The sequence below is a fragment of the Eublepharis macularius genome, chromosome 2 (assembly GCF_028583425.1).
Source record: "Eublepharis macularius isolate TG4126 chromosome 2, MPM_Emac_v1.0, whole genome shotgun sequence".
Classification (NCBI taxonomy): Eukaryota; Metazoa; Chordata; class Lepidosauria; order Squamata; family Eublepharidae; genus Eublepharis; species Eublepharis macularius.
In genome coordinates, this window is record NC_072791.1 from 67,053,546 (window position 1) to 67,156,708 (window position 103,163).

General features: G+C 42.2%; 1 protein-coding gene across 3 annotated transcripts; it reads right to left on the minus strand.

Moving 5' to 3' along the window:
- Positions 1–9,534: 9,534 nt before the first annotated feature.
- On the minus strand, positions 9,535–75,284 carry RPAP1 (RNA polymerase II associated protein 1). Of its 3 annotated transcripts, XR_008596548.1 has the most exons (26): positions 75,209–75,284; positions 71,109–71,346; positions 65,512–65,654; positions 64,421–64,513; positions 53,664–53,838; positions 51,779–51,955; positions 50,642–50,881; positions 42,088–42,203; positions 40,300–40,398; positions 36,660–36,761; positions 34,666–34,833; positions 32,998–33,195; positions 29,055–29,189; positions 28,714–28,893; positions 27,957–28,114; positions 27,478–27,657; positions 21,934–22,135; positions 20,494–20,603; positions 18,743–18,938; positions 16,112–16,261; positions 15,343–15,485; positions 13,769–14,573; positions 12,864–13,040; positions 12,482–12,572; positions 11,180–11,236; positions 9,914–9,944 (listed from the first exon to the last, which is right to left on the minus strand). XR_008596548.1 is itself a non-coding variant. In XM_054971962.1 (25 exons), the coding sequence occupies exons 2-25, from the start codon at positions 71,296–71,298 to the stop codon at positions 9,789–9,791; spliced, it is 4,350 nt and encodes a 1,449-aa protein (XP_054827937.1). In that variant the 5' UTR covers positions 71,299–71,346; positions 75,209–75,284; the 3' UTR covers positions 9,535–9,788. The 3 variants fall into 3 exon arrangements, 2 of the variants coding, with proteins under 2 accessions (XP_054827937.1, XP_054827938.1); XM_054971962.1 differs by lacking the exon at positions 12,482–12,572 and having other exon boundaries at positions 9,535–9,944; XM_054971963.1 differs by lacking the exons at positions 12,482–12,572; positions 64,421–64,513; positions 65,512–65,654; positions 71,109–71,346; positions 75,209–75,284 and adding an exon at positions 58,725–58,757 and having other exon boundaries at positions 9,535–9,944.
- Between the last annotated feature and the right edge of the window lie 27,879 nt (positions 75,285–103,163).

A 103,163-nucleotide genomic window follows, 5' to 3' on the forward strand; every position in this document is an offset into this window, starting at 1 on the left:
CTGCCCTGAGCCCACCTGGTGGGGAGGGCGGACTAAAAATCTAATCTAATCTAATCTAATCTAATCTAATCTAATCTAATCTAATCTAATCTAATCTAATCTAATCTAATCTAATCTAATCTAATCTAATCTAATCTAATAATAAATAAATAAATACAGCTGTGGTGAATGGTCATTGGAGTTATCTTACATTAACTAGAAATGTCACAAACTAAACCTGCTGCATATCATGGCTCTTTAACATTTTTCCTCTTCTACTGTATATTCAGTAGATTCTTCGAATTGAGAATCTGATGAACTGGCTGTAGCCCATGAAAGTATATGCCTAAAGTCTAAATTGTCTAGGCATATACCACAAGCTGCCCTATTGTTTCACATTCTGAAAATTCAGTTATCATCCTATTATTGTCTCATGAGAACATCTTTATTGGTCACAATTTATTAGCATTGACAGTTCTTAAAAACAGGACAGAACTTTCCTTTATTTATTTTGGATTTCAAGTAGTTAATGGTTCCCTGCCCCTCTATTTACTTTAAATCCCACTGACTGCCATACAGGGCTGGTGCTATTTGGCCAACTAGGTGGCCGCCTAGGGCGCAGACCTCAGAGGGGCACAGAACTGACTTGAGGGGCACAGTTTTATACAGATTAGTTTCTTGAAAATATGCAACTGACAATTTATATATATATTTAAGATAAATACCACAACAGTGCTATAGAATATAATTAATTATAACATCTTATCAAAGATGTTATAGTTTTGTTATGTTGGCAAACAGGGCTAATGGACAGGCAGCAGGAGTAGAAAACCTATTGTGCATTCCCCAGCAGGGTACGGGGAATGGTCCTCTCAAAGAAACAAAGATATTGATGCTGGAGATCTGTGCTGTGAACTTATAGCAATAGTTTGAAGTCTTCCAAAGTCTATGCCACCATAAGGAGTCATTCTCTTCATATTGCAACAAAAACTCCTGGATAGTGTACCTGATGTTTCTGTTGCTCTAAGGATCCTTCTCACACTTCCAGGGGTGAATGCAGTTTCTCAAAGCTTAAACTTATAAAAACGTATATATGCTCAAAAATGCTGCAAAAGAGACTAGTTGATTTGGCAACTATAACAATTGAACATGCCCAGACATCAGCACTTGACCTGCAGAAATTGGTGATAAAATCTGCAAAGGAAAAGGCATGCAAAATGAGATTTTGATGTGTTTGAAATGGAAACATTGAAGGGACTTGAATTTAAAAATCACAATTCACAGGATTATTCAAAATGATTTGTGATTTGTGTGCTAAAACTGTTTTGTATTTGAGAAATAAAATCAAAGATTGTTGTACTACTTATTCTCGCAATTTTTTTTAAAAAATAGCAATTTTAAGATTTGTGCTTTTCATTTTTCCCTACAATTCATCCGTTTTTGAAAATTGGTTAGCCTTGCTTAGGGCGCAAAAAAGCCTGGCAGCACCCTGCTACCGTATTTCTGTGTGTCAGATTAACAAGAACTATCATACCCAAGCAAGCCCAAGGCTTCATCCCATGTTTTCTTAAGAATACACAGAATACACACAAAAGCCTCACTGCTAAGAAATCCAGCTCCACAGACTGAAAAACAATACTCTATTTGTTGACATGTAACAATGAGTGTTTATTACCAGTTTAATTAACTACCCGTTTATTAATTACTGGGTACTGGTCCCAGTACCCAACATGCCCCCCTTCCTCAAAGATTCATTCCAATAATACCAGTCATATGGGGGGGAAATGCTATTTGATTTCTGAAATGACAAGAGTATACAATAACATGGTAAAGTGCTTTCAGTCTAGGCTGGATTCTCCTTGGACCCACAAATCCAAACAAAGGGTACATGGTTTTGTACATGCTTGGGCACCACTAACCACATAACCTATTTTGGAAAATATCTAAAGAACCAGGGAACAGCAGACCATCACTTGCATATTGCTTGTTACTACCTGGCCTGATGAGGCAGGAACATTTTTACGTAGGAGCCCTCTTGAAGTCAAGATGTTGGTAGAGAGAAATTATAAAGACAAGATGTTCTACAGAAGCTTGCTCAGGAAATAGATAGATAATAAGGCAATTTTACTCATTAGAGTAATCTCCATTCAGTAGGCAGCATTGCAAAAGAAACTGTTCACAACTGTTTTTAATAGGAGGAAATAAAGAGGATTTTTTTTTATTTTGCAACAGATGGGTTTTCAAGGTTTCAATCACTGGCAGAACAAAGATGGGAACTGACATGAAAGCGCAAGGATACCAGGGGAGGGGGGAAGTAAAGAGGACACACTGTCAGGTCTTGCCAGGTACTTCTTAAACGCTTCACTGCATCACGGGTGTGAATGAGTTAAAGCTGGTTTTATTAAAGAAGAATACCGGTATCAAGATGCTATGAGAGGAATATTGGCTGGAATAGCCCAAGGTAGCAAAGCAAGGTTAATTATAGGCCAAAGTCCCCCCTCCCCCAGTGGGAAAGAAAGTCTGTTAGGATTTTGGCGCGCAGAGCCTGGGAAGAGGGGAGGAGGGAAGGGATGAACTCTGCTCAGTCTCTTAGGAGCTTGGTGCAGTCTCTGCTGTAACTTCAAGGCCATGTTCCCAGCCTGCCAGGAAATCATAACCAAAATGGTTGCTAGCTTCAAGATAAGCAGCTAGCAACCATTCAGCAAAACAGGTTTCCCTCTGCATGTTCTCAGAGGCACACTAATTACTTCAGCAAGAAATCCACAACCTATGACAGATATGCTGGAGGCTACCCCAATACCCACAAGGCTGAGGGGCCCCCAGGAAACCCGTTTGCCTATCTAGGTAATTGGCATTCTTCCATCATTAAATACTACACATTAAACTAGGGGTCTGCAGCCTGTGGCTCCAGAACATATATGACTCAGTAAGGAACCCAAAATAACTCTTAAAACCTTTCCGTTAAGGACCATTGGAGGGATAGATGGGATGCTTGACTAACCAGTATATGAATAGCAGGAAAATATTTTTATGGGACTGATGAGCTTCTTAGAGATGCTTGACAGAAAGTGATCGTAGTTAACGGTTGCCAGTAATCCAACTATAAAACTTATTGTGCACAAGTTTAGAGCGCACTGTGCCATGCAAGATGCTCCTGTACATATTTATTACTTATTGTGAGACTCTGCATGTACTACTTCCTAATAAAGGATTCTCAAACACCTGTAGAAGCTTTATGGTTCAATAATCAACATGTCAGTTATCAGTAATGTCTAGTTATGTCAGTTATGCGAATAGATATGTAGCCAATGTAGATCTTTCAGTATAAGGGTTCAACTGATTGGACAGTGTCTCAGGCAGTGTCCTCTCCTTTCTTTCAAGACATAAATCACTGTGAAGACCTTTATTTTCTCACCAGTGCTAGGTTTCCACTAGTCTGGGAGGCCCTCTTTCCATAAAATGACAATGTTGACCAGGAGGCAACTACTGATCATTAATCTTGGTAACAACTGAAATCACATACAATGCCATAACCACATGATAGGTACACTATGGGACTGCTGTAGAAATAACCCCCTTGTGTCAAGTGCTTCCAGAAACTCTATGCGTAGTGTTCTAATTTTTTCCCGCTCACCAGTAATAGCCAATGGGGTAGAGTATGCCAGGGACACTCTCAAGGTTATGATGTGCCACCAAGGGGTGAAAAAAAACTTTCAATATCAGGATTATATAGTCAATATCAGTTTTTTTTCCTGAAGAAAAAGAATTAACATACAAAAGAATATAAGGAAGAGAATAAAGGTATGAATGAAGGTAATGGGGCTTTAATTAATTGATAGTAGGAAGAAAATTAAAATAGGATGAATAATAATACCAAACCAAATCCTCTTTATGCTTTTTAAAAAAAGCTTATTTCAAGCAGGAAAATCTGATGGCATTTTTTAAATAAGAAAACAAGAAAACAGACACAGGGTAGTGAAACATTGTATAAGCAGTATGCTAACATAATTGCAAGTAAATTTGATTATATGTCTGAGGCTTTTGAACTAAAAGCATTTTTGAATAGGATTCCGTCAAAGTGCCTGGGAAGGTGAAGATCATAGGCTGACTCTCACTGGATTCTTGAAGGGCCCCAAACTTTCAGAGTCAGAACTGCCACACTTCAAATTTTTATTTAAACACTTGCTGCTCTACAGGAAGGGAACCCCTTCTAAAGATCCTGCTGGCTTCCTGCCTGACCTTCAACCTCCCAGCCATGAACTGATCCTACTACACCTATTTTGGGGGGGTGGAGAAAGGGAACTGCCACACCCAAGCGAAGTAGTCTAGCATGTTGCCTTTCAGCATGAGTGCTGGAGGTCACCCACCCGTCCCCTTTTAAAAATTGCACTTTCCTAATTATTTAACATTTCACTTCTCTTTATAAGAAAGACAAAAATGCATAACATGAACACTGATTTTAGAAGGAGACATTAACAAGTAAATCCAGGGGGTGGAGGGGAGGTCAAGGGAAGCTTTAAAAAAAGGGTAACATTTTGCTCAGTAGTCAGAATTAAGATCTTTCTCGAGAGGAAAAAATGAATCACAGAAAACAAAAAAGTGGTACTAATACATAAACCACAAACACATTGTGACAATAATCTTGAAGGTTTATCTAGATAAAACAGATTTTCAGGAGTTTACCAGTTGTTGAAAATCCCAACCCTCAAATCCAAAAGTGAAATAGCCACCACATGTGTGACCCATGACTGATCTGGCAACAATCCTGCAAACAAAAGCAACTGACATATTCCATGGTATACTTTCCATTGTATCTCACCTGACAAAGAACATCAGCCAAAAGGACAAAGTGCCCTGTTATTTTCATAAGGCTTAACCTGGATTAGAGGGAACACATTTTGTCCCTACCTTTAAAAAAAAAGATTCAATTTGAGTTAAAAACGCACATTGTACTTTCTCTGCTTGCAAAGTATTAGGCTCCTAACAACTGAGATAAGGACACATACAACAGAAGTAAGTTTTAAAGCTTTAAGAAAAAAATATTTAATTTGCTATTGACTACTTCAAAAGCCCCAAAATTTCCTGTTTTGAGTTCAAGGCCAGCTAAAGCATATGAATTTTACTAATATTTTATTCAGCAGCACCATCTAGTGTTTTACAGAAAAGAAACATTATGAAATACTTCAAGTTGCTATAACACTAGTCTTGTTTACATTTATGCAGAGGTAGGCCTGATAGAACTCATAAAATTTTAAAGTGTACGTTTAGCTTTTTCCCCAGGACAGCAGATCACAACCTCCAAAAAGGCAGTCTTGTTGGCTGCATTCTTGGGATCCTGTTTTCTATGGAGCAAACATTTTTGCATATTCCCAACAATCCTATGATGTAGACTGGAAAAATTAGACTGATGGTTCAGTCACTTCCAAATTTTGGAACTGGGCTTTCACACACACAAACTCCTCCTAACATTTACTTGGCTTGTTGAGCCCAATTCAGAAACAAGCTAAGGACAGCTCAACCAGCCCTGGCATTGCCCCTCCCCCACTCCCCATCTGGGCAGGAGGAGGGTAGGGCAGCTAGGCTGGGCGCCGGGAGTATTGCCGGTGGGGGGGTTGGATAGGGGCCTGGGAATGTTTCACCCTGTGCCTCCCCTCGTGGCATTAGTCGAGGGGAGGATCGGGAAGAGATCAGCGACTCCCCCCTCTTCCAGCCCCTCGGTCACCGCTTCCAAGGCCCTGCGCATGTGGCGGGAGCCCCACCCCGTGGCCACTGCAGGACCTTGGGAGGGCCTCACAACCACGCTGAGCTTTCCCACAGCAGCAGCAAGCTCCTCAGGCGGCTTGGCACCACAGCGCTGGGTATTTCCACCACTGGGCTGAGGCTTCCTGGGCCTCTGAAAGCCCTGAGACAGCGGGAAGGCCCGGGCCTCTGGAGGCCCTGAGGAGGCAGCGGGGTGGCAAACCGTTTTGCCCCTGAATTGCTTCTTATCCCCGTGTACTGCACCTAAGCGAGGATAAGAAGTTTGCCTTTTACGTCTTAGGATGCCTGCCTGTATGTGGGTGCTGATAGAATCATGAGAGAGGGGTTCAAGATGCACCACAATTCTGATACAGCCTGGACTACAGTTGACTGTTAAATAGAAACTCCAGAAGTATCAACATGGTACAGAAAGTACTATCTTATCCTCAGGCCTCTGCATGTCTGAGTTAGTCTGTTTATATAACTTATATAAATGGTACTGACTACTGGTGATACAGTAGAAGTCTTGATTTGCTGTCTGACAGCTGTGGTTAAATGACTGAAAGCAAACAGATTGAAACTAAAGCCAGAGACAGAAGTGATAATGATTGAGAAAGTGAAGATATTGAAGGACATTATGCTCCCTACTTTGGCTTCAGTTGACCCTTTCAGACCTAGGGATTATACTGGATCCTGCACTGCTGCTAGAGAAACAAATTAATACAGCTGCAAAAAATGCCTTCTTCCAACTCAGACTAGCCTGGAAGATGGCCCCCTATCTTGACATGGCTAATTCTTCACTTGAATCCACAGCATGGTAACACAGACTAGACTATTGCAAAGCAGTCTATGTAGGTTTCCCTTTGAAGTCAACTCAGAGACTCCAGTTGGTGCAGAACACCATAGCTCAGTTATTATCAGGAGCTAGATGGATGCATATTACTTCCATTCTGTGGTTACTCCATTGGTTACCCATCAGTTTCCAGGATCCATTCAAGGTTTTGGTGATCACACACAAAGCTCTTCACAGCCTTGGTCTCTCATATCTATGGAACCATCTCTCTCCCCATGTTCCATCATGGCAGCTTCACTCAGGTGAATAGGGCTTTCTGCAAGTGCCATGGACAAAATCAGCAGCTGCTCATACATGTGCATTCACCTTATGAAATGGTCTACCTGAGGTCAGGAAAGCTCCCAGTCTCCTGGCTTTCTGCAAACTATGCAAAACTGACTTATTCAGGAGGACTTTCTACTCCAAGATGCCGATAAGGGACAGGGACTACAGACTATGCTATTGGGTACTGTCTGCTAATGTAGATGTATTCCTACTGGGTAGTTTCCACATTGGGTAGTTTCCATATTGTCATGTTAATTACTTATGCTTTGTTTCAGAAGTCATCTCTGTGTTAAGTTTTATGCTTGTTTTCAAATGTTTTGCTACCATACCCTATTGTATCTGTTCATTTAATGTCCTAACTGTTGATTATGTTTTGCTCAGTCAATGTCCTAGCTGTGGGTTACATTGTATTCATTTGCACTATGTAATCCATTTTAGGTTTCATCAAGAAAGGTAGACTATACATACATACAATGCGTTTCCATTTTCTCCAGCTTCCTTCTGGCTAAAGGCTCTACTTTACCTAAACATTTTCCAAAAGTTTTTAAAAAAATATTCAGTTGTATGTTTTAGCCCTTCTTCTCAGGCACCATCCCCCTACTCCTCTATTGGTGCAATTTCCCCCTCCAAATCCCGTTAACCGATCACAAGGTCCAAAGGGGGCCTGGGAAATGTAGTCACTCTAGTACAGGCTTCCTGGAGCCACTAGGCCTCACTTTGCAGGCCCAGGCTCATAACAGCAATGGATGAACTTTGTTAGAAAAAGTTGTAGGGAAGAATATATGTAGATTGTTCATCAGTTACCTTACTCTTTGTAGGGTTTCCCAGGTACCTGCCACTGGCAGACAAACTCCTGGGGATTTGCCCCCTTGTCCACTGATTGCCCAGCGATCGGTGGGAGGGGGCAAGTTCCCAGAGGTTGCCTGCCCCTGACAGGCACCTCAAGAATGCACGCCATGTGCACACTGCTAAGAAGCACAACATCATCACTTCTGGAAGTGACGTGCCAGCCGTGGGAGCGTTCCCATGCTTCATTTGGGGCCGATTTAGGCCCCAAATGGGCCAAATCAGCCCTGTGAAGAGCACGAGTGCTCGCGCAGCCAGCGTGGTGACATCACTTCTGGAATTGATGTCTTCACGCCGGTTCTAGAATGCGCTCCTGTGGGCACAAGGTGCCAGGTCCCCAATCCTTCTGGCGGGGGATAGAGGGACCTGGCAACCCTACCCATTTGTCATGGTTTTTTTCTTAAGGATGATGAAAAAGGCTAAGTGATCAGCATTCACAGGTCTTTGGAAAGAATAAGTAGGGGGAAAAAACAGTATTTGCTACTTCCTTCCTTAGATTTTATGAGATATTGAATTGCAGCTGAGAGAGGTAACTCAAAAACCAACATACAGAAAACAAGCACTTGTCCTGCTCAGACCCCACTTGAATCCCTCAACAGCTGTTTAGTGTCTCCTGGCTATGCTGCTGAGCTGCCATTGTGGTGTAGGTGGGAGTGTTCCTTTGTGGAATTTATCGTAACAAGGATCCTGTTGGATGGGAGAAAGCTTTTGCTCTTGCACTGTGAATTTCCAACCAACCACACACTTATTTTTCTTTTCCTATGGGGGAGTGGCTGGCTGCAGTTGCCAAAACTTTCTGTCATGTGAAAGATAATTTTATTACATATAATAAGGTTAAATAAAGAGAGAGAGAAAGTTCATACATGGAGAGCAAGAGACAGATGTAGAAAGAGGCAGGTGGCTTTATACGGAGACTAGACTTCTAGTGTAGTTTCCTGAAACATCTGACACAAAAAAGCTGCAGGACTTAGCAGACTGTGCCAATCACTACCCAAAGAACTATTTCAGAAAGTCAGCTTCTTCCTTGCTGGACATGGCCAATTCTACTGCTTAAGCTGGGAAAGTATGAGACTGATGTTTCAGATCAATATGAGAAAATTAGAGGAACAGGTTGAGGTAAGCTCCCTTACTAGAGTGTTACAACAGGATTTGAGTCCAGTGCCACCTTAGAGACCAACATGATTTGCAGAGTGTAAGTTTTCAAGAGTCAGAGCTCCCTTCTTCAGACACGAGTGAATGAAGATACCCAAGCCTTATATCCCAACCAAAGGTGGGTGGGGTGTTACAAGGGAGGGCATCAGCCGGTGAAGGTACAAAGCAGCTTGATTAGATGGGAGGGGCATAGCAAAGGAAGATATCAGAATGTAAAGATACAATGCAACTTGATTAGAGCATCTGTAGTGAGTTAAGAATCCAAATTTGTGTTCAACCCCCCCGGGGGGGGGGCGGGCAGGGAGACATGTCCATTGTTCTGAATTTGTGAATGAACTCCTTTTCAGCAATCTCACATTGTAATCTCCCCTTGATGTTTCTGTTTGAGGACAGCCACTTTTAGGTCAGCAATGGAAGATTCAGATATTCTCCCACTGGTTTTTAAGTGTTGTGATTTCCATTGTCAGTTTTCTGTCCATTTAACCTTCTGTGTAGAGACTGAACTGTCTGTCCAATTACTAGAGTGTTATAAATCGATGTATCCTAACAATAAGTACTATACAAACACTATTGTACTGATTATTGGATGTCAGATTCTATTGATTCTATTGACTTACTCTGTATAATCTACCTTGAGTCCCAGTGAGAAAGGCAGATATAAATAATGTAAATAAATAAAAGAAAATGTCAATGGAATTTTATTTATCAAAAACAACTTGCCAAAGTTCTCTCTCAGTAACATACACTTGTTTCTTTCATTTTTTCCCCACCATGAAACTTCATTGTCTGGTGATGGGAAGATATTCCTCGCTTTACGAAGGCTGGGCCAGACCAAGGTTCACAGAGCAAATCCTTTTTCTTTTGTTCAGGGGAAACAGCATGGAGATCACCAAGCTCTCCCACTGGCTTAACACTGCTACCCTTTATTGCCCCATCCAGCTGTAGAGATTCTTCGCTACAAATCGGAGAGCAGTGGGCCCTCTTTATGCTCCTTCTTAGTGACTGTGTGCAGGTGCTTTAGCCGAATGGGAGGAAGCTGTTCATGAAGGTCAAACCCTACTGGACTATCCTTGTTGGGCAACTTGTAATAGAGAAGATGCCTCTTCAACACCTGCAAGAAATAAATTGAGAAGAGTCGAAAGGAAGAAGGAAAATGCAGAAGGCTTTCCCAGTGGATTCAATATAAAATACTGGAAACTCTTTCTGGACAATACTACATGTTGGGGGGGGGGAAGGGGCAAGGGAATGCACAGAAATGTGCTTAGTCCTGGTGTTGTTTATCTAATTAGCACATCTGTTTTAAAATTCACATTTTATCTGTATCCAGTACTAAAATGCTGGTTAAAAACCTTGTAAGCATAGCTATGGACTCTGCTATTTGAACTGAATGGTAATAAATTTCAAGTATTCTAAGTGCTTCATACATAACTGTATTAATCTTTAAACTGGCTACTTTTGGCCAAAAATAATACAGGCAAAAATTATTTTCCTTTATGATGGACAGTTTGCCTAAGATCTTCAAGTGAGTAGGTAGCTGCAGTCAAATCTGAACTCAAGCCTTCCCAGTTCACTTCTTGAATTCATTGGGCTGTTCTTGTGGATCAAATAAGGGCCTGTGAATTCTCCCCCCACTTTACAGCACAACTTTAGGTATACTCATCTAACAGCAAATTGGGGGGGGGGGAACCTGAACAAACCCAAGACAGTGGGTTGGATCCAGAAAATTTTTCACTTGCACTGGAGTTCCTCTGCAAACAGAAATGCAAGAAAAAGAATATTTGCTGCTTGCACTAAGTCAAAACTTATTGTGTCCCCACTTGTGTTGCCATTTGCTCAACATCTTGTGCAACCAATTTGGGGGCACTATAATATATAGGAAAGAAAGCACAAGGTGTTGAACCAGAACTTGCACATGCAGAACCCTGCTAAGTTCATTTATGTTTCTGCATTACTGGATCCAAGCCAAAATCCATATGACTCCTCAAAAGTGTGCTCTGCATGGGCCCATATTTGAATCATATGTTCCCACTGAGGCTGGTTTACGAATTTGGCTCTTAACACTAAAGTGGAATTGCCCAAAACAAAAAGAGTGCATGCACATTTTTTTTTGACATTCTTCCTTGCAGTTTGCATCATCCCTACTGACCCCATGACTCCACTGATCTGCTGTCTGAACAGGGAAAAAGAGTTGGTACAGAAATTAGCACAACTGTTTGCAGTAAGCCAAGGGGCTGAATCAAGGAACACAAGTCCAGGCATACACAGACATACCCCATAAACACAATGTGATAATACTGCAGCTGTAAAAAGCAATTATTAATATTAGGATCCATGTTGAAAGCCTACCTCATCCACCAAGAGCCAGGTCTTTTCCAACATGTTTTTTCGGGCAACATCAATCTCCTGTGATAAAATACAGAAAACATTAGACATCAGAGCTTTATAGCTGCTTCAGTAGTAGCAAAAACTTTGATGCTCTGGTACTCCTGTCCTTTTATCATAGACAAAATTGAATATGCAACAGCTGAAATCTTCATGCATAAGAAATGCCCTGATCTATGGCCCAGACAGGACTCCATAAACCAAGTATACATGTAGCCTCATGTTCACGTTGCCTGCAAGGCAGCAATGGGAAAAAAGTCAGGACAGAGCTACTTTGATGAGATTCCTGAAGCCATAAACAATGTGTGAGCTCTTGCCACAGACTACATCCCTTGATGTTCAAGTGGGTGCAGCTGGGGTGAGGCAGAGAGTGTTCAGCACACTGCCTGGCTTGCCTGGGGGCAGAGCACCACTCCTGTCCCCCTAGAGGTTTAGTGGCACAGGTTGGAGGATGCTCAGTTGCATTACATGGCTTGGCGCTACTGCATGGCCCTCTGGTTTTAAAAAATGAGTGAGAAGCAATACAAAGCATAAGAAACAATGTTTTCATCACAAGATGTAAGACAGCCAGTGTACTGTAGACTAGGACCGGGGGGCCAGCAACTCTCACTTTGAGCTTAATTTATATCACAGGATTGCTGTATGGATTAAACTGGGAGCCGGGGAGACCATATTCCCAATCCCGACCTCTTTGGAGGTAAGGCAGGGTACAAATCCAATAACATAAGCAAATAAGATTTTTTAAAATCTCTTGTACAGGATTATCAATATGAATGAAAATGGTAATTATTTATCATCTATATTACTTATTATATTTTTTAATATTTGCAATACAAGTATAATAAAATGCTTTTTCATAACAGAAATATAGTTTTCACGATTACCACAAAAACTACAATGATGCACATACAACTCATAGTATGCACAAAGCACAACACGAGCTAATAAAAAAGTTAAATGGCCCTCAAAATGGTTCGAGCTGGGAATTCCTGGACAGAACGGTAACGGGTAGGCACAGGATGGCTGCAGCTCTGAGCTCCATTCTGGGTTTTGCTATGTTGCCTTTGGAACATGTAGATTCTGCCCATCTTCAACATGAAGGACTCTCACCAAGGTCAAAGGGAGGTCAAGTACTGAACCCCTTCAAGCAACCTAACTCAAACCGCATTTCCATAATAATAATTTGTTCACCACTCTGAGTGGGGCAATAATCTCTCTAGAAGAGCAGTATATAAACACACAGTTGATGTTATTATTATTACTCACTGACTGCAACTGTCATTGTGAATTGGAAAAACATCAGAATTCTCTCTGACATCACTTGGCCTCATACCATGATCCCATAAGGGTTTTTTCCCTAGAAAAACAGTAAGTTATAATTCCCACAAGAACAAAAATGCTGCAAACTCTTTGCAGTACATATTAAAAGGCTTTGAGGGGTAAATTGGACAGAGGACTCTGGAAATGTGTGCTGGCATTGAAGCACAAGATATTCAGCATACAAAGTGTTCTAGTTTTAAAAGCCGCTTGCTTTTAACATTATCACCAACAAAAAGACACAGACACAGCGCCGGGAAGACATATGCACAACAGGAACAGTATGTATTATGGCCAGACTTTTTCATTTTACTGAAAGACTGTCACATACCTGTGTGGTGCTTTCCTGAGAGAAAATGAAGCTGTTCACATGAGCCACGGCAACCACATAGAGTACTGGACACCAGCTCTGCCGCAAGACGCCTGTGACCAGTGTCTGGAAGTACTGCCTTATGAGGTTCAGATTGTCCTCAGGTGGAGAAAGGTACAGTTCCAGAGGTATAGGAAACTGCAGCAAAGCCAAGAAAGAAACTTCACCTTTCCTGAAATATTCTCTGCACAAAAGAAAACTGGACTTGATCCATATTAATTAGCAGAGTGGATCAGGAGCAACCCTAGAGGACAAGGTTTGCCTGAACTTAGGGTGAATTAACCTTGCAGAAACTCCATTTATGACAAACAATGCAGGGAGGGCATGTGGCTTAATGAGAAAACATCTGCTTTGCATGCAGAAGGTCCTAAGTTCAATCCCTGGCAGCTTTGGCTAAAATGTCTGCGTAGCAGGCAATGAAAAAGACTTTTGCTTGAGACTGGATAGCTGCTGCCAGTCAAAGGAGACAATAATGACAGCACAATGTCTCAGTATTAAGACAGGTGTGTGAGGAATTGGGCAGTTGATTCCTCACAGTATGATTTACATACAGTACATAAAATGTATTTAAACACTGATTTATGCTAATTAAATTTATTTATGAAATGAAACCTTTTTGCAAATGTACACTCTTGCATGTGGTGAGATGAATCATAATCAGGGTACAGAGCGAAGCAAACAGATGCTCCACTGTGGATTTGGCATTCATTAGCCATGTATCAACTCAAATCTTGCTACACTTAAAAAAAATTCTTTTAGCTTTGCATGGAAGCAGAGGAAGTAGGATATATACTTTTAAAATAAACGAACAAATATATTTCGTTGATTGGGCAAACAGTCCATCCAGGAATACTCCTGAGACCTACCTGTTGGAGTGGAACTCCTAAGGACCGCAAGGTGCTTACATGCTCTCCAAAGACAGCCATCCTTAGTTGGACATTGAACCGCCTTTGTAAGGGAAGCAGCACAAAGACTCCGAAGAGGGGGTCTCCAAAGGAGACACCTTCAAACTGTTCCAAGAGATTGATGTAGAGGTCATAGAAAGAAGCTAAACCAGGGAGGGGAGCATCCAAGTTCAAGGAGTCCAAGACTTTTGTGCAGCAGTAAAGTGACAGAAGAGCAGCTGTGTAGCAATGGACGGCACCTTCCAAGAACAAGTCACTGCCAGTGAGGAACACACACATAAGCCTTGCAAGTTTAGCTGCAGCTGAGATTCCCTGAAGAATTCTGGCTCTCCAGGTCTCCAAGAGGAGGACCCACTGCAAGTTCCGGGTCACAATGTTCACCAGATCTGCTGGAAAGGAATTTACAACAGCCCACTGTGTTTCTGCACCTGTCACTTTGTTATAGAGGCTGATAAGCGGAAGGAAAGGCCAATCAGAAGGTAGAATAGGTCCTCTGACCTCAGGAAGAAGCATGGATTGGACAAGGTGAGTTCTTCCTTGATAAGCATCTCTGGACCGAGCAAGCGCAGGCTCCAAGTAAACAAAATGAGAGAGGTAGCAGGCTTGGATAAATGGGAGATGCTGGTATGCTTCTTTCAGCAAGACTCCACGACTGGGATGGGGAGAAATGGCAGCCACTGAGCCTGGCTGTGTCAGCTTTGCCCTTGTGCCCAGGTGCAGGATGTCCGAGAAGTCAGCAGCTTCTGGTCCCCCAGCTTGGCCTTCACTGTTAAAAAAAAAAGAGAGATGGATGTTGGTACTTCCCCTTTATCAACCAAGAGAGGCATATTGCTATTTTCCTATATCACAGCAGTAATCCCCAACAGAGTGCATTATCTCCCTGTTAGCCAATGAAGATGCAGCAGGATACCAAACTGTTGCCTGAAGAAACATTTTGTGCTGTTAATATGAACTTGTTAATTGCCTTGCTGGATTAACACTGGAGATCAATCTAGTCCAGCATTCAATCTTCATCAGTGACTAGATGGAAACCTCTGGGGAGCTCACAAAAAGGACATCACGCTGAGTTAAGAACGTAAGAACCTGGATTAGATCAAAGGCCCACCACCTAGATCAGTATCCTGTCTCACGCTGAGGCCAACCAGTTGCCCTACAAGGCCAAGAAAAGAGGGCACAGAGGCCAAGGCCTTTCCCTCATGTTGCTTCCTGGCATGGTATTCAGAGGTTTATTGCCTCTGAATGTGAAACTTCCATTTAGTCAAAATAACTTACCTAAATCATAAATCACACCCTAAGGCCAAACAATCCTCTCTGAGAGGAATCATCCCCTGAGTTAAGAAGAACCCTGGTTTTAGATTAAACTCCCTGGATCAAGACCCCGGCCCCTGCTGGGTTACTTCTGGCAAGTAACCAGGCTCTTCTATAAACCCTTTCCCCCTTCTTTCCCAAAGGATTTATCTGCATCTCAAACTCTACAGTAGAAATGGGGTTACTCAAGGGAAGTAATAGGAAAGAAAGGTGAGAGGGAAACTTACGGAATCAGTTTTGGATTAAAGGCAAGGCCCAACAGAAGCTTGTGAGCCAGATGCTCACTGCCTGGCAACAAACGGCTTAACAAAACCATGGCAACATAGTGATGCAGTGAAGCATGCTGGCCATAATCTGGACAAGCAGCTGCCTGTGCAAGAAACAAAAATGCTGTTAAAATGTTGCAATAAGTTCCAGTGACACAGGTATAGGAAGGTGGAGGAAGGACTCATTGTGCCAGGAATAAAGTATTCAGTATTAAGTTGTAAAAGGGAACCATTTTTAAATCAATGCCCTCAACACTTATGACCCGCTTAATATCTTCAGAATCTTCCCACAGCTCCTAAGTCACCCCAGCACTAAACTATTTTGTACTAGATACGTTAGGTATGGCAACAGATGTGGCAACGCAGAGACGTTGGTTTGCCAATATTTGAAGTTTGACAGCCTTTTCCAAAGTAAATGACACACATTACTTTGTGGTTGGTATAAACAAGAACATTATAAGAACAGCCCAGACAACTTGCGCCATCTGAAAAAGTCCTTGGATCAGACTCCTTTGTATCTCTGCGTGTTATTAATAATCCATTATGTTGTGCTCATGTGTGTTGAAAGTTGGAGATGCACAACATTTTGTGGCTTCTTTTTTCATATGAAAAATGAGGGGCATTAAAATAAATCAGTGGGCCCCGTTGTCCTCTCTACTCATGCTCCCCCTTTCCAAATAAGTTTGTATTTTTAGCAATTCAGGATATATGTTTGAAACATGGAGCTTACCATCTTCTGAGCTAAGGCAAGCACAAAATATTGCAGGTGGTATTCATGGCGCAAGAGCCACACTGTGGAGTGGAATATAGAAGGTGGGCCAATGGTCCAGCTCTGGAGCAGGTAATCATTCAGGCCTTTAGAATCCAGCACGGAGACATACTGTAGAAGACAGTTACCAACAGTTATATTAGAGAGAATATAACCTTTTTTTGCTTCTTAGACTCACCCTGTAGCAAGCACTGGCAGCAACCCTCTCAACTTGCAGTTGCTCCACAGGGCAGGGCCACAAAGTCAAGAGTCCCTCTAGAAGCCAAGAAGTGGGAGTATCTAAAACCAAGAGAGGGGGGAGGACGGCTGGGGCTCACTATAGCTGCCCAGATTTTTAATGCTCTCTTGACATCCAATTGGCTGTCAAAGAGCAGCTGAGGCACCAGCATGTACCTTGACAGCAGGGCTCTTTAAATCCTCACCTGCTGCACAGCTGATCAGCATAACGGGGGCAGGGACTGCATGAGGCTGTGAGCCAAACTACACGAGACGAATTACACGAGGATGCTCAAGGGAGACGCAATGGTAGCCGGGAAGTGTAGTTTGAATTTCATCTCTCTCTACAGAGCTGGCAAAGATGGCTCCTCAGAGGTTTTGTTAATTTCACCTCTCTACAGAGACCACTTCTCAGAGGGTTTGCTAATAACTAACAGAGCCTTCTGGGAGGCAAAGAGGAAATCAACAAACCCTCTGAGGAGCAATCTTTGCTGGCTCTGTAGAGAGATGAAATTAACAAACCCTCTGAGGAGCAATCTTTGTTGGCTCTGTAGAGAGAAGTGAAATTCTAACTACGCTTCCTGGCTAACGTTGCGTCTCTCTTCACTTGAGCATCCTTGTGTAATTTGTGTAGTTTAGCTCTGAGTCAGGAAAGGGGGATAGATGCCTAGAAATTAGCACCCACCTATCAAGCTCTACAGGGCTTGTGCAGCCTGCAAGGCTGTCTTTAAAGGTGGAGGGCCTTGGCCAGGTAGGACACAATGGCTGTGTTCTCTTAATGAGGAAGTAAAGTACCAAGGACAGAGGAAGAGGACTTGGGTGTCAGCCTAATCTTCTCCCCTCTCACTTGAGAGACCTAGCAGACTGTGGCAGCAGATTGAAGGGAAAGAGGGGTTGGAGCCCCCCCCCCCAAAGTTTTTGGGCTGCTTAATAAACAGGAGTCACACATGCAGCAATCAGCTGCTAGAGCCTGTTCTTTCAAGGAAGTTACCAAGGAAGAAATGCAGCCAGACCTTCATACACTCAAGATACCTGAACCCAAACAGGGAACTACAGAGTTCCCTCTTGGTTTAGGACCCATTACGCACCTGACCAATCCAAGAATCACAAAGGTATAGCCTCACATGATTATCCCAAAAATGAAAAAAACACAACATCCCAAAGCTGCTATTTAGCAATTTAAAACATTCATAAATCTTCCCCACTCCTCCACTTGAAGCCAGCTGGGTGACCTTGAGTCAGTCACAGCTTCTAGGAGTTGTTTCAGCCCCATCCACCTCACAAGGTGTTTTGTTGTGGGGATAATGATAACATACTTTGTAAACCGCTCTGAGTGGGCATTAAGTTGTCCTGAAGGGCGATATATAAATCAAATATTATTATTGTTGTTGTTGTTTATGGTTGACCCTTTTGCCACAGAAGAATAAGCATTCAAGTCTGAATAAATGAGTAGCCTGTCAGTGCCCAAATCAGGCTGGTTAGTAAGATGTCTTTATTAATTCTAATACCGTCACATCCCAGATAGTTTCTGGCAAGACGTAATATCTGGTTTTTTGCTTGCATGAACAGGATGATGACAACATAATCAGAATCTTTCCTGCTCATCTGTGTCCAGGGGTGGGGTGGACTAGGGTCAAAACTGTTCTTATGCATAATGTAGGGTACAGTATTGTAAATCTTGGCACCCACTGAATGCAGACTTGTAGATCTGCTCTGGTGTTCGCAAAGGCTGTATTCAAGAGCCAGTGGTGTTATATCACTGGAATATATTTTGTAGACAAAATGTCAGAAATGCACATTTGTAATATTAACATTTCTTTAGGAATTGGCATTCCAGAAGTTTAGAATTTTTCCCTGCTAGATTATAAATTTATTCAGTAACATTTCATCCTCCCCTCATTCCTACTACCAGGTCCATAATCTTCATACTTGTATCAGCCAATTACTAATCACTAGTATTTTCTAGCCTTTCCACCTGCCCACTACTTTGATTCTTTCTGTAGTTGGCAACCACTTCTACTGTGTATTGTGTTTTTTGAGTAAGACAATGGTGGATCAGATGGAATATAACTATACAAACTACTATACAAGCAACTTTTAACTTTAACTTATTTATTAAAGTATGTCTATCTTGTTTTCCCATTCCCCTCAAGGAGGCCTAAATATGTTTTAGTGGGGCTCACCCAACATACCTCTGGATTTATACCAGTCTGCTTGATCACCACCACACTACCATCGGGCTCCTGTGACTCTCTGTTTTGTAATGACCAGGCTAACCCTGCCATTGCTAGAGAGTCTGAGATATGGCACCTGTCGAAATGCAACAGTGCCCTTCCTCTATACAAACAGTAGCCTAATAAAAAGATGGTAACTCACCTTGCCAATCAGCCCTTTATGGATGTGAGTGATGTTGTTGACAAGGACAAGGAGGGCAGTAAGAAAGGCAAATGGTGATTTCGAGCCCACTAAACTCAATGGGGACTTGCCTCCAGTGCAACTCAGAGACACAATACTGGGGAGAGACTCTGGTGCTGGGGAATAGGATAAAGGATTGCACAGAACTGAGCATGGCCTGTTTTTTTGGAGGGGGGGGAGAGGGAAGAGAGAAAAGAGAAAAAGAAATAATGATACACCAAAAAGTTACTTTCACTGAGAAAAAAGCTACTCCTTAAAAAAAAAACCTACTTAGTAAGCCATCTCAAAATAAATACAATGTAGCTGTACTTCAACGTGGTGTTGAAATTTAATGTTTTGCCAGCACTGATGGATACTTGATTGATTCATTTTAAACGCAACAATAATGGCATTTAGCTCACCATCAATTATTTCAAACAATTTCAGGGTCATATTTTTATTTCAATAAGTTTGCTTTTAACTGCATGGAAAATTTATACACCCCACAGTAAGCAGCAATAGCTGGTTCATTACATTTTAATGTGGCCAGAGGTCCTGCTATATATAGTTCTGAAAGCAAATCCAACATGTGAAAAAAAACCTCCACTATAGAGCAAAGCACAGCAGAAAAGCTTGCTGTTCTTATTAAAAAAAGTTCTTTGCAAAATTCTTTGCAACAGAGAGAGATAAACTACAAAATTCAATATTTATTTATTTTTATATTATTTATAGTCCAGGGTACGGAGCTTTCAAGAGTCAAAGCTCTCTTTGTCAGACTGGACTCTTGAAAGCTTGTACCCTGGAAATCTAGTTGGTCTTTAAGGTGCTACTTGACTACAGACCAACATGGCTACCCACCTGAAATTAATTTCACTGAAATTCTAACAGAGTGGGCTCTACCCTATAAAAACTTCTATCAACAAATCCAACGTGCCACAAGGCACTTTTTCTACAACAGACTCATGAGACTACTTCTATGGTTAGACTTCACCTACAGTATTGTGTTCAATTTGGGGCACCACAATTTAAGGATATAGACAAGCTGGAACATGTTCAGTGGAGGGCAACAAAGATGGCGAGGGGTCCGGAGGCCAAGTCCTATGAGGAATGGTTGAAGGAGCTTGGTTTGTTTAGCCTGGAAGAGAGACGGCTGGGAGGTGATATAGCCATCTTCAAGTACTTGATCGCTACTTTGGGGTCAGGAAGCAATTTTCTCCAGGCCAGTTTGGCCAGGGATCCTGGAGGTTTTTTGCCAACTTCTGGGCATGGAGTAGGGGTCACTGGGGTGTGGGGGAGAGGTAGTTGTGAATTTCCTGCATTGTGCAGGGGGTTGGACTAGGTGACACTGGATATCCCTTCCAACTCTATGATTCTATGATTCCAATGACACTGCTCTGAACTCTACGAACAAGAGAGCAAAATTCTGCAAAGTAACCTATATTCTGCGATCAAAAGCAGAACATCATGACCTAATTCTATACAGATTAGCATATATTAATTTTACATGCTTTAATTCCACTTATTTCAATAATGGAGAAACTGATATAGCAAATGGAAGCAAAATCATAGAACACCCGGAGCTTGGCCTATTGGATAAAAGGAAATTCAGATTTGCTGAGCTGCTTTTGTAACCTAGGAACCTATAGTATCGTACCACCTCTGGGCAGGATGAGGAAGAAAATGAGTACCTCTGGTTTAATGACCTGAGGCAGAATTGCTGGGAACATCATTACCTTAGCATTTCCCACTGAGTCTGCATGGCTGGTTGGCTGAGGAAAGGCAACACCAACTCAAGCGTCAGACGTTCCACTTCCTCCAAGCAGTCCACAGGATTTACTGACGGCTGTGGAGAACACAGAAAAAGAGATTCTATGAAGACTTTCATACAAAGATAGTAATTCACAGCTGGTAAGAGTCAGATCAGTTGACTTTGCTTCCTTCTCATTTTAGAACACTACAGATGCATCATGTTAACCTCTAGGACAACATATTACCATGCACGTATGAAAATCTTCTAACATGTTTGCCTACGGATGTTTCTTTAGAGCACTCAAATACAAGCTGTGCCATTGGACAAGGACTGGGCCACCAATGCACAAGCCAATGGTACAAGCTAAGGCTAGACAATGCCAAGTATCTGACAAAACCCAGACATGGAGTCCCTTCCATTTGGCCAATCACTTTGCTCCTTGTAGGATAAAGAGATGAGCCACTCTGGAATGACCATCTTCTCTGTAGGATCAGCAACTGATCAAGAGTGCCAAAATATGTTGAATAACTGGCTAGTGGGGAAGGGGTGCTTCCACATTCTGCTATCTCAGTGCCATCCATTCTTTCTTATATGTTCTAGGGAAGGGTCTACACAGACTGAACACAATGCAGTAATCTTGTCGTTGTCCCATCAGAGTCCCTGCTTCCACTCCCTCTTCTGTCTCTATTTATATTCAGAGAGAGAGGAGAGAGAGAGATGGGAATGGCACAGGCATTATTTGGAGGAATAGCTAATTTATGCAGAAGGTACAAAGATCTGGGCCACATTCCTCAAAAAGTTAAACAAATGTCAAGATTTAATGACAAATATTTTCATTTGCTTGGTGATATTTTAAGAACTGTTGACTGGTTGCGGCAAGTAAGATCCTGAAGTTCCTTCTAAATGACCTGAGAAAAGTTCCAGCTCAATGACCTAACAAAACTACACTAAAAACTAAGGAGTGGTTGAGACAAACCTTTCTTTCAATTTCATCACTTCTTGAATACAAATGAAGAAAAGATATTTGATGATGGTTCCACAAACTAATCCTATATTCCTACCTGGGAACTAACTTTTCAGGGTTATCCCTGAAAAGTTATGTAGGAACTCTTGACGTATGCCTATGAACTTCAGAAATCGTAAAATGAACAGGGAAAGTTACAATTGAATCAACCTTTAGGCCAAAGCGTGGCTATTTGCATACATTCTCAATTTAGTGATGGGAATTTCACTTTACAGGAAATACTGAGAGATTATCAGACTAAAAACGACCAGAGACAAGTTGGGCTTACAAAACAGTTTATTGCAGACAGTTGCAATTCCTCCCACTGACTCAATTTCAAGACGTTTGGAAAGTTTGGTGCAGTACAGGTAACAGCAAAGACACTTGCAGAAGAGAATGCATCATTTCCATAGGCCTCACCTGCTGACTGTAGTTACTGTAATACAACCCCAAGTAGATCAGATAGGTCGTTGTGAGAGGCTGTAGTGCCTGCCAGGTATCTAGTTCAGATATTTCTTTCAGACATTTTTTCAAATTAGTTTCAATCAGGGATCTGAACCCTGACACCTGATTCCAGGAGACTGGTGGAGGAGGAATCTGGCCTCCATCTTCTGGCCCACTCCTGCAAAACATAACAGAAAAACAAAATAATCATGAGGAAATTCAAATTTTAATAGCCAGTGGACTGTTCAGGTCCATCCTTTCCACAAATGAATGGTTTGGCTGGCAACCCACATTTGTTTCTCATCACAACTTTGTTGCACTAGAAATTGAGAAAGCACAAAACTCTGCTTTTGGGTTAAAGCATGAAAGAAAAAGAAGCATTAAATAAAGAGAATGAAAGAAGAAAAGGGATATATTATTTATTTGATTTATACCCCGCCCTCCCCACAAATGCACTCAGGGCGGTTCTCAACATCCATAACATACGATAAATTAATCATAAATCTATCAAATCAGTAACAATCTTAAAACAGTCATTAAAATAGTCCAGGCGCCTTGTCCATAGTTTACTAAATTAAACAGTCGGGAGTAGCATACATATGGGCATAGCACATGGCCGAGGGCAGTCCCAGAAACAGAAAATAGAAAATAAAGCAACCAACATACATACCGTACCTGGAGACAATGACGAATGTACTTTCTCCAGGTTCAGCTCTCACAATGACAAACAGTAACTTGTGGTCTGACAAAATTCAGCACCAGTTCAGAAGTGCATGCATTGGCTTCTTAGACACTTCCAAGCACACAATTAGACATGGGCACGATCCAAAAAAATAATCCCGATTTAGCTGATCATGATTCTGCGGTGGCGCCGAACCCAGGTACCGAACCTCGCCGATCAAGTCCCGTTTCCGATACAGAATCGGGAATCGGGAAGGCCGACATGGGAGGGCGCCCCACCACCAACACTCCCCCAGACCAGAGTGACCAGGCACTAGAGTGTGTAATACTGTGTGAGCCCTCAGCCAAGGAGGTGCCCACTGAGCTTGGCCCCAGAGCTAGACGGCAGCCCTGGAAGCAGAGAGAGAGAATAGGAATAGAGCCCAACCCCAGCTGCAACACACACACCCCAGACCTGAGCCCTCAGCCGAGGTGCCCACCGAGCTTGGCCCCAGAGCTAGGTGGCAGCCCTGGAACCAGAGGAGATAGCTCCCTGTTCCCTAATTCCCTATCCGCTGAAGCCCAAAGCTAAAGCTCCCCCCCCCCTCTCTTGCGCTTTCTCTCTCCAAAAGCGACAAGCAAGAGCTCACCTCTGTCCCACTGCACCAGCGAGCGGAAAGTGAAACTTTGTTGCGCAGCACATGGCTATTTATAAAGCCTGGGTCTGCTACACAGGAGGGCTGTGTTTGGCCGTAAGAGCTGCCTCTCAGGCTTTGCAGGGATGAGATTCGAGTGCCCATGGCTACAGAAGAACACCCCTTTCCCCCACCCTCCCCTCTCTTCTCCCAAATGGACAAGACGGGCAAGCACTTTTCTGGCTGCTCCGTGGTTGGAAGGAAGCCCTGCTGATCAAGGAAAGCTGGGCTTCCATTTGCGTTTCCAGGGCGACAGAAGGAGGGCAAACAGCTCCGGCATTCCCCAGGCTCTGTTTCCACGGGGCTCCGTTCCCTCGGGAACAGATGGCTGGCGCCAGACTGTCTGCAGACTGCAATCCTGAACATAAACCGATCGATCCAATCGAGACCCGATCGAGCGCCCCACCCGACCGCTGAACCGGGAGCCGTGGACGGAACCGATCAGCCCGGTCCCGATGGTGCAAACGCCAAAATTGGGGCAATTTTCAGACTGTAATTCCGATCGTGCCCATGTCTACACACAATTCAAGAAACTAGCTCAGGAATCTTTCTCACTTTGAGCCAGTTACTTTCCTTGCTGCAAATGCCGTGGTAGAAAGTTCCACAGGTATACTACGGTAGGCATGCTCTAAGCTTCCTCCTGTGGAGTTCTCCTTCTAGAGAAGTCCAATTCAATCTAAACCTGCTCTGCTTCCAAACTAAATTAAACTGAAGACGTTTAACATGTAGACTGCAATCTTCAAGAAATGAACACTCATGTTCCAGGTGTAATTTACCCAGATAAAAGACGCTATACTTGCAACAGCATTTGCTGTGGAACACACTAGTCATTAGCTTCTGTGGTACAAGGTGGGATTTTTACTTGCCATGTACCTATAATACCACTTCCAGTTTGCTTTATGCTTTATTTCAGAGTGCTCCTACATTTGCCCTACTCATATACTTTCATTAGAGCAGCCTACAGCTCTTCACTGAGCTAGGCTTTCACACCTACCCAAATCATTATGTTTTCAATCAAATTCTTTGCCTCCCTCCATTTCCACAGCAGGAATAAATACATACACTCACTGGACTCAATATTGAATCCCTGGGGAATACCACTATTAATTTCATTCTTCTACAAAAGACTATTTCCTCCCACATCCTAATGGGGGAGGGAATAGAATGGAATGAAAAGTGAAGGAGCATTACAGAGGACACAAAGAAAAACTACAGAACTATCAAGATTCCCTTGATAAAGGACAACTGATTTGATACAGCTGGTGCACTGAGAATGGTGCCTGAAGAGGGTCTTGAATCAAGTTATACATGAAGAGCCATGGTCATATGATTGCTTCTCTACGACTCTTGCCCAATGTCCGAGGGGCGGCGGCGCCGTGCCCTCGGACTGGGCCGCCCCTCCCCCGACGTCACCCCCACCTCAGCCAGCACTTACCAACCGCCCCGGGAGCACCGCCGGGAGGGACGTCGGTGGGAGCAGCGGCTCACCGGCGGGCCCGGCAGGAAATCAGGTCGGGCCAACGGAGCTGACGGCCGCAGCCGGGGCAGCGCTGCCGCGGAAGGCCCGGCGGCAGGCAAGCAGCAGCGGCGCAAGAAGAAGGAGACCGACTGCAGGGCCAGGCCCTCGGCCCCCACGGCAAGGGCACCTGCAGGGGGAGCGGGGGAGACGCAGCGGGGCAAAAGGCCATCGCCCGGCAGGCTAGGCCGCGGCGAGACACCGGCGCAGGCACCAAGGCCCAGCCCAGCCTACAGCCCCCCGGAGGCCCAGGAGAGGGGCGGGAGCAACCGGCTTGTGGGCGGCCCACACGGCCGCCTCCCTGAGAGGGCCAAGCGGCCGTCCGTCAAAGGGAAAGAGGGCAGCGGGGGGAAAGGGAGGCAGGGACAGGAACAGAAGGACCAATGGGACAAAGGCAGGTGGGGCCAGCGGGTGTGGCCACACCTGGCCCAGGTGGTGGGGATAGCTCTGGGGGTGGGCACAGGGAAGGAGGTGTGGGGGTAGCCCTGATTGGGAAGGGTATTTATGGAAGCTCAGAACCCCGGCCGAGGAGGAAGGAGTAGCCAGCCGGTCCCTGATGTTGAAGGGACGGCTGGCTGGGTGGAGCCAACTGCTGACTGGCCTGCCAGCTCAGACGGAGGCCGCCCTTGCTGAGGCCTAAGGGGGAGCGCCCTCCACAGGTCCCTCAGGCCACCGCCGGTCAGTCCACTGCCCGGACGGAGAGGGACCCAGCACGGACCCGTCGCAAGTGCCTCTCTCCGACCCGCCGCCACTGCCGCCGTCAGGGGGCGGCCTTCTGCGTGACACCCAATTTATTTATTTTATTGCAATTCCTCTAAGGAACCAGGTTCCTATTCCCCAGACCCCAGAACCACTGACAGAGCCCACCATTGCAGCACTTCTCCTAGACCCAGCAGAACATGGGCCATCGCTCCTCCCCAACCTCACTTCTGCGACTGGCTCACTCTACCCCCCTAGTCATTCTGCATCTATACACACAGACTCCAACACTATGGCCTCAAATAAGGAAGAAAGGGAAGTGATAAGGAGACAATATCTCCAGTCTGCCTACATCTAAATTCCTTTGATTATTATAGGTTTTTTTTTTGCTTTCTGTCATTTGAACAGTTCACTATTTTATTTGAACTCATTTTTAAAATCAAAAGAATTGAATAGGTTATTTCCCCTTTACATAAGAGTCTCAAAAACATTTTCAATGGGCCTTTGTATTTCCTAATACAGCACTGTAATTAAGAGAACCACAGGGAAGTGGTAATTCCAAGCTGCATTATATAAAATTAAAACAATGCCAGTTTCCCCTCCCCATTTTGCAGATGACTGGTCTGCCCTTATAGTTTTAAATCCATTTCTTCATATGAAGTGTCACTTTACTGAGATGGATAAACAATAACTCTGCAACCAGCTGGGAAGAATAGCTGGGAAATTGCTTCAGCTGTATTTCATAAAGAGCAAAGTTATTAACTGCTACTTTCATTCTAAGAAATCATACCCTTGTCTTTGGGCAGAACTTCAACTGTCTACCTTATACCAAAGAATTTTTTCCAGCATTGCAAATATCTGACATATGATGGTACTCTCTAACTTCTCAAAAAGGAACTTACCATAATGCAAAGTAAAAATGAAATCTCTCTAAAATATGAAGGAATCCCGACAAACAAGCATGTATTTTTCACAGACTGATACTGCCATATACAAAGACAGACCATTAGTTTATCTTGGTCAGTAATCCTGAGCAGTCCTCTAGGGACAGAGAAGTGCCTAATATGCATTATCTGAAATCCTTTACCTAGAGATGCCGGGGATCGAAGCCTGTGCTCTACACCCCTGAGTCATAGCCTTCTCCTCTTGATCAACCATACTTTCAGAGGTCAAGACTTCCTGTATTCTCTGGTCTGAACCAGTCATCAAAGCGAAGTTGTACACAGATTATTCAAGACTAGATGCTGGAAACACACAAAAAGGGTCAGGGCAGCCATTATTGTCACACCTTGCTTGTGAGCTGCCAGATATTTTCGCATAACTACTGCTGGAATGCCAGACTTGATGGAACATTGCCTGATTCAGCAAAGCAAACCATGTATACTTATCAGATCTGCCACACCAGGCGTACCCAACCTTTTTTAGCTTGGGGGCAACTTTGGAATTCCAACACAGAGTGGCGCAACCCAAAATGGCTGCCATGGGAGACGGAACCAACCACAAAATTAGCACCACTGGAAGAGAGGCATGCCCCGCCCCGCCCCACCCCCCCCTCCACATACACATGAAGCTCATGAGCAGGGGCCAAGAGGAGTAATTTTTAAAAGCACACTGGGAATTGGTGTAAGAGACAGAATAAAAGCAACACTGTGGTAGCAGCTGTTGCTGAAACAATGATATTTTCATCTACACAGCCTATCAGATCTGCCCAGTGTTAGACAGGAGCCCCACCCAGCTCCACCCACTTTCTAAAAACACTTGATGGGCTCCAGGAAAGGTGTTGGGCGCTGACCCCTGTACTATATCATCACTGAAAAGGGGTTTTCTAGAACAATGAACTTTCCATTGTGACACATGAGCCAGCTGTATATGCCGCCCCTAGATTTCTAGAGATGCAGCAGAACAATGATCAGTGTGTTTCTAAGCTATGGCAAGAGACAATGCCAATACCTGCTGAGCTGGGCCTGTAGTTCTGCTCTGCAGCCCGCAGTCTGTGTTATTTGGGAAAGCAATGTCACCATGGCTGTGGCTCTCTCAATAGAAAGGTTATATATAGATTTATTCTCCTCACAACTCTTCACCAAATGGGACAGGGCTGGGATCATCTTCACGAGCACAGGATAGAGATCCCTGTGATTTGAGAAAAGAGAAGAGGAAGGCATTATAGCACAGACTGACATTAGCAGATCGTTAATAGTTAACTTACCCCCAACCAGAATTCCATATTCAGAAATGTCAACACAAGTAGAATTTTATAAATTATACAAGATGTTTTTTTGGAACTGCTTGGTAAATCGACTGCTTTGTCATCCGCCCCCCGCCCCCCCTGCAAAAAGAATATGACTGCTTTCTATCAAATTGCTAGCTTGAACACAGGGCTTACACACCACATTACAAAACCTCGCGCCCACTGGCATCTGGGACCATACCTGTAGAGATCACAGGCCTGACCATAGCCACTTGCCACAGCCCACAGGCGGAATGCTTCAGTGCACAGCCTTATGGCTTCCTCTCTCCTCAGAGAAAGCTCTTTGGGATCTTCAGCTATGAATCGACTCATCCGATTCTTCATATCATACTTATTAAGCTGTGAAAAATAAGTAGAAAGTTGAGTAAGACACAGGGGAAAGGAATGAAATACATCTCAACATTCAGGGCACAGAAAGTTATAGGAATATTCCCTGCATTAGCTGCACAGAAATGTGCTGAAAACAAGCACAAACAACTTCACCCTACTGAGCCCGCTTGCGGGGAGGGCGGAATACAAATATGAAATAAATACATAAATAAATAAATAAATAAATAAATAAATAAATAAATAAAATGCTGTCCACTTGTATCTAACTTCCATCTTAGTGTCTTTCCCTCCCATCTTCCCTTAACCATTTTATTCTTGCCTTCTACAATTGCAGTGCTCCCACCCGCCCAGTGGAGCAATTCTTCAAAGTCCTGAATCTGGAAGATTTGCATTATTTATTCCAAGTGCTTTTTTTTTTTTTTTTTACAATGTGCAATATTCGCATGTATGTGTACATGCACCAAGGACACCAAAAGATCAGCCAGGAACCAGGCTTTTAGACTCAATGCCAACTTTTGTTAATCCCACTTGTGCCTCTCTGCTGACATGGAAGTGGTGGTGGTGGCCAAATGTTTGTTAGAATTACATTTTACAATAGCTACATTTACCAGCCTCGCAGCTGCATTTCGCCCTCCAGAGGCCAAAACTCTAATCAGTTTCATAGCAGCAGCACATGGAACTCCATGAACAGTAGCAAGCAATTGCCCGGGTTCAGCTACTCTCGAATCCCACTGGGTAGGGATGAACTCTCTGACAACAGTCTCAATCAAGTGAGGACAATCAAGGATCTGCAAAAATACATACAAAAAACTAAGAACATTTTTCATCGCTGCAAATATTAACAACATGGAAAATTATATCAAGAGGATTTGGGATTGTCTCCCTATAATCTTTTCACTTGCTCCTTTACTCACTGCTTTTCTGAACCAGGGTGCACAAAGGAACCTACCTGACTGCATACTTCTGTAGAGTGCCTTGCTATGCGGATGAGAATATCTAGAATCTCCAGAACTACCAAAGGAACAGGTCGCATGACTTCAAGAATGTATCTCAGGCGGTGAAGAATCTTGGTCTTCAGAAGTCCCTTGGAGATAACAAAAAATAACTGGATTACTTTTATTTGTTGGATCTTTTAGCAGCTGCTAGAACTCTCTGGTGTAAAAATTGTCCCTGTTTTAGATCCAGAAGTTAAACTGTTCCCAAGAAGGCACAATGACTTCTTCAATACAGCTGGAGATTTAGATAGAAAATCCAAGAATGAAGTGAACAATTTATCAGCTGCGAAACAGTCACCTTGTAACAAACACGAGACACACAATATATTCCACTTAACCACAATATATTTCAATAGAATCAATCCATACATTGAATCCATACATGCAACCACAAATCTATGAGGACTATCAAGTAATGTAAATCCATGTGCAATGAAGCTCTTTGACTGGATTCAGAGGCCGCAGTACCATACTCAGACAAATATGCTGCAACATCTAAATTTTGCTCTTTCAGCCTAACTCATCTTGACATTCTCTTTTTACTGCAAAGTTATATGAAATATGAATGGGCAGACTTAAATGTCCTTCATTTTACCACAGCAAACACACTACCTTTAAGTTGCACTTCTCCAGATTATTGACAAATGGGAAAAGAGCAGAGAGCTTGCAAAATACAGGATTAAGAACTGAATTTCATACAGCTTCTAACCTTGAATTTCCTACAGCACAATTATTCTTGTAGAATTCAACAATCACAGCATTTTAAGAACCAATGCCATCATTTCCTTTAGAGATGATTTCCCCCCTCTCTTTTATGAAAATTCTTATGAAGAACACCAATAATCATAAGCAATTCCACTCAAAGGATGGGTCGATCGGGACCCAAACATGGGTTGCAAATCCTCTGAAAGTGGGTTGCAGGCCATCCCTAATGGCGGGTTCTGCCCTGTGCATCCTTCTCTTTCTCTCCTCTCCTCCTCTTCCAGCTTCCCACATTCTCACCTCACCCTCCCACTCAGTGACAATAATAAGGGAGAGGAGGAAGCTGTCTAGCAACTAGTAACTTTACAACAGTAACTGGAAGAAGAAGGGAAAGGTTGGAGAGTGAGTGGGAGCTGTTGAGCACATGAAAAAGTAAGAGGAGGAGAGAATGTGGCGTGTGCAAGTATAGGTTCCATCTTAGATCTGCTGCTTCAGCAGCCCAACTTCTTGCCCAGCCTCTGAAAGTGCCTCACTGCCCTCTACCTGCTTTGGGAAATGTACTTCACTAAACCACTCGCTATCCAGCTTTGTCAACATCTGTCATCTTTCTGCATTTCCTCAACCCTGCGCCCCACCCGGTACCTTCTCAATCTCTTGGCCCAGACCTACATGGGTCACCATATGAAGTAAATATATTGTGGGTCACCAGACCTAAAAGGTTGGGAACCACTGATCTAGAGTATATTTTATTTTACAATACAGAAATTAAAATTTTGAGCCATTTCAAAATTAATTTGTTTTCAGCCATATCTTAATTTAATAAATTTAAGTCAGACAAATGGCATTTTCTTTAGCCACTCCTCAATGCCAGGCATTTTACTAACTTACCTATTATTTTTTTCTGCTGCTACTGTAAGGAAATGGTTCAAATATATGCTTTGGTAAGGGACAGGAACTGTAGACTACACTACTGCTCACTGTCTGTTGCTGTGAGTTCATTCCTACTGGGTCGCTTCCACATCATTTAATAAGTTATGTCAAACTGCTTATGTTTGTTTCAACATTGTTTCACCACTGTATCAGATTTCTGCTTGTTTCACATTTCTGCGACCTATTGTATTGTTTACTGAATGTTCCAGCAGTTCTGTAGTGAATTACAATGTGTGATCCACCTTGAGTCCCAGTGAGAAAGGTGGACTATAAATAATGTAAATTATGTGAGAGAGTCAGTTTGGTGTAGTGGTTAAGAGCACAGAACTCTAATCTGAAGAGCCAGGTTTGATTCCCCACTCCTCCACTTGAAGCCAGCTGGGTGACCTTGGGTGAGTCACAGCTTCTAGGAGCTCTCTCAGCCCCACCCACCTCATAGGGTGTTTTGTTGTGGGGATAATAATAACATACATTGTAAACCGCTCTGAGTGGACATTAAGTTGCCCTAAAGGGAGGTATATACATTGAATGTTATTATTATGTTATTAAATAAATAAACTATTTGTTTCTTCATTCGTACATGGAAGATCCATTCTTGATACAGCCTAGTGCCTGGGAATTGTATGAATACATATCACATTTCCCCCCCAAAACCCCTCAAAGTTGTCTCTCAGTCACACCAGGCTCCCAGTGCAGTGTAGACAACTCTCTCATAGTAGCTATGAGTAGCCAAAGTGGCTCTTTCATTGGAGAGGGAAGGCTCCCGAGACACAGGCCAGTCTCTCTCTGCTTAGACAGAAAAAGAAATTCTGCTTAAGACAGTTCACACCCTTTGTAGGCATTCTCGTTCAAGTCATGGCAGATGGATGATCTCTGTCCACACTGTAATTATATCTTGCCAGACTGTGTAGAACAGCGGCACTTGTCTGCTGAACCAGCTGGTGGCCCTTCTCCTTGCAATGGTTCAATTATATTTCTAAGCTTTCAAGCAAACACCAGTTAAAAGTCATAAAACATTTTGAGTGCCTTTGCTTCCAATGAAACCCCAAGCGATGACCTTATGGGCATTTTGTCACAACAAATAGAGAAACAGGATTTCAAATATATTAACAGTGCAATCCTAAACAGAGTTACTCTAGTCTCTGCTTGGGACTGTGCTGTTAATTACATTAAATGTCACTAGTTTATTACTTACTACTCAAACATATGAGAAATCTTCTCCTATGTGTATGAACCTGAGCAAAACCGCTTCCCTGGGTGCTGAACACAGTCACCACAGGAGCCCTTAGGCAGAAGGAAGGTGCCTAGTTCTTTTAATTTGTGAAACTTTGCAGTTTCAGGGATCCTCCTGAGGTTGTTCCCACAAGCAATCAGTGACTCCAGACATAGACTAGAATAAAATATCTTTTAGATTATTGAATATAAGTTACAGAGTGCTGCTGAACATAAAGCACTCTAATTTAGGCAATAGACAAGAACACAAATAAACTTTTTCTATTGCTAACTAACAGCTGTCTGTCTAAAAATACTTTAAAGCTTGCTACCTAAGCTTCTCTGATATAGCTTCTTAGCTGGCAGATTCTCAACATTAGGCTTAGACAAGGAGTCCACTTCTGTACCATCCAATGTGAGGCATATTGATGATGAGAGGCATGGAAGCAATCTTCTCTCTCACATGATGGTAAAGGAATAATGCCTTACAGAAGGAACAGTGTGTAGCAGGCAGCCGCCACCTTCTTCAGGCCAGTCAATGTCAGGCTATCAGCCAAGAGCCAATCAGGACTCACTTACTTAACTGGCATTGCTAGCCATGAGAAATTAGGGAGTGAAGATAGGAACAGTGAGACCAAGCCTCCCAAAGCCAAATCTCTTGAGACCTGCAGGCCAACAAATTTTTCTCAACTAGGGTGGAGCCAGGCCTGCAATAAATTACAGTCTGAGCCAAAGTTCAGTGACTTTAACCAAGATCTTAAGGGTTGAGTAGGCCAGTTTGTTACACTATGAAATAGCTTATATCAAGATGTTCGTGCATAGCACAACTTTATCTAACTGATTATAAAAGCTTGAAATAAAATGTAATAGGACTGTAAAATATCATCATACATTTATCTGCCTGAATCAAATTCCAGAATTAGAAATCTCACTGTACCAAGACAAAAGGCCTGCTTTGACTCAACAAATGATTCCTTCAGTACATGACACAGGAAAGTTTTTAATTTTCTAAATATTACTTGGGGGGGATATTGCTTTGTTGGCAAGATTTACCTTTATAACATCATATCGTGCCACTTCTGAGTCTGGCTTGTTCTCATCCTTTGATTTTCTTCGTAATTTCTTTTCCATTAGAGTCTGTTCATTGTCATTGTCTTCCTCCTCCACCTCTTCTTCTTCATCTTCTTTGTTTGGGATAAAAGGATATACAGCCATTCCCTGGTACCATGAGAAGGTCTTGTCAAGATACTCCTAAGAAATGAAAAACAAAAAAAGCTAATTCTTACTAATCACCTGTAGAAGAAAAAAAGTTTAGTTATACTATAGATGAAGGAAACGTGTACATGCAGAAGGCCAAAGGTTTAACCCTTGATCCAGGTAAAAGAAGCTCAGATCTCAGGGTTAGAAAAGGCCTTTGTCAGAAACTTTAGAGAGCTACAGCCCTATTGATGATACTGGGATAGATGGTCTGATCTGCAGCATAGAGCAATTTCATACTGATTTTTCTATGTCATTGCACACAATCCCACAGTACGTCATCAAGATAGGAATAACCAACAATTCTGATTTACCCTGTTCAGTTCCTCAGACTAAAGTCCACTTTAAAAAATGTTGTTAACATATGTTATTTACCTAGATGTACAATCCAGCATGTGCTTAAACGTAATTCACTGTTTACAGGATTATGCCTTTAACCATTAGACAAAAGAATTTGGCTGGACATTCCTGGTTCTGCCACTGTATCGTAACACTGAATATAAGAGAACTGGACAATCTGATGGAAAACAAGAAGTTAAATGGCACTGGTTTATCAGATGTAAATTTTAAATATCCCTTCTGCGGGTTATATATCTTGGAGAATAAAAATGGATGGGGTTTTGTTTTGTTTAATTAAATTTCTCAAAAAGTGCACAATTCCAATCTATTATCATTTCTAATTTCCCAAAGGTCACTTGATATTATTATAAAATTAAAGGACCACTTTGCCCTGAATATGTCTCAAACATGAACAAAATACTACTGTTTTGTCAAAAATTGTTCATTCTTTGTATTGAATCTGACCTCATTTGTTAATTTAACAGCTTTTACAAAACTCCATTTCAGTTTAAAGTTATTTTGTTCTAATGCTAGCTTTTTAATTCTATATCTTATTTTAATCAGAGTATTACCAATCTAGGCAATTTTCCTTATAGAGATAAAAAGAGGTCCCTTGAAAATGACCATTTTAATCACTACGTACTCTGAACTTCTCTAAAGTTACTGACTTTTATCCAACTACCCAGTTCCAAAGACTTAAAGACACTGCCGTTTTTGAAAGAAAGGCCAGCAATTTCGGTTAATTCCCCCTTCGGCCCTTGTAATGACCCTGAGAGTCCACTGATCCCCATGAACAAAATTTCAGGGATGTTCAGTGGGTTGCAACAGAAGGGGAAGCTGGAAGCAAGATCCACTCCTCAAAAGGTTCTCATTTGGCTAGAAACTCCTATCATTAGAGAAAAGGTATTTGCTGGGGATCTACGGGATCTATAGCAGCTCAGAGGGTCAGTGAGCACTAATACAAGGTTGACAATAAATTCCAGCAATCAGTTTCATGAAGGATTCTCAAGGGGTGAAAGAGGGAGAGGAAGGCGCCATCTTGAACCAAGAAAATCAGGGATCTGTTTCCTATAGCAACCAACAGTCAGAGTTTTAAACAGATTCCTATGTACAAAAGATAGAAACCTCATCATCTGGAGAAACCAACAGCACATGGAGGGCATGGATAGCAGCTGCAATGACATTGTCCACTGTATCATCCAGGGAGAAACGAAGCAAGAAGAGGAAACCAGCATCAAGCAGTACACGGAGAACACTTCCCTTCAACAAGGAAGAAAACTCTCCTGCCTTGGCCTGTAACACAAACCAAAAGGTTTGTTAAAACAATGTTACTTCAGAGGGATGTCACTACAGTTGCCTAGGCCCCTTCCAGAACTACCTTAAGTGGCGTGGCAGCTGCTGTAGCCTGGCTCACTCCTGCACTGCTCAGTAACTCTGGGAGCAGGAGGATTGCTGGCATGGGAAGGAGCCATAGCACAGGCCCCTTCCAGATGACCATGAAACTACTGAGTGGCACAGAAATGCAGTTTCCTTATAACCAAAAGCCCACAAATGAAACTGCCATAGTAACTAACCCACTGTCCTCAGCTGTCTTCACTCTGTGACTGGAGGCTGGAGGCACTTGAAACCTCTGGAACACAATGCAGAGTCAGAGCCCAAGCTTAGGACTTGCAAGGAATGAACGGCTGACTTTGCATTCAATCACGGCAGAGACTAAACCCTACCGCCATGTCTGCTGTGCATGCCACAAATAACAGCTGGCTGCCACTATATAAATAATGGTTCGCTATAATGACAAGTAAGATTTGTGGACCCCTATAACAACAAATAATTGTGGTCAGCTTCAGCCAGGTTTCATGTATTTTCTTATTACTTCAAAGCACTTAATTGTCTAATTTGGCCACCCTAAATTTAATAAGATGTCTACTTTATTATAAGTAATATCCATCATCATAAATTAAAACTGTTTCTATTAGTTAGCTACTAATCATTTGGCAGCAGTTAAATTCTAGTTCTCTCTCATTTCCCGATAGTCTGAACATATATGTTTACTCATGAATGAGTACCACTGTATACAAAGGTTATTGCTCCCAGATAATTTTGGGCTGCAGGAAGAGGGGGGAGGCAAGAAAACCGTATCTGTGGAAGGAAATCCTTCTGCCTGTGGAAACACTCCACTGGATCCAAGCTCAAGTCTTTTCACAGTACCTAACAATATGGCAACTGGATCCGTAGGCAACAAGACACCTAATATGGTTTCAATATTGTCAACCATATATTTCCAGAGCAGTTCAACCACCAGTAAGAAAAGTAAACAAATTATACATAACTCCAAACAACTTTTATTTTTGTTACTGACCTGTCATGTAACCCAGAATATTGTAACTTCCTAACTTAATTCTGAGACCCTAAACAGAACCTCACTAAGATGTGACAGAAATTTCCATTGAGCAATGAGACTTCATTTGGCATAGCTCTCACTATTTCTGCACTACTGGTAGTTCTGTCCCTTATTCCTCAAGCAATGTTTTAGGAATACCCACAAAACCCTCTAATTCAGTTTTGGAAAATAAATTCAAGAAATTGAGAAACTGAAATATGATATGTATCCCTGTAAATCTACTCTGCATGTAAAGTTGAGCAGGTGTATAAACATAATGAATGAATAAATGAAAATTCATTTTGTATGATTTACTCCAACTACAAAATCTGGATCTTTATACAAGAGGATTTCACTCCTTTAAAAAATACAAGTTTTAGAATCCTGGAACTGCTTTTTCAGTAAATCACCCACCTAATGTCACAGAATAGGGTTTTCTGTGATGTATGCCATTCTTTATCATTATACAAGTGACTAGAGCCTGACACTAGAGCTTGATACTGTATGGACAATCAGCACAAGGTCAGTAATTGAAGAACACACTGGTGATTTGGTAACAGGCAGATTGTTTCCATAGCACCAGAATGAGGTCCAGAAGAACTTAGCTGCCCCACTCTCAATCATCCTTTGAATTTCACCTGTCACAGAAAACAGCGGTGCCATCCCAGGAGCTAAATGAGAGGTCAGTGTTCTCTGTGTAGACGAGCAGGAACAGAAAACAATACTAAGGTTAACTTACCTTCTGGACAACATGACCAAGCACATGCAAAGCCAGAGTCCTCTGTTGAATGACCTGGCTGCGAGACAAATGGAAGAGCTCTTGGAGTGAATAGCCAGCCCGCTATAACCAAAAAGAATAAACAGGATTATTAGGGAATGGATGTTTGTACACATGGTACAACTGTGTCATATTGTCAAGACACGCCACCCCTTCATCGGACTGAAAAGGGAAAGCACAAAACATCACCAAGTCGATTTAAATAGGACTATCATTCGACCAACACTACCACATAATGCAGACCTGTTACCTCAAACCCCCATTTCTGATGCTGAGGCCTGCTCCCCATCCCCCCAGTTGCAATGAGCCTAGCTTAGTTAAAGCAAGGCATTCTTGATATCTAGAGTGTCGTTTTGAGGAGAAAAAATGGAGGAGAGGGTCTCTGTTGGGGAGAAAGGTGGGACAGAAATTAAGTTAAAAAATTAAAATAAATAAAATACCAAGAATGGTCCCCCTCCATATATAAACCTGGCCCTTGCCTCTGCCTTCGTTTTCAAGCCAGAGTGAAAATAATCTTTTCTTTCTGTACTTGGTTTGCTTGTCCTATAACTGGTGACAGAATCTTCCCCTTAAGTTTGTCTTTTGCCTCCATCACAACTACCTGAGCCTTGAGAGCTGCTTTGACACAAGAAACACAGTTCTGTTTTCCCCCACTGGAGTACCTAGCCACCTGGACCTCTTTCACTGGGACTGGTTTTTCCACCAAACTCTTGTTATTAGTACCTATATCTCTACCTGCCAATCTTTTTCTCGCTCCCTTCTGCCCAAGTGGGTAGTGTGTTTACACTCTTGGTGTCTGGAATCATCTTCCTTCGACAAGATCTGCAACTTCCCCTACTACAGTACTTCTATTATTCCCCAATAACATTAATATCTGGATTTTATTCTGCTGGGTGTCTCTGTGAGCTACTTTACATATTCCAAACTTGTAGCAGTGCTTCATTGTCCAATCAGTACTGATTATTGCTGGTATGTGGTCATTGTTTTAATTGGCACTGTAGGGTTACTTTATCTGGCAAAGCATATAAGTGTGCTGCTCCCTAGCTGAGCCAAACAGAAGGGGGGAGGTCTGGGAGAGCCATTTCGCCTAAGCCTCAAGCTCAAAGAGGGCCTTGAATTTAATTTTTTGGCATTTGATGTGTTTCGCAATGTGCTTTTATGTGAATCCCTGTTGGACCAAAATGTGACACACCCTCTCAGCTTATCTTTATTATGACTACGGTTCTCAAAAGCTAAAGTGGCCTGGACCTCTCTAGAGGTCCAGAGAGTGTTCACTCAGTGTAAAAATTTCAAGTCTGCAGCTCAACAGCCATGAGCAGAGTGAGAATCTGAGAAGAGGAGGTAGTTTCGTTTATTTATATGACCACCTTCGGCCCAGTAATGACATAAAATAAAATATAAAGATCACATATAAAACACATTAAAATCCCCAAACTGATCAACTCCTATAAAAGAAATAAAAATTTTATCAATAAAAAGAATATGTAGGATATCAGAAAAAGAAAATTTTCTTTCGGAAGCTTTTCACCCATCATACTGGACCTCTTTGAGGTAATGCCTTCTTCTCTAAGAGCAAGATGAAGAAAAAATTCCAAGTTCATACTTAAGTCAGCTGGAGAATGTGTCTATTAAAAATATGCTTTGGGAATGTCTAGTTGTTCCTTTTTGGGAGGCAGTCATTACTCATATTAAACCAATTATCTATTGATTTTTGAGGAGACATATGTACTTTTAAACAATTTGCCTGTTTCTTGGAGGATAACCAATGGTCAACAAAAATGGATCTTCTGTGCCCTGACTGTAGCCAAATACTTGTATTACAACTCTGGAGAGACAAATGCCCACCTTCCCTAATTTAATGGATTGAGGACCTTACAACCTTATCAATATTTGAAAGTATGGTGTACATGTAAAGAAACTCACTTATCCAGTTAGTTTCTTTTTTAGTTAAAACATCTTGGTTCAGGCTTTTGAGACTTTTTCCTTTTGGGAGATTAAGGCTGGTCAGCTCTGTCTATTCCAGCCAGATAAGAGGCCCCAAGCTAGAGGGGCAAACCTGAAACAGCTTCCAAGGACAAAGTTTGATGGAGGTTGGCACTGGCCTCCTGGCTTGATAGCATGTAGCATTATGGGAGTGGGGTGATGAGTTCTTTCCCCACCCTCCTGTACCTGTGAGGACAGGCCATGGCTGGGTCTGTCATCAGAGGATTTTGTCCTTTTGAATGGCTAAGAGTTTAGGCCAGCTGCAGACAGCAGGTCTTGAAAAGAGTTGTTTCTCCAATCTCTAAGAAGAAGCAAGAGGAAAGGAAGGAGAAGGGGGAAGCCCTGTTCATGTTCTAGCTCCTGTACCTGCATTTGCTCCTGTTCCTGAATGCTACACCACTGGTGGATTCCTGTGCTAGCAACCTTTGTGCTTTTGTCTTTGCACCTATGGATTTAAGGGCAAAAGCTCCCTTTTGGACTCTAACACTAGCTGAAGGCAACATCTGGAACAAGATCAGGGACTTCTAGTGAATGTAGCCTAGTTGTTGTTGTTTTGTGCTTCTCCACATACACATTTATTATGGTTTGCCTTTGAAGTTTTCGTTAATAAATTACCTTTTCTTAACTTGATGTAGAATTATTGAGAGTTGTGGCTTCAATCCAAATCCAGTTCTTTGGCCACTTTGCCATATGCTACTCAGTTTGTTTCTGCACTCAACTTGCCAAGTGACTACCTCGAAGGGCTGACTTCCTGTTTAAAACCTGGTAGGGCTGGAAACTTGCCTCTCGGTTCCACAGCTAAAGGTTGGTGGCAGCTTTCTACCCTGGCAGTGAGGCTTCACCTGCTAGTCCTTTTGGAACTTTGCCTTCTGACACCCCTAAGGTGACTGGCAGCCCCCTGGAGATCCGGGCAAGCTTTCTGGGAACCACTACAGTACAGACGACAAGTGCATGTGGACTTATTTTTAGATATTTGGAAATCTTTTATAGGTGCTTATGAGTTGGCCTGCCACTACAGTTGTCAATATTTTTATTTCTATTTTGTATGAGGTTTAATCTCTTTAAAATAAAAAAATAAGACTTTTTGAAGTCAGCAGAAGTCCCGCTTGGCGTCCCATCCTTGCCAGAGGCTTAGCAGGGAACTGAGACTCTTGCACGCCCTCCTTTGAGGATGTATATTCACCCTTCTCCTGAACGTTTCAGATTTTGGCTGTAGTTACTGACTGGTTCTATTTTAAAGGTGGCTTACTAGTCAATAGTTGCACTTTCCTATATTGCCTTACTGTATTTTATTTTTATATTGCTGGTTGTAAGACTGTTTATCATAAGCTGCTTTAAAAGTTTCTTCTGAAAGGCAAGGTATACATTTTTAAAATAAAGACAAACAATGGAAAAATAAACTTCCTAATAATTTCTCTGAAAGTAACATTTCCCTCTATTTCTTTTTTTCATTTGTTCCAAGCACTAATGGGTTTTGAATGTTTCCAACAGAGCCTCAACTCAGAACCATCAATCATCAGACTTCCTTTTCCAAACCTAGGACTATCTAAGAATAGCAATACTAAGAATCAAGCATGCAAAAAAGACCACAATTATGCCCCTAGCTATTCTTCCTTACTTCTGCTTCTTCTCCATGATGGTGCAGGCCCAGATGCGTTGGGAAGTCTTTACCCAGAGGGATAAGTTCCCCCTTCAGACTGAAGCGTGCTTGCATCCCCTATTAGGGAAAGGAGAAAAAATGTCATTATTATCTTTATTGATTTCCATACCATCTGACTCTTAATAATTAAGTGTTCAAATCTAATAGAATTTAGATCCCATATTATTATCACCAAAGCCAACTATCTTTTACTCATATGTTCCAGGAAAAGACATTCTGAATGTCTGACCCAATCAATCATCCGTGCATTGGTAACCTCAAGACTTTTCTATAATGAATAGGGGTGTGCACTTCGGGTATCCGATTCAGGTAAAATACCCAAATTGGGCCTGATTAGGAAATGCTGAATCAAAGCTTCCCGAAGCATTCATAAAGCTTCTGGAAGCTTTGAGGACCCCGGAGTTAAGTTTAAAGGGCCCTTTCGCAAGTGGCAGGGCCCTTTAAACTTACCCATTCCCCACCCTTACCCCCCGCCCCCACTTATCTGGCACCTTGTTGGAGGAGACGGCCGTCCTGCCTCCCTGCTGGCCTCTGGCAGCAGCGGCAACAGCCCTCTCTGCTGGCCAGCTGGCCACGGCTGCACAGCGACGATGGCAGGGAAGGCCCTCTCTGCCGGCCAGTTATGGTTGAGTGGCGACAGCAGAAGGGAATGCTCTCTCTGCCAGCCAGCTGACCAGCACGGCATTGCCTCAAGCCTTCCACCTGACTAGGTAAGTGGGGTGGGGGTGGGGATGGACCTCCCCCGTCATTTCAGTATGCTCCGAAAGTTTACGGAGCATACCAAAGCAACTTAGAAACCCGAATACGAAGTGGCATGCTGCTTTGGATTTGGGGTTTTTCCAAAGTTTTTTCCCAAATCTTTTTTCGGGTGCACACCCCTAATAATGAATTCTACGTGGGGCTGCCGTTGAAATTTGGAGGCTGCAGAGAACACAAAACCATTTGCTCTCTTGATCTGCTGCATAAGTCCTAAAATGGCTTGAGTCCTTAAAAACACTTCTTCCAATCTTGGCTGACCCATGACAAGACTGGTTTGCTGAGGACAGCTGTTTGGATCCACTGGTGATTTCCACAGAGGGAAAGAACCTCCCTGCAGCCTCAACGTTGTTTCTGGGAGACAGCCCTCATACGCGGGAGCAGCATGAGGAGAGTATTAAAGGTCTGCAGCAGGGCAGAGGGAAATCCACCCAAATCCCGCCCCCCACTTCTGTCTGCAGAAATCTGTCACAGGGTCCATCCAAGTGTCCTGAAAATGTTCGCTCTATGTCCAGTATGAACCCCAGGGTTCATACAGCAAAGCACTCTTGATAAAAATTCCATAACTGAAGACTGGGAGTTTTCCAAAAAGTCTTACAAAGGTTCTGGAGTACAAGGATACATTCCAGTTATTTATATCCTGTGCACTTTTAGACCAACTGATATTTTCCAGTTGCTTGCTCCAAGCCTAAAAAAGCACACCAGGTTATTTATTAATCTCACCTCTTCTCATCTCCCAAGGAAGCTTACATGATTTACAAGGCTATAATTTGAGTGTGAACAGTTCATCAATCTTACCCCTAGCAAAACCCAGCCTCCCTTAAAATCTTATCTAGTTAAATCAATATGATATTATAATCCCCATATCACTCTTGAAAAGATTAAATTCCACAAGAAGAAATGTACCAACCAAACTTTGATGGAGACTTGCAATCACAGCGCACACTGACATAAAAGGAGGGGAAAGAGAAGAAACTTTATTCTTCAAACCTTTCTAGTTTTCTTCTGCTGAGGATGGGGAAGATCCTTCATCCACTCCAGCTTCTCAAACTCCACATTGTCCATGTGAAGCCATTCTTTCCGAGGTTTCAGAGGAAGATCACCACCTTTTCAGAAAGACAAACAAAAAAGTTCTTCTTCTTGGGCACATAAGAGGTGAAAGCTTTATTTTTTTCCCCAACACTGTTTGGCTTTGAAAAGTACTTCAAATGTTGTTTTCATGCACTGAGGGCAGTGGGGGCGGGAGGGTGGAATTACAAAATCAAGTCATCAATACATAAACATCAAAGATCTGCTGGCAATTTAACTTTCCATTAGATCCACAGGAGGAAAGTGGATGATGCCATTAATGACATTCACAAAAGAAATTAGGATGAGCTGAACATCAACTTGGATGGGGCTGAGAGGCTAGAAGTACTGAGAGGCTTCAAATAATATCAGAAATCAAGAGCAGAAAACAAAATGAGATAAAGGATTTAAAATGCACTCCAGCGACAACTGTAAGAAAAGGATCTGAAAACAAAGACACTCTGATGATCTATGTCAGCAACAAGTTTTGAATGCAAGTCTGGAGGAGACCCCCAAACTGAGGAGTAACTTCACTGCAATTTAACACACAATCATTGTTAGAAATCTGGGATACCATAAAGGTCCAACTTAAATTTAATGAAAAGGTCAAAAGAGCTAAAAATACAGGTATCTTAACTCAACTACAACTATGTAGATAAATTATTTAGCATGACAGGCTATGTAACTAAAAGGAAGGAACAAAGAAAGGAAGGATAAACTTTAACACTTCAACAATTTTGTGAGACTGATCTAAGTCATTATTTCCTGAATGTCAGATGAAAAATGATGTCCACAGGCAGTAAAGGAATCAAGTTAAACACAGCTCTCGCAAATTTATAGAGAAGCTTTTCTATTTTCACATCTTTTCTTTTTAAATAAAATCTTGAAAAAAAATTTTTTAGAGACTCATAATTCAAGCATCTATTTGGGGGCTTACTTTCAACAATTATTTGTTTCTTTCTGTATCAGAGGCATAGTAAAATAGGGTTGTCTGAGTGGTCCACCACTTAATGTGCCACTGCAAACTCTCTTTTTGATAAAGCTACCCTGGAACTATGTTCAGGGTTCAAGCATATATTCCTTCTTCACATTCCACCAATAGGTAAAGACCATTTTATATGCACGAGCCACATGAAGCTGCCTTATACTGAATGAGACTATTGGTTCATTAAGGTCAGCATTGTGTATTCAAACTGGCAATGGCTCTCCAGGGTATTAGGCAGATGTCTTTCATATCACCTGCTACCTGATCTTCTGAACTGGGGATACTGTCAGTCTCTGGTCCAGGGCTGTCAGCGCCTGGGGGTGGTGGGTCTTCCAGGTTGGTCCCATCAATGGTCAGGCTAAAGCGGGGAGGAAGGGGGTTTACAGCACCCATGTCCCTCTCTCCCTCCATCAGGTAGACAGCACTCTCCCCACTCTCTCTCTGGCTTGTCTCACTTTCCTCTCTCTTACCCACTCTGTGTCCCAACACTTCTCATTGGCTTCCCTTTCTTGCCCGATTTTATGGGGCTTGCCTGGGACTTCGTTCCCACCTCCTCCAGGCGCCAACCTGTCCCTGCTGTTCCCTTCCCCGTCCCTGAGATACTGCCAGCTGTGCTGGCCTATCCCTGTGCATCTCCCTGCCCCTCCTAAGCCCTGGCCCCGCCCCCGCTCTTCCCTTCCTCCTGCCAGGTGGGGCCAGCTGGGCCTGGTTGGGTTTGGCTCTGGTGTGACTGACCCTGCTCCACCTGTCGCCAGCTGGGTCCACTGCATGGGGGTCAAGCTGGGATCCATCTGGGGGGGTCTTCTGTCTTGGGTGCCTCCAATGCCCACGGCAGCTCACTCCCGGGGAGCTCGAGTGGGTCAGTTGCTAGCTGGCACTCTCCAGCTGGCCTCTCTTGCCACCACTTCAGGAGGTTGATGTGGAGGGTCTTCCAGTCGCATTCCTGAGGCCCGCAATGGATCTCATTGGTGAGAGGTCCTAGTACACGGGATACTACGTAGGGGCTTTGGCAAGGGTCACCTCCATCCCAGCGGAATGCTGTCCAACACGTTGTCGCCCTGTTTAAAGGACTGAGTTCAGGTTTCCCAATTGTGGGCAGCCTTCTGTTGCTTTTGTGCACGGGCCAGCTGGCAGGGAGCCTCCTCCTGGGACAATTCCAAATGCTTATTCAATTGGCAGACGTGGTCACTGGTGGGGAAAGCGGGCGTCGTCACTGGCGGGGGACTCCAGAGTCCTCATCCCTGGGCACCCGTCTTCCAACAAGTCGAGACGGCCTTGGGGCCGTTGACCATATAGTAGCTCAAAGGGGCTGAACCTGGCGGATGCCTGGGGGGTGTCCCACAGAGTGAATAGGAGGGGGTCAACATACAGGTCCCATTGGTGGGGGCAGTCATGGGCCAGCTTTCATAGGGCCTCCTTTATAGTCTGGTTTAGTGGTTCCATGAGGCCATCTGTCTGGGGATGATAGGCCGATGTGAAAATTTGCTTGATCCCCAGGTTGTGGCAGAGTTGGCACATCAGTGTGGCCAAAACGGGGGTGCTTTGGTCTGTCAGTATCTTGCCCGGTAATCCCACCAGGGTGAAGAGCCCGGACGATACCTGGAGTCTGCATGGTTCACAACAGGATAACTTCTGGGAGCCTGGTGGCATAATCCACTACTACCAGCGTGTAGCAGAAGCCTCTGGGGGTTCGATGGAGGGGTCCAACGAAGTCCATCACAATCTGGTGGAATGGCAAATAGACCACAGGTAGGGGGCAGCAACATTGGCAGCAACAGACGGCCACAAGAACCAGTCTAGGATCTTGGTGAGGGTCTTGCTGGGTCCCAGGTGGGCTGCCCACGCATGTTCATGGGCGAATCACAGGACCTGCGCCCAGAAGGTTGCGGGTACCAAGAGCTGGAGCATCTCACCCAGGCCCCTGGCTGCCCTTGCCAACCTGTACCAATCCCCCTTCATATGCAGGGTAAATGGGCGGTCCACCATTCATCCCAGATCTGCCCTTCACTCACCGCCATGGAGTCCCGATGTTGCTGCATGGAGGTGTCCTCCTCCTGTGCGGCCAGGAAGTTGGGGTCAGTGCACCAGCCTTCCACCAGTCTCTGGGCCCTGCGTCGGTGGTTATATGGGATGGTCCAGGGGTGGTGGTCGCATCTGTGGCTTCGCATAAGAGCTCCCGGAATCCTGGGGCACCCTGCCCTAGCAACATTGGGAATGGCAAGTCCGTTACTTTGGCCACTTCAAGTACATGGGGCGTCTCACGAGTCGGGCCAGCATGTCGACAGCTCCCCAGGGCTCTGTGGATGAGTTCGGGGGGGGGGGTGTTGGGCGTTCAACTCCATACTCCATACAGATACCTTGGACTTTCTGCATGCCAAGCAGATGTTCTACCACTGAGCCACAGCCCTGCCCGTCCCATTTCTCAATTACTGTCATAGACGCTACTGTTCTTTTTTGTCCTTCGATTGCAGCTGGCATGCTTTTTATTTTGTTAATGTTCTTATTTATTTATTTACTTCATTTTTACTTTTGCCTTCCTCTCCAATGGGGAACCAAAGCGGCTTACATCATTCTCTTCTCCTCCACTTTAGCCTCTCTGTGAGAGTGTGTGATGGGCCCAAGGTCACTCAGCGAGCTTCCCTGTCAGAGTGGGGATTTGAACCTGGGTCTCCCAGATCCTAATGTGACTCTATAACAACTACATAATGCTACTATATTGGCTACTGAATTCCTATACTGGCTACTGAACTCTGTGATCCTTTTTTGTTTATTTGGTATTTTAAATAAGCCAAAAATATGGCTGTGACGGCAGCTCCACATTTTTTTCAAACTGGTGTGTGGGGCATTCCCCATCTCCAGATTTCAGTACATCCATACAAGCCCAAAATAATAGTAAATTGTGAAGGCCTTCTTCACACACACACTGAATTTCCAGTGCATACAATACAGGTCTGCTAGGTGCCTATCATTGGAGATGACTTAGCATTTTGGTCCCTATCCTTTTCTTCCTTTGAGCTGCTTCTTATCTGTCTATTATTTTCAGAGAAGAGCTCAGATAATTTCCATCATGTCAATGTAGGCACAACAGCTCACAATATGCAATGGACCAAGTCCAGGCTTATCTACCCTGGCCAGAAAAATAAGCTTACCAAATTTCAGCCTTGTACACATTCAATCCAATGCATGTACCAGGTTTGGGCTTACATGGCACAAAATACCGGAATAAATAATTAATATACCAGGGTGGGTGTGAAGCAGAAGGAAATAGACATCAGTGGAAAACTGAACTCTTGGTATTTGTAATTCAACAACTTTTTTTTCTCTCTCTCTCTATTAATCACTAAATGCAGAAGGCTGATTAAAATCATGTTCTGAATAGGATTAGTAATGTGTACCATTAGACCCTAGTACTGCAATCTTGTCAACAGGAAAAAAGACTGATACATATTCCAGGGCACTAACAGATTGTTCAACTGCTGAGAAACCCTTTTATAGAAACACAAGCTGGCAGCCCGAATGGTGAATACACACTGAACCTTTCCAAGCCTAGATTTTGTTTTTCAGATTGGGGTGGGCAACACATAAATCAGCATCTAGTGTCATTTCCTGCAACTTGGCTCCCAATATACACTGTTGAACAAGAATGGCCCATCAAACCTTATCCCCACATCTTTCAAAATACCGTCCCTTCCAGAACCTAAGTTCAGCAACAGACTTGTCCCTACCACCATCTAACTGTCCACCATACTTCCAGTTTACCATCCCTCCAATTGGCAGCTAGGCTCAGAGAGAGAGAAAGCAATGCCGCTGCAGAAGTGAGACCCTTTCTGATGGGGAGGGGACCCTTGCCAAGGTGCCTTCTTCCAGACAGCAGACTAATTTCTCCTCGGAGCTTTAGGCAGAAAGAAAAGGATTAATCCCCCTTCCTTACAAAAAAATTCTCAAGCAAGCACATGACCCCTGTTAAGAAGTCCAGATGCCAAAGAGGTTGCCTTGGAGTCTAGGAAGGTCACAGGGGCCAGAAAACCTGATAAAACAAGGGAAATCATAATGAACCCATGACCTCTAAAGCCCAAGGCTATCACAGACGGACTGGCCCTGAGTCACCCAATAAGCTTCACAATGGAGACTTAAAGCTGGGTTCCCCCTGCTCTACTCTGATCCTCTAACCTCAAACCATATACTTCATGGCTCTCTACTATGACTACATGAAGCAAAGCAGGAGGAAGGTATCCAGAAGTTCTCTCTGCAAACATTCACTAGAGAACCTTCCAGGATTCTGCCACATTCCATAGGACGTACCGTTTTGGCACAACAGGAGCATCAGGGTGGTGCAGGTTATAATTCTAACTCAGATCAACAAACTGAAATGGAAGTTCTATCTGTGATGCTTGATCTGTGGTGGCAAAATCACACATGCAATTCAATACATGATGTTGCAGTTATCACACGTGAATATGAATGTGCAAACTGGTTCTCCCACACAAAGGAATTAGGTCGATTTACCTAGCCTTTTCCTTTCCCCGGTAGAAGAATAACAACACAATGCCCTTCAATGCTCCCACCACTGCTATACGTTCCAGATGTGACTTCATGAGGAATATAGGACCCCATGTATGAGACAGAAGCCAAGGCTTCCATCATGACTTTAGCAGTCTGAATGAATTGCTGCCCTACGGTCATAAGAGCAGACTGTCCTCTCCACTCTGGAATTGTGGCTGCTGCTTGTTTATTCATGACAAATTTACTCCTTGGCATCAACAGTGGCAGCCTTCCAATGCTGAGTGCTAATGCAAAATTAATATTACTTTTCCTGCTGGGCACAAAGTGCTGCATACGTAACCTCAGGCAGCTTGAAATGCTCCACTGATTTTCATAATTGCTCTTCTCTCCTAGGAGATATGCCAACAGCGCAATCCTAAACAAAATTATACCTTTTGAAGCCCACTGATTTCAATTGGGTTAGAAGGGTACAACTCTGCTTAGAATGGCACTGTTGATCCCCTCCAGAAATAACCCTCTCTTGGCCCAACATACTTTTCTTGCCCCAAGAACCAAGGTCTGTTTTTCTGCTTACACCTCACCTGACTCATCAATCCATTGTTACTGACTACTCTCCATGGTTTAAAAACTGTTTGGCCTGAAGTACTGTTTTCACCTGATGCAAACAGATCAAAACTTCACATAAGGCAGCACATCATATATATTAGCAGTTTTGCACTAACTTGCTAAAAATTAAACCAGGTGCAGGAAAGGAGGGGGAGGGTAAAATATGACAGAAACAGAAATAAAGCGGGAGGGAGAGGGAGGAGGCACACTCTTCTGAAAGTGCTAATCCACCTCTCCACTCTTAAACATTAAAGCTGCTCTCTCAACAAGGAAGCAGTAAACACCAGCGTTATCTCACCAAGCCACACTGCTAAAATCCAAAGGCAATTCACAGATCTCATTAAGCAGACTCCATGCAGCAGCGAGACCCAGAGAATACAGCAAAACAAAAGATCAACGAAGGAAACAGCAACAGAACGACAAGAGGTGGGGGTGGAGGGGAAGGGGAGACGCAAGACATTCAAAGGAAGAGGTAAGCCACAAGGTGGGGGAAAGGGAAGGAATAAAGGAAGGAATCCAGCTACAATCAGGAATCTTTGAAGCTATGGAAAGAGGTCTGCAGAACTTTTCCATTACTCATTACATTTCTATCCCATCCTTCCTCCAAGGAGCTCAGGCAACGTACTTGGTTCTCCCCTTCTGACAGGCAGGCTAGGCAGAGAAGGAGCAACTGTCCTAAGGCCACCACCCGGTGAGCTTTGTGGCTAAGTGAGGATTTGAACCAGGGTTTTCCTGGTCTTCTTCCATCATTGTAATCCTTACACCACATCAGCTCTCATGTTATCCATTAGCCCAGTCTGCAGACCACGGGCCAAGTACTGGGGCCTGCCCAGCGTCTGAAAACACCTTGGCTCTTGGATGGCAGGAAGGCAGCAAAATTACAACATTCCTCGTGCCTCTAGCAGGCCCTCCTACATAGCCAGAGGGTGGCATTTAATTTGACAGGTAACAAGCTCCAGAAATACTACAAAAATCTTATAAAATCACAGAACTGGAAGGGACCTCCATGGTCATCTAGTTCAACCCCCGGCACAATGCAGGAAATTTACAACTACCTCCCCCCACAGTGACCTCTGCTCCATGTCCAGAAGACGGCAAAAAAATCCTCCAAGATCCCTGGCCAAACTGGCCTGGAACAAATTGCTTCCTGACCCCAAAGTGGCAATCAGCATTACCCTGGGCATGTAAGAAAGGGCCACAGCAACTAGGCCCTTTCTACCCTCCCTCTCATGGTCTGCCTAGGTTCATAGAATCAGCATCGCTGTCAGATGTTCAAGTCAAGTTCTTGTTGAATAGAACACTTCAGTTTTGTAGCCAATCTCCCTCCCAACAGTAACAATTTCCTAGTGGCCTGGTCACACCTATCAATATTACAGACACCAACAGTATTAACATCTTCTGTAGGTACATCCAGTGCTCCATTTTTTAATCAAAGCATTCTCTAGCTTAATTTAGCTGGCACAAGCAAGTTATTATGAGCACTGGTAGCTTTATAACACTGACAGGAACGGGTCTCTCCACACTGCTCCTTTGTCTCCTAAGTCCATTCCCTTACTGAAACTTCAACAGCTGTTTTATTCTTCCTGTAAAGCCTCTGCCAGGATCCCCAATAATATAGCTTCCCATTACCTTCAGTATATTGCTGCTGGGCACCAGAGATAAATGCTAGGCCCAGAAACACCTTCCAATAAAAGGGTTTGTAAGACAGAGTTGGTGGCAGCTTCTGAATGAGAAGAATTCTCCAAATGGAGGCAGAACACTGAGCCCAAAAAGGGGAAACTAGCTGAAACGCCCTCTAAATGTGCACATTCACAAGGACCAGGTCATATTGCCATTTGGAACAAGGGTACATTATGAATGAATCAGCAGCCACTCCCCTCACACACAACCCACTGATTGTTTCCAAAGGACACATAGTCAGCCAAGAAGTGAAAGTGCCATTTAAAGTTATTCTGTCAGCAGCTGCATCTCTAATTGCCGTATTTTTACCTCTCTGCCACCATAAAGGGATGCAACTGCAGCACAGAAAAGCATGTAAAAACTGCTCTTATCAAGACATGAAGTGAGGTTAGAACAATCTTCCTCCCTTCCCCCAACCAGAAGTCAGCTGCCTTGTAAAATATGCTTTGGTGTTCATAATAAAATGGTCCCATTACTAGTCCCATTCTAAGAGGTCCGCTGAAGTCAATGGAGTTAGAAGAGTAGCTCTCCTTAGAATGGCACTGCTGGACTCCAAATGTGAGTAAAGAATTGCTGGCCTCTAAATGGCCAATATGCAGCACCAAGCAAAACTGCGCATGAATATGATCTAGAAACCTGGTGGCCTGATTTTTAAAATTAAGGTAAACTGTGTCAATGGTACAAACAGTTACATTTCCTTACCTGCGACATCCATTCTTGCAAAGGCTTCAGTTCCGCGCAAGTCTTCTGTGTCTGACTCTTCATCCATTGCTGGCTCCTGTAAGGAAGGAGCTTCCACGATTTCCTTTCCCTCGTGCTGGGATTTGGACCATGTTTCTGAATGCACAAGCTTTTCTGCCTTCTCTAGTTCCATTTTTTCTTCTCCTTTCTGACTCGTGTCAAGACCACGTTGTGACTTTAAGAAAGCAACTAAACTGGGATCTGACAGTAATAGAAAAGTGACAGTACAGCATTAAGATCTGGTAAGACAAAATGGTTCCAGGGGCATCTGTATAATGTAAGTAAGGTTGTAGTTAATACCTGTGGAATTTAAAGTCGTCTTCATTGTGTATATTATGGTGTTTTATTTTGCTTTTTATATTGTATTTATATTTGTAATACAGATTTATTACTCTGTTCATGGTATGTAATAATGTTTCATTGCATTGGACTCCAATCTGGTAATGCTGCTCATTGTCTCTATTTTTGGCTCTATGTATTGTACCATCCTTACGACGCTGTTTCCAGCTGTAATCTGCCTTGAGTTGTACCCAGAAAGGTGGAATATAAGTGAAGTAAAATAAATAAATGTATGCTTCAGTTTTTCCCATCAAATCTACTGATGACTATTTCTAGCCTGGACTTTAGGTTGAGCAAAGCTTTCCGAGTTGGAAATTAAGCACACAGGACCACATTAATGAAGAAAACATAACAGTCCTTTATCCCTGAGAGTGAAAGCCACTTTGTAGTTCACAGATCTGTTATCTAGTCACAGGCATGTATATTCCAACAAGAAGTCTTCAGGTGCAGAAACAATTCATGGGAGCAATTCTGTTTGTTTAAACTGCAGTCCATTAAATAAGAAGCTCTGGACAGGGTTTTTTTGTGTGTGGAGTTTGTTTAATAACAACAACAACAACATCATTCGATGTATATACCGCCCTTAAGACAACTTTTTAAATTGTTGCAAACTGCTCCAAATCTTGAGTATGGAGGGAGACAAAAATCCAAACTACTGAATGATTTATATGCACAGACTTACCCGTTGTGTATCAACTTAGACATTCAGCTAAGGGAAATTAGCAAGATGTTCCCAGATTCCTTCGCATTTGTTCATACCTAATTGATCCAGTAGTCGCTTCTGCTCTTTCAATATCTCTTCCTTGGACATAGACTGCAGTCTCTCCAAGTTTTCCTCATGGATTTTCTGAATCTCCTGTTCACCAGCTGGGCTTCCAAGACCCTCACCAGTGATAAAACGAGGCCACTGAATATGCAAAGTACCAACAGACTTTTCTAGAAATTAAAAACAATGTGAGCAATTTACCCGTAGTAAATTAACCTACTAGAACACATGTACAATGACCATCTTCTGCTGGGCTTGAAAACAGGTGAATGGGAACACAGGCAAAGTCTTTCTTGCAAAGATTCACTTGACATCATCATCATCATAACAACTGCACTTATATACCACTCTTCTAGACAGATTAGTGCCCCACCCAGAGTGGTGAACAAGTTAGTGTTATTATTATCCCCACAATACAGCTGGGGAGCTGGGGCTGAGAGGAGCGGCTTACCCAAGGCCACCTACTGAGCTCACAGAAGTAGTGGGATTTAAATCAGTAGCGTGCTGATTCATAGCCGAACCACTTGACCACTGTGCTACAGCAGCTCTCCATCTAGTTTACTACCTCTTAGGAGCTGGTTCAGGATAGTTCTAGTGTCTAGAACTTTTAATAATAGGTTTTTCTCTGGCCTAGTTTTATTGCAGAGCAGTTCTTTCGATCTGCAAATTCTGATGATTTACTTGTTAATGATGCGATGTAGCTGCTTTGGGGAAGTTGGTTTTATGGCTTTTCACATTATTATACAAGGAAGCTTACCATTTTACATACCATTCTAGTATACACATTTAAACTATTGTATTGTATAAGTTGTTCATTCAGGTTTTTAATTTTTAAAATGGTTTTTATTGTCTCTGTTGCTTTAATCCTTCTTGAGAGCCACCTCAATCAGATCTACGGAGAGGAAGCCAACACACACTTTCCTCAAACATTAATCTATCTGTGAATACATAAAATGGCATCCAGCATTAAATCTAATTGTTTTTTTCTAAATCAGTGGCTAACTTCTTTGTGAAAGAAGTAATACTGAAAAAATATTGTACAGTACTGTACCGTAACCATCAATGCTTAAGAAGAATCTTATGATGCTGGTCTGACCTGAGACTCCTTTTCTCTCCCCTACTACCAAAAATGTACTTCTACACTAATTTGGAGCTCTGTTTTTTATTGTGTCATCAGAAAGGGTATCTTACTCGTCCTCTCTTTTATCCAGTCATGCCATTTCTATACGAAACAAACTGAGATTTACGACTGAACAGCTGGCTTTGTCAGAGCCCACGCTTTAGCTAGACAGACCCATAAAAAGATGGGAAAGCTTGTCTGCCACATGAAGAATGGGCACATGACAAAGAAAATTAGGTAAGAACATAGAAACTCTGTGCTTCTTCACACCAGTTCCCAAAGCGTGTAGCAGCCCTTCCTGCAGAGACCATGGCCAAACTTGCCAAAACTCCAGAAATTCGTGCCATGAGAAATGAAGTCAACAAAGTCCAGTCCCCAACACCACACAAGAGACGGTGTGCTATGTCTCTCAGATTGCTTGTTAATGCCAGGAGTTACAGAACAAGCCAAAGTACAATTATATCCTTCTAAAGCTACTTACATCAATGGGCTTACAAGGGGGTAACCCTGCTTAAAACTGCACTATTAGTGGAGCAATGTTCTTTTCACTGTATTCCCTACCAACAACTCCTCTCAGGCCTCAAAAAGTCCAAGCATAGATCATCCCTCCCCTTCTACTTTCTACTTCCCTCTTCCATTGCTGGGGCCAAGGAATCATCGATTTTGCCCGAGACCTGAAAAAGGGTTTTAATTAGGACATAGGGAAGCTCCGTGTTTCAAGATCTGAGGACACTGGCTTCACAGAGTTCTCCATTTACCTTCCTCCATTCTAAAGAGCTGTGCCTCCAAGACCATGGGAGGAGGGGCAGCTTCTGGAGTTGTCCATTCGGTGTTTTTCAGCCCAGCTGGAGGGGACACCTGAGCCACTTCAGCTGCTCTCTTAGCAGCTATCTTCTGAGAAAAGATACTTTTCCTTCCAGGTTCTGATTTTGTCTACAGGAAGACAAAAGAGCCAGTAAACTCTCCCTACTTTTCCCAATTATCCTATTAACCTAAAAACAGTTTATCCACTGGAGCCAACCAGGGCTGCACTCACACAGTGAGTTTTCTGTGCTGCTTCGATTGCCCAGCCTCCCACAACTGCCATCTTCCCTCCCACCCCACTGATGTGCGGATACTCCAATAAAACCTGCTCCAGTTTAAACATGAAATCGGAAAGAAAACTCAGTGTGGAAATAGCCCACAATTAATATGTGTTGTCAACAAGTATTTGATAAACAATGTGATACAAGACATTTTAGTTCTTTCCGCAAGGGTATGTATTATTTATAAAGATTATATAATGTCCTTTTCAAATTACCCATGACAATGTAGGGGACACATTTAACAAACCCATTGCTTTGTGCTAGGAAACTGGCATTTCAGTGTTTAAGACCACCAATGACAATCAGTTCAGATCCCAAGAGACCCACAAAATCAGAGTCTGGGGAAGACATTTAATGGGCACAGAGCAAAAATTCTTTGTTCTTCACTATATTTAAATATGTTTACAGTTTTGTATTAAAAAGGGAAGGAATCAGACAGTTGCACATTTCTTGGAAAGATGGCAGAAGAAACCATCCAGTTAAAAATATGTTTGTTCCACCCACTATGCACACAAGAATTTTCTCTCCTCAATTAATCTCAATAGTCTGCTTATTTACATTTTACATTTTTGAGAATGAACAAATATCACCATCATGGAACAGGACAAGAATTTCACAGCAACAACATTGGATTAATAATGCTTAACTAATGCAATGCTTTTTTACTGTTTACATGCTGTTTGCACTCTAGTTCTATCACAGATGTACTGACTATTGATAAGAAAACTATGGGAAAAGCTGCATGGTATGGATTTGGATAACTGCAAGAGAATGAAAAGTATATAGATCGCTGCATGCTAAGGCCAGGCAACCCACAACACACGCTTAAAAGAGTTTCTGCGGATGCAATCTTAGCTTTTTTTGTGTGTAAGAAAAAACTGTTCATGCAGAAGCCTGTTTCTCTATGTCAAAGAGGATCTCCACATCCCATTCAGTATCTTTTCTCCGGTAACGAAAAACCAGGGACAAAAATGTCATCTTCAAAATTTGTAACAAAACAAACCAATGTTGTATGCCGCACTTCTTACAGGAGGAAACTTTGCAATGTACTAGAAAAGACTGTTTTATAAAAGCCTTCCCCTTAACAAGCACTTCAAATGCTCTAGCCCATCAATCACAGGCTGTCTCCCAGGATACCAACTGGCTCCCTCAGTTTTGCTTTCTGAGCCGTTGCCTCCTAGATCCAGAGGAGTTAGCCGTGTTAGTCTGTAGTAGCAAAATCAAAAAGAGTCCAGCAGCTCCTTTAAGACTAACCAATTTTATTGTAGCATAAGCTTTCGAGAATTACAGTTCTCTTCGTCAGATGCATGGAGGGCAGAAAGAAACTGGTCAAATATAGAGGAGGGGAGGGAAGGAGGAGAGGAGGGATGTAAACAACTCCTTTGATATGGAGATGCAAACAGCTCCTTTTGATGTGGGGATCAGTTTGCTTGTGTAAGGTTCAAAGGAGTTTGCCGTGTTAGTCTGTAGTAGCAAAATCAAAAAGAGTCCAGCAGCACCACCAAGACCATACAATTCCACTGCAGCACAAGCCTTCGATAACCACAGCCCTCCCCGCCAGATGCATCTGACAAAGAGAACTGTGGTCCTTGAAAGCCCACATCAGGTGCCACTGGACTCTCCCTGACCCCGCCTATGTAAAGGAAATCAGTTACCTGTGATAATGAGATAACCATTCATAGTCCCTATTCAGTCCCAGCTTGACAGAGTCAAATTTACATATGAATTCCAATTCAGCAGCTTCCCGTTGGATTTTGTTTTTGAAAGGTTTCTGTTGAACTACAGTGACCTTTAAGTCTTTGATGGAATGTCCTGGTAGATTGAAGTGTTCTCCCACTGGTTTCTGGACGCTGCCATTTCTAATGTCAGATTTGTGTCCATTTATTCTTTTGCGTAGAGGTTGGCTGGTTTGTCCAATGTACAGAGCAGAAGGACATTGTTGGCACAGGAAACCAACAGACCGATACTCATATCTACATGCCTCCAGCTACCACCCTAAACATACCACTCGGTCTATTGTCTACAGCCAAGCCTTACGTTACAACCGTATCTGCTCCAATGCTCTTGATCGAGACTCCCACTTAAGAGATTTACAACAAGCATTTTTGGGGCTACAGTACCCACCAAATGAAGTGAGGAAACAAATCAACAGGGCCAGACTAGTACCCAGAAACAGCCGGCTCCAGGACAAACCTAAAGAAACTAACAACAGAACACCACTGGTTGTCACCTATAGTTCCCAGCTCAAACCCATCCAACGTACCATCAGTGAGCTACAACCCATCCTGGAAAATGATGCCTCTCTCTCAGAAGCCCTGGGTGGAAGACCTCTCCTTGCCTACAGACAACCCCCCAACCTTAAACAACTTCTCACTTACAATCATGAATCGGCTAGCAGAGTTGCCAGCACAGGTACCAGGCCCTGCAACAGACCCAGATGCCAGCTCTGCCCTTATATCTACCCAGGGAATACAATTACAGGACCCAATGGCATCAACTACACTGTCTCTGGCTCTTACAGCTGCTCATGCTCCAATGTGATATATGCCCTCATGTGCCAACAATGTCTGAATGAGGCCTGACCAATGTTTACATCCCTCCTCTCCTCCTCCCCTCCCCTCCTCTATATTTGACCAGTTTCTTTCTGCCCTCCATGCACCTGACAAAGAGAACTGTGATTCTCGAAAGCTTATGCTACAATAAAATTGGTTAGTCTTAAAGGAGCTGCTGGACTCTTTTTGATGTTGCCTCCTAGTGCTCTAATAACAAGGCTGATGAGAGCCACCACAGAGAGACAGTGGCTGCCAATTTTGGCTGCAGCTTCTCTAGTAAGAACACAAAGGAACATGCCAGCAGCACATCAATGCTAAACCACTAAGCACAGGACTAATATAGCCCAAGGAAAGCAACCCTGATTGGACAAAAATGAGGCCCCGATTCTCAGGAACATGAAAGAAATCCTAATTCCAGTATCTTATGAGCTTCTCAAAAAGGAATATATCGGTAAAAACAGGGCTGCCAAGAGCTAAAAACCATTACTAATTATTTGGTGCTACACCTCTGAAGATGCCAGCCACAGCTTGCTGGCGAAACGTCAGGAACTACAATGCCAAGACCACGGCAATACAGCCCGGAAAATCCACAACAACCATCGTTCTCCGGCCGTGAAAGCCTTCGACAATACATTGCTAAATTAATTACCTGTATTTTCACTGATTTTTTAAAGCTCTACACAGAGCAAAATTTCTAGAAATTGGGCTTTTGGAAAGTCTTGTAAGCTAACTGGTGGGCCAAAGAGTGAGCTAGAACTTGAACAACAAAATTAAATAAAGTCTTCACTAATGCTGAAAAGCAAATTGTAGCAGCTTTGGATACAAACTAATGGGAACATCCATCTTCCCATAAAGTCAATACATGGAGGCATGTGTTAGCATGTTTTTCGGGAGTCCAAATTTTTCAGCGAGACTGACAACAAGCAAAGGATTTGAAAAATCCGTGGTCAAATTTTAATTTGCAATTGATAGCTGAGTTCACTAAGTTAGGCAGAAATGAGGAGAAATGTTTCCAGACAAAGGATATTGCAGTTTGACTGAATATAACAGACACTAAAGATATGTGTTTGGAAGCTAACTAACCAATTTCTGAACTAAATCCCTTCTGTGCTTTAATATACCAAATCTTGAATATACTAAACAGTAACCGTTAAAAATCTTGGAAAAACTTTGGAAATTACAAGTATTCTCTTGTTTCATACTCAACAGTACCACACAGCAAGGACAGCGGGAAAAGCAGTGAGGGGAGGCAGCAATTTAGCAGATAATCTGACACAGGCACATCGTCCTACTGAGAGAGTTTGCAAATGCTTCTGCCATTTCTGTCCCCAATGGCTCAGGAAGTCTTGTCTGATATTACATAAATGGGCATGGGTTCTGCTTATTATTCCATTCTGTAATCTGCTGCCATGCCTGCTTGCCTGTGAACAGCAACCATTTTGCTTGTACCATCTGAACATGGGTACTGCAGACTTTGGAAAAGCAGAGAAACAGAGGGTATATTGTCTACACACACATGATAGGCTGTGACACACTATAGATTGTGGAGAAGGGATAGGGGAAAATGTCCCCTTTCCCTGCCTACACACAGGCCAAACGAGATATGATATCATAGATCTATGATTGGAGATCCAAATTCTCTTTATGTGAGATATCAGTGATGAAAAATACATTTCTGTGCAAGGTAGACAGGTTTGTGTGAATTAGGGATACAGTGCTAGGTCAAGAGAATTTAAAAAGCCTTTTAAAGTTCAGGACCAAATGGGGTGTACATTTATGCATGATATGTACACCCCATATGCCCATTCATATGTAATGAAAGCTTTTGTTTAAACAAAAGTAAATGCACATGGACAAAGTGTACTAAAACTTCTACCCACCCCTGCTCACTATGCGTGGCTGATTTTTAGCATTTTCTCCTGTTCCAATACCAGAAGTTAGCTAAGATGGAGAAAATGCTGAAATAAACCCATCAGGCCAAAGGTGAGGGAGTGCACTTGGCTTCCCTTGTCAGGTACTGTTTTTATTTAAAAACAGACAGGATAGATTTGCTTTAAATCAAACTGATTTAAATCACGATTTAAATCACTAGTCATTAAGGCTTGATTTAAATCATAGTTTTCTACATAAAGACTAATTCTTGCTGGTATAACTTTAATATGCAAGTAGATGCCTGCCTTACCGATAGGTAAAGGAACTTCATTAAAGTATTCCCAAACTGGGTCTCTTTTACGGCCTGCTGCCATTATAGGTTTTTTCCTCCAAGGAAAGAATGTGATAAACCTCAGGTCATACAAAAGATCCAAAGACTTGTGCAGTACTGTGCTCAAAAAGTTTCACTTTCATCTTGTACTGCTTGCCTCTCCCTCCTCACATTAGTTTCTTCTTGTGCAGATCTATTCCACTCCAAACAATCAGAAAAATATTGTTTCTATTCACTGAACTTCTTGAAACGTAGCACTGGAGGGGTTGATTCTGTCTTCATAGGTTTGTAGAACAATAGGATTAAGGTCTTTTTCTCAACTCTGTTCATGTTATAACATTTTTGCTGTGAAGAAGAGGCATGTGATCTCTGCTGAGCTGACACAAATTCAGTTTTGAGAACTGCAAAACCAAGCATCTGTGATAATATCTTGTAGGCAAAGAAACTGCCCAATAATCTTACAAAAACCTCTTGAAGAGCATGACATTGTGAACGGATTAATGAAATTTATTTACCAAAAAAAATTAAACATATACAGCCTTATTCTACATAATTAAAAACTAATCTTTATTTCATGATGGAATAACCTTTGGATGGTAATATATTTTCCTCAAAAAGCATTTTATTTAAAAAAATCTGATTTAAATAAAAAAAATCCGATTTTTTTGATTTTTTTAAAAAAATCATTGATTTTTATCCACCCTGAAAACAGATACCCTTCTCACCACTTGAAAGTTCCAGGAAAAGATAAACAAATTCATTCATGTGCCAGTGTGATCATACTTTCCTGTGCCTGCTCTGTGAGTGAAAATATTAATTGCCTATAGAATTGGGGTGTTTTTGCTATCTGTCTGTAATCTGGCAGACATGATCTGCTGAGTGAGGGGGAAATTCATTCCAACTGGATAAGGAAAAGCATTACAGATGCAAAAAAATAAGTGTCCCAATTGAAATCAATGTAAGTGAATAAAGAATAAAGAAAGTTAACAAATGTAATAAAAAATAACAACATAAAACCAGTACAATCTGAACAAACTTTTGTACATTCTTATCAGACACTTCCAGGGACCCCATATTACCACTTTTCGGTATAATCCAAGTGACCTGCCCCACAGCCTATTTATACACACTACAGAATTTCCTCTAACTTTCTTTTCCAGTTTAATCTGACTCCACTATAAAATGAAGAGTTGCCGAACTTTTATAAGACTTCCTTGCACATCCCATTCCCCTTCCCACATCTGTCTAAAACCTGTTATCTTGTTCATTAACATAATGAACCATGCTTTATGAATCTAAATTACTGAGCTTGGCAACTTATCTTGTTTCCAATGCTGTGCCAATATCATGTGTGCTGGTATGAGTAAATTCTGAATCAAATATTTTGTGTGTGATTTCAACTGTCTGGGGAGCTGTCCCAACAGCACAATTTTTGGATCACATATCACTTTTCTTCTGTGATTTCTTCCAAAATTTTAAATACACTGTGCCAATAAGTCTTGGCTGTTGGATAGTGCCACCAAATACTAAAGAGGTAACCTACTCAAACATCTTTTAAAGGATTTTTCAAATTTAGTCACTCTAACTGGTGTTAGATACTATTTATACTGATTTTTAACATGTTTCCCATCATATTTATATTTACTGATGTCTTCACATCATATTCTTATGTAACCATTAATCATTAAAGATATTTATCAACTGATCTTTCCCCCAGCTGTTCTTATAAACTGAAGATTTCTGTGTATATATATATTTTCTGTTTAGCCGAGTTATCAAGAATGGATTAAAATATATTTAAAAGGACAAAAATTTCCATCTCAGTTTATTTGAAATTAACAAAACTACTAATCTGGAAATATTGATGTACCAAAAGATAATCCACCTTTTGTTGAATCTCATCAAAGGACATAATTTTCTGCTCTTTAATAAAAATAAATGAACCTTGCAAAACATAATTCCATGCATGATTTAAAATTCCCTGATCATAAGCTTCTGCAAACTCTGTATTATGTAGCACCGGTGTACAAGGTGAATGCTTTGACTCCAAGGATGTTTGACATTCGTCCTACCTTTAAATAAGACTAAAGGAATATCATTCCCTCCTTTTACCAGGTAGATTTGCTTATCTCACCACACCCATTTAGATAAAGTATTTCAAGGTCCAATTGCTCAATCTCCCAAATAATTTTTGTTTCATCCTTCCTGAACCAGTAAATGACTGCTGCCGTACATGAAATGTAGTAGTATCTTTTGATATTAGAAGCTGCCAGACCACTGTTACAGATACAGACCACTGTTACAAGAACTATAGGAGAACAGTTGCTGGATTTGACCAAGAAAATAATAGAGGATGTCTTTGTACACAGAAACAGCGCTAGCCTGGCCCCATAGCTAGACATGCCACATAGGGAGTCTAGAGGTGTAGAACAGAACAACCTTAGAGAGGGACATGAAACAAAGAAGTAACACAGTTAAGGCCTTGTGTGGATTAGAAGAACCGTTTAACCCATATTGATAGATACTATATATTGTAGGCCAGGTGCAGAGAATGTCTGAGAATGACAGGAATGTACAGCTTCACAGAGGTTGGAGATATAATTCAAGGATGGGTGTATCAGAAGGCTATAAGATAATTAGTTAGGCCAAGAATATGAGCTCTTTAAAGCAGGACAGTTAGTTATTGTTAGGAGATGGTTCTAAAACACTAAAAATATTACAAGCTGAACTGATCAGGAGCATCTTCTTAGAAGAGAGAGACTCCTTGCTTATCTTTGAGTAAGATACTTTTTATCTCATGTAATTGTGCAATTTGCCTCCTTTAATGATCTGTGTATGGAAGGTATGATTTTCTGTTGATTGAGCTAATACGAAGAATGCTAAATAAGCACATTTTAATAATAAAGGCTTAGATGGAAGCAGAGATTTTGTAACAGTTTTACTTGTGTACTATACCTGGTAATGAACCTAAAATATTATTTGTGGTGTACCTCTTGCCAGTAGTTAAATGATTTGATATAGAAAAGCTAACTAGATGCTTAGGGCTTCTTAAGTGCACACCTATATCTGAATGAGGCCTGACCAGTCATCTAGAATACCTCCATTCTGTCAAGATTATTGTAATGCTACACTTCCAATTCTAGATTTCCTAATCTTATATACTAATAGCCAAGTGACCCTGATCTTTGGATACTTAAATCAGAACACTGCAGCCATGAACACATATTCCATGGTTTGAATATTTACAAATCAAATAGCTCACAGAAGATAAATTTTAAAAAGGTCTAAAAAAACCCTCACAACATTTGAAAAATTGTTAAGAAATGATACAGATAAACAAAATGGGCTAATTTCTAAAATTTACCATATCCTTATTAATGTAAAGCAGGGAAACAAATTGCTGTCCTATCAAAGAATATGGAAAAAAGAATGTAACATAGATCCTTCCAACGACAACTGGAAGGAAATCTGGAAATCTCACATCTATACTTCTAGAATTATAAATATCAAAATGCAGACTGTAAAAATAGGCTCTCGCTGGTATCTGACGCCAGTCAAACTCAATCATGTAAACCATGCTATTGCTCCTAAATGTTGGAAGAATTGTGGTGAACTGGGGACCTTTGTCCACTGCTGGTGGGAGTGCAAATATGTAAAAGCATTCTGGGATAAAGTAATTAAGGAAATATAGTTTATTTTTGGATATGTAATACCTAGAAGATATGAAGTAATTTTATTGAGCCACTGGAAAGATCCAAGGATTCCAAAAATCAGAATAAATCTAATACTCACATTATTAGCAATTGCAAAACTAATTATAGCTTCTAATTGGAAACAAAAATCCACACCGACAATCTCTAATTGGCAAGCTCGAATTTGGGACCATTTTATAATGGAAAAACTTTCAGATCAACTTGCCCAAAGAGAAAACCAAAACTGTAAATCCCACCTTCTGGAGCAATGGTCCCCAATTCTAGATTACTTAACAAAAGATGAAAATATGACAAATGCAAACAGGAAACATGACCTCTTCTATTCCCTTGCATGCTTATGATACCAGTTGGCACATTAATATGATCATCACTAAGCAGTAACCAAACCTGGAAAAATTTTGTTTAACAGAGCTTTTTTCTATATATCTTTGTCACACTACAGCTACTCAAATAACTGAATAATGAATATTGAACCATGTAACAGGAGGTGTACTTTTCTGATTGTTGTATGTAATATTCTATGTTGTTAATTGGTTATTGTTGTTTTAAAAAATTACTGAAAACTTTGAATAAAATATAATTTAAAAATACACACACACACACACACACACACACACACACTGGGGGGAGGGGTAAAAAAAACCCAAAATGATAAAAGGAGTGCCTATAGCTTTAACCAGATGCCCTTAGTAGCTGTTGCTAGGCAACCACAAAAGTTCAGCCAATATTCCATGCTTGGTTTCTGCCACTAAAAGGGAAGGGGGCGAGCATTTTCTAGGGCCATTTTGGCCTTTGAGGAAGGACTCATTGGGGCCAGGCCCAGAAGCTACCACTGGGCAACTTGAGACCACATGACTTGCATGACTCTCCAAGGCCTGGCTGCTTGCTACTGTTCAACAGCAGCCCATGTACTGTAGTGCTTAATTTCAGAGTAGATGGATGGGAAAGAGAGAAGGAAGCAGGAAAATGAGGAGAGGCTATGGGGCGGGAGGGGGGGGAGGGAAAAGAAAGATGATATGGTAGGGGACAGGGAAATGATAAGCCCCCCACAGGACCTTGCAGGTCCTACACTTGTAATTTCTAATACTGATTCATAACACGCAATGAGTGAAGAAGTTGTAATCTCAGTATAATCATAAAGAACAGAAGCTCTGAAATGACTGGAATCTCTGGCTCCTTCTAGACTCTAATTGCCAACATTGTTCTGACTGTCATGGTCAAGCAGTGACTTTAGGTACATCAAGCAGCACATACTAGCAGAACAATGAAATAAAAATTCTTATTTAACTAACCAAATGTTATGAACTTCTCCCCACCATCACTTGAATAAGTCAAGTTACACCTATATGAGATTAATCGTGTCCAACCCAACACCCCAATTTGACAAGATACATCTTTTCAAGGGTAAGCAGTTATCAGGACTACTGCCCTCATTCCAGAAGAAAGGGATTTGTCCGGTCTCAGCATTCTCTGGGAATTGCCAGAATAAAAAGGTTCCTCAGACAAATGATGATCTTACTCTAAGAGCTTGTTTACTCTGAGAGTGTCTTCTCCTTTATCCTCCTGTTCATATTCTTTAAATGGATCCCCCAAGCAACCTGAACCTAGCAAGGATAAAGGCCAAGAAGTCCTTCAAGACTTCAGAGCCCCAACTCCAGCAAGAAATAGGATGGCAGAGACTCCCAAAGAATGACTAACCTAACTGGGCTGCCTCAGTATTTTCCTTCTATCTTATTTGCTCATTTCCTAGCCCTGCCAATTGTTGCCCCATCCTTCTGACAAGCTCATGACCTACAACAGTAATTTCAACAGCCGTTATTTTAAGTATCTCATAGCACACAGTTTGCTAAGCCTGTGTGTAATTGACAGGAGCTCTTCTCCTAGTATTTAGTGGCTAAGCTCAATAACACACATACCTGTTAAGATGGGGAGCTACCTGGCAAACAGGAAGCTGCTTCTTACCTCAGTTTTTATTTCAGACCTGTGAAAAACTCTGGGAAATGCATCTCCAGTGGACAATGGTATGGTCACATTTCCTGTGCTTGTGTCACGCTCCTATCACAAATAAAGCAAAAATACTATTTGAGCATTCATTTCCTTACAATACACATTCTCCCAAGAGCTAGTATTGCTCAGCAGATACAAAACTAGACTTAGGCCTGGATTTAGTAGAAATTCAAATGACTCCTCAGTCTTGAAACAGTAGCCCTTTTGCAAACTACTCTGTCTTTCTAGTTCAGATATTCTCAGATTTGCTTGACTAACAGAGGTCTAACTGTGGAAAAGGTACGGTTTGAAAGGATCATTCATAGCCAAAGTGCTGCACTTTATACAACAATTGTGTTTGTTGTTTCCCATCCCAAGCATACTAACAGTGCAATCCGTTATCATCTGCATGTACTTTACATAAGAACAGAGAAAATCAACATGCAGGCATCCTTCATACTTGACAAAGCACCTCTCCATTTTGTATGTGCATCACAAGGTAAGCATGTCAAGGCCTGACTTGAATCAACAACAACAAAAGTTAAAAGGCAGCCATACTGATTCAATCTGAATCTTTGACAAATCTTGGAGATTTTATTTAGATAGTTTAAGACTGCCTTAGTTTCCTCCTCCTAGGATAGGTGCTACAGTTCAGAAGTACCTCCAGGTACCGGTATCTCTGGATAAGATCAGGCAAGGATGCCTGAGAAAAACCCCTGACTAAAGCCTTGTATAGCCACTATCAGACAGAAACTGTTGACAATACTGGACAGGACAACAACTTGACAATACTGGACAGGACAACTTGCGTTCAGCAGTACAGGTTCAGGTCCTGAAAAGCTTCTGCTCCCTTCTCCAGAACAGCAGAAGCAGAAGAGGTTACACTAAAAAGGGTAACAAGCAAATCTATATAATTCATCCTCTCTTAGAGTAAAGTTTGGGTTACTTGGGGAAAGAATTGAAATGTTTTGTTTTTTACGGTACTCAGCACAGGATTCAGCATTCTTCAACATTCAACACAAGATGCTTAATCATCTATTATTGTAAGTCCTACAAACATGACACACAATTATTTTGCCGAGGACCGCTGTGACATGTTGATCACTGTGATCCAGCTGCTCCTCTGGATCCTCAAAGCGAACATGGGTACTTCTGACCTTGGATTTCTTTGGAGGACCTGGTGTCAGAGCTGGGGGCACATCAGGAAAGTCTGAAAAAAAGCAAAAAAGGAAAAAAATATATTAGTGTTCATTTATATTCAGGATTTCTGTGCAACTAAGAACTACAGTGTCTTACAACACTGTTCTCCATTTCACCTTCGCAAGAACGACCCTGTGAGAGTGTGATTTGCCCAAGGTCACCCACTGAGCTTCCATGACAGAATGGAGATTCTAATCTGGGTCTCCCAGATCCTTGTCTGGCACTACACCACACAGAACATTAGACATCTACCGATGCTATCCACATATGCAATGGTATAATGTAGGGTCTTAAAGAATGAGCTATGAACCAGGTATAAGGTATGCTAGGTTACTCGTGCGGTTCATCCATTGTTCTATAGATACTAAAATAAAGATAAGCAGGGAATGATAATGTCATTGCACAAAATAGCTGATAAGCCCCTTTTGGTTTCTCATATCACACCAACATGATCTTCATTCAATAGCAGTTAGCAAGCAATGTGTCTGAACTGAAACAAGGACCACACCCTGTATCGAGAAAATCTAAGGCAATTGTAAGTAAACTCCTGAACGATTTCCTTCAACCAGATGTATTACAGCCTAATCTTAATGCTAATTTGTAATTTAAACTGGCAGCTGCAGTAGATCATATGCCAACAAAGATCCAATACAGACAACATGTGGTCAGATTTTTTTGCCATGAGATTACTTGGCCATCTATATTACTGCAAACATGGTGCAATTTTTTATACCACACAGCATGTATGTTGTTGCTAGGTTAGTTTGCTGCAGCAAAAATCCCCATAGAGGCTTGGATTCTATGAACATATTCTGCATGCGCTATACTCCAGTCACAGCAAAGGTCACTTCCTCTACTGCTGACACTTCCATTTGCACAGGAGTTCACTGAAAACCAGTGATCTAGTACAAACAGAAATCTTAGCAGCAGAGGAAGCAAGCTGCCCTGTTAAAGCAAAGTGCATGCAGGACACATTCACAGGATCCAAGTAACAGGGATCTTGTGGCCCGTTAAAGCCCAACAGATTTACAGAAGCATAAACTTTTGTGGGCTACAGCCCGCTTCCTTGGATGCACAAAATTTAACTTCTTTTTTTATTGTGCCTAAAATTTCCAAAGCCAGACTATGGAAAGATTTCAAACACTCTAGCAGAAGACTTGGATTTCAGGAGTCTGAGAAGTTCTTATAATGTAGAAACTGACTGTTTAGCAGCAGATAGCTAAACAGCCTTATTTAAAAGAATAACTTTTTAGAAATGTAGCATCTACTCATGATTTAGAGAATAACATTTCTTACCTCAAGAAGAGCTGCTCCCTATATAAACCTATTTGCCAGTGGGCCTCAGTCACACATACATGAAATGCAGTGGTGAGGTGGGGCTCTTCCAGTGGTGGCATCTTGCCTTTAGAAGGCCCTTCCCCTTCAGGCTCATCTGGCACAGCTTATTTCCTTTAGGTGCCAAGCGATTACATCCTTTTTACTCAGGCTTTTAAGTACAGGGTTTATGTTGTAACTGTTTTATGGTCTGCTTCTGGCCTGAGAATTGTTGTAGCAATATCAATATTTGAGATCTGCTCAACGTCTGCTCTATGTTCTTTTTAAGCCCTGGCTACTTTTCAATGGGTTCAGTTTATTTTTCATAGCTTGTTTTATTTTTTATTAGTAAGCTGCCATAAGCAGGTATCTACAAATACAGTGCATACATTTTCAAAAATAGATGAGGTGGCAGACACTGGAAGACGTATAATACACGGCACTGCTCCAAAAGATCACACTTCAGAATGCTCCTCTGTGTTAGAAACACCCCATAAACAACAAACCAAGACAGTAATTTAACACAAAGGAAAATTCAAAGCTGCACTCCACCAACTGCAGTCTAAAATATCACAGTTTATTTAGTGCTTGCTGCCTCCTTCTCTGGCCCTGCATGTGTGAACCAAGTCTAGGAAGCTCTGCTGGAAGTGTCTTCTATGCTTGGTGTGGAACAGGACCACAAGAGCCCGTAAGTGATAGTTCCAGTCCTATAGCATGGCTTACCCAGGGGAAATGCAGAAAGCACCAGGAACAGTTGCCAATCAAAACTTTTTTATTTTGCAAGGAATTTTCTGATCAGCATTCTGATTTTTTTTCTGTTTGGCATCTTGGACTTTTTACGCGCTTTACCAGATCATTCTGTTTTTAATACTGTTATTGTACATCTCTTGACCTTTAGATAAGGTAAGATAAACATGTTTACAACTAAAAGGAATTAACCTTACAGCTACCAATATATAAAACAGATGCATAAATTCATATTCATTGTAAGCTTCTCTAAAGTTCTGGAGTTTACGAGGCTTTGAAACTTCTAAACTTCAGAACCCTTTTCCAATAAAAAGAGGTACAAAAAGTTACTGTATTTTTCTTATGAAAGACAGCATATAGAGAAAGCTGCCGCCCTCTCATGCAGAACTTAAGAGTCATTTATTGGCAATAAATTCAGACCAGACAAAATGCAACACATAATCAACCTATGGAATTTACTGCTACAAGATCTGATGATCACTACTTTAGATACATTTCAAAGAGAATTAGGTAAATTCACAGAGGATGTGTCTTTTAAGGGCTCTTAGCCCCCAAAGTGAAATGAAATGGCCAGGCCCAGAGGCCATAGGAATACCAATGGCTCAAAGACAGGAGTATATTTTTTTAATGAATGATATGTACTATTTTATGTTTTTAATGGTAATGCTGATTAATTGTGTAGTGTGTTTTTAAGCTTTGTTGTGATCCGCCCTGAGCCCACTGATAGGGGGAGGGCAGACTATAAATTGAATAAATTAAATTAAAACCAGGGGAGGAAAACTGTTGACTTCATGACCAGCTTCTGGGCTTCCCTGGCTGCTGGGCTCATTGGACCTTTGAGCTGATCAAGCAGGATTGGTCTTATGATCTGATTTTGTGTCTTCTTGTGCTCTGTGCATGCAAAAAAGGGAAAGTAAAAGAACATACACAAGCAACATAAATAATGCCCATCCTTCGTATATAGCATAAAGAAAAAGACAATGGCTTTGATCCTGCCTAGATTTCCACATGCGGTGAGTGGGGGGGTGGGGTTTGCTGGTGGTTTTCACGGATTCCCCTCTCCCATTCCTATGGGACACTTCTATTTTCCCTTCCCCAAAAAGCAGAATTTTGGGAAGTATTTTAGTCTGATATGAGAGTGGACAATCCCAAAATAACACCCCCATTGCTTATGCAGAAAACTAGGCAGGATCATATGTAATGAGAGGGGGTTATCAACTTATGTTCAGACAGCACAATGGCAGCTAAGCATGTCCAGCCCATATTGACATGTCACATAACAGAGGTGAAGGCTAAAAAACTGCTATAGGGACAATATCAACAGAAGTATGGACTACTATTTATTTGCTTCATTTATACTCCACTTTTCTCCCCAATGGGGACCCAAAGTAGCTTATATCCATTTTATTTTCACAACAACCCTGTGAGGTAGGTTAGGCTGAGAGTGTGGGACTGGCCCAAGGTCACCCAGCAAGCTTTGAAGGTGGAGTGGAGATCTGAACCTGGTTCTCGAAGATCCCAGTCTGATACTCTAATCATTGCACCATGCTGGCTCTCACATCAGTAACCTTGTCTCTATAAAATCACAGCATAGTGAGGGAGAGCTGCTGTAGAATGCTATTTAAAGTGTTTCTTCAACTGGGATTTGGGGACCCCTGGGGGTCCTCAAACCTTTTGTCAGGGAGCTCTTCTCATGCCCATCAGAACAAAGCAAAAATGGAGCCCCTTAGTTTCCTAGAAATGGGGGTGGGGCATTTTATTCTCATGGTAAGTGTAAAGAATTGGCTTCCCTTCATTCAAAGCGTAGAAGCTCTTAGATCTACTTCCATCCCCAGTCAACTTGGCCTCCAGATCACCTTAGAGACTCAGGCAGAAATGTGCTGATTCACTGCTGGGATCAAATAGCTAAATCTTAGGAACTCTTAAGTAGCAGTCTGGTACTACAGGGATACAGTCCTAACATAGTCATCATAGTTAGTTCACGTTTAAAATTGAACTGGGTTTTGTTCTATTTTCCAATGGAAATAGTTTTACCACGGAGACAAAGAGATGCCACTTTGCTTCCATAATGGCCAAGGCTGTTTTCCAATAAATACCTGAAGGTCAGGTTTATTTATTATTTTAGTTTTTTACAAAATTTATACTCCACCTTTCTGCCCTAATAAGTCAACAAGGCAAGCTAATAAAAACATGCATAATAAAGAAAAAAACACATCATTAAAACAATTAAAACCAAGCTAAAAACATGAACAAATACATAAAATTAACAATTACAACAGAGTAGGAAGGAGGTATAACTGAAGGAATGTCAAATGAAACAAAGTTTTCATCCACTGGCAGAAAACAGTAACAGAAAGGGACAGGCAATTCTCTCTGGGGACAGAGAGCCAGAGTTTTGGTGCCATAACCAAGAAAGCCTCTGCCAAGTTGCCACATGCCGAATGTCAGAAGGCAGAGGCACCCAAAGCAAGGTCTCAAGATGACTGTAGCAGTCAGGTAGGTTTGTAAAGGAGTAGGCAGTCCTTTAGGTGTGCTGGTCTCAAGTCAAACAGAGCTTTAAAGGTCAACACCAGTTCCTTGAATTGTGCCAGGAAACAAATTGGGAGCCAGTGTAGATGGTCCAAGACTGGAGTGGTATGATTCCTACAACCCACTCCACTCAACATCCTAGCTGCAGCATTGTGCACCAATTGAAGTTTTCCTCTCAGATTTCTGCAAAGAATACCCTATTGTATTTTTAATGTCTCAGTTGTTGATCCTACTGACTTACACTGTAATTCGCCTTGAGTCTCAGTGAGAAAGATGAACTATAAATAAATAAAGTCCAAACACTTTTCAAGGACAGTCTTGCGCAGTGCTGGCCTTTTTTTACTTAAGTGGCCACTGGCCAGCTCTGAAAGTTTTTCCAGGCCCCTTTCCATCCCTTTTGAACAGACTCTAAGGAAGTTTCTTGCTGTCTTGGTACAGAGTCCCTTCCAATCAAGAGGTAAGATTGATATAAACTTGGGTCTGAGCCTTTTGAGTTCTGGCCCTATAGAGTCAGCTGACCTTTGAGACCTGGTTGGCTATGTACAGACAAGGCTTAAACATTTTACTTAAATTTGCTTTTAAGGTGTAGTAGTGCAGGTCTCACTGTATTGTTTTGAGGACAGGAGAAGTCACAGGACTCTAAAGGAATGTGCAGCTTGATGCAGCCCACTGTGTGGAAGTTGTACTCCCTCAAGGAGGGCTTGAGGGTCCATGGACCATTATTTCAAACCAAAAAGGGAGTCCCTTGAGTGCTAAAATTTGAGAACCACTGCATCGACATATTGCAGCTTACAAGAACACAGGGTGTGTTTTTTTTAATCCCAAGTACTTCTAGATTTTCAACATGGCATAAATAAATCTGAAATAAACTTACTATCTAAAGACACCACATCTCTGTCATGGGGCAGTTGAAGTCTCTCCTCATCGCCACCTCTCCCATCCCCTCTTCTCTTATCTGCCTTTTTTACAATCTTCACTGCTGGCGAAGCCTCTGATGCCAGGAACTGTTCCTGAAATTTCAACAAATCTGCCTCGGACTCCCCAGGCTTTGGCCTTGGCAACATCTTTTTCCTTTATTCTCAATGCCTTCCTCTGGAGAGTCTGTCGGTCACCTGATGTAGACACAGAAAAAAGGAAACAAACAATAGGCTTGACTTGGGAAAACAAGGTTTGGAGGAATCCTTATTTTTATATTCTCAATTTTCACACACCTTGGGGCATTATAAAAGCCAAGCAATCGATCAATACCCAGTCCAAGGTGGCACTGAACAGCCACCCTGCCCTTCCCCCAGGAAAGGTGCCTGCTATGCCAACTATTACCAACCAAAACAACATGTAGAACCGCTGCACATATTTTTTTAAACAACTGGTGTATTATGTTACCCAAAGGAGGGTGGGGAGTTCTTGTTGGTAGATTTACTGTTTTAGGAAGGAGGAAGAACATTCTCCCCACAATTCTTCGATTTAACTGCTGCACAACTTTTCTGAAGGGCTTCTTTCCTTTGTTCTGTACTTCACAGCACCAGTAATTTTTTACAGCTTATTTATGGGACTGTCTCAGCAGGGGTAGCAATAAGCACCTTCCATCTAACTAGTTCATATTTTATGTGCATAAGCAGCATTACAGGACTTCAGAGACCAAACATTTGATACTTTAGAGAAATGGATTTCAAAGACCACCAGGGGAGCCAAATTGAACAAACTAACCACTTACATACATACAATTAAAACTGCTTTCTAATCCCCCCTCTAAAGGTTGCCTATATGTCCTGCCTCCTTTTTGGAAAAACTTAACTGTGCAAGTAGGCAGAAATAATTTATGCCTACTTACTATCATTTACAGGGTCTGGAGGGCCTTTGTTTAAAATGCATGATTAATTCCCAAACTTCTAACAAAGCAAACACTTCCCTCTTTTAAAGTAATAAATACTGGTAGTCTGGATCACCACAGAACAAACAACTGACAGCTGCAGCATCCATAATTCTGGCAGCTCAGCTTTCAGATTCAAAGGTGAAAGCAGGCAACATCTTTCGTCCAGAAAAAACGTCCTAAGATAGTTTGTCAGGATGCATGCAAAAAGAGAGAGTAGATTTTACCTCATCTTTGAGTCAAACTTCAACCCATACAATGCAGGGAACAGTGAGACAGCCATCCCACAATGGTCAGACTCATGCTATTCCAGTCTATCTAAACAATTAATATACTATTTTATCCTACCCTTACTCCAGTGGTAACCTCTTTCCCATTTTATTTGTATTTATTCAATATTTATACTCTGCTTTTCTCCCAAGTGGGGACCCAAAGCAGTTTACACTATCTTCTCCTCTTACCTCCCATGAAGTATGTTATAGTGAGAAATGATGACTCTCCAAGGTTTCCCTGCAACCTTCCTAGGAATTTAAGCCCAGGCCTCTTTAGTCTAGGTCTAAGTCTCTAACCACTGCACCACACTAGCTCTCCAGTGTGATAAGTTCTGTCAGTATCAATCAGCAATGAGGTACTTTCTTTCTAGAGATGTTTCCAAAATGTCATGAGACCAGAATGAAAGAAAGCTGCTCCAACACTTTTCCAGCACTGCATGAATTACTAGCCCTTTTCAGCAGCTATGTTTTACCATGCATATAGGAAGAACACACTGCATCTGATCTTATCCCGATATGTACTATTACCACTTTGTCTGAAAGGGTCAATACATTTATTTTTCAGCCTCACTACATACTTAGGTAGACCATCTCCCTATGTGCACAACTGCTAGGCTCCCGGTAAACATGACCCTAACGCCTGAAAAAGGGCTACTGTTAGGGTAACTTCTTATGCAAAATTCTGTATTCAGGTACACATTACTAGGCACACTACATCTGCTGTGAAGGAAACATCATTCATCTTTTAGATCTTTACAATACATGGAAGCAACAAGCATGTATTGTGTTGCCTCTTCCATTCATATCGATGCACTCTTCCATTTTTCAAAGAAGACAGCAACAAATAAGAAATGTCCTGCACACCAGAGACAACCACATATACTTTACTCTCATACCATGATACAAAATAGTGAGAATCCACTATAACATGCTCAATATTCCCATCTATTTGCTTCATACTGCACACATGTAGAGACTGCATTCTGTATTTGCATCCTAAAGGGTTAGACACAATTTTGGCCACAACCCCTTCTTGAAAATACAGCTTGAGTCACTAAGACAAAAACAAAATATGATATTCCCAGTACCCTACACTGAAAGTCTTAGTGCTAGGAACTTCTGTTTTTGCTGCTTTCTCACCTCCAAAATGGCAGCCCCAGCTTGAGTTTCTTCATTCCCCGAAGCTATGCATTTTTAGTCTCATGTGCATCACTGCTCTGACATCACTCTGTAGATGTGAGTAGCAATAGTAATTTTCACAGTAATACACCAATATGTATCGGCTGTGCACAGGACAACCTAGTGGGAACCTTCAAACAGGCATTTCACAGGCAGATCATTCCATTCAAACTTGCTGCATGACAGGTGGTCAAAGCTCTGCTTAAAAGTGGTCAATGGAATTCTCAGGTCTGATTTATTTGCGCCATTGCCAGGTAAGACTGTTGTGACTTTGCACTTGCCCACTATCTTGTTTAAACTGGACCAATATATATATATATTCAATCCTATTACACACACAATGTTAGCATGTCAGCACAACACACATCAAGATTATCTTTGGAATGTTAACATGACACATGGAATGGCTGAAGGGCGAGTTTATGAGAGACACTGGATATGTGCAACACTGTATGTATGGTGAAGTTCTTCTTGCCTGCAGCATCATGTATAAATCAGACCTAAGATTTGAAGGGTAAGATAATCACTAGCCTATGCCTAGACTTATCAAACACAAATTGTCTATGAAATGCAGAATTCTTTATGTTCTTTTCAGGTAGGTAGCCATGTGGATCAGCAGTAGAAGAGTAGGATTTGAATCTAGTGAACTCAAATCCTGCTGATCTTTATGTTCTTGGCATTCATCTCCATAGCAAAGAAAAAAAGAATGTCCATTAAATATTTTATCTACAAAGTCAAATTTTATTACCGGCTACAGGAATTTCAAAATACAAGCAAACTGACAAATATTTCTATAATTTGCCCCTGATAATCACATAACGAAGGGATTCCTTGATCTATGACCCATCTTTTGGATTTTGCACTGCTGGCTTTTCTTAGGCAGAAGTCTATGCATATTTAAATTAAACATGGGCTTTTCTACTACAGGATTGTCAATGCTGCTTCATAATATTTAATGAATGAAGGACAAATATTCCAATTATTAGTTTACAGGAAATCTTCTGCTGTCCCCTTCTGTTTTACTGTACTTACTCCCACTACTGAAAACTTTTAAAAAGATGCTGACTGAACGTGAGCCATATGCCCTAAACTAGTAGGGGGGGGGGGACGTTCTCTAAGTACCTCTTCATGTCGCCTCCCGAGTATTCAAGGCCATTTTTATAAGATCTAAATTACAACTAGGAAACCCACGTTCTAAACAGAAAAATTAACGGGATTCAGTGTCCTAACAAAGTCCTTTCAGCCAATTTTAACTACCAGCTATCACACATTTCTTCAGAAAATTAAATCCAGAGGGGGCCATTCCAGAAAACTGACTGTAGGTTAGTTACAGCGATCTCTACCCATATCCATGATCATTCGTTTTTATTCTAAAACTGCTGGTAGCGATAGTAGCAAGATTTCAAGTCAGTAGTCAACGCTTGGAGGGGCGATTAAAATGACTCACTACGCAGGAGAACAGGGGCTGGTAGTCTGTCTGCCCACGATCAGAAACATTTCTTTCTTAATTATCGCTGCCTGTGCCTAATGTTAAACCCCGTTGTCAGAAGGGGAGGGGGATGCTCCTGCTGCCCCCAAAGCCACACTTCGTTACTACCGAAGATGCCAGCCATAGAGACGAAACGCGCGCTTCTCTAGCAGGCGCCGACTGACCTGTGCTTCGCAAGCGGCTTCGGCCCTCCTTCAGCCTGAGCAGCGCTTCCGCTGATCAACCCAACAAGCGGTTCACACCCGGCCTCCCCTTCCGCTGCGGCCAGGATAGGGAGGAGGGTTCCCGGCAGCGCGCCTAGCCGGACTCCGCCCTCGTTGCCATTTTGAATGGCGGGTGGAGAGGTATCCTACTGACGCCCGCGGTCTGCTCAGGGGGTGGCTAACTGTATCTGGGTGTCTACATTTAGTCGTGCTGCGAGACTAGGCAGGGTTACTGGGAAGTAAATCACGGAGATTTCGGTGGGATTTACTCTCAAGTAACCGTGCAGGGGATGGTTCAGACGCCCAGTGAGAAAGGACGCAACACATCGCGCAAGCTTCTGAGGCCTCTTCATCAGAGTGGATGTTAAAAAATAGAACTAAGGGGGGAAAACCTCTTGGGTCATGAGGGTGAGACCTCTTCACCAGCTCTTCACCAAGGCCTGGAATGCCTTGTGTTAAGGGATTTTTAAGAAAAGGATCATATATACATTACTTTTTTAAAAAACATGAATTTCTAAGTTGGTCCTACCTCTCACAATTCTCAAAACAATTTCTTTGTTATTTTTATTACACTATACTGTATTGTTCTGTGACATGTAAACAAAGGTCAGTGTTAAAACTTTAAATTTTTCAGAATTTTGGCTTTGATTTTCTTACAGGTTCGCCATAAGTCGGAAGCAACTTGAGGGCACATAAGACACACACAGATCCCACACACAAATCTGTTTCTGATGTTTCAATTGCACTAACGCTTTCTTAACTTTTGGAGCTTTGTTTGGTTTTCTGGTGCTGGTCCATTGCTTTCAATGGTTGCCAGTTAGGCAGAAAATCAGGAGGGCACTTCTGAGCCTGGTGAGTTTCAGCCTAACTAAGTCAGGAAAACAGCAAAAGGCTTTTTTGACCTCCAAAACCTTAAGCTTTTTGAGCTCATAACTCTTGTCAGTTGCATGAGGTAGATAAGTGGTGAGTACAAAGAAGAAGGTGGGAAATGTTTGGTTTATACAAAGTCGGAACAGAAAGTCAAGCAATATAAATAGAGCTTTTTTGTTTTTTTTAATGCCAATAGTCATATATAATGTACCAATTTCCTCCTATTCCTCCCTCCTTCTGCAGATCCCAACTAGTCTATTCCTGAGGGTCTACTCTCTCTAGCTGAGTGGGGTGGGCCAGCGCATCAGGATTTGGGAGAGCCCCAGAAAAGGTTTTAGTACTCAGACTCAGTTTCATCACAATTTCTCCCCTCCATATATGCATTATAGAACGATGTCAGTAGTATTCACTCCACAACTTATAAATAGCTATATGACTACTATGCACTTTCCCATAAAATGCATACAATAATATGATACAATTATTAACATTCAGTATATATAATCTCTGAGCAAGTAGGGTTGTCCCCCTGGGGTTGTCAAGTCTTCTATAGGAGACTGGCAGAGGACAAAATGCTTAAAAAAATGAGTGTCACTATACTGTGTAAAGCACAATATAAACAGAATCCAGACCAACTAATAGGATCCAGTCAGCAAAGGTATGAACTGCTCCCCATTAGCTGGTGTAGTCTATTCAGAAATAATAGAACTCAGTGTAAGTTGCTTCCTTGAAGGTAAACTCTGGTTTAGTGATGCTCTGTAGATAAAAAATAACAGGCCCACAAAGTTCCCTTGTCCATAACATTATGGTTTGTTACTAGTCCCTATGTCACAGTTTGTTATTAGTCCCTTAATATTTTATTCCTAATTCAAAATGAGCTGAACACATGAAGCTGCTGATTCTGACTTAGACTGTTGGTCTATCATGGTCGGTACCCTGTACTTTGACTGGAAGCAGCTCTGCAGGTTGAGGTCTTTGACATCACTTACTACCTGATCTTTTTTTAACAGGAGATGGCAGAGACTGAATCTGGGACTTTCTGCAGGAAGAGCAGATGCTCTTATTGAGCCATGGCCTCTCCCTGGATCTGTTTTGATCTTATATGTCAGTTTTGCATATGCACAGTAGATGTTAGGTACACTGGTCAGTACTTGCTGTTGCTGCATGTTCAAAAGCTGATGTTCAAAAGCTTCTTACTTGGTATCAGTACTTTGAGAACAGTACTTTGCAGTGGTGCTGTAGAGCCCAGGAATGAAATTGTCATCCTTAGAATCAGCCAAGTCACATGAGCCCAAGGATAGAATATGCATCATCCTGTAATTGTAACTTTTACAAAGAAAATGAACAAGGAAGGTTAGAAAAGTAAAAGACTTTCTAGTCTAATGACTGGAAAACCAGAAAAACTAACTAACCATTTAGAAACTCAGCAAACATAATAATCATTTGAAAAATCCTGAATGCCATCCAAAGCAACAACCAAACTTGTGGAAAGAATATAAGTCACGCACTCTCGCAACTTCAAAAATCCTAGCCTTTGTGATGTTTTTAGTTTGCTACCTTTTCCTGCACTACAGTTCCCAAGTAGCATTGTGAAATGTGCATGAGCCAAGTATAAAATTATAAACCAGTTTAGAACTTCCAGTAAAAAAGCTATCTTTTTCCTGGAACAGATGCCACTTATAATTAACAATGTAAGAGCAGCCATGCTGTATCAGATGCCCACAAAAGCCTACAAGGAGAGCATCACAACACAGAGTCCTAGTGCAGAGGCTCAGATGACCAGAAGTGAAGTCTCAGTGCAAAAGGGCTCCGTTATCCTAAGTACATCTACTAAAGCCGACAGCTACAAGGAGAACCATGCAGTAATGACATAAGATGTATGACCGAGGTAGGCATGTTTATATTATTTAAATACACACACACATATATATATACACACGCACACAAAAAACAAAACAAAATTGTTACATTAACCTTAAAAGAGCCAAATCCCTTTGTCCATACCCATCAGATCCATGGCCCTCTTTTAAGGTGTGGTCATAGCATCTGAAAGACAAGACAACCCTTCAATAGCTCTAGCTATTACTGACCAAGACTTTGATTCACTATAATCATCCTTTTCAAACCTCCAATTAACAGTTTGAGAACCTTCCTTCTTTTCAGTCGCAAGCAATCATCTTTTAAAAAAACACAAATTGCTTCAGCTTTGGTTGTTGTGGGTTTTCCGGGCTGTATTGCCGTGGTCTTGGCATTGTAGTTCCTGACGTTTCGCCAGCAGCTGTGGCTGGCATCTTCAGAGGTGTAGCACCAAAAGACAGAGATCTCTCAGTGTCCGACACTGGCCTTGAAAGCGTTCGACAATACATTGCTTCAGCTTTGATTATATCCAGTAATACTTTACATCATGATACACTGCCTTTTTGATGATAAGGAAAATCTGTTGCTTCTTGCTGCACAGGTAGAAGTTGCCATGAATGGTAATGTCTGTCCAGATTAACACAAATTGTTAATTTGCACAAAATATAGTGCATTCTTCAGTTATTTTGTGTGATTTAACCCACAAGGAATCATAAACTGAGTAAAACATTACATTAGGAAAACCTATTTTACCATTCAAACCTACTTCTGATATACTCCAACATTAGTCTTCTTTTCTCCCCTTTCCCCTCCTCTCCCTACTTTTGCTACTTTCTGCAGAGTAATCTTCTCTTATTCCATGATTGCTAAATTTGGTCAAGACATGAGCCTGTGGTGTGGGACTTTATCAAAAGCTTTTTGGAAATCCAAGTGTACAATGTCTACCAGATCACCTTTATTCATATGTTTGTTTACCCACTCAAAGAGCTACCAAAGTTTGGTAAACAGGAGGACTTCCATTTACAGAAGCAAAGTTGATTTTTCCTCTGTAAAGGCTAGTTCCTCTATGGGCTTACTAAATCCATATTTAATAACAGTTTCCACCAATTTACCTGGAATAAACATTGTCAGCTAGCCTCTAATTTCTGAATCTCCTTCAATCCTCTTTTTTTTTTTAAAGCAATATTACCTTTGCCACTTTCCAGTCTGGCAGGGAGACGAGTTTTGGCGACTAGTCAAATTTTCACTAAGTGATCAACAATGTCATATTTTCATTCCTTAAGAATCCTCAGTTGTATGCCACCCGGTTCTGGTGACTTCCTCTTTCATCATGTCTGTTTGGCTTAGTTCTGCAGACACCTTTCCTGAAAAACCACTCTGTTCTGCACAGATAACTACCTTCTATTTTCCATGGTGAAAATGAACACAAATACTTTTTCTGCAATTCTCCTGTCTTCCTTTATCATTCAAGTACCTCACTACTTCCTTGAATGATTTCCTGCTTCTTACTTATTTAATAGATGCAGAGAAGTTAGCCGTGTTAGTCTGTGGTAGCAAAATCAAAAAGAGTCCAGTAGCACCTTTAAGACTAACCAATTTTATTTTAGCATAAGCTTTCGAGAATCAAGTTCTCTTCGTCAGATGCCTGATACAGAGACTGGACAAACACAGAAGAGCAGAGGGAAGAGGCAATTAGGGGGGGAGGGGATCTGACGAAGAGAACTTGATTCTCGAAAGCTTATGCTAAAATAAAATTGGTTAGTCTTAAAGGTGCTACTGGACTCTTTTTGATTTTACTTATTTAAGGAATTCTTAAGGTATGTTTTAATGTTTTTAGCAGTGAACTCCCCATATGATCATTTTTCCTACCTTATTGTAAACCTAAAATTGTATTGCCAGAACCTGTGCTTCTTTGGGCACAACTTTTCCTTTTTAAAGCAAGCTATATCCCACTGATTTTCCCCTTTCCATCCGGTTTCTGAAATGCCCACAATTCAGAGTTCAACATTTTATCTTTCTCATCTTAGCTCCAAAATGTCTACCATTTCTACCTAACAGCTATACTTTGCTTCTACACAATTTCCCCATGGCTCTTTGGAGTCCTTAAAGAGCAGTAATTTCCTGATACATTTTCCCTGTCAAGATCGAGCTCATCTCCATGTAGATTATCCTGAATACTTAACTCCTCACCCTGAAACAGATGTCCTGGAATTCTTGTCACTTTTCCCCACAAGAGGTCATTCAACGGCTGTTCTGGGACCTGTTTGAGCATTTGCAGTCTGGTTCCACTTAAGTTGAAGTGGAATCCATCTCTTTTGTACTGGCTTGGCTTGTGGGCCCAGTGTCAAGGGGGGTAAGGGGTGAGGGTAAGGTGGCAGAAGACACAAAAAACTTGTTGGAATTTTTAAAAGACACAACTTTATTCATTTACAGTATATGGAAACTTGGCACTGCATAGGACACAGATCCAAGTATCAGCTGACCCACCTGCTGGCCAATGATCCTCTCACTCCTTCAGCCCACCTGCTGAAAGGAGGAACCGCAGAATGACAGGCTGTGGGATTCCACATGGGCGCAAACCTCTGCATGGATCCCCTTGCCACCTGGGAGTGAGCATGCCCCAACAGCTCCTGACTGGGCTTGTCCTTCCAATGCATCACCCCCAAGACCCTTAAGAGATCTCCAAGTATGGGGAAACTGGGCTCATGCCACTGTTCTCACCCAAAAGGATCCATACCCAATGTCACCCCCCCCAAAGTTGTGACAGAGATAGAATAGCCTAGAGCAAAAACCACATTGACACCATGAAGTACAGATCCCAAAGGCAACCATCAAGCACAGATTTTTGAATCCAAGAGCCAATACATGTCAGGGTCTGCCATACTGGGAGAAAGTAGCCTGTGTAACGCCATATTAATTCTTGTAGTTGTTTAGTCTTTCTCCCCCTCCAGGTCAGTTCAAGTGCCGGGACATTTCCATGGGAGAGGATGCTACGTCTTACCTGTTTTCTTCTTCGCCAGCCTTGATGAACCAGCGTTCCCACAGGGCGGCCTCCTGCTATGTGAACTCTGGGGGGAGGCTGGGATCTGGGAGTTTGAAGTGTAACAACTTTCATTTTGTAACTCATTCCTAACAAAGCTTTGCTCAGCCAGGATCTGCTGGGTCCTGGAATATGAACACCTGGGCCTGAATGCTGTCTTTCTAATAAAACCTTTTGGAATCAAAGGACCTTGTCTTCTTGCAGAAGGGAGGAAGGCAGACTCTAGCCAAATGGAATGCCATAGCCTGACATTTTGTTAGGAATGAGTTACAAAATGAAAGTTGTTACACTTCAAACTCCCAGATCCCAGCCTCCCCCCAGAGTTCACATAGCAGGAGGCCGCCCTGTGGGAACGCTGGTTCATCAAGGTCGGCGAAGAAGAAAACAGATAAGACGTAGCATCCTCTCCCATGGAAATGTCCCGGCACTTGAACTGACCTGGAGGGGGAGAAAGACTAAACAACTACAAGAATTAATATGGCGTTACACAGGCTACATTCTCCCAGTATGGCAGACCCTGACAATACAAATGCCCAACTACCCATAGAACGAGGATGGGATGGGTGGGAGCTGGTTCAGGATAAGATTGCTGGAGGCCTGGCCAGCTCTGAAATTTCTCCCCCCAGCTGGCAGACCAGAGGGAAGACTGTGTCTTTCAGGTCCTCCAGCTGGGAAGCCCTCACCAATGCAGGCCTGGCCGGCCCATTGTTGATTGGCTGGGCATTCTGAACTTCAGGCTGCCACGCTGCCCACCTGGAGGCTTCTGGGCCACAAACTGGGGCTGCAGGTAAATCTAGGGCCTGGGCTTCTTCCAAATTTCTCCCAATTCCTAAGAAGCCGCCACCACAGCCACCACCACCACTACCACGCATTGAGATCTCTAATCACTGCATGTCTAGCTGGCTCTGTGTATGAAACAGGTAATGTTTCTGACAATGCATCCTTCGAAATCCTGGACATTAACCTCCTGCTTAGCATTCTACATTTTTCCTCCAGGACCACACAACTACACTTGCTGATGTTGTTGGTGCAGTGCGCAGCATGCACCACAACCATTGGCTTTTCCTCCACACTCTCTACCACTCTATCTACACAGTCTGTAATGTCCACAATCTTTGTCCTTGGGGGCAATTCTGCCTTCACAGTTGGGTTTGACTTTAGTGTCTTTTAATTTGAAGCTAAGTTGTTTATTTAGAGTGAAGTAATTGCTCAATTTATCTTATTTTTTTACTTAATTTATACCCCACCTTTTTCTTCATTGAGCACCCACGGTGGCTTGTATCATTCTCCTCTCCTCCATTTTATCCTCACAACAACCCTGTGAGGTGGGTTAAGCTGAAAGTATGTGACTGGCCCAACAGCAAGCATCCACGGTAGAGTGGGAATTTGAACCTGGTTCTCCCAGATCCTAATCTGACACTCTAGCCACTATACCACATTGGCTCAATATTGAAGGCAACAGAGTCTAGTACCCGTGGCTTCCTCACCCAGTTGCTGAACTCACACAATTTTTATCTTTTTCCAGATGCTTTATCACTGAGGCTGTGACGTTTCCTTGCTGGAGTTCTGTTGCTCGCAGAGACACAATTACAATGCAAAACACACCAAGTTCACCCAACACTTTCTCAAGACAGCACATTGACTAGTTCGTAAAGTGTTTTAGCAATTCATAAAGACTGGCCCCCGTTTCTAATGATAAGGAAAGACATCTCTTTTGATAGTTGTGTATATTTTCTCTAGTGCAGAACTAAAACAGATCTTATTGTAGAATCATTGTATTTAAAACTCTTACAATTCACTCAGTCAGTGATCGGCTGTAGAAAAGAAAGCAGATGAAGTCTAAATGTTCCTGTTCCTGTTGCAATTTATCATGACTGCCTTATTTTTTTCAGTGGAAGAGAGATTTACATGTCTTGTCATCATCAAGATTTATTATTTCTAGAGTGTTTAACTTGTCCAAGATGCCTTAATTAGATAAAGATGTAGAAAAATCCCTGCCTGCAGGCTTACTTCTAATGGAGATGTAGTCAAGAGAAACAAAGATAGGAAAGGATTGTTTTCACATTTCCTCTTTCCTTCCTTACTGCATACTAGTCTGTGCTTATATTGTTAATTAAGATGGTTTTAGAATGACTGAAAAGTGGTGCCACAGTTCTGCTGCCTTCACCTGGGTCAATGTGTATCATGTTCAGTGATGAAATTTAAAAAAAAAAGTAACATAAGAACAGCCTGCTGGGATGAAGCCAGTGGTCCATCTTGTCCAGCATCCTGTTTAACACAGCCGCCAACCAGTTGCCCTGGAGGACCAATAAACAAGGCACAGGGGCTGAGGCCCTGCCCTGCTGCTTCCCTCCAGCACCTGAGAGCTTATTGAGAGCTTTGCTTTCTCTGGGTATGGAGGCTCCCTACAGTCACCATGGCTAGTAGCCATTGGCGGACCTTTCCTCCAAGCTATTTATGGTTGTGGCCATCGCTGTCTCTTGGCAATGAATTCCCCAGCTCAATTACTCATTGAGTAGAGAAGTATTTCCTTTAGTCTATTCTGAACCTATTTCCCAACAATTTCATTGGATGTCCCAGAGTTCTAGTATTTTCAGAGAGGGAGAAAAAGCTCCCTCTAGCCACTTTCTCCATCTCATGCATAATTTTATACACGTCTATCACTGCTCCCCTTAGCCATCTTTTTTCCAGACTGAAAAGTTCCCGACTAGCTAGCCTTTCCTCACGGGAAAGGTGCTCCAATCCCTAATCATCTTGGTTGCCCTCCTTTGTACTTTTTCTTGGACTGCAATGTCCTTTTCAAGCTCCAGCAACCAGAACTGCACACACACAGTATGAGGAAATTACATTATTAGCCATAATAATTCCTAGCATGGAGTTTGCCTTTTTCAATTGCAGCTGCACACTGGGTTGACATTTTCATTGAGCATTCCACTACAATCCCAAGATCCTTTTCAATTTCAGTTCAGACCCCTTCAGCATATATCTAAAATTAGGATTTTTTGTTCCACCTCACACCCAGGTTGAATTTCATGTGCTATCTGTTTACCTACTTACCCAATTTAGAGACATTTTGTATTCCTGGTTTTCACCATCTTGAATAATTTGGTATCATCCACAAACATGGCTACTTAGAGTGTTCAGCCCCAATGCCAAATCATTTATGAACAAATTAAATAGCACTGGTCCCCAAACTGATCTTTGTGAGTCCCCAGTGTTCATTTCCCTCCATTATAAGAACTGTTAATTTATTCCTACATCTCTGCTTTCTGTCATTTAACCAACTTTTAATCTATTAAAGGATCAGTCCTCTTATCCCATGATTGCTAAACTTAGTCAGGGGTCTTTGGTGAGGGATCTTATCAGAAACCCTTTGGAAGTCCAAGTATATTTATATATTTTATTTATTTATTGGATTTTTTATCCACTCTCCCCATTAACAGGCTCAGAGATGAATACAACATGAATAAATAAATTACAATAAAACAGCATTAAAATCATATTATAAAGTAGCAAGTTGCTCCATCCCCATCCAAAAACATTCCATGAGCTGGAAACGGGCAGAATATATGATGTCTACTGGATCGCTCTTATTCACATACTTGTTAACTTCTCCAAGAGGTTGGTGAGGCAGGAATTCTCTTTATACAAGCTATTTTGATTTTCCCTCAACAGACTTTCTTCCTTGATGTGCTTAGTAATTCTCTCTTTAATAACAAGATCTAGTAATCGAACTGGAACATACATTAGGCTAAGTGATCTGTAATCTCCTAGATCTGCTCTGGATCCCTTTTTAAAAACTGGGGTGACAGTTGCTGTTTCCAGTCGTCCAGCACAGAGGCTGACTTTGGTGACAAATTACATATTCTTGTTAGTAGATCAACAGTTTCATATTTGAGTTCTTTAAGAACCCTCAGGTGTATGCCTTCTGGACCTGCAGACTTGCTGGTTTTCAATTTGTCTAGTAATCATAGAATTTCATTTCTATTCACCTCAGTTTTAATCAGTACTTCGTACACATTTCCCCCAAAACAATGGCTCCATTGTGGGCACATGCCCTATATTTTCCACAGTGAAAACAGATGCAAAGAATTCATTCAGTTTCTCTGCCATCTCATTTTCCATAAGTAATCCTTCTATTCCTTTGTTATCCAAAGGCCCAACTGCCTCCCTAGCGTGTTTCCTGGTCCTGATGCATGTGAAGAAATGCTTATCACTTGTCATAATGTTTTGGCAATCAGCTTCTCAGATTTTTGTTTTGATTATCATATTGTCAACTTACATTGTTTTGCCAGAACTTGTGCTCCTTTCTGTTCACCACCAGGGAAGTCTTCCATTTTTTAAAATAAGCCTTTTTGGCTTTTATGGCTTCCTTGTTGTTAACCATGTATATATGCATCCTTTTAGACTTGTTGGTACCTTTTCTGATTTAAGGTATGTATTCTGTCTGGGTCTTGATCTCCATAAATTTAAATAGTTTCCAGGCATCTTGGGAGGGATTTGATTCTCTTAATTCTCCCTTTTAGCTTTCTTCTGACTAATCCCCTCTTTTGCACAAAGTTCCCTCTTTTGAAATCAAAAGTTATTGTTTTGGACTTTGAAGGTGAATATCTGTTAACATGAATCACTGTTCCCAATCAGTGCAGTCAGGCCTCCTGGCCAACATATAGGATCATAGAATCATAAAGGTTGGAAGGTATCTAGTCCAGCCCCCTACACAATTCAGGAAATTTACAACTACCCCGCCCCACACACATACATCCTCAGTGACCCCTGCTCCGTGCCCAGAAGTTCCAATAGCTAGGTGGATAAACCACAACTTGAGGGAAACAGTACAGAAATACAACAATCAAAATATATAAAGTATATTCTAAATGCAAAGTGCTAGCGCTTTTACATAAATACTTATATAAATAGGAATAATTCAGAAATATAAAGACAGATGTAAAATCCAATATGCAAAGAAATGTTCACAAAGTCATATCCAGATAATGTCGGCTACATATAGTAATAAATCACAGTCTCTAAGGTAAGTTTCTTTTTCAATATAGCAGCCGCAGCCAAAAGAAGTTGCTTCAGACAAAACTGGAATTCCGCAGGTAAGTATATCAAGGGTTAACTGATGTTCCTTGCATGTTTGCTGTTATTAACAATGGAAAAGGGAGGACAAAAAAGACCTTAATCCATTATGGAGCAGGTAGAAATTCCACAGGTGATCCTTCAGTAACTCAAAATGCTATTCTTATTCACTCTTATTAAATTCAGATAAAAAATCCACTGGTATAGTGAACCAGAAGGGTTCCAAGGTACTGAGAAGGTAGGAATTCCACAGGTAAGTCTACAATAATTCCAACCATTCCAGAAATGCTAATACTGAATATTCTGTCTCATTTCAGAAGGAAATCCAAAGCCTGCTGGTAAAAGGAACCAAAAGGATCCGATGGTACCAAAGAAGCGAAGATTTCACAGGTAAATTTATAAGGAAATTCAAAGCTGCTAATGCTGTGTATTCTTTTTCATTTCAGGTGAAAACTGGAATGGAAAAAAGAGGCCACTAAGACCACATTACCTGACAAATGGCCAGCTAGATATTCTAACTTGTTTCATAATATGTACATCATCAGGGGCAAGCAAAATCGATTCACCAATAAACTGAAATAAAGTATAATAAATTTCATCAATACAACTTAACAGTGTGAATGAATGTAAATAACACAAGATTAACAAAATCCTTACCAAAATACATTAGACTGTTCACTTCTAACACATTCTCTCGGCATGCCTAAGAAAATCGGCCGATGCAAGTGAGTGGGTTACTTGTGTTGGCCGATTTTCTTAGGTGAACCAATTTTGCTTGCCTTTTCATTATGTTACCCTACAAACAGGTAAGATCAACAGCTGCCTATACCTGAGAATTCTTTGGTTCCCACTTCATAGATGACCCTCCTGAAGAGTTCAGGAAGGCTGCCTGTCATGCTTAAGGATGAGTCTGTTGCTTATGGAACTCGAGCCTCCAGAATGCACAGCAATCAAAACAATTGTTGCATCCAGGGCAGAGCCTGACACTTTTACTCTACCCGGGAGTCCCAGAATGCACAGATGTAATCACAAACAACCAGGGCAATAGACAAGAGCAAAACCACAAACCAGTACAGAACCAAGAAGCCAAAGATTCTGTCCGAAAACTGTGTGTGTGTGGGGGGGAGGTCTGGAGTTCAAGGTTCAAAACTTGGGAGCCAGGACAGGAGGCAGGGACTGGGTATCTAGTTGAAAAACAAGCACAGATTAGCAAGACAAAATGCAAGACAGTAAGTGAGGTAATCCTCTGGGTCAAACCACACAAGACAAAATACACTTGAATTACACTCAAATACATACTAATTACAAAATACACTTGAATTACCTGTATACTTTGAATGCATTTTGTCTCATGTGGTGAGACCCTCTGTTTACTGAGTGAATCAGCTCAAAGGGGGGGCAGCAAACAAGGTTGCTTCCACAACATACCCTGCCTAGCACATTCCTTTGATTTGCCTAATTAGCTGACTCATCCCAGAAGCCCAGGTTTGCTTCTTACTGGTTTATCATTCCTCCTCCTGTAACGAATCTGCTTCAGGAGCTAGGGCTGACTGTCATTCTGTAAATAACTGGGTGCTTCTTCGTCTCTCCTGAGCTGTCAAATGCTCCCAGTGTCTCCTGCACTCAGCTGGTTCAAGAGACGCTGGTGATGACTGACACTGTCAGGTCTCTGCTCCGTTTCTTTTGGGTCTTGCAAGAATGAGCAACCCTCATTTCCTGATGCTCCTTTTCTTGGCTCTGCCTCTAAAATCAGCTGCTCAGGCGAGAATTCCTCCAATGCAGGGCCTGATTCTTCCATTTCCTCATCCTTGGAGGAGGAGGCAGCTGGCTGGCTCACAACACTACTACACTTTTAACATCCCACAGAGTATGTCAAGTTCAGTGGGCTGTCTAAAGATGGGGATATGTCAGGCACTGGTGAGAGGAAGAATACCGTTTTTGTGTGTATCTAGGCTTGAGTTGCCAATGGAGGTGCCAGTGGGCTTTTGATTCTGCTGGTTCTTACGGACATCAGTAGGACTTTCTAACAAAAATAGGTGTTAAATTAGTCTTTCTATACCTAAATTTCACTGTGTGATGATCACAGGCAAAGTTGGTTGGCTGATATTCTATCATACCTTAATATTGAGCTGGAATGACAAAGAAAGAGATGTTGTCAGCTCGAGGTGATGAGAAAGCTTTAGGAATTCAGCACGTCCCACATTCCGTTTCTAAGATGAGGACAAGTTATCACAGAGGCATGCTGAGCTGTGAGTCTGATTGAAAGGGGAATAAATCAGCACTGAAAACATAGATGTGAAGTTTCAAATTCACTCAACTGCTTCTCGCATTATATTTTAAGCTTCACATGAACTACTGTAAGCAGGCCACTTTATCTAAGCAGATGAACCTGACTTCTACTGCATCCGACCATTGGTCTATCAAAGTCAGTATTGTCTGTTCTGACTGTCAGCCTCTCTCCAGGGTCTTTTATGTCACCTACTACCTGAATCTTTTATCCAGAGAAACCAGAGATCAAAGCTGGGAGCATGTGTTGTGAATAAGAGGTTCAAAGAGGCCTCTAATTGCACCCCAGAAAATCAAATCCTGACAAAGACTATCCCAGGAAAGGGAGGCAATAAAGTTTCTAACCAAACAGAGATGATGTTCCAACCATTTGCTTAACTGTCAAAGTGGGCCAGAAGGATGGCTGTCCATGTAAGCCATTGTGAAGAAATAAAGCTGAGGCTACGTGCAACTCAATGCGCCACTATACCACTGGAGGGAGACTTGCCTGGAGGACCAGGCAGGATGTAATTCCAAATCCAGGATTCAGAGTTGGGAAATCTGCAAAAAACACGGAGAAGGGTTAAAAACTCTGAACATCCTTTGTTCTGTATGCACTGTGTATAACACGCAGTTTCATATGTAAGGGTTCACGAGTGTAAGCTGTGTCCCACTGGGACCATAAGCAGGAGGAATAGAGGAGCATTTTGCTTCTATTGCTGATGCCCTAGAGAAGATCTGGTCCCATCTCAATGAAGGGGATGTGAGATAATATCTGTAACTCCCAAACAGCTTAGCAGAATGTTGTTATATTCTTTTTTTCTTAGCTCTGCAATAGACTTTGTGTTATGATAGTACTTTCCCTGTATTTCAGTATCCTCTAGTATAATATAATAAAAACTGTTCTCTGTTTAAGAAAGCAAACTGTCAACATTCCTCTCTACATGCCTAGACATTTGTTTATGCTCAGTGCTCTACATGTGCTCAGAGGCTCACTAGGGCTAAACTGCTGGTGAAAGAGAAACCTGAAGATAGATAGATAGATAGATAGATAGATAGATAGATAGATAGATAGATAGATAGATAGATAGATAGATAGATTGATAGATTGATTGATTGATTGATTGATTGATTGATTGATTGATTGATTGATTGATTGATTGATTGATTGATTGATAGAATTTGTGGCCCGCTGTCCCTGCAAGCAGGCTCGGAGCAAATAACATCATATAAAAGTTAAAACAACCCACAATATAAAATAGAATCCATCAATATTACAGATACAATAAAACAACATCACAATGCAGTGCTCAATATTGCCCAACCCAAAACATCTCCATCTTGCAGCCCCAGCAGAACAATTACAACTCCTGTCGGGTCCTGGTTTCCAAAGACAAAGATCAGTATGGTGATGGCAGAACCGAAGGACAGCTGACCAACAGGAGGGGAGCATGGGGATTAGCTCAGACACATGAGTGCACACATGACTCTCACCTGAGCTGTAACAGCATGGAAAGCAGATGCTCTGCCACTGAGCCACAGCCCCTCCCCACTTGGCTGTCACAATCTAAACCCTGCATCTAGACAAGATTTTTTTTAAAAAAATTTAATTCGGATTTCTATTCTGCCCTCCCCACGAAGGGCTCAGGGCAGATTTCTGCAAGCAACAGAGCTCCTCTCCTGGAGAAAGAGCTGGGTGATATTGGCTTATAGAAACTGAGACTGGTTTATAGAGACTGATTGACAAGTTGGAGGACCTAACCTTTGATCATCTCCGCAAGAAACCAAATTTCAAAATGTAGGAAGTCTTACGATCCCTCTCATTGTTAATTATAACTTTAAAATAGTTTCAACAGATAAATGTCTGGACCAACTCTTTAGTGCTCTGAAGACTTTGTATTAATTTCAATCTTTACTCACTTGTGCGGGAGAGGGGGAGTGCTTGGGTTTGATGTTCAGCTATTAGGAGGTAAAATTAGCAAAGGGCAGCTGAGTGTGGTAAGCCTGCATATAAAGCAGTTATTACACATTTAACACTCAATACATAATTAATGTGTGTTGGAATGGAAGGAAAGGCTTATGGAAAAAGAGCCCTCCTAGTCAGCTAATGCAAGTGACATTGATCCCTTGCATTGATGGAATCCTAGAATTAGCTTCTTTACATGGATTTTGAAAAGTCTTTTTCAGGTATAAGCCTTTCATCCCTTCTGATTTTGAAACCAACCTTCATTTCAAATATATGGGCCACTGCTGCAGCCAATGAAATAGTCACATCATATCCTTCCATTCTACTTATCTAAATTCTATTGCATTTCTCATGTGTCGATCACAAAATGTGTCAATCACAAAATGAGATACATGTGTTGTTAAATGCTCTTATATTGCATTTGTTCCAATCCTCAGACATGCTGTTTGACTCAAGGAAGAGCATCCATGTAAAAAAGGGGGATGTGACAGATCCGTGTAAACAAGACGGCCTTCTTATGTCACTTTTTATACAGTGTAGTTCCTTGTGACAAATGCAACTTCTGAAGATGTTGAGAAGATCTGAAGAATCTGAGAACACTTACAGTACAATCCTAAACAGTTACACTTTCTAAGACCATTTACTTAGAAGAGTGTAACTCTGTTTAGGATTGCACTGCTAATAGCACAGGAATCTGTATTATGGAATGTTCACTCTATGGCATTCCATACTAGACATGCTGTGATTTCCTCACCATTACCATATAATGTATCAGTTGCTATTCTATCAAAGCAACTTCCTACCATACATGAGGTATGAAGTGTTTTGCAGGCAAAACTGGCTATATGTCTTTGGGACAGACTTGGCACTGGGCAGATGCTATCACATTCAGAACAGCTTAGTTTTTATTGTCCACAGGATGGTGGCATCACCTCAGTAGGTCATCATCAATAATGCTCGTTTGGCATTTCTGCTTTTCACAGCACCATGTTTGGCTAGAGTGGCTGGTGTTGTTTTAGTGGTGCTGCACCCAGATTATTGCACTCTGCAAAGTTCTGCTTTAGCTGGAATTGGGATGATAACGATTTACAGGTTGTTCAAGACATTGCATAGTTGTTTACCAAAGCAGAAACTACCCTTCAGTCTTGTCTTCTGGACACCTCATTTGCTGTGTTCTTATTAGTTCCCTGAACCCCTTTAAGCAAAGTAAAAAGAAGCTGCTTGCCGTGTGGCAAAGAAGTCCTATTTGGAGTTTCTTGGTTCCTCACTGTTCCTAAATCAACCTGCCTGACCCTGTGCTTTCTTCTCTGGAGTGGACTTCCATCTTCCCTGAACCCGTTTGCTGCTCCTTGCTTAACTACCAGGAGTTTTCATGTTCCTGATACTGTCAAAACTTACTTACAACCTGCTCTGGCAATGCTGCTGGTTATGCCCTGCAAGCCTCTTAACAGAATCTGTCCTTAGCCTCAGAGTGTATCCTTCTTTCACTTAGTTGTGTATATCTTGTGTGTGTTTTGCATGTTGATAACAATATCATTTACCCAAAGTTCCTCCACCCCACCCTGCTCAAAGCACCTGTGAGAAACTACTTGGATATCACTCAAGGCCTTCAGAATATGAGATCTGAAGCAAATAAACAGAAGTGTGATGACATCACAGATAGCTCTGGTTGGCAGCAGGAGACAAAATAATGTACGGGTACCTGCAGCTGAGAATGCAGGCAGTAGACTCCAGAGTGGGGGAATTCCGCCTTACAGGAGAGGATAAAGCAGTGGGGGGGGAGAGTTGCTGGCCTGAAATTAAATGGCTGTAAACATGATGATAAATACAAAGCATATCTTAAAGAGGGAGAGAAATGGGGAAAGGTTTGGGCATTTCTATGACCATTCAGCAATTAAGTGTGTTCCTATGGCCCTTTAAAAAGACACTCAATTTCCAATTGCCTTTTGATGTCCTTTGGAATATGATCTGCAAGAAGGTAGCCAGAAATAGAATGGAGTCTTTGTCTCCTGGTCCTCTTTGCTAGTCTTGCCTAGCAAACAGCAGAACAGATAATGCAGAGTTGTGGTGGGGCACCTGAGCCATTGGTTGATTTTTGGCTGACAGCACCTCTCCATATCCCTTTTTAGACTGGAGATGCTACGGACCGAACCTCTTGCATGCTCTGACAATCAGAAGAACCAGGCTCATTTCAGAGGGGCCAGTGATCGGAGACTGCTTAGATGAAGTCCAAGAACCCAAATGTATGAACATGACAAAGAAACAAGAATTCAGGCGTGGGGTCTGAGATCCAAGATCTGAGATCCTAAAGGTAGCGCTTTGGAGAGCAGGGGCGTCCCCGTGCAGGGAGTCCTGCCTCCAGCTCACAGGGCCCCGGGAAGAGCAGCCGGAGTCCCCCGTCGGCAGATGCTATCGTCCGCTCAAGGGCACCTTGCCTTCCACGGCCGCCTGCGGGAAGAAGCCCCAGCTGCGTCCCGGGGGAGAGAGCGCTTGCCCGTTCTTCCCGCCGCTCATCCTCGGGAACGCCGCGCGTGTGTCGGGGCAGCTCGCACAGGGAAGCCCGAAGTTGGCAGCCCCCCAGCTCCACTGCAGACTTGGGGACTGCAACGGCTGAGGATTTCTCGACAAGGGACAGCGGGCCAGACGGCCGCAAGCAGTGCCAGAGAAGCCGCCGCCGCCCGCCCGCCCGCCCGCCCCCTCTGCCTCTCCCGGGGCGTCTCGAGCGCGTCCCCTTTGGAGTCCCAAAGTTAACGAGCCGCCGCCGCCGCCGCAGTGTTGCCTTCCCTGCCAGACAGGCGGTGACAGTCCCGCCCGCCGGAGCCCCTAGCCCTAAAGAGGGCGCCCGGCGCTTCCTGGCCCGCAGGGCAAGAGCCCAGCCGCCGGACACCCAGGATCGGGGCGAGGGGCCGGGGCGGTGGGAACGGAGCTGGACCAGCTCGGGCTGCCGTAGATTTGCCAGGACCATGGAGAGGAAGCTGCAGTCCGAAAGCCGAGGCCGGTAGCCCCCCCCCCTCTGCCCCCCGCAGCCGGAGGAGGAACTTTCCTGTCTCCTGGCTGGCATTTGACAGCGGAGGGGAGCGACGAGATCTGTCTGGAATGGCAAAGAATGTCTTCGGAGAGGGAAACGGAATCAGCCGCCAGAACAACTGCAAATACTCAAGAAGCAGCGGGAACTGCAGCGGCAGCTGCTTCAGAGGAGGTGAGCCGCCAAGGGCACGCGGGAGTCTGTTGTTGTATGGCGGGGGGGGGGGTGCGGGATCGGGTCACTGGGCTGCCTGTACAGAAGCAGGGGCTTCACCTTATGTACAAGCGCAAGCCCAGGAACACACACCGGAGAGTTACAGGGCTGGAGATACAGGTGCATGCTGGAGACCTGCTCAACTCCAGTGTCGCACTGGGGGAACGAATTATGTGCAGAACAGACCACTTGGATGCTTTTCAATCTAGGCTGCTCTTAACTCACAGAAAATTATTGGGTGTGTGTGTCTAGGTTAGAAAAAAGAATAACTGTTAATAATAGAGCCATTTTCATCTACTAGACATGCATTTGGAGATCAGAGAAGGAGAAGTTAGTAGACTCCCTTGGAGTTTTTACAGATACCTATCTCTGGAGCAGTAAGCTGCAAACCAAAATTAGCTGTTCCAGAAACAGGAAAAGGAAATTCAGCCCCCCCCCTTGCTCTTGTAGGATAAGGAGTTCTCCAAGATTCTGGAATACTCTCCTTTGGACAACCACTAAATCTACTCCAGCGCCATATTCTAGAGGCCAAGGCACTCTAGCGCTCTAGCTTCCTTTCTTAATTCCTCATATGAAACCATCCCACACCATCCTGTGTTCCTGCACAAACAGAAAATGCACATTCTGATACTTAATGGACTTCCCTCTTTCAGTCTGTATGCAGCCTTCTGCTCTTCTTTCATGAGAAAGTCAAGACTAATGCTCTGCAGTGGTCTCGGTGGCATTCGTACCATCTAATTTCCAAACTAAGGTGTGCTGCAGTCTGGTGGACTGTCTTCAACAAATCACTTTTCTCTACTAGAGTCATAAAACACTCTGCAAAGGTTTTTGCATGTCTTTCTGTGGCTTGTCAACCACGAGGAGCTTGTCAACAAAGCCTGGAATCAACAGCAATACTTGCATGTTTAGTGACTAATGTTCGAATTGTAATGTATAGTACTGTAAAAACCGATGCAGTTAAAATAAATCTTTTATATTAGGTACAGTTTCTTGTTTTATATTGCAAAAATTGCTTGTAAAATTTATAATTCACCATTTTATTAAAATTAAACATTCTACAATTAACTACAACAATGTAAAAACAAGATATAAAGCATTATAAAAACAAACATTATAAAAACAAACATGGGCATAATCCCAAGTTAAGTATTTCTACATCCTATTGATTTCAATTATAACTGAGCCTACTTCAACACGAGTGGGATCTCGCTGACATCAGTTTATGCCATAATAAATATGTTGGGTTTTATGGAGCCACTTTTGTTGTTGTTTTTTTTACAATATGGCTATACTTCTGGAATCTGAGACAGGTAAATATGTGTCTTACAGAGCAATCCTAAAACCACTTCCCTGACAGAATGTCCTATTGAATAGACGGAGTAGAATTTTGAGTAGACCTTCTTAGGATAGCACTGTCAGGGTGCAACTGTGGTGAAAAATCCATAGTCAGATATCCCGCTGCTTAGCCTAACTATCCAATGAAATCATGGGAATTTAGACGTGATCAACTTTGCTGGATTAGTCTCAGTAAATGCAGAGCTGATCAAATTACTGCCAGTTCCCCACCCTCCCCTATCATTACAGTCCACTGAGCTCCCCAAAATGATGTTTTGGGGTGTTCTGCAGGAAAGTGTAGGGCTCAGCAGTGGGAAGGAAAATCAGAGAAAGTTACATACCAGTCTTCTGCAGGCAAGCAACTACAAGAGCAGTCCTAAACAGTTCTACTCAAAAGAAATTCCCATTTTAATTAATGGGACTTACTCCCAGGAAAGTGTTCCTATGATTTCAGCCTTATGCTAGTGGAAAATAAAGTATGGATCAAACTGATAGCCATTAATGTAATAACTATAATATTCCTGTTAAGTCAACAGGGATTTACATGGCTGATCGCCAAACACGTATATTTCTCCATATAATTTTGAATTGCCAAATGGTAAGTATAAGCCATTGTATTTCTCAGACATGAAAACAGGAGGAGATTAATGGGGATATCAGGATAATTGCCATCATTTTATCACATATTTATATCAAAATAACTTAAGATACATAATTAATATGAACATTAATGGGAGTTCTTGGAACCAACAGTTGATTTAGGCAACCTTTTCTTATTTGTCAAGGGTCATCCAATCTTTTCATCAAGAGTCATTCAGTCTTTTCATATAACAATATAAATAACCAAAAGAACCAAAAAAAGTCTTAAAGAACACAATGTAATTAGGAAGTCAATGTGAGTTTAGCCCCAAATCTTTGAATAATCTGGAGCAAAATGGATAATTTCAACTCTTAAACAAAATAAAATGTTTATTTGGGAAGAAAAAACAAATTCATACATGTTTTCTGTGAACTGATACCTGGAATAAAGTTGTAATATTAAATTTAGTTTTACAGATGCAGTTCATTTTTAAAATGTGATATCATTTTACTTTCCATCAGTGGAAAAAAATTGCTCACACATACAAATCACACTTTAATTTTCCCTTTCTGAGTTTTGAAAATTCATGCACATTTAGAAGTATTTATTTCTGCATTAGCTGAAGTGGAACTGATTGTTTCTCTGATCTACAATATGGAAGAGCTCTCATTATTCAGACTTCAGCAACTCCACACAGAGTCACCAACAAACCCTGTATGCACATCAAACATGTTTCTGTGCCCACACGACAATATTCTGACTGCAGCTCTTTGTGCTTCATGGGAGTCAACACTAAACAATCTCCCAACTTTCTAGAGCTGCTTTTTGAGGAGCAACATCAGGTTACAGTGAAAAGGTAACCTCAAAAGCTCCTGACACTGAGCAAGCCCCTACTCATAGCTCTCTGGATCCAATTCTTTATTTCTCTCATTTTGGCTTGCAGATTTAAATGGCTATAGTCCAAGGGTGCTTTTAATTTCCCTCTTAGATTTCTATGAAGAGAGCTGCACAATCCAATTAGTTAATCTTTTGAAATGAAAAGGTGATGGCTTCAAGGATCCATAGATAGATTTTACTAAAATTTGTTCTGAGTGAGAAGATAGTAGGCCTGATACTGCAAATTAAAAAAAAACAAGTTTTAAATTAGCTTGGCCTATCTTCTGTTGCCAGTGTGGAGACACGATGTAAACACTTTTCCTATAATATAAAAAGCACAGGCCGGCTGCTTTGTAGTCCAGCTTCTAAAAATACTGTCTGCCAGTTTGGAAGCTTGTCTCAACCTCATTGAATTATGAATTTTAATCTTATTTATGCACAGTAGTGCATTCCACCCCCAAATCTGCCTTTATAATGTTTTTGCAATGCCCTGTTCTGTCAAACTATTGGTGCCTGCTCAGAATGGTTAGTTGATCTGATGGCCAGTTAAATACAGTTTCAATATATTCTGTTTTAGATTGTGCCCGTATATGTTTTACTTTTACAGTATTGGGAAAACAAAAAGTAAGGGCAGCCCATCAGAATAAGATCAATTCCCTCCACAATTTTGGCGCTGTTGTTGTTGTAGGTTGTAGCTGTGAAGTGAATTATATACGCAGGGAGTGCCAGAAGAAACATTAAGCCAAATTTGACAGAGTCTCTCCTTTAGATCCCTTTAGAAGTCTCAAGACACAAATGATGACTACTAAAAACAGAACAGCTACTCACCCCTGCAGCACTACATCCCACCACTTTCCATACACAGAAGCTTTTGCTCCACGGTGCTCAGCTGAATGGATTTCGAAGGAACATTAAGGACAAAGTAGAACCTGACTCAGCAGTGGTGAGTGGGGCTTAAAAGAAGGGGAGAGGTATAAGGAAGGACAAGGAAGAGAAGGAACAAGCAGAGACCATGGAGGCAGGCCTATCAAAATCTGGCATGGGCCCCAGAAAAAGATTTCCCCCCCCCCTCACACCACTTAGAACCAGCCCACATATCAGAAAGAAGCCAATCTCATGACTTGCCTAGTGCCATGGCTCCTGGTGACCAGGGCTTGCTGAACTCTGTACCCATTTTCCTTTCCACTGTACAAGCCTGCTTGTGGTGAGAGAAGCTGACTTTTCAGTCCTACTAAATCCTGCCCAGCTACTTTTATAGTTAGAAGAATGAAGGGCCACACAGAGAGAGAACCCAGTCTAGAGCTAGCCCATCCATTAGGGGAACCAAGGCAATTGCCTAGGCTGGTCGGGGGGGGGGGGACTAAAAGAGGCTCAGGGCAGGTCCCTGCCAGGGCCAGGTCTGTAACTGCAAATGGAAGCTTCGGTCAGTGGCACCAGCCCTAGCGCCACCACCAAAGTACACCACATGATCAGTGGTGTACTGTTCTCCCATGGCCATCCACTGCTTCTCCAAGGTGGTTAAACCACCACTTCTCCAAGGTGGTTTACAAAACAAAGCATACAATAACATATATGTTACTTACTAACACCCAGCATTCAAAAACATAACCGGAGCATTAAACAACATAAAACATGTAGCAGCTCCAAAATTTCTTGAGCTAAAAACAGACTATAAAATGTATTGTCGAAGGCTTTCACGGCCGGAGAACGATGGTTGTTGGGGGTTTTCCGGGCTGTCTTGCCGTGGTCTTGGCATTGTAGTTCCTGACGTTTCGCCAGCAGCTGTGGCTGGCATCTTCAGAGGTGTAGCACCAAAAGACGGAGATCTCTCAGTGTCACAGTGTGGAAAAGATGTAGGTCATTTGTATCTACTCAGGAGGGGTGGGGTTGAGCTGAGTCATTCTGTAAGAGTTTCCCAGGGTGTGGAATGCTAATGGCGGGAGGCTTCACTGTATCCTGAGGCGGTTCTTTTGCATATGGATTGGTGCTTGATGTGCTAATCTTCTCTGCAGGGCTATTGTCGGGTGTGGAGTGTTTTGTTGGCCTGGTGTTTTTCAGAACTGGAGCCCATGCTCTGTTCATTCTTAAGGTTTCTTCTTTCCTGTTGAAGTTTTGCTTATGCTTGTGAATTTCAATGGCTTCCCTGTGCAGTCTGACAAAGTAGTTGGAAGTGTTGTCCAGTATACTGGACAACACTTCCAACTACTTTGTCAGACTGCACAGGGAAGCCATTGAAATTCACAAGCATAAGCAAAACTTCAACAGGAAAGAAGAAACCTTAAGAATGAACAGAGCATGGGCTCCAGTTCTGAAAAACACCAGGCCAACAAAACACTCCACACCCGACAATAGCCCTGCAGAGAAGATTAGCACATCAAGCACCAATCCATATGCAAAAGAACCGCCTCAGGATACAGTGAAGCCTCCCGCCATTAGCATTCCACACCCTGGGAAACTCTTACAGAATGACTCAGCTCAACCCCACCCCTCCTGAGTAGATACAAATGACCTACATCTTTTCCACACTGTGACACTGAGAGATCTCCGTCTTTTGGTGCTACACCTCTGAAGATGCCAGCCACAGCTGCTGGCGAAACGTCAGGAACTACAATGCCAAGACCACGGCAAGACAGCCCGGAAAACCCCCAACAACCATCAGACTATAAAATGTTTTTTAAAATCAGTCTTTTAAATAAACGGGGAAACAGAAATGTTTTGGCCTAGCCCCAGAAGAAAGTGGCGTAGGCACCAAGCAGTTCTCAAAAGGAAGGCCATTCCGCAGAGGAGATGCCATCAGTGAAGGGCCCACTCTCTGGTCACCACCTGCTTCTCCTCTGAGGGCAGGGGCACCCAGGGCAGGGCTTGTGCAGAGGATCTTAGCAGGCAGACAGAAAGGTATAGGTGGCCCTTCAGTGACTCAAAGCAGGGCTTAATCTGGGTCATAGGAGAGGAGGGGGTCCTGACCTATGAATGGCTGGAGCTTATAGGCAATTGTTGTTTTCCTGCGGGCTACCAACAGGCCCTTGTAGCTAGTCAGTGCACCTACCTGGATATACTTTACTGTCACTCTTCTGATACAAGATCTTTCTTGCATTTGTATTACTGCTGTATTCTAAGCATATATCTCTGAACAAAGCCTGTCTTTTTTTTCCCTTTCCTTGATTGGAGTGCATAAAGTTTGTCCTACTTAGTTCATATTCACTTGCCTGTTCACATTATTTTATATTTATATTTAGCTGCTCAGGAGCATTTGATGTCTCTTGGTCTAGTAGCTAGACTATTTTGAAGCAGGACTGGAAAATTAATCTCTTTCATGACCCAAGGAAGTTACATATTAATAACATCCAGCATTAACATTAGTCTTTCTGGATCACATACACATCTGGGGTAGGACAATATTCTTATCCTCATTTTATAGGAGGGAAAATTTGAACCAGGACTTCCCACTCACAGATGAATCTCTTATGCATAACATGGTCAATTCCCATGTTCAGCTGCTAGCTTACTACCACAAAACACTAATCATGTGTGTGACATTCTTTTTCCAGATCCTGGCAAAGGTGCCACATTATCATGTGAATTTGCAGCACTGAACTTACACTGCTTCTGCAAAGACATCACCTGGGAAAGCTGGGTCTGGCCCATTCTTGAATCATCTTTAATTCTTATGATTATAAACTGGATTGTTCATACTTGCTACTTAAAGTACTTTTTGCCCTTTCTCCTGTGGGTAGTATGTGTCCGAGACACGACGGCATTTTTAGATTAATGTCTACCAGGTTTCTAATCCACTGATTACCAAGCAGGAAGGTTGTCCTACGGTTATGTTTCAACCTACCTGCATGCTACAGTGATTTTGGTCTTATCTGGCTACTCTGTTTATGGAGTATGCAGCTAATCCAAGACAAGGCTTTTGTGTGCGCGTGTGTGTGTCCATGCGTGTATTTTTAATTGTTAGGTGTCTTAGTATCCCTGATTGGGTAGAAAGGTGGAGGATAAATTCTGTAAATAAATAAATAAAGGCCAATTTACACCATTCCATTAAGTAACAGCATGGTTAAGACCATGATAATGAAGAATGGCTCTATGGTTATACCCCATTGAGATTTCACATCAATGTTTATTTAATTCATTATCTATTTATTTCATTTTATTCATTTATTTATTTAATTTATAGTCTGCACTTTTCGCTGAGACTCAAGGCGGATTACACAATTTAAAACAATGCAATAAGGACACTGTTACACAAACAACAAACAATGCAATGAAACCATATCACAAGGTTATAAGACCTTCTGCATGCAAGGCTTGTGCTCTGCCACTGAGCCACAGCCCTCTCTGATTTCCATTATTGTTGCACATTTTGAACAACCTCTATCCTGTTTTTTGTGGCATGTTGGTTCACATATTTTATATTTATTTTTTATTTTATCCAATCTTCCAAGAAGTTCAGAATACTGTTCATGGTTCTCTCTCCCACTGAGGGGTTTTTTTCAGCTGGAACGTGGTGGAACGGAGTTCCGAAACCTCTTGAAAATGGTCACATGGCTGGTAGCCCTGCCCCCTGATCTCCAGACAGAGGGGGTGCGGAGGGCAATCTCAACTCCCCTCTGTCTGGAGATTAGGGGGCGGGGCCACCAGCCATGTGACCATTTTCTCCGAGGGCAACCCACTGAGTTCCACCACCTCTTTTCTCAGAAAAAAAGCCCTTCTCCCACTCATTCCCATTTTATCTTCACAAGCAGGCTAGAGTCTTCTCAGCCTTGGCTCCCACCTGATGGAATTCTGTCTGCCGAGACCCAGGCCCAGCAGCAATTGTTATCTTTCCACTGGGCGTGTAAGACAAATGTTCCACTAGGCGTGTGGTGGTTGAGATGGGTGGGCTGTGAAACCAGCCTCCTGCCATGTTTTGTGTGTGTGTGTGTGTGTGTGTGTGTGTGTGTGTTGACCATCCGAGCCCACAGATTTTTGTTTGGGTTGTGCAATATGTGTGCTGCTGTCTTTCATAAATTGTATTATATATTTATTGATGTTTTATCTAGTTTTAAATTAACATGTTTATGTGTTTTATATATGTTGTATTTCACTCTGAGCCCATTCACGGGGAGAGTGGATTAGAAATATAATAAATAATAATAATTAGATGGTGACTGGCCTATGGTTATTCAGTATGTTCATGGGTGCATAGGGATTTGAACCCTAGATTCTCTAGTCTTAATCTGAGGGATTGTGAAGATGCTACTTGTTTTTGTTATGTATAAGCAAATGGGAGCAATCCATCCATCCAGAACAGGTCATCAACAGCTTTAGGGTTTGGTAGGTTGCAGGCGGGTTAGGAAGGGTTTGGGTTAGAAAGAAGTTTCCTTCTTCATGCAGTCTAGAACCTGGCACCACAAATTTTCACTAAAGAGAAGATTTTTATTTATTACACTTTCACCCACCTTTCCTCCATGGAGCTCAGAGCATTCTCTATACATGAAATCTTCCCATTTCATCCTCACAACTATTCTATAATAAAATTATGAAGAAAAACTGTGATTTGCCCAAGTTCCTTCAGTTCGTCTCACAGCTGTGCATGGATCTGAACTCCCTATTCTGCATCCAGTACACTATGTGATGTACCACATAGGTTCCTGCGCTTCTCTAGAATTTAGCTGGTCATCTAATCTTTCTATCTGGTAACTCAGTTTAATGAAATGGAAACACATGTTCTGCAAAGAGTTAATCAGGCAAAAGGAAAATAAGATTAATGCTCACAAGAAAAGTGGTGGGAGTGAAATATGTACAATCTTCAGCAGGGATAAACAGATGTATCTATATTTATAAAATGACAAGGGCCTGGAATATATGCAGATTCTTTTTTTTTTTAAGATCAAAAGCAAAATCGTCTCTACTCAGTATTTGACAATATAGCTCACAGAAGATGTTATTGCTTAATGATAATTGAAACCTGATCTAGCCTACTAGAATAGCTTATGCACACACCCAGTGATAAGCTCCAAACATTGTATTTATCCAGGTGCTGTGGGAAAATCTTCCCTAAAGCTGTTTTATGCTTATAGTAGTGATTCACAGCCTAACTGTTCAGGTATACTAGGCCACTCCCAAGGTTCCTTGGTTTTCATAATATAGTGCCCAGGAACACCAAAAAAGATAACTAGATAATCAATTAATAAGAGTATGATCTGTGCAACCTCTTTTCCTAGAGGCTGAGTGATGGGGGGAGGATTCTTGGCCTGCAGGCTGTAGGAAAGCCACGAGTAAGTTCTGAAAAGTGAGGCTTTGAGCAGTCTCAAAGCGCCTGAAATTGAATAGATCTCCAAATGCAGCAAAATGAAAACAGGAATGGGGCAGTAGAACCTTGAAGTGTTAGAATGGGCAGCACCACTTTAGATTGCAGACAGAGACACCCATTCGTGAAGTTCTCTAGAGGCAGGGTTGGGCCAGAACATTTCTCCATGATACGCTTGTTTTCTGTGGGATTTATTCATGTAGGGCAGCATTCAGAACTGTCCCCCACCTGCAGTTGGAAGTGGCAATGTCCACTCTACCACCCTAGTATTTGGCTACATCAAAACAAAGCTGTCCAGAGAGTAACCTTATTGTTATTCTTTACTGTTTGGAATTGCATCTGGGTGTATTTGTGAGTGCCCTGAGCAATAGGAAGATACTGCAGACATGAGTACAGTTATACACAGCAAGTGCTTGCAAACTGTGGTGCTCTCAAGTTGGCATTTTATTTCACTGAGCTGGAGAAGATTTAGAACCATTGCTGCATATTGTCCCTTTAATGACTTTCTCATCCTGTTT

Coding starts and splice junctions, on each gene's coding strand:
- RPAP1 (XM_054971962.1), bottom strand. CDS start 71,298: ATGTTGCCAAGGCCAAAGCCTGGGGAGTCCGAGGCAGATTTGTTGAAA. Junction 33,196..34,665: donor TGGTTTCTCCAGATGATGAG/GTTTCTATCTTT, acceptor TTCATTTCTTAG/GAGTATCTTGACAAGACCTT. Junction 13,041..13,768: donor TAGGAGTTCCACTCCAACAG/GTAGGTCTCAGG, acceptor GCTTTGCTGCAG/TTTCCTATACCTCTGGAACT.